General features: G+C 42.5%; 2 protein-coding genes across 3 annotated transcripts in view; both read left to right on the forward strand.

Annotated features, from left to right (window-relative positions):
• Positions 1 to 35,436: 35,436 nt before the first annotated feature.
• Positions 35,437 to 79,419, forward strand: LOC129820838 (NGFI-A-binding protein 1-like). The gene is made up of 8 exons (XM_055877858.1): positions 35,437 to 35,597; positions 45,028 to 45,866; positions 46,099 to 46,232; positions 55,496 to 55,547; positions 60,200 to 60,319; positions 62,020 to 62,257; positions 73,758 to 73,922; positions 74,132 to 79,419. The coding sequence occupies exons 1-8, from the start codon at positions 35,573 to 35,575 to the stop codon at positions 74,197 to 74,199; spliced, it is 1,641 nt and encodes a 546-aa protein (XP_055733833.1). The 5' UTR covers positions 35,437 to 35,572; the 3' UTR covers positions 74,200 to 79,419.
• A 30,582-nt stretch (positions 79,420 to 110,001) lies between these two features.
• LOC129820839 (neuronal membrane glycoprotein M6-b-like) overlaps positions 110,002 to 144,179 on the forward strand; it is a 66,250-nt gene continuing 32,072 nt past the window's right edge. The window contains exon 1 of one of the 2 annotated variants that reach the window (XM_055877862.1): positions 110,002 to 110,120. In XM_055877862.1, coding sequence (XP_055733837.1) covers positions 110,117 to 110,120 — 4 coding nt within the window. In that variant the 5' untranslated portion in view covers positions 110,002 to 110,116. The remainder of the gene's footprint in view (positions 110,121 to 144,179) is intronic. The other variant, XM_055877860.1, reaches the window with a different exon arrangement.

Here is a 144,179-nt window from a genome sequence, read left to right on the forward strand (position 1 = left end):
TGTTTAATTGCTCTCTGGTAAACATAAAAACCACAGATTCCATGCACAGATATGGTGACGCCGGGGGGAAAAAATCAAATGCTTGTTTTGAGCTTTTTTTTTCGTTGTGTGGAAGAATCCAGAAGGACACAGAGTTTGCAGTTTAACATTTTAGATTACAGAGGCATAGACACTTGTTTGCTTGCCAAAGTACCCCTGTTTGATCTTGTTCTGAAAGATCCCCAACTCTGTGGACTACTGACCCTTCAATGGTTTCCTGTCAACTTTATTTTTGGTCATTGTGACAAAGGATAGTTGCACTCCAGTCCAATGCTCTCCAACCGGAACAAACATACAACACAGGGAATTGTAATTTTAATACAGACAAGGTCCATTGATCCATGCTGCTGGTTACGTTAAAGCACAGTATTTCAATTACATGACAATATGTTACATGGGTTGACGCCCCCCCTTGGGTTGTGCCGTGGCGGAGATCTTTGTGGGCTACACTCGGCCTTGTCTCAGGATGGTAAGTTGGTGGTTGAAGATATTTTTTTATTTTTTATTTTATTTCACCTTTATTTAACCAGGTAGGCAAATTGAGAACACGTTCTCATTTACAATTGCGACCTGGCCAAGATAAAGCAAAGCAGTTCGACACATACAACAACACATAGTTACACATGGAGTAAAACAAACATACAGTCAATAATGCAGTGAAAATAAGTCTATATACAATATGAGCAAGTGAGGTGAGATAAGGGAGGTGAAGGCAAACAAAATATATATATAAATAAATAAAAAAATATATAAAAAGGCCATGGTGGCGAAGTAAATACAATATAGCAAGTAAAAAAAATAACACTGGAATGGTTGGTTTGCAGTGGAAGAAGGTGCAAAGTAGAGATAGAAATAATGGGGTGCAAAGGAGCAAAATAAATAAATACAGTAGGTAAAGAGGTAGTTGTTTGGGCTAAATTATAGATGGGCTATGTACAGGTGCAGTAATCTATGAGCTGCTCTGACAGCTGGTGCTTAAAGCTAGTGAGGGAGATAAGTGTTTCCAGTTTCAGAGATTTTTGTAGTTCGTTCCAGTCATTGGCAGCAGAGAACTGGAAGGAGAGGCGGCCAAAGGAAGAATTGGTTTTGGGGGTGACCAGAGAGATATACCTGCTGGAGCGCGTGCTACGGGTGGGCGTTGCTATGGTGACCAGCGAGCTGAGATAAGGGGGGACTTTACCTAGCAGGGTCTTGTAGATGACCTGGAGCCAGTGGGTTTGGCGGCGAGTGTGAAGCGAGGGCCAGCCAACGAGAGCGTACAGGTCGCAGTGGTGGGTAGTATATGGGGCTTTGGTGACAAAACGGATGGCACTGTGATAGACTGCATCCAATTTATTGAGTAGGGTTTTGGAGGCTATTTTGTAAATGACATCACCGAAGTCGAGGATTGGTAGGATGGTCAGTTTTACAAGGGTATGTTTGGCAGCATGAGTGAAGGATGCTTTGTTGCGGAATAGGAAGCCGATTCTAGATTTAACTTTGGATTGGAGATGCTTGATGTGAGTCTGGAAGGAGAGTTTACAGTCTAACCAGACACCTAGGTATTTGTAGTTGTCCACATATTCTAAGTCAGAGCCGTCCAGAGTAGTGATGCTGGACAGGCGGGCAGGTGCAGGCAGCGATCGGTTGAAGAGCATGCATTTAGTTTTACTTGTATTCGAGAGCAATTGGAGGCCACGGAAGGAGAGTTGTATGGCATTGAAGCTCGCCTGGAGGGTTGTTAACACAGTGTCAAGAGAAGGGCCAGAAGTATACAGAATAGTGTCGTCTGCGTAGAGGTGGATCAGAGACTCACCAGCAGCAAGAGCGACATCATTGATGTATACAGAGAAGAGAGTCGGTCCAAGAATTGAACCCTGTGGCACCCCCATAGAGACTGCCAGAGGTCCGGACAACAGACCCTCCGATTTGACACACTGAACTCGATCAGAGAAGTAGTTGGTGAACCAGGCGAGGCAATCATTAGAGAAACCAAGGCTGTCGAGTCTGCCGATGAGGATGTGGTGATTGACAGAGTCAAAAGCCTTGGCCAGGTCAATGAATATGGCTGCACAGTACTGTTTCCTATCGATAGCGGTTAAGATATCGTTTATGACCTTGAGCGTGGCTGAGGTGCACCCATGACCAGCTCTGAAACCAGATTGCATAGCGGAGAAGGTATGGTGGGATTCGAGATGGTCGGTAATCTGTTTGTTGACTTGGCTTTCGAAGACCTTAGAAAGGCAGGGTAGGATAGATATAGGTCTGTAGCAGTTTGGGTCTAGAGTGTCTCCCCCTTTGAAGAGGGGGATAACTTTCCAATCTTTGGGAATCTCAGACGACACGAAAGAGAGGTTGAGAGGTTGAAAAGGCTGGTAATAGGGGTGGCAACAATTTCAGCAGATAGTTTTAGAAAGAAAGGGTCCAGATTATCTAGCCCGGCTGATTTGTAAGGGTCCAGATTTTGCAGCTCTTTCAGAACATCAGCTGACTGTATTTGGGAGAAAGAGGAATGGGGAAGGCTTGGGCGAGTAGCAGAGGGGAGGGCAGTGCTGTTGACCGGGGTAGGGGTAGCCAGGTGGAAAGCATGGCCAGCCGTAGAAAAATGCTTATTGAAATTCTCAATTATAATGGATTTGTCGGTGGTGACAGTATTTCCTATCTTCAGTGCAGTTGGAAGCTGGGAGGAGGTGTTCTTATTCTCCATGGACTTTACAGTGTCCCAGAACTTTTTTGAGTTTGTGTTGCAGGAAGCAAATTTCTGCTTGAAAAAGCTAGCCTTGGCTTTTCTAACTGCCTGTGTATACTGGTTTCTAGCTTCCCTGAAAAGTTGCATATCACGGGGGCTGTTCGATGCTAATGCAGAACGCCATAGGATGTTTTTCTGTTGGTTAAGGGCAGTCAGGTCAGGAGAGAACCAAGGGCTATATCTGTTCCTGGTTCTAAATTTCTTGAATGGGGCATGCTTATTCAAGATGGTGAGGAAGGCATTTTTAAAAAAATATCCAGGCATCCTCTACTGACGGGATGAGATCAAGATATCCATCTAGTGGTGTGGGGGCTGTGCTTTGGCAAAGTGGGTGGGGTTATATCCTTCCTGTTTGGCCCTGTCCGGGGGTATCATCGGATGGGGCCACAGTGTCTCCTGACCCCTCCTGTCTCAGCCTCCAGTATTTATGCTGCAGTAGTTTGTGTCGGGGGGCTAGGGTCAGTCTATTATATCTGGAGTATTTCTCCTGTCTTATCCGGTGTCCTGTGTGAATTTAAGTATGCTCTCTCTAATTCTCTCTTTCTTTCTCTCGGAGGACCTGAGCCCTAGGACCATGCCTCAGGACTACCTGGCATGATTACTCCTTGCTGTCCCCAGTCCACCTGGCTGTGCTGCTGCTCCAGTTTCAACTGTTCTGCCTGTGGCTATGGAACCCTGACCTGTTCACCGGACGTGCTACCTGTACCAGACCTGCTGTTTTCAACTCTCTAGAGACTGCAGGAGTGGTAGAGATACTCTTAATGATCGGCTATGAAAAGCCAACTGACATTTACTCCTGCACCCTCAACAACTACTGTGATTATTATTATTTGACCATGCTGGTAATTTATGAACATTTGAACATCTTGGCCATGTTCTGTTATAATCTCCACCCGGCACAGCCAGAAGAGGACTGGCCACCCCTCATAGCCTAGTTCCTCTCTAGGTTTCTTCCTAGGTTTTGACCTTTCTAAGGAGTTTTTCCTAGCCACCGTGCTTCTACACCTGCATTGCTTGCTATTTGGGGTTTTAGGCTGGGTTTCTGTACAGCACTTTGAGATATCAGCTGATGTAAGAAGGGCTATATAAATACATTTGATTTGATTTGAACACAATATTTCAAATACACAGTACACACACCCCTTCATGGGCACTATTTCTACTACATGCATGTGAAATATTTATTTCAATTTGTTCGACTTTGTTAGCTCTATGCTAATCCACCAAGTTTGATCAGTTTTAACTACTTCATTGCAAGGCTCTTGCATGCAATGATTGGCGGGAGCCTGGTAAAATAGCCTGGCTGAGAGCACATTAGGAGGAGATGGAGGGTGGGTGGAAGTCCCGCCCCTAGTCTGTCATTAGCCTTCGTTAGCGGGAGCGTGTGTATGCTGCAGTCGGGGGCGCAGGGGTCATTATATCCACCGCACACACACACTTCCCTGCTCTGTGGGCGGCAAACTTGAACACACAGGAAGGAGTGGGCAGCACAAACTTGCCTGAGCAAGATACCCAGCAGCCCCTTGTAAAAGACATGGGATTCCAAATTGGATTTTGGGTTTCTGGGCGTTGCGTCATGGCTTGAAGACCCTGGATTGATTTGTGTTTTGATTTCCTGTCTGACTTTTTTGTTGTAAACACCTAAAGAGATTAAATAACATCTTTGACACATCAGGATACTTTTCAGTTTAGTGTTTTAAAGTGTATGATAGACTGAGTGGTTCGCTATGCATCGTGCCTAAGAACAGCCCTTAGCCGTGGTATATTGGCAATATACCACACCCCCCTCGTGCCTTATTGCTTAATTATAGACTTGTGGTATTTGGGTAAAATTAAGTGCAGAGTAAATTATACTAAAACTATTCAAAATGTAGTTTTATTGTAGCTGAGGTCCTGACCTCTGGGAGACAAGAGACAAGGACTCTGAAGAGCCCTTACCTTATCAACACCATACTGCTGCTAACCTCTCCTCTCCCTCTCTCTCTGATTTCTAACAGAGGAGAGAAGCAGAGTGTATGTATATGCGTGTATTCCTGTCTGTGTGTTTGGTCATGTACACACCCACGCACACACACAAACCAGTGTTCATTTCGTCAACAAAAATAGTAACATCTTTTTTCAGTGGTAATTGACGAGACCATAACTGACTAAATAGACCCAGAAAAACTATAACTTAACGAAAATACTTATGTCATGCAATAAAATGCAAATTAATTACTTAAAAACTATACAATGTGATTTTCTGGAATTTTGTTTTAGATTCCGTCTCTCACAGTTAAAGTGTACCTATGATAAAAATTACAGACCTCTACATGCTTTGTAAGTAGGAAAACCTGCAAAATCGGCAGTGTATCAAATACTTGTTCTCCCCACTGTGTATATATACACACACACACACACAGTTGAAGTCGGAAGTTTACATACACTTAGGTATATATATATATATTATACAAAGCTAATTAACAATCCACTAAATTAATGTCTGCATTTTGCTTTATACATGGTAAATATCTACATTGAAGGCTACTACATAAAAAACATTGTTGGTTTTTGAGAGAGAGATATCTCAGATCAAGAGAAAGTGATAGCGAGAGAAATCGAGAGCAAGCTGAGGTACTGACATTAATCGGCAGGCCTGCCCAGCAGTCTGTCTGCCTGGGAGACTGGGAGAAGAGGGTCATGGAGAGGTGAGCCAGAAGTGTGGGGGACGGCCAGGGCTTCAGGCTGCAGTGTGGAGTGCAGGGTCTCCCTGTCCCTGAGGAATAGCCAACCATACAGCCTGGCAGAGATGTCTCCTCCATGCCTGCAGCTGTTGTTGCTCTGTGCATCTCTCTCTCTCTCTCTCTCTCTCTCTCTCTCTCTCTCTCTCTCTCTCTCTCTCTCTCTCTCTGTGTCTCTCTCTCTCTCTGTGTCTCTCTCTCTCTCTCTCTGTGTCTCTCTCTCTCTCTCTCTCTCTCTCTGTGTCTGTGTCTGTGTATGTTTCTCTCTCAATTTCAATTCAATTTAAGGGCTTTATTGGCATGGGGAACATATGTTTACATTGCCAAAGCAAGTGAAATAAACAATAACACTTACAAAAGTTCCAAAATAATAAAATACATGTCATATTATGTCTATATACAGTTGTATAATGATGTGCAAATAGTTAAAGTACAAAAGGGAAAATAAATAAACAGAAATATAGGTTGTATTTACAATGGTGTTTGTTCTTCACTGGTTGCCCTTTGCTTGTGGCAACAGGTCACACATCTTGCTGCTGTGATTGGACACTGGGATTTCATCCAATAGATATGGGAGTTTATCAAAATTGGATTTGTTTTTCGAATTCTTTGTGGAACTGTAATCTGAGGGAAATATGTGTCTCCAATAGGGCCATACATTTGGCAGGAGGTTAGGAAGTGCAGCTCAGTTTCCACCTCATTTTGTGGGCAGTGTGCACATAGCCTGTCTTCTCTTGAGAGCCAGGTCTGCCTTTGACGGCCTTTCTCACTAGTAAGGCTATGTTCACTGAGTTTGTACATAGTCAAAGATGTCCTTAATTTTGGGTCAGTCAAAGTGGTCCGGTATTCTGCCACTGTTTACTCTCTGTTTAGATCCAAATATCATTCTAGTTTCCTCTATTTGTTTTGTAAATTTCCCTCTCTTTCTCTGTGTGTGTGTACACACGTACGCGCACATTCATCTCTCTCTCTCTCTCTCTCTAATGTATATTGTTAACAACCATCATGTGGTCACCTTCTAGCTATAAAATTGTGAATATGATATGAATGTGTTATTTGACATGATTATAACTTTCCGATAGGGTATTGAGGACATTCAGAATGAAACCAATAAGTCCTGAACTGATTCTTATCAACAGCTGAACCAAGAAGTAAATAGAAGATAAACTTTGATCATTTCTCCCAATTATCACATTCACATGATTTGACGTTTACGTTAGTATTCATAGTGACATAGTAATAAATAAATAAAGATCATAGATCTATATATCCCATTACACTGCGTCTGGATGCTTTACAACACTGCATTCTACTATAGACATCAAAGATGCATTTCCCAAACCACTTATCTCCTCCTCAGCTAAAGCCCCACAGCGTTCCATCTTCTCTTTTAACTAATAGATAGATGTTGTATTGTCACATACACCGGAGAGTCAAATGTGTTGTTTTTACGCGGCCAGCCAAAGTAGTACAGTACCCACGGAGCAAATTAGGGTTAAGAGCCTTCGCAGGAGACTCTGGACTGGGAATCCTCGCAGGAGGCTCTGGACTGGGAACCCTTGCCGGAGGCTCTGGACTGGGAACCCTCGCCGGAGGCTCCTGCCTTGGCGTGGGACTGGACGCCGTGTCTGGACTGGACTCCGTGTCTGGACTGGGCACCGGCGCAGAGGAAGGCTCCTGCCCTGGAGCTGGAGGTTCCGGACCGTGGACCGTCTCAGGAGGTTCCGGACCGTGGACCGTCTCAGGAGGTTCCGGACCGTGGACCGTCTCAGGAGGCTCCGGACCGGGGACCGTCTCAGGAGGCTCCGGACCGGGGACCGTCGCCTGAAGCTCCGGACCGGGGAGGCGCACTCGAGGCCTGATGCGTGGGGCTGGCACAGGTGGCACCGGACTGGGGACACGCACTTCCGGGCGAGTGCGGGGACGTACTTGACTGGGAAGGCGCACTTGAGGGAGAGTGCGAGGAGCAGGCACAGGACATACCGGACTGGGGAGGCACACTGGAGGCCTGATGCGTGGGGCCGGCACAGGTGGCACCGGACAGGTGTCACGCTCCTCAGCACGCCCGCTCTGCAGCACTCTCATCGCCACCACCTCTCTCCGGAAGCTTTCGCCGAGTTCCTCCTTCGACTCCCTGACGGTCTCTGGCTCATTCCTCGGCTCCGCCGACCACTCCGTGTGCCCCCCCCCAAAAAATGTGGGTTGTCTTTTGGGCTTACTCTGTGGCCGCGAACCCCGGCGTCGTCGCTGTCCTCCCTTCTCTCCTGTCGTCTGTTACCACGGCAGGCTTTCGTATCTTTCCAAAACTTCCTCCCAAGTCCAGGATATTCTCTCCTCGACCTCCTCCAAAGACCAGGATGCCATCTCCTCCCGGGCACGCTGCTTGGTCCAGTTGTGGTGGGATCTTCTGTCACGATTGTTTGTAGAATTAATGGACCAAGGCGCAGAGTGCGTAGAGTTCCACATGTTTAATTAATGAAACTCACCAAAACAATACAGAACAAAATTAAACGTGAAGTCAAATGCAGTGCTCACTGGCAACTACACACAAACAAACAAGATCCCACAAAAACCCAGTGGGAAAAGTCTGCCTAAATATGATCCCCAATCAGAGACAACGATAGACAGCTGCCTCTGATTGGGAACCATACCAGGCCCACACAGAAATAACAAAACTAGAGTACCCACCCTAGTCACACCCCGACCTAACCCAATTTGAGAATGAAAGGCTCTTTATGGTCAGGGCGTGACACATATATAATTTATTCAAATGTATTCTGTTACCTGTAGCTCCACAGTTACTTTAATTCCTATCTAATAAGAAACAGTATTATTAGAGTTACATGTAGAGAGAGGACTGGTGGAAACAGAAAAGGGTAGAGGATGATTAAAAATGAATCACAAATATGAATAAACCTTTTAATATGAGAGAACCTGGATAGGGAAGGAGGAACCTTTTAATAAGAGATAACCTGGATAGGGAAGTTGAAACCTTTTAATAAGAGATAACCTGGATAGGGAAGAATGAACCTTTTAATAAGAGATAACCTAGATAGGGAAGGATAAACCTTTTAATAAGAGATAATAGGGAAGGTTAAACATTTTAATAAGAGATAACCTGGATAGGGAAGTTGAAACCTTTTAATAAGAGATAACCTGGATAGAGAAGGATGAACCTTTTAATAAGAGATAACCTGGATAGAGAAGGATGAACCTTTTAATAAGAGATAACCTGGATAGAGAAGGATGAACCTTTTAATAAGAGATAACCTGGATAGAGAAGGATGAACCTTTTAATAAGAGATAACCTGGATAGAGAAGGATGAACCTTTTAATAAGAGATAACCTGGATAGGGAAGTTGAAACCTTTTAATAAGAGATAACCTGGATAGGGAAGTTGAAACCTTTTAATAAGAGATAACCTGGATAGGGAAGGATGATGATTTCTAAACCGAGTCCCTACTCTCTGTTCTGGAATACTTGACTGTAATCGCAATCTATCTCTCTCTCTCTCAATTCAATTCAATTCAGTTCAATTCAAGGGGCTTTATTGGCATAGGAAACATGTGTTAACATTGCCAAAGCAAGTGAGGTAGATATTATACAAAAGTGAAATAAACAATACAAATTAACAGTAAACATTACACATACAGAAGTTTCAAAACAATAAAGACATACAAATGTTATATTATATATATACAGTGTTGTAACAATGTACAAATGGTTAAAGCACACAAGTTAAAATAAATAAGCATAAATATGGGTTGTATTTACAATGGTGTTTGTTCTTCACTGGTTGCCCTTTTCTTGTGGAAACAGGTCACAAATCTTGCTGCTGTGATGGCACACTGTGGAATTTCTCCCAGTAGATATGGGAGTTTATCAAAATTGGATTTGTTTTCAAATTCTTTGTGGATCTGTGTAATCTGAGGGAAATATGTCTCTCTAATATGGTCATACATTGGGCAGGAGGTTAGGAAGTGCAGCTCAGTTTCCACCTCATTTTGTGGGCAGTGTGCACATAGCCTGTCTTCTCTTGAGAGCCATGTCTGCCTACGGCGGCCTTTCTCAATAGCAAGGCTATGCTCACTGAGTCTGTACATAGTCAAAGCTTTCCTTAAGTTTGGGTCAGTCATAGTGGTCAGGTATTCTGCCACTGTGTACTCTCTGTTTAGGGCCAAATAGCATTCTAGTTTGCTCTGTTTTTTTGTTAATTCTTTCCAATGTGTCAAGTAATTATCTTTTTGTTTTCTCATGATTTGGTTGGGTCTAATTGTGCTGTTGTCCTGGGGCTCTGTGGGGTGTGTTTGTGTTTGTGAACAGAGCCCTAGGACCAGCTTGCTTAGGGGACTCTTCTCCAGGTTCATCTCTCTGTAGGTGATGGCTTTGTTATGGAAGGTTTGGGAATCGCTTCCTTTTAGGTGGTTGTAGAATTTAATGGCTCTTTTCTGGATTTTGATAATTAGTGGGTATCGGCCTAATTCTGCTCTGCATGCATTATTTGGTGTTCTCTCTCTCTCTCTCTCTCTCTCTCTCTCTCTCTCTCTCTCTCTCTCTCTCTCTCTCTCTCTCTCTCTCTCTCTCTCTCTGAATATGTTTTGATACATTTGTGACTCCTTGCCAATGGCCATTTACAGTGCATTCAGAAAGTATTCAGACCCCATGACTTTTTCCACATTTTCTCATGTTATAGCCTTATTCTAAAAATGGATAAAATATTTTTTTCCCTCATCCATCTACACACAATACTCCATAATGACATCACAATACCCCATAATGACATCACAATACCCCACAACGACAAAGCAAAAACAGGTTTTTAGAAATTACATCTCAAGCTCTGTCAGGTTGGATGGGGAGCGTCGCTGCACAGCTATTTTCAGGTCTTTCCAAAGATGTTCAAATCCATGGTCTGGCTGGGCCACTCAAGGACATTCCGTGACTTGTCCCGAAGTGACTGTCCTGCGATGTCTTGGCTGTATGCTTGTTGTCATGATGGAAGATGAACCTTCACCCCAGTCTGAGGTCCTGAGTGCTCTAGAGCAGCTTTTCATCAAGGATCTCTCTGTACTTTACTCCCAGTCCCTGCTGCTGAAAAACATCCCCACAGCATGATGCGACAGGTCCTACAGGCCCTAGTTTTGTCACACCTTGACTACTGTTCAGTCGTGTGGTCAGGTGCCACAAAAAAGGACTTAGGAAAATTGCAATTGGCTCAGAACCGGGCAGCATTGCAGGCCCTTGGATGTACACCGAGAGCTAATATCAATAATATGCATGTCAATCTCTCCTGGCTGAAAGTGGAGGAGAGATTGACTTCATCACTACTTGTATTTATGAGAGGTATTGACATGTTGAATGCACCGAGCTGTCTGTCGGACACCCATGCATACCCCACAAGACATGCTACAATTGGTCTCTTCACTGTCCCCAAGTCCAGAAAAAACTATGGGAGGCACACATTACTACATAGAGCCATGACTACATGGAACTCTATTCCACAACAGGTAACTGACGCAAGCAGTAAAATTAGATTAAAAAACAGATAAAAAAAACACCGTATGAAACAGCGGGGACTTTGAAGAAACACAAACATTGGCACACACACACACACACACACACACACACACACACACACACACACACACACACACACACACACACACACACACACACACACACACACACACACACACACACACACACACACACACACACACACACACCTGGACCCATCCTGAAAATGGATTATACATGCACATGGATTTAGTACTGCAGATATGTGGTAGTGGTGGAGTAGGGGACTGAAATCTGTGAATGTATTGTAATGTATTGTAATGTTTTTTAAATTGTATAAACTGCCTTAATTTTGTTGGACCCCAGGAAGAGTAGCTGCTGCTTTGGTAGCAGCTAATGGGGATCCATAATAAATGTCACGCCCTGACCTTAGAGAGCCTTTTTATGTCTCTATTTGGTTTGGTCAGGGTGTGATTTGGGGTGGGCATTCTATGTTTTGTTTTCTATGATTTTGTGTTTCTATGTTTTGGCTGGGTATGGTTCTCAATCAGGGACAGCTGTCTATCGTTATCTCTGATTGGGAACCATACTTAGGTATCCCTTTTTCCCTCCTTTCGTTGTGGGTAGTTGTCTTTGTTTGTGGCACTAATGCCCTGTAAACTTCACGGTTGTTTTTCGTTTGTTGTTTTGTTACCGACATTTTGAAATAAAAAAGGAAAATGTACGCTCACCACGCTGCGCTTTAGTCCACTTCATTCGACGGCCGTGACAATAAATACAAATACAAATACCACCATGCTTCACCGTAGGGATGGTGCCAAGTTTCCTCCAGACGTGACGCTTACCATTCAGGCCAAATAGTTCAATCTTGGTTTGATCAGACCAGAGATTTGGTTTCATCACTTGGTTTCATCAGACCAGAGAATCGTGTTTCTCATGGTCTAAGAGTCTTTGTGTGCCTTTAGGCAAGCTCCAAGTGGGCTGTCATGTGCCTTTTACTGAGGAGTGGCTTCCGTCTGGCCACTCTACCATAAAAGCCTGATTGGTGGAGAGCTGCAGAGACGGTTGTCCTTCTGGAAAGTTCCCTCGCACAAATCCCCTAGGGCCCTTCCTTATAAGCTGAACGTCTGTTGTTAATTTGTTTTCTGTAAAATAACTTTGTATTTTATCAAACACCCTTTTTTCCAAAAGTTTGCTAAGCATTTTAACAGGTTGATTGGTTGGCAGTTTGAACCATTAAAGGGTGCTCTGCTATTCTTAGTGGAATGACCTTTGACCCCCTCCATGTCTGAGGGCACACCGTTTTCTAGGCTTAAATTGAAGATGTGGCAAACAGGAGTCACAATGTATTCCGCTACCAACCTCAGCAATTTACCATCCAGGTTGTCAGTACCAGGTGGCTTGTACTTATTTATAGATGGCAACAAATCTTTTCACCTCTTCAACACCTACTTTGTGGAACACAAAACTACATCGTTTATCTTCCATTATTTGGTATTTTATGCAAGAATATGAAGGATCAGCATTTGCTGTTTGCATGTCAGGCCTAAATTTGCTAATCTTGTCAACAAAAAAGTTATTAAAGCGATTGGCAATATCAATAAGGGTTTTGTTATGAACAAGTCATCTGCCTTAATGAAGGATGGAGCTGAGTTAGCTTTTCTAGCCTAGAATTTCATTTAAAGTACTCCAGAGCTTTTTTACTAGCATTCTTTATTTCATTTATCTTTGTTCTATAGTATAGTTCATTCTTCTTTTTGTTTAGTTTAGTTTCGCAATTTCTCAATTTGCTGTATGTTTGCCAGTCTGCTGTGTTGTCAGACTTATTTGCTATTCTCTTCTTAGCCTCATCCCTCTCAGCTATACGTTTTTTCAATTCATCATCTATCCATAGGGATTTGGCAGTTCTAACAGTCAGTTTATTGATGGGCGCACGCCTATCAGCAACCGGAAGAAGCAGTTTCAATAAATTCTTCAAGTGCGGCATCAGGATGTTCCTCATAACACACATCAGTAGGAACAAATATCTTCGACATAGGAATCATTGGAAAACCTCTTGTATGATTGTTAATACACAATTGTAGGTTCAGTCTGCAACTTTGGTTTTTCTAGATATGGCTATTATATTATGATCACTACATCTGATGGGCGTGGATACAGCTTTGGAGCAGATTTCTGCAGCGTTAGTAAACATGTGATCAATAGACGTGTTCTGGTTCCTGATCTATTTATAAATACCCTGATAGGTTGACTGAAAACGTATAAGGTTGCAGCCACAAAATAGGACTTGCAATTGGCTCAGAACAGGGCTGCACGGCTAGCCCTTGGATGTACACATAGAGCTAATATTAATAATATGCATGCCAATCTCTCCTGGCTGAAAGTGGAGTGGACTTCATCACCACTTGTATTTATGAGAGGTATTGACATGTTGAATGCACCGAGCTGTCTGTCTAAACTACTGGCACACAGCTCGGACACCCATGCATACCCCACAAGACATGTCACAAGAGGTCTCTTCAACGTCCCCAGGTCCAGAACAGACTATGGGAGGCTGTTACATTCCCCAGTTTCTGTGTTGTATTTGACTGTGTGTGTTTCAGGAGGTGGCTTCCTGGAAGCCTCCCCAACCAGCTGATTGGTCGACACCAGGCTAATTGATGATTGGCGCTGACCCCGCCCCCTCGTCAAGAAGCAGCTGACTCTAATCACTATTGCCACCTGAAGATATAAAGCCAGTGTTCTGTTCAGGAGAGAAGAGATCATGAGAAAGATTAGAGAGCGAGAGAGAGAGATTTTTTTTTGCTGGAGAATTAGATTGTGATATAGTGTTGGTTGTTTAACAGAAAGTGTGTTAGTTGTTGTTGGTAGCAGCTTTGATATGTTCTGTGTTTGTTGCTTTGTCAAAGCTTCTTTAGTGGCCTGAGTTAGTTTACTCAGTTTTGTTGTAAAGTGTTTGTGAAATTGTTAATAATTATTCTGTTTCATTTGTTCCCAGGGGGCAAGGGGAAGGCACTTAGGGAGTGCTTAGGCAAGAGGCCCGCGGGCATACATATACCCGTAGTATATTCAATGTCTAGGCACACTAGGTAAGACCTGGACGGACCACCCCCTGTATTTTGGTTAGGGCACCAGGTGGTACTAAGTTAGGTAAGTAGTGGGTAGGCAGGTTAGATAGGAGAGGGGGAGCTTTGCTATTTACTTTCTTTCCTTTGGTTCCGTCCAGCCCCTTTTCCCCATATTACCGTGTAGGAAATAAATCCTAGTAATGGTAAATTCTGCCTTTGTCGTCCTTTCTCGCACCTACGGTCCATACCTCTTTCTCTTCACGGAGAGTTGTTGCAGCAGGGAGTTGCGTTCCCTCTTTTTAGAGGCGTGCGCGTAACAGAGGCACACAGTACTACATAGAGCCATGACTACATGGAACTCTATTCCACATCAGGTAACTGACGCAGCAGTAACATTAGATTGAAAAACCAGATAAAAAGCACCTTATGGAACAGCGGAGACTGTGAATCAACACAAACAGGCAAAGACACATGCATACACACACACAGGATAACATACGTGCTATACACACACATACAAATGGATTTAGTACTGTATATACAGTTGAAGTCGGATGTTTACATACACCTTAGCCAAATACATTTAAACTCAGTTTTTCACAATTCCTGACATTTAATCCAAGGATAAATTTAGGATCACCACAAAATAGGATCACCACTTTATTTTAAGAATGTGAAATGTCAGAATAATAGTGGAGATAATGATTTATTTCAGTTTTTATTCCTTTCATCACATTCCCAGTGGGTCAGAAGTTTATATACACTCAATTAGTCAGGTTTGTAGGCCTCCTTGCTCGCACACGCTTTTTCAGTTTGGGCCACAAATTTTCAATAGGATTGAGGTCAGGGCTTTGTGATGGCCACGCCAATATCTTGACTTTGTTGTCCTTAAGCCATTTTGCCACAACTTTGGAAGTATGCTTGGGGTCATTGTCCATTTGGAAGACCCATTTGCGACCAAGCTTTAACTTCCTGACTGATGTCTTGAGATGTTGCTTCAATATATCCACATAATTTCCCTCATGATGCCTCTATTTTGTGAAGTGCACCTGTCCCTCCTCCAGAAAAGCACCACAACATGATGCTGCCACCCCCGTGCTTCACAGTTGGGATGGTGTTCTTGTGCTTGCAAGACTTCCCATTTTTCCTCCAAACATAACGATGGTCATTATGGCCAAACAGTTCTATTTTTGTTTCATCAGACCATAGGACATTTCTCCAAAAAGTAAGATCTTTGTCCCCATGTGCAGTTGCAAAGCGGAGTCTGGCATTTTTATGGCGGTTTTGGAGCAGTGGCTTCTTACTTGCTGAGCGGCCTTTCAGGTTATGTCGATATAGGACTTGTTTATCTGTGGATATAGATACTTTTGTACCTGTTTCCTCCAGCATCTTTACAAGGTCCTTTGCTGTTGTTCTGGGATTGATTTGCACCTTTCGCGCCAAAGTATGTTCATCTCTATGAGACAGAATGTGTCTCCTTCCTGAGCGGTATGACGGCTGTGTGGTCCCATGGTGTTTATACTTGCTTACTATTGTTTGTACTGTACAGATAAATGTGGTACTTTCAGGTGTTTGGAAATTGCTCCCAAGGATGAACCAATTTTTTTCTGAGGTCTTTGTTGATTTCTTTTGATTTTCCCATGATTTCAAGCAAAGAGGCACTGAGTTTGAAGGTAGGCCTTGAAATACATCCACAGGTACACCTCCAATTGACTCAAATATGTCAATTAGCCTATCAGAAGCATTTAAAGCCATGACATAATTTTCTGAAATTTTCCAACCTGTTTAAAGGCACTGTCAACTTAGTGTATTTAAACGTCTGACCCACTGGAATTGTGATACAGTGAATTATAAGTGAAATAATCTGTCTCTAAACAATTGTTGGAAAAATGACTTGTGTCATGCACAAAGTAGATGTCCTAACCGACTTGCCAAAACTATAGTTTGTTAACAAGAAATTTGTGGAGTGGTTGAAAAACAAGTTTTATTGACTCCAACCTAAGTGTATGTAAACTTCCGACTTCAACTGTATGTGGTAGTGGTGGAGTAGGGGCCTGAGGGCACACAGTGTGTTGTGAAATCTGTCAATGTATTGTAATGTTTTTAAAAGTGTATAAACTGTTTTAATTTTGCTGGACCCCAGGAAGAGTAAGCAGCTAATGGGGATCCTTAATAAATACAAATACAAATACAGCTTGTAGCTTATTTTTGAGTGGACAGCTTGATGACAATCAGTCAATATTTAGTTCACCCAGAAAATATACCCCTCTGTTGATATCACGTACATTATCTATCCAACATTTCACCCACATAGTCCAAATTCTGACTTTTAGTACTAGGTGGTGTATATCAACTTCCTACGAGAAGAGGCTTTAGGTGATGCAGATGAACCTGTATCCATATTACTTCCACATCATCTGACATGAGATCCTCTCTGAGCCTAACAGGAATATGACTCTGGACTAGGGCTGTGGCGGTCACGAAATTTCATCAGCCGGTGATTGGCAGACATTCAACGAACTAACTTGTTGGAAAGGTGGCATCCTATGACAGTGCCACGTTGAAAGTCACTGAGCTCTTCAGTAAGGCCATCTACTGACAATGTTTGTCTATGGTCTATGTTTGTCTGTGTACTCGATTGTATACACCCGTTAGCAACGGGTGTTGCTGAAATAGCCAAATCCACTAATATGAAGGGGTGTCCACATACTTTTGTATACATAATGTAGATCAGGTTGCTTTCATTCACTGCACTTGTATTTCTCTGGGATATAATATGATTTCCATGTCCTCTGTTATTTTGACAGGGAGCGTTACCAAACCCAGACGGTCTATTAAGTCAATTACATTTTTTTTCTGATTGCTTTGGCACCATCTTTGTAGATTTTGGCTATTTTTGCTTAACTCTACACACTAACCGCAAAACCTTACACCAAACCCTGCAAAACTGTATACATCTCTTGCAAAAGCAAAAAATTCTTGCAAAACTCTTCAAACTCTTAAAGAAAATTGTGTTTTTAAGTCAATACAGCACACACAAACCATCATCTGAATAAGCACACGAATCACCAACTATGCACTGATAGTATAAGTGAAAAACACTTGTGGCTTTTGATTTTTCTGTGTACAGGGCATAGCAGTTTGCAATAAAGTTTTGACATACATGTAGTACATGTACACGCAGGTATCCAAACGTGTAAAGTATGGACATAACACACTATCAATACAAATAAGGGGAAATGTTTTTTTTTCCTTCTCAAAATGTTCTAACTCTCCTCAAACAACAAAAGCGCAGTAAAAGAAAACCAAAAACATTTGTGCAAAAAAAAAAAAAAAAAAAAAATGGGAGGGGGCTTCATCTCCTCTTCTTTGTGGGTCAGGCCATAAGACTTCATCCACATCACATGCGACGTTGTCTTGAGCTAGGCACCGTGGAAAGTATCGCCTGGAGTGCCGTGTTCAGGCCTGGCATGACCCCTGATCCACAAGCCTCCTCCATTGGCTGGCAATCATACACGCCATGCAGAGAATTATTCTTCAATAGGATTCAAGAACGGAGAGTATGGGGGGGGGGGAGATTGAGTGCGATGAAAAGTGGGTGTCCTGTGAACCAATTGCGGACCACAGCAGCCCGGTGGAAACTAATATTGTCCCAGATGATAACGTACCTGGGCTGCTGTGGCCCCTGGTCATTAGGGATTAGTCTGTTGTGGAGGGTGTCCAGAAATGTGATGATGTGTGCAGTGTTGTATGGGACTAGGATTGCATGATGGTGAAGGACGTCGTTTTGACTAATAGCCGCAATATTGTTATGTTGCCACCACATTGTCCCGGGATGTTGATGATGGCACAGTGTCCGATGATATTTCTGTGCAGCGCCTTGTTTCTGCAAGGTTGAAACCTGCCTCGTCCACATATATTAGTTCATGATGCACTGCATCTGCTTCTAGCTCCATGACTCTCTGAAAGAGACAAGACAAAACAATGTAGCACAGTAGGAAAAGACAGGGATCAGTCAATATGATGTAGCAGCATACACTTCCAGATCCAGTACCAATGATAGGATAGTATAGCTTACCTGCACATACTCATATCTCAATTGTTTTACACGGTCTGAGTTTCTTTCGAAAGGGAGTCTGTACAGCTGCTTCATCCTAATTCTATTGCGTTTCAGTAGACGAGACAGTGCAGAGAGACTCACTCTGTTGACGTTTTGAAAAATGGTGTTATCTACCATTATGTGGTCCTGCAGTTCTCTGAGTCTGATGCAGTTATTTGCAATGACCATATTTACAATGTGGGTCTCCTGCTCTGGGGTGAAGAGTCAACCTCTTCCACCAGATACTGGTTCTTGTAGTTCTCTAAAAACATTTGAATGGTTTTAGTGATAGAGCATTCTCATTATAAAAGTACAGTACATATTACTGTACCAGTCAGACTACAGCACTTACAGTTACTTACCGGTTCTCATTTCAAAATATCCGGATAATACCTGCAACAGTATAGCGGCTTAGATTTGGTTGAACATGTTGCCCAGCCTCCCTCATGCTCATCCCATGGTTGACATCATGGTCCTCCACGTCCTCCTCTTCCTCTTCTAGTTCTCACCCCTCTTACTCTCTGTCCAATATTGGCCTCTATTGTTGTCCAAACCAAATATTTACCTGTGGCCTATTTGTAGTGCTCAAGCTCTGATTTGTTAGTGAACTCATTATCTAAAAGTGTTTTCACGTGTCAATTTGGAAAGGCAATTGGCGAAATAGTGGAGCAATGTAGAGACCAATGTTTACAGTTTTGCTAGAAGTGTGTTATTAAATTGCAAACTGAGTGTAAAGCAGTGAGTTGTGTTTACAGTTTTGCAAAAAGTGTGTTATAAAATTACAAACTGAGTGTAAAGCAGAGAATGTGCATTCAGTCTGGCACACTTGGTAAATGCATTGGCTAGAAGGGTTAATGGTTTCAGAGATAGTGCTTCAAGAATCACTGTTAGTGTAACGATACTCTAAATCCTCCTCCTCCTCAGACGAGGAGAGGAGAGAGGGATCTGAAGACCAATATGCAGCGAGGTATGATGACATGATTTATTGATTTAAACAAGACACGACATAGACAGAAAACGAACTATACTTGAATAACTACAAAACAACAAACGACGTAGACGCACCTGAACATAAGAACTTACGTATAACGAAGAACGCATGAAAACAGGAACAGACTACATAAACCGAACAAACAAAACCGAAACAGTCCCATGTGGCGTAACATCACACAGACACAGGAGACAACCACCCACAAACAAACAGTGTGAAAACACCTACCTTAATATGGCTCTCAATCAGAGGAAATGAAAACCACCTGCCTCTAATTGAGAGCCATATCAGGTCACCCTTAAACCAACATAGAAACAGAAAACATAGACTGCCCACCCAAACTCACGTCCTGACCAGCTAACACATACACAAACTAACAGAAAACAGGTCAGGAACGTGACATAACCCCCCCCTCAAGGTGCGTACTCCGAACGCACCACCAAAAGTCTAGGGGAGGGTCTGGGTGGGCATCTGACCACGGTGGTGGCTCCGGCTCCGGACGCTGTCCCAATCCCACCATAATAAATCCCCGCTTCTGTGTCTTCCTCAAGGTGGCGACCCTCGCCACCGACCTTGGACTGGGAACCCTAGACATGGGTCCCGCTGGATTTAGGGGCCGCCCCGGACTGAGGGACGGCAGCTCCGGACTGAGGGACAACACCGGGACAAGGGGCAACACCGGGACAAGGGGCAGGTCCCGGCTGATAAACTCTGGCAGATCCTGGCTGGCTGGCTCTGGCGGATCCTGGCTGGACGGCTCTGAAGGCTGGTCCTGGCTGGACGGCTCTGAAGGCTGATCCGGTCTGACGGAAGGCTCTGGCTGATCCGGTCTGGCGGAAGGCTCTGGCTGATCCGGTCTGGCGGAAGGCTCTGGCTGATCCGGTCTGGCGGAAGGCTCTGGCTGATCCGGTCTGGCGGAAGGCTCTGGCTGATCCGGTCTGGCGGAAGGCTCTGGCTGATCCAGTCTGGCGGAAGGCTCTGGCTGATCCGGTCTGGCGGAAGGCTCTGGCGGCTCCGGTCTGGCGGAAGGCTCTGGCGGCTCCTGTCTGGCTGACGGCTCTGTAGGCTCTTGGCAGACGGGCGGCTCTGTAGGCTCTTGGCAGACGGGCGGCTTTGCAGGCTCATGGCAGACGGGCAGCTTTGCAGGCTCATGGCAGACGGGCAGTTCAGGCGCCGCTGGGCAGACGGGCAGTTCAGGCGCCGCTGGGCAGACGGGCAGTTCAGGCGCCGCTGGGCAGACGGGCAGTTCAGGCGCCGCTGGGCAGACGGGCAGTTCAGGCGCCGCTGGGCAGACGGGCAGTTCAGGCACCGCTGGGCAGACGGGCACACCTGTAGGGAGGAGACGGAGAGACAGCCTGGTGCGTGGGGCTGCCACAGGACCCACCAGACTGGAGAGACCTACAGGAGGCTTGATGTTAAAAGGCACCTGAAGGACCGGGCTGTGGGGGAGCACTGGAGCTCTGGTGCGCAGCCTTGGCACCACTCCCCCAGGCTGGCATACTACTTCAGCCCGTACCCTCCAGAGTGCAGGCACAGGTTGAACCGGGCTGTGGATGAGCACTGGAGATCTAGTGCCTACTACGCGCACTTCTCCCTTAGGCTCCACTTCCACATTTGCCCGGTACGAGCGGAGCGTAGGCATAGGACGTACTGCACCCTCCCAGCGCCCCGGAGACACAGCACGCAGAGCCGGCGCAGGATACCCTGGACCGAAACTGCGTACCGGAGACCAGACGCGCTGAGCAGGCACAACACGCCCCGGCTGGATGCCCACACTCACTTGACACTTTCGGGGGGCTGCCCTATAGCGCACCAGGCTATGGGCACGCACTGGCGACACCGTGCGCTTAACCGCATAACACGGTGCCTGACCAGTGACGCGTTGCTTATAATAAGCACGAGGAGTGCGCTCAGGTCTGCTACCTGGCTTAGCCACACTCCTCTCTAGCCCCCCCCCAAAAAATTTCTGGGGTTGCCTCTCGTACCTGTCCCGCTGCCGTGCTGCCTCCTCATATCGCCGCCGCTCAGCACTCGCTTCCTCCAGCTCAGCTTTGGGGCGGCGATACTCCCCAGCCTGTGCCCAGGGTCCTTCTCCATTCAAGATCTCCTCCCATGTCCATGAATCCTGGGATTTCTGCGGTTGCTTTCGCTGCCCTTTTCCCCGCTGCTTGGTTCTGGTAATTTGGTGGGTGGTTCTGTAACGATACTCTAAATCCTCCTCCTCCTCAGACGAGGAGAGGAGAGAGGGATCTGAAGACCAATATGCAGCGAGGTATGATGACATGATTTATTGATTTAAACAAGACACGACATAGACAGAAAACGAACTATACTTGAATAACTACAAAACAACAAACGACGTAGACGCACCTGAACATAAGAACTTACGTATAACGAAGAACGCATGAAAACAGGAACAGACTACATAAACCGAACAAACAAAACCGAAACAGTCCCATGTGGCGTAACATCACACAGACACAGGAGACAACCACCCACAAACAAACAGTGTGAAAACACCTACCTTAATATGGCTCTCAATCAGAGGAAATGAAAACCACCTGCCTCTAATTGAGAGCCATATCAGGTCACCCTTAAACCAACATAGAAACAGAAAACATAGACTGCCCACCCAAACTCACGTCCTGACCAGCTAACACATACACAAACTAACAGAAAACAGGTCAGGAACGTGACAGTTAGTGTTTAAGCATTCAGAAAAAAACTGTAAGCAGTTCGCTATGTTGATGGAGATAATCCTGGAACACCTGCGGTTAGGGTGAATACCATGTCTTTTAAAGAGTGTTCGTTGCTCCCACAGCAAGTCATAATTGTCACAAAAGGAGACATTCTTGTCTTTGGTCTTTGCAGAGTTTCTTCAGGAACTCGTTTAAGGCAGCGAGGCGGCTGTAACGTTCCGTTCGCTTTCTCTAGCACGGCAGGGGAACAGAGATGATTGTTCTCTTCCCTTTGTAAACAAGGGTGTTCAAGAGAATATTGTAGCCCTTCTTCAGTGCCTCAGATTGCTGAAAGTGTTGATAAAACGTTTACTGGAGACAGGAGAACAAGTGGAGACATAGGACGAGGTGGATAATTGTATAATAAGGCAGGTTTATTCAAGTGTAAAAATATTAGGCAAAGCGTGCAGCACGGCTCTTTCTGTCTGATTCGTATGGAATCGTCAGGAAAAGAGGCAGTCTAAACAGTTGTACAGCTTTTATATGCATTGAATGAAGTAGGTAGATCTAGTATTCTGGCCTTCCGATTGGTCGATCTGGGTCTTGGGTAGTCCTGATCAGGCCTGGTGTCAACGTTCCATTGGTTCCTGAGATAGTTCTTTGTTTTGTGCTCCAACCTTGAGTTGTGTGTGTCTGTGGTTGTCATGGGGGAGGGGAGTTGTGTGTGTCTGTGGTTGGTGTCTTAATTAGTCCAGCATATGTCCAAGAGAAATTAGGAGTATGTGTATTTTGTATAAAAGATGGCTTATGTTGAAATGTTGTTATTACTAGTTTCCAGTCTCTATTACAATTTCTTACGAAAGTGAATGTTGTTTAAAAACTTCTCAGGGATAGCCCCCTTTTCTTGAATTTTTCGGCAAAAATGACATACCCAAATGTAACTGCCTGTAGCTCAGGCCCTGAAGCAAGGATATGCACATTCTTGGTACCATTTGAAAGGAAACACTTTGAGATTTGTGGAAATATGAATTGAATGTAGGAGAATATAACACAATAGATCTGGTAGAAGAAAATACAAAGAAAAACCAAGCGTTTTTTTCTACCAACATCTTTGAAATGCAAGAGAAATGTCCCAGTTCTAGCTATCACTCTGGTTGTAATTCCAATGGTGTCCACAGGAGAGCAGCAGTGTATGTGCAAAGTTTCAGGTGGATAACTTAAAGTATGAGTGAACTATATGACATTTAGTGTGAAGTCACCGAGGTACATTTGGGCAAATCGTGGAGACATTTGCATTCATATTACATTTTTCTGCAAGAATATCGTCAAATCTGTATACTTGGGACTTTGATTTATCTTTTCCAGTATTAGTAGCTATATTATAAGTTCAACATTTGCAAAACAACCAGTTTTCATAACTTCATAACTCTGAATATTCTTATACTTTCTGTCCTAAAGGAAAAGGCATGCTGTCGCAAAAGGTTGGCAGCTACATTTTGCGACAGACACAGGGTTTCCTGATACTCCCGTAAAGCCCAGCTCATTGGCTATCTAGCTAGCTTTGTTTGACACCGATTGGTGCTTATTTTACAAAGATACAGTCGATCAAATGAAGAACGGCCGCGTCATCGGCGTGCCATGAAGGCGTCGCTCTCCGACCAAATTTGGTGTCCTATAGGATATACTACACCCCTAATGATATTTTGAAGTCTGGTTACGTTCTAGGATCTCTGAGTAATACATACGGACGTGATTTGACTGGTTGTAACAACGTTTAGGGTTAGATTTTCACAGATTCCTTTCTTTGCATAATTGAACGGGTGGAAATACAAAATCGATCGGGCATGCTATATGGACATTTTTAGGATATTGAAAAGGATTTTATTTAACAAAACGACACTTCATTTCATCTCTTGGACCCTTTGGATGATAAATCAGAGCAAGATTTCAGAATGTAAGTATACGTTTCACCTTCAGAGGTGAATTAATCAAACGTATCGCAGTGAAAAAAGAGATTTGTTGTTAGGAGCTCTCCTCAAACAATAGCATGGCATTTTTTTCGCACTAATAGCTACTGTAAATTGGACAGTGCAGTTATATTAACAAGAATTTACGCTTTCAACCAATAAGACACTTCTATGTACCGACATGATTTACAACTGTCCCGTTGACGGAACGCCTATCCCTAAGAAGTTCAGTGTGACAATGGTGCCAATATTACAGTAGTTAGCTAGAACTGTGGGCAGGAGGGAGTTGATGTCTTGGATACGGGCGCCTGTGTGACAATGGACCCTGGTCGACCCACAGGCCGTAGGCAGGCCAAAATCTCTCACCGTCGAGCTGTCCACAACAATGGTGGTCGTGATGGAATCCGATGGGAAAGTTGTTTAATAGCTGGATCTGATCTTCTAGGATATATAGAGGCCGACCAGACTGCTTCCCACTCTACCTCCTACGCCTTGCCAGTGTCCAGTCTGCCACTGGCTGTTGAGTTGAGCCACCATCTGTCCAGTGGATTGGAGCAGGTCAGTACCGCTTCAAAATATCATTAGGGGTGTAGTATATCCTATAGGACACCAAATTTGGTCGGAGAGCGACGCCTTCATGGCACGCCGATGACGCGGCCGTTCTTCATTTGATCGACTGTTGACCTCCCGGGTGGCGCAGTGGTCTAGGGCACTGCATCGCAGTGCTAGCTGCGCCACCAGAGTCTCTGGGTTCACGTCCAGGCTGGGCTGGGTTTGCGCCCAGGCTCTGTCGCAGCCGACCGCAACCGGGAGGTCCGTGGGGCGACGCACAATTGGCTTAGCGTCGTCCGGGTTAGGGAGGGTTTGGCCGGTAGGGATATCCTTGTCTCAGTATGTAAAATGTAATAAAATGTATGCACTCTACTGTAAGTCGCTCTGGATAAGAGCGTCTGCTAAATGACTAAAATGTAAATGTAATACCGCCCACCTCATCGACCCCTTGGCTGTAGGAGGCATTAAGAACTGAAATTCTGTGTGCCTGTGATGCATCAAAGCACTTAGAAAGTACATCTTGTTTTTCCTGCAGCTGAGCTAGCAGCCGGAGAATCTCTTCCTTAAGCTGCTTGATGATGATACATTTGGAACAGACAAAGAATTTATGGTCACATATCCCAATGACTGACATGGGACTCTGATATCAGTGGACTGTGATGCAACAGGTTATGGAAACATATCCCAATGACTGACAGGTGACTCTGATGCAACAGGTTATGTATGGTGTTTCTTCTGACAGGATCTGATCATCAATCAACACTGAGTCTTTCTGTCTATCAGTGGTCGTGGGAAATAATGCCTCCTGTCCAAGGGGAGAAAGAAGGGGAGAGAGAATGGAGGGAGGGAGGTATTGGAGAGAAAAGGGGAGGTAGGAAGAGGAAAAGAACTGAAGGTAGAGAGAGGGAGGGAGGGAAGGAGGGAGGGGAAGAGAATGGAAGGGAGAGAGAGGTAGGGAGAGGAAGATAACTGAAGGGAGAGAGGGGTAGGGAAAGGAAGATAACTGAAGGGAGAGAGGGGTAAGGAGAGGAAGAGAACTGCAGCACCCGGCCTCACCCTACTAGAATTTAAATCAAATGTCTACTGTTTACAGATGATCTGGTGCTTTTGTCACCAACCAATGAGTGCCTACATCAGCACATAGATCTTCTGCACAGATTCTGTCAGACCTGTGCCCTGACATTAAATCTCAGTAAGACAAAAACAATGGTCTTCCAAAAAAGGTCCAGTCGCCAGGACAAAAAATACAAATTCCATCTAGACACTGCTGCCCTAGCCCTTGTGCAGTCTTAACATTCTGTATACTCCCCTTGACCTAAGGGTAAAAAAATACCCGCCTTCACTAACTAAACCCCTAAAATAAAGCTGCTTAACTGAATTTTAAACCCCAAATCTATTTTGCATGAAGAAACAACCTGTCATTCATCACAAACGTTGTGAATATCTGGGTTTTCTCTCTTCACAATGCAGAAAGTGCATTTAATCAGTGGACACCACTCATTTTATTACAACACTCCTGTCATAATTGTTTTTCTTTACTAAAGTAGAGGTTAATTATTATTATTATTATTATTATTATTATTATTATTATTATTAGGTGTAAACATCATTTTCTTAGCAAGACATAGCACTTGTATAGCGTGAGAAAGTAGCAGAAATGTGCAGGAAGTAGTTTTGAATGCATTTTATTGAAGGGAAACAATAACAGGCGTCTTGAACTTTGTTGGCAACATAGTGATATATTCTTATATACTGTACAATGAGGAATTCAACTACAAAATACTAGTCTTCTCCCATTTTTTTAACCTTTGTTCCCACCCACAAGGTGTATAAACAAAAACAATAAAAAAAAAAAAATAATAAGATAATAGATACAAAACATAAACGTGAAGAACATAAATCAATCAACTCTAATTAGCACATGTAGGACAGTATGCAAGTGTGTGTGCATGGACTTTGCAGATGTATTTCTCACATGTGCAGCACATAGTATGTGTTTTCCAGTCCTTCTTTGGGGGGCAGAATTGGCATCTCCCCCTCTTGCCTGCCCCAGCTGCAGCCTCAGGTGGATCAGGACACGATTCAGCCCTCTGAACAGCTTTCACAAGCGCTTCAGAGGTTGCTGTGCGAGGAGGCGCTCTCTTCCCTGAATGTGTGGGATTACAAGTGTCTTTCCCAGCTTTCCCAGCAGCTTTCTTTCCCGGAAATTCGCCCTTCCACTCTCTGTATCCCAGAGACTACATGTAGCCTCGCCTCGGGACCTATACACACCTGCTAAGATTAGCAGCCATATATAGGCACACAGGTCAATCTCATCCATCCTTTTCCAGTTGTCTCCATATTTACGGAAACTTTCCAAATTTGTCATCTCCAGGATGATTTTTTCGATGGCTGGTGTGATGGACATGTAGAATGTTGAGGCGATGTCCTGGGCATGGGCAACTGCATGTCTTGTGGGCCATGGAGTCATCCTTATGACCCTAGGGTTGCTGCCATCCTGCCCTGGTTGTCATATGGTGACAAAAATGTCTCTCTTTCAGATTGGGGGATTTCTTCTTCATCTGAAGATGATGCTTCGTGCTCTGGGTTGTATTCTTCCCCATCTTCTTCTTCAGATACCTCCTCCTCTTCTAAATCATTGTTCTCTTGTTCCTCCTGGACATCGGAATAAATCAGATCTACGACCTGCAGGGCACAAAAACGTGCACACATGGCTTCAGCAAAGAGAGAACTGGGAGGACTGTCATCCGCAGCACCTTTATAGCCTCTGACTGCATTCCCCATTAGTAAACAATGCTTTCAAGAAATGTTTATTTTGTCTGGATTGTTTTTATTTTGTCAGATTTTTATTTTATTGTGTCATGTGTGTGTGTGGGGGGGGGGGGGGTCATGGAGGGGAGATGCTGCACATGCACAAGGAAGTTTTAGTTTTGTCTGAGTTCAATCAGTAGCACAAATAATCTCAATTGCTCATTGTGTGTGTGTGTGTGTGTGTGTGTGTGTGTGTGTGTGTGTGTGTGTGTGTGTGTGTGTGTGTGTGTGTGTGTGTGTGTGTGTGTGTGTGTGTGTGTGTGTGTGTGTGTGTGTGTGTGTGTGTGTGTGTGTGTGTGTGTGTGTGTGTGTGTCTTTGTCTTTGTCTTTGTCTTTGTCTTTGTCTTTGTTTTTGTGGTGTGTAAATTAATTTATAACTGCCGGGTCAAAAATGACCCTAAGACAATCTTTGTATCCTGGTGGTGTACAGCTTTCATGGAAATATGAACAAAGGCGATGTTTCACTTTTTCTAATGTTGGGGTCATTCTAGGAAAAGTCATCAAATTTCAAATTGAAAAAATATAATTTAGCGGGTTTTAATGGATTTAGGGTTGTTTTTAATGCTTTTAATGGATTTAGGGTTGTACCTGGTAGGTTCCTTGATAATTTGTGTGAGATTGAGAGCATCTAGCTTAGATTGTAGGAGGGCTGTGGCATTAAGCATATCCCAGTTTAGGTCACCTAACAGTACGAACTCTGAAGATAAATGGGGGGCAATTAATTCACATATGGTGTCTAGGGCACAGCTGCGGGCTGAGGGGGGTCTATAACAAGCGATAACAGTGAGAGACTTATTTCTGGAAAGGTAGATTTTTAAAAGTAGCAGCTCAAACTGTTTGGGCACAGACCTGGATAGCATGACAGAACTCTACAGACTATCTCTGCAGTAGATTGCAACTCCACCCCTTTGGCAGTTCTATCTTGGTGGAAAATGTTGTAGTTGGGGATGGAAATGTCAGAATTTTTGACGGCCTTCCTAAGCCAGGATTCAGACATGGCAAGGACATCAGGGTTGGCGGAGTGTGCTAAAGCAGTGAATAAAACAAATTTAGGGAGGAGGCTTCTGATGTTAACCTGTCTAGGATGAGGGTGCCGCTAGCGGCACTCCCCCCCACCCCCACTGAAAAACCAGTGCCGCGAAATTCAAAAAAAAATTTTTTTTTAAATATTTAACTTTCACACATTAAAGTCCAATACAGCTAATGAAAGACACAGATCTTGTGAATCCAGCCAAAATGTCCGATTTTTAAAATGTTTTACAGGGAAGACACAATATGTAAAGATGTACATCTATTACCTAAAAACACATTAGCATAATCCACCATCTTTTATTTGTCCACCAACACCAGTAGCTATCACCAATTCGGCTAAACTAAGATATTTATAGCCCCTAACCAAGAAAAAAACTCATCAGATGACAGTCTGATAACATATTTATGGTATGGGATAGGTTTTGTTAGAAAAAAGTGCATATTTCAGGTAGATGGCATAGGTTACAATTGCACCCACCGTCACAAATGGACTAGAAAAACTACATTGAGCAACGTGTTTACCTACTTACTAATCATCAAACATTTCGTAAAAATACACAGCATACACTAATCGAAAGACACAGATCCTGTGAATACAGACAATATTTCAGATTTTCTAAGTGTCTTACAGCGAAAACACAATAAATCGTTATATTAGCATAGCACATAGCACATAGCAGCCCAGCATTGATTCTAGCCAAAGTGAGCGATAAAAGTCAACATCGCCAAAATATATGAATTTTTTCACTAACCTTCTCAGAATTCTTCAGATGACACTCCTGTAACATCATATTACACAATCCATATAGAGTTTGATCGAAAATGTTTATATTTAGCCACCAAAATCATGGTTAGACAATGTGAAATGTAGCCCAGCTGGTGAGAAAATGTCCGTGCGCCATATTAGACAGTGATCTACTCTTATACATAAATACTCATAAACGTGACTAAAAAATATAGGGTGGACAGGGATTGATAGACAATTTAATTCTTAATACAATCGCGGAATTACATTTTTTAAATTATCCTTACTTTTCAATACAGTTTGCGCCAAGCGAAGCTACGTCAAAAAACATGGCGTCCTAAGCCACTAACATTTTTCGACAGAAACACGATTTATCATAATAAAAATGTCCTACTTTGAGCTGTTCTTCCATCAGTATCTTGGGCAAAGGATCCTTTCTTGGGTCCAATCGTCTTTTGGTGGAAAGCTGTCCTCTTGCCATGTGGAAATGCCAACTGCGTTCGGGATGAACTGGAAGCGTGCCCAGCAATTCACAGCGTTTCAGAAATAAATGTCCCAAAATCGCACTAAACGGATATAAATTGCTATAAAACGCTTTAAATTAACTACCTTATGATGTTTTTAACTCCCATAACGAGTAGAAACATGACCAGAGTAATATTACTCCCTCCACTAATGCTTGGAACAAGTGCGGGTCGATGTCCTCCAGGCGCATTACGCAGCAAGAAAAGACTTGCTAGCTACAGGTTTTTTTAATTTATAGTGCCTGTGAACGCGCAATCGACCCCATTCAAATCGTCATCACGTGAAGGCATCCAGGGGAAGACGTAAGCAGTGTCCGTATACTCATAGCAATAACAGTGCCCTTTTAACTGACTCCAGATCAGGGGCCAAAATTTCTGAAATCTGACTCCATGTCAGGGAAATTGCTGTAGAATGGGCTCTGTTCCACTTAGAGACAAAATTTCAACTCCTATAGAAACTATAGACTGTTTTCTATCCAATAATAATAATAATATGCATATTGTACGATCAAGGATTTTGTGGGAAGCCGTTTCAAAAATTACACAATTAGCATAAATAGTCACAACAGCGCCCCCATCCTCAACAGGTTAATATACATGAAACCAAGGCGTTTACAGTTACAGAAGTCAACAAATGATAGCGTCTGGGCAATAGTAGTGGAACTGGGGGCTACAGGGCCTGGGTTAACCTCTACATCACCAGAGGAACAGAGGGGGAGTAAGATAAGAGTACGGCTAAAGGCTATAAGAACTGGTCGTCTAGTGCATTGGGAACAGAGAATAAAAGGAGCAGATTTCTGGACGTGGTAGAATAGATTAAGGGCGTAATGGACAGACAAGGGTATGGTAGGATGTGAGTACAGTGAAGGTAAACCTAGGCATTGTGTGACAATGAGAGAGGTTTCGTCTTTGGAGGCACCAGTTAAGCCAGGTGAGGTCTCTGCATGTCTGTGGGGTGGGACAAAAGAGTTATCTAAGGCATGTTGAGCGGGACTGGCGGCTCTACAGTGAAATAAAACAATAAGAACTAGCCAAGACAGCAGTAGACAAGGCATATTGATATTATAGAGAGGCATAAAGCAATCACAGGTGTTGATCGGGAGAGCTGAGACAACAACGGGTAAATGGCGATGAATGGGCAGAGCAGTATATTAGGTACCGTGTTATTAAAACAGTCCAGGGGACATCAGCTGTGTAGCCGAGTGATCATAGGGTCAAAGGAGCAGCAATAGGTGAGTCAGGGGGGCGTTCGGTAGTCACAACTACGCTAGGTGAGCAGGGGACACAGCGTTCAGAAAGCTAGCGGGCCAGGGGTAGCAGATGGTTCTTCGGCGATATCGTAACAGAATAGCCTGTTGAGACCACATCGGGCGATCACGTTGGCAGTCCAGTCGTGATGGATCGGTGGGGCTCCGTGTCGACAATAAAGGGTCCAGGCCAATTTGCAAAAGAGGTATTGTAGCCCTAGAATTAGCTGGTAAATTGGCCTAGCTCGAGGCTAGCTCAAGGCTAACCGGTGCTTGCTTTGGAACAGAGGCGTTAGCCAACAGTAGCCACTCGTTTGTAGCTAGCTAGCTGCGATGATCCGGTGTAATGATCCAGAGCGGCAGGAATCCGGTGATGTGGTAGAGAGAAGCAGTCCAATATGCTCTGGGTTGATATCGCGCTGTGCAGACTGGCAGATATTGTCCGAGCTAAAGGTGAAGCCGTGGCTAACAAAGACTAGCAACTAGTTAGCTGGCTAGCTTTCGATGGAGGTTCCAGTTATAAGGAATAAAAATAGCAGATCCGTACCACATTGGGTGAGGCGTGTTGCAGCAAAGTATATATAGTTCGTAGATAGAAAGTGAGAGTTAAGATATATACAAAAAAAACTGCTATTTACACGTATAAGACACGGAATAAAATAAAGACAACACTCGTCCGACTGCTACGCTATCTTTGTTAATATTTCCCCAAATCACAATGTTAATCATTGTGCGTATGTGTTAGTTATTCAAGGTACTATTTTGTTTGGGTTTCAACGCTATGTTTTTGATACGTGTTGTTTGGTCTTCATCCCCGTGCCTTTACATGGCCGCCGTAATTTGGGGTATAATTTAAAAAACGACTAGACATTCCTGCGCCTGTTTCCCAAATCTCTTCATACCAGCGTGACAAATACGCTGATGATTGATGGTTTTCATAACATTTGGGGTGTTTTATTTAACTTTTGTACATCTGTGGTGTTCCTGGTGGTGTTCCTGGTCAAAAATGACCCGTCATTACAAATGAATGGGTGAGACTACAATTAGTGTATTAAATTGAGTTCAGGCACATGCCCATTCATCAGATGGACACACTTCCTCTCCCAGACCCCCACATGCATGTGTGTTTGAGCACACACACACACACACACACACACACACACACACACACACACACACACACACACACACACACACACACACACACACACACACACACAGACACACACACACACACACACACACACACACACACACACACACACACACACACACACACACACACACACACACACACACACACACACACACACATGCACCTCACTCCCCTTATTGGCTTCCATGGCAACCCCCATGGGAACCTTTCCCCAATAGAATCCCCACGGGAACCACACCTGTTGGCATTCTCACAAACAATCACAACATTGTTTCAATAATATATAGAACTTTTCTCGCAGCTCTGGTATATAAAGCATTTTTGAGGCCTTGCTCACAATTCATTCTGTGGCAGCACAATGACCAAACGATATACTGTATGTGAGGCTCTTGATCATATCTTTGATCTTGACACTGGTGAGGAGGAGCGAGTCCTTGTTAAACGTTGACACAAAGTAGTATGTGATAAATAGCACAATATGTTTCATCTGAGTATTTGTTAGAGTCAAAATAATCCATACATTATGCTTTTTTTACTCAAAAACGAGTTGTATGAACTCTGGTCAATGAGGCCTACAGGCCATAAATAGCAAATAAAAGTTCAAAACCTGTATTGTTCACAAGAACTTTAAGATGATAAAAATATCGAACACAACATTAGGTGATAATATATGTATTATTATGGATTTATAATCAGCTATAATGGGGCGGTCATTTTGGACCGGGAACACAGAAATAATTAACAGGAAGCAAACACAACAGGAGGGTTAACAACCACAAGGGCTAGAGCACAAAAACTACACATACCTCGGCCTAAACATCAACGCCACAGCTAACTTCCACAAACCTGTGAAAGAGATGAGAGACAAGGCAAGAAGGGCCTTCTATGCCACCAAAAGGAACATCAAATTTGACATACCAATTAGGATCTGGTTAAAAATACTTGAATCAGTTATAGAACCCATTGCCCTTTATCGTTGTGAGGTTTGGGGTCCGCTCATCAACCGAGAATTCACAAAATGGGACAAACCCCAAATTGAGACTCTGCATGCAGAATTCTGCAAAAATATCCTCTGTGTGCAACGTAAAACAGCAAATAATTCACGCAGAGCAGAATTAGGCCGATACCTGCTAATTATCAAAGTCCAGAAAAGAGACGTTAAATTCTACAACCACCTAAAAGGAAGCGATTCCCAAACCTTCCATAACAAAGCCATCACCTAAAGAGAGATGAACCTGGAGAAGAGCCCCCTAAGCAAGCTGGTCCTGGGGCTCTGTTCACAAACCCAACAGACCGCACAGAGCTCCATGACAGCAACACGATTAGACCCAACAAAATCATGAGAAAACAAAAAGATAATTACTTGACACATTGGAAAGAATTAACAAAAAACAGAGCAAACTAGAATGCTTTTTGTTCCTAAACAGAGAGTACACAGTGAATACCTGACCACTGTTACTGACCCAAACGTAAGGAAAGCTTTGACTACAGACTCTTGCTCGTGAGAAAGGCTGCCGTAGGCAGACCTGGCTCTCAAGAGAAGACAAGCTATGTGCACACTGCCCACAAAATGAGATGGAAACTGAGCTGCACTTCCTAACCTCCTGCCTAATGTGTGACCATATTAGAGACACATATTTCCCTCAGATTACACAGACCCACAAAGAATTCGGAAACAAACCCAATAATGATAAAATCCCATATCTACTGGGTGAAATACCACAGTGTGAAATCACAGCAGCAAGATTTGTGATCTGTTGCCACTAGAAAAGGGCAACCAGTGAATAACAAACACCATTGTAAATACAACCCATATTTATGTTTATTTATTTTCCCTTTTGTACTTCAACTATTTGCACATAATTACCACACTGTAATATAGACATAATAAGACAATTGAAATGTCTTTATTCTTTTCGAACTTCCGTGAGTGCAATGTTTACGGTTAATTTGTATTGTTTATTTAACTTTTGTTTATTATCTACTTCACTTGCTTTGGCAATGTTAACATACGTTTCCCATGCCAATAAAGCCCTTATATTGAAATTGAATTGAGAGGTAGGGAGAGGAAGAGAAGGAAAAGAAGAAGATATATGAAAGGTAAAGAGAGAGGATGAGGGAGAGCCCATCTCTGGTGTCTGCTAGTGAAGTAGTGTGTGTGTGTGTGTGTGTGTGTGTGTGTGTGTGTGTGTGTGTGTGTGTGTGTGTGTGTGTGTGTGTGTGTGTGTGTGTGTGTGTGTGTGTGTGTGTGTGTGTGGACGCGTTGAACTATGCTTGTGAGGACCACAAGAATAGTAGGAGAACAAAAATTTGACCAAATGGGGTTATTTTGTTAGTCCCCACAAGGTCAAATGCTATTTCTAGGGGGTTTAGCGTTAGGGTTAGAATTACGTTAAGGGTCAGGAGCTAGGGTTAGGGTTAGGAGCTAGGGTTAGGAGCTAGAGTTAGGGTTAGGGTTAAGGTTATGTTTTTGGGTTAAGGTAAGGGTTAGAGTAGGGGTTAGGGTTAGAGAAAATATCATTTTGAATGGGAGTGAATTGTGTGTCCCCAGAAGGTTAGTTGTACAAGACTGTGTGTGTGTGTGTGGAGATACTGCTTGCCTGCTAGCTGAATCACTCAGTGTGGGAGTGTAAATATCCTGTAGTGCCTGCTGCATGTGGGACCTCATCCTGTCCTCTTCCGCTCTGTCACTCCATCTCCTGTAGTTCATCTCTCTTCCTCCTCTCAGTCTGCCAGCACCAGTCCCTTTCCCCTGCCCTTTCTCTCCCTTTCCCTCCACCTCTCTCCCTTTATCTCTCTCCACCTATCTCTGAATCTCTCCCTCCACCTCTCTCTTGATCTCTCTCGTCCTCTTTCTCTCTCCCTCTCTCCACCTCTCCCTGTATCTCTCTGTCTCTCTTCCTCCACCTCTCTCCCTCGTCTCCCTTCTGTTGACCTATATTACTCCTCTCAGCACCAGTCCCTCTACACTTGATATTTTTCTCTCTCTTTCCCTCAGTCTTGTCTCTCTCTCTTTTTCTCTTTCTCCTTTCTCCTCTCTCCTTCCATCTTTCTCAGATATCTCTCGTTTTATCATTGGACACTGTCTATTATCAGACTGGTTCAGAGTTCAGTGTAAGGTAAATGTCCCCTGTCTTTTTTTTCACAGCATCTTGATAGCACTTCATGTAACCAAGCACAGGAGTTGTTATTACTGTCCTATTACCGTGGGACTGAAACAAATAAGTGAAAAGAAGGTGGCAATGGAACACACTTGAATCGCAACAAAAAAAGAGTGGAGCGGTTGTCCCAAAGACAGTAAAATAGGCTACATAATGCTTGGGGAACCCCTGCTTATTTGGTTGACAGTGTTAATTGACATTTGGGCGTAAGACCTATTTTCAGTATGCTACAATTGGCTTTTCAAAAATGAAGTCAAACCTCTGCCTCCCTTTGGCCGCGGTCGCTGCCTGGTGTGATAGGATGCTTGCTATTCCACACAGCGGCTCCCACGCCCCCCAGACACACACGTGGGGATCTGCGTCACGCTGTCGCGTGGGAGTGAGAGATGTAGCAAGGGAGGAGCAGCCCAACAGTAGAGGAGTTGGGTGGAACGAATAGTTAGCAGGTCCTGTATACTAAACCTCTATTTCACGTACTCATCATTTGTTTTCTCGCTGTGAGAGAACGGAGAAGTGAAGAACGGAACGAGAGGTTGGATGAGCGGCGCGAAGAGTTCTGCAGGTAGGCTATAGAGAGCTCACAGTGGATGTTTTCTTTCCTTTTCTAGCAGGGCGCAAACTTGAGACGCATCCATAGACGATCTTGGTTGGACTTTAATAGGGTAAATAATGTTGTAGACATGAAATGTCATTACCAATATCATAAAGAAGAGACTGGGAGTGATACAACTATTTGTTGATAAGCCTACCTATTGTTGATGAAGTGCACGTCCATCCTACTGTAAGCGTCATTCATTCTGTTGGCACATAAACTAATTGATACGTTTTGTATGACTTTTGTATGCGGAGAGTAGAGTTGTGAACTGCTGTGCATTTGAGCAACAATGACAAGTAGAAGCGGGACGGGGTTTTTAGGCTAGTCTATGAGTGGGAAACTCAAACCCATTATTCCCGGGCGCAGGGACACAGCGGGTGGGCGTCTACACTACCCCAATGTGCTGTCACTACTCAAAACATTTGAAGAATATGAAGAAACCTGTTGCGCTTAATCTGAGTACAGTTAATTAAAGTGATTTTGTTGTCATTACTAAAACCGAAAAAGTTTGGCAGGAATGGACAACTCCAGTCCATGGGGCAGTAGTGATATCACAGCCCCCCCCCCCCCCCCCCCCCCCCACACACACACACACAGCTGAAGAGTCTATTGATGCACCTGTGCGTCAATCTAATTAACATTTTAAAAAATCCCCATCAAAATCCGCCAGTTTAAACTAGAGATCCGGGTTTTTTTGTTGCATGGGCTGCATCTCAATCCACCACATCCGCCTTGTCGGCCTTCAGCATCTGCAGTGGAAAGTGGCAGAGCTACAGCACTGTTTGACAGACTAGGAGACATCCAGAAAACCGGTCTTATCAGGAAAACATCTGGAGTGTCTGAACCATTTGGGTTACAAACTAATATGACCCCACTATGTACTGTAAACATTTTGATTCGGGTGGTTAGTAAACTATACTTGAAAATACAATTATTTTGACTTTTACATTTTTTGTTGTCATCTTTACTTGAATATAATAAAGTCTTTACTGTATGTCACTTTGTAAAACCAACCTGAAATTGAAAAAAAATAATTCAACATAAGATAAATGTATAATTTAAACAAGTATTTGTGTGTAAAAAGAATTACAAGGAAAATTGTGTTTAACTTACTAAATTTTCATAAAATTTCCTTTCAACTGAACTTTACCATACTTTTACACAATGCTGTATGCATGTTTGAAGAACGAAAAGCACATTTCTATATTAATATCAAACTATTTGCTATGCTAGGACATGCAATGGATCATGATGAATGGATATCAAAACTTGTCAGGCAAATTGACGTTCAATGATGAGACCACCATTAGACCACCATTAGCCAGATCATGTCGCGACTCTTGATAGGGTCAAATGCATTAATTAAGCTACAGTGCTTGCAGCTTTACCTCCAGTTAGTGCTGGTGGAATGAGCACTGCGCTCAACAATTCCTGCTAAAGTGGATAAAAAAAGTCAAGAGATGAAATGCATAAATCCTTGTTTAACACTAAAACACGATCATTGAAAGTAACTAATCAGAAAGATTAGCTAGATCTAATGTACAATAACAGTTCTGGATTTGATCAAATTTGGATCTTAGACATCGTTTTTATGCTGGACTTAATACACGAGTGTTTGTGAAAGACTTAAAGTTAAGTATGTAAAAATACATCATGTTGGAAATACTGAAAAAGCTGATGCAAATAGTTGCCTACATTTTTTAAAAGTGGAACTAGCACAATAATTATTTACAGTGTGTAAAGGGAAGAATCTCACAAACATGGGTTTAGTCTGAAGGTAACCTAGTACAGGTTTAACAAATTAATGGAAGTATGGAGGAAGATTTTTGCCCCCCCCAAAAAAGTTTTTAAAAATATGTGTCCAAAAAAAGTACATATTTCCTGAGCTTTAAAATTTTTTTATCTCCTAGATACAGGACAGACACGTCAAACCCGTTATTCCTTACGATGAGGTTTTTAAGGACAGACACACAGGACAGACACGATGAGGTTTCTAAGGACAGACACACAGGACAGACACGATGAGGTTTTTGACTGTCTGTTGTTCATTTCTATGGGCTATAGTAGTAATGCCCACGACCCACATGCAATATTTTATCAAACAATTATTTCATATTTTTTCAGATACCAACAGGGGTCCTGAAATTCCAATATCAAATAACTAAACATTCCGTGGTATGACCCCAAACCCCCCCGCCCAATTTTGAGAAAGTTTACTGTAAAAGTTTACGTTTACTGTAAAACTTAAATCATAGCCCAGGCGTTTATTTGCTTAAATCACTGAACACAACAGGCGTTAATTAGAGACAGGCGTCGATATTCTTAATGCATACAGCTTTTGCTAATTTGCAAAGTTAATTGTTTAATTCCATCATTCACTTCCAGAATTTTTATCAATTTCTTAATTTCCTGCAATAATGTGTTCACACAATGTCATGTTTCTTTTGTCTTCGTATGCCTCTATTAAAAATAATTTTCCTTGACAGAATAATTAATTATTCTCTTTTTTGACTGTGCATTTTCGTCAGTTCTTACTTACGCCACTAGAAGGTGATCAGATAATTTCTAGGGGTATGTACTCCCGAAATGGTTGATTGCTTTTGTGCTTGCCGGTTACCTAGCGGTTCTCAGCTGTTACCAGCCAATGGCTAACAGTTTCTTACTGCCAATAGAGGATGATTGCCATCATTTGTTCAAATCAAACGATAAACCTCATAAACAATTCATGGTAATCTTGGAAACAATTAATTTAGACCGGGTGTTTATTTGCTGAAGTGTATGCCGGTGCCTGGCTATGAAAAGTGTCAGGCGGCTATTTGAGACTCAGTGTTTAATTGAAGTTTTACAGTATTTTTTAAAACCTTTGTTTAACTAGGAAAGTCAGTTAAGAACAAATTCTTATTTACAATGACGGCCTAGGAAGTTGTACGGTACGAGGTTAACTGTTCAGGGGCAGAACGACAGATTTTTACCTTGGCAGCTCAGGGATTCAATCTAGCAACCTTGCGGTTACTGGCCCAACGCTCTAACCACTAGACTACCTGCCGCTCCAGCACAGGGTATGCGCACAGCTGTCTCTGTAGTGTCCTGGGTAAGGGTGTGTGTAGGTAGACTAGGTGTGTGTGTCGCTCTAGTGTGCTGGGTTAGGCTGTGTGTAGGTAAGCGAGGTGTAAAGCTTGCTCCACCGTGTCTGACTTTGGACGGGGGGAAAAGGAAGCCCATGCAGCACCTGTCTGTCTGGATCAGGGTGACTCACAGACAGGGAGAGAAGGGCAAGGAGGGAGAGGAAGGGGAGATGGAGGGGTGAGAAGGAGAGAGAGGCGAGAAGGCGAGAGAGGCAGGGGTGAGAAGGAGAGAGAGGCAGGGGTGAGAAGGAGAGAGAGGCAGGGGTGAGAAGGAGAGAGAGGCAGGGGTGAGAAGGAGAGAGAGGCAGGGGCGAGAAGGAGAGATGGAAAGGAGAGAAGGAGGGGAGAGAGGGAGGTGGGGGAGAGGAGTGTGAGGGGAGAGGGAGAGGATATGTGGGATAGTAAGTGACTGAGAGAAAGAAGATAACAGAGAGACACTGACATTACCACCATGCTAGCTGCACTCATCCTCCTCTAGCCTTCTCGCCCTGTCCAATTGTAATAGATCTTTAATTGAGATGTCAACTGACTCCATTTAGGAGTACTGGGCCTCAGCCACAGTGTAGTGGGACTCAGCCACAGAGCAGTGGGCAGAGCAGTGGGACTCAGCCACAGAGCAGTTCGTCACGACTATAGTAGGGATGTTTGAAGCTCAATGCTACATTCAAATCTCCCTACCATGATATCATTCAGATATCCCTACCATGATATCAGTCAAATCTCCCTACCATGATATCATTCAAATCTCCCTACCATGATATCAGTCAAATCTCCCTACCATGATATCATTCAAATCTCCCTACCATGATATCATTCAAATCTCCCTACCATGATATCATTCAAATATCCCTACCATGATATCATTCAAATATCCCTACCATGATATCATTCAAATCTCCCTACCATGATATCATTCAAATTTCCCTACCATGATATCATTCAAATCGTCCTACCATGATATCATTCAAATCGTCCTACCATGATATCATTCAAATATCCCTACCATGATATCATTCAAATCTCCCTACCATGATATCATTCAAATCTCACTACCATGATATCATTCAAATCTCCCAACCATGATATCATTCAAATCTCCCAACCATGATATCATTCAAATCTCCCTACCATGATATCATTCAGATATCCCTACCATGATATCATTCAGATATCCCTACCATGATATCATTCAAATCTCCCAACCATGATATCATTCAAATCTCCCAACCATGATATCATTCAAATCTCCCAACCATGATATCATTCAAATATCCCTACCATGATATCAGTCAAATCTCACTACCATGATATCAGTCAAATCTCACTACCATGATATCAGTCAAATCTCCCTACCATGATATCATTCAAATCGTCCTACCATGATATCATTCAAATATCCCTACCATGATATCATTCAAATCTCCCTACCATGATATCATTCAAATCTCACTACCATGATATCATTCAAATCTCCCAACAATGATATCATTCAAATCTCCCAACCATGATATCATTCAAATATCCCTACCATGATATCATTCAAATATCCCTACCATGATATCATTCAAATCTCCCTACCATGATATCATTCAAATCTCCCAACCATGATATCATTCAAATCTCCCAACCATGATATCATTCAAATCTCCCAACCATGATATCATTCAAATCTCCCAACCATGATATCATTCAAATATCCCTACCATGATATCAGTCAAATCTCACTACCATGATATCAGTCAAATCTCACTACCATGATATCAGTCAAATCTCCCTACCATGATATCATTCAAATCTCCCTACCATGATATCATTCAAATCTCCCTACCATGATATCATTCAAATCTCCAAATTAATTACTTAAAAATCATACAATGTGATTTTCTGGACTTTTTTTAGATTCCGTCTCTCACAGTTGAAGTGTACCTACGATAAAAATTACAGACCTCTACATGCTTTGTAAGTAGGAAAACCTTCACAAGGCTCTTTGCTGTTGTTCTGGGATTGATTTGCACTTTTCGCACCAAAGTACGTTCATCTCTAGGAGACAGAACGAGTCTCCTTCCTGAGCGGTATGACTACTGCGTGGTCCCGTGGTGTTTATACTTGTGTACTATTGTTTGTACAGATGAACGTGGTACCTTCAGGCATTTAGAAATTGTTCCCAAGGATGAACCAGACTTGTGGAGCTCTACAATTGTTTTTCTTCTGAGGTCTTGGCTGGTTTCTTTTGATTCTCCCATGATGTCAAGCAAAGGGGCACTGAGTTTGAAGGTAGGCCTTGAAACACATCCACAGGTACACCTCCAATTGACTGAAATTATATCAATTAGCCTATCAGAAGCTTCTAAAGCCATCACATCATTTTCTGGACTTTTCCAAGCTGTTTAAAGGCACAGTCAATTAGTGTATGTAAACTTCTGACCCACTGGAATTGTGATATAGTGAATTATAAGTGAAATAATCTGTCTGTAAACAATTGTTGGAAAAATGACTTGTGTCATGCACAAAGTAGATGTCCTAACCGACCTGCCAAAACTATAGTTTGTTAGCAAGAAATTTGTGGAGTGGTTGAAAATGTAGTTTTAATGACTCCAACCTAAGTGTATGTAAACTTCCGACTTCAACTGTAGGTAGCCAGCTAGCTAGCTAAAGTTAGCTAATGTTAGGTTGCTTGTCCAAAGTCCAGCAGCTTGCCTCTCTAGCTAACAACAGTCAGCTGAAAGCTAGCTAGATGTATTTGTTTTGATTAGGAAAGATGCCTGTATCTTAGTGACTATCTCAGTTGCCAGAGAGGACGGAAACCACTCAGGGATTTCACAATGAAGCCAATGGTGTGTAATGGCTGTAATGGGAGAAAACTGAGGATGGATCAACAACATTGTAGTTACTCCACAATACTAACCTAATTGGTGGCCAATCCAACACAACACATCACTGAGTACCACTCACCATATTTTCAAGCATGGTGGTGGCTGAATTATGTTATGGGTATGCTTGTCATTGGCAAAAACTAGGGAGTTTTTTGGGGATACATCTAAACAGAATAGCGCTAAGCACAGGCAAAATCCTAGAGGAAAACCTGGTTCTGTCTGCTTTCCAACAGACACTGGGAGACAAATTCACCTTTCAGCAGGACAATAACCTTAAACACAAGGCCAAAAATACACTGGAGTTGCTTTCCAAGACAACATTGAATGTTCCTGAGTGGCCTAGTTACAATTTTGACTTAAATCAGCTTGAAAATCTATGGCTAGACTTGAAATTGGCTGTCTAGCAATGATCAACAACCAACTTGACAGAGCTTGAAGAATTGAAAAAAAGTTCAACTTCTTATGGCTGCAGGGGCAGTATTGAGTAGCTTGGACGAAAAGGTGCCCAGAGGTGCCCAGAGTAAACTGCCTGCTCCTCAGTCCCAGTTGCTAGTATATGCATATTAATATTAGTATTGGACAGAAAACACTCTGACATTTCTAAAAGTGTTTGAATGATGTCTGTGAGTATAACAGAACTCATATGGCAGGCAAAAACCTGAGAAAAAAATTCAAGCAGGAAGTGGGAAATCTGAGGTTTGTAGGTTTTCAACTCATCGCCTATCGAATACACAGTGGGATATGGGTCAGTTTGCACTTCCTACGTCTTCCACTAGATGTCAACAGTCTGTAGAACCTTGTCTGATGCTTCTACTGGGAAGTGGGGCCGAAGGAGACATAACTGAGTAAGGTCTGCCATGAGCTGACCATGCTCTGACCATGCGCGTTCACATGAGAGGGAGCTCTGTTCTATCGCACTTCTGAAGGCAATGGAATTATCTGTTTGGAACATTATTGAAGATTTATGTTAAAAACATCCTAAAGATTGATTCAATACATCGTTTGACATGTTTCTACTGACTGTTACGGAACTTTTTGACTTTCTGCTTTTAGTGAATGCGCTTCGTGACTTTGGATTTGTTTACCAAACACGCTAACAAAAGTAGCTATTTGGACATAAATGATGGACATTACCGAACAAAACAAAAATTTCTTGTGGAAGTGGGAGTCCTGGGAGTGCATTCCGACGAAGATCAGCAAAGGTAAATGAAGATTTATAATGCTATTTAGGACTTTTGTTGACTCTACATTTTGGCGGGTAACTGTATGGCTTCCTTTTGTGGCTGAACGCTGTTCTCAGATTATTGAATATTGTGCTTTTGCCGTAAAGCTTTTTTGAAATCTGACACAGCGGTTGCATTAAGAACAAGTTTATCTTTAATTCTATGTAAAACATGTATCTTTCATCAAAGTTTATGATGACTATTTCTGTTATTTGATGTGGCTCTCTGCAATTTCTCCGGATGTTTTGGAGGCATTTCTGAACATGGCGCCAATGTAAACTGATGTTTTTGGATATAAATATGAACTTTATCGAACAAAACATATATGTATTGTGTAAGATGAAGTCCTATGAGTGTCATCTGATGAAGATCATCAGAGGTTAGTGAGTAATTTTATCTCTATTTCTGCTTTGGCTGGAAAAATGGCTGTGTTTTTCTGTGATTTTGCGGTGACCTAACATAATCGTTTGTGGTGCTTTCGCTGTAAAGCCTTTTTGAAATCGGACACTGTGGTGGGATTAACAAGAAGTGTATCTTTAAAATGGTGTAAAATACTTGTATGCTTGAGGAATTTTAATTATGAGATTTCTGTTGTTTGAATTTGGCGCCCTGCACTTTCACTGGCTGTTGTCATATCGATCCCGTTAACGGGATTGCAGCCATAAGAAGTAGTGCAAATATTGTACAATCCAGGTATGCAAAGCTCTTAGAGACTTACCCATAAAGACTCACAGCTGTAATCACTGCTAACGGTGATTTTAACATGTATTGACTCAGGGGTGTGAATACTTATGAAAATTTTATATTTCTCCATTTCATTTCCAATACATTTGCAAAACCTTCTAAAAGCACGTTTTCACTTTGTGATGATCCATTTTGAATTCAGGCTGTGTTATGTGGAATAAAATGTGGAATAAGTCAAGGGGTATGAATACTGGGATTGAGTTGATTTATAATTGCACATTGGGATTGGCTGAAGTTTGTGTGTGTGTGTGTGTGTGTGTGTGTGTGTGTGTGTGTGTGTGTGTGTGTGTGTGTGTGTGTGTGTGTGTGTGTGTGTGTGTGTGTGTGTGTGTGTGTGTGTGTGTGTGTGTGTGTGTGTGTGAAATTCTCAGTGCAAAACCCACTCTTTGTGCGCAGATGCAGTGCAATGTAATGTAAATGGGCCATTGTGATAGACAGCAACCTGCCTTGTTGCTCCATTTCACTCCCTACTCCCTGTCACTCTTCTCACTGGCCATGTTGGGTAGCTCGCTAGAAACTGTACTGGGGACAGGGAGTGGGGGAAGAATTCACACATACACACACACACACAATGGTTGACTCCATGCTGAGAGAGACTACTAGAATCTGAAGTAAAATGTTTACTCTTTGCTGATGATCTGGTGCTTCTGTCCCCAACCAAGGAGGGCCCACAGTAGCAATTAGATCATCTGCACAGATTCTGTCAGACCTGGGCCCTGACAGTAAATTTCAGTAAGACAAAAATAATGGTGTTCCAAAAAAGGTCCAGTTGCCAGGACCACAAATACAAATTCCAACTAGACACCGTTGCCCTAGAGCACGCAAAAAAAAAACGATACATACCTCGGCCTTAACATCAGTGCCACAGGTAACTTCCACAAAGCTGTGAGAGGTAGAGAGAGAGAGAGGAAAATGTTTTAAAGAGCATAAACCTTCCAATAGTGAACAGGATAACATTATCTTGATCTACAATGCCTAAAGGATGTAAAGAGAGAGCGAGCGAGCAGCTACGCGTGCTGAAGAGTATGTATGGTGTGTAGCTCTCCCTGATCTCCAGCAGTGTGGCAGGCTGCGATGGGTTCAGAGCTGCCTCTCTGTGACTGCATGCTCCACTGCTTCACCTTCTCTATTCCTCTCATCTACAGTACATATTAGAAGTGTATACATCTGGTATATTTTTGCTGTGTTTTTTATATTCATAGATTATTTATGATTTATTTATTGTTCAGGTCTTTCACGGCTGAACTCTACTTTGTATTTCTGGAGTTTGAATATGAACAATTTATTTTTATATATGCATTTGGCTGGTTTTAGTATTTCATAGTGGTTTTCACAGTGTTAAGACTGTTAAAGTATATGGCATTACTGTGTGTGTGTGTTCTGTCAGGGATGTTGGCAGTATTGAAACTAAGTTGTCAGTGTGTTCTGTCAGGGATGTTGGCGGTGTTACCCAGGACCCTTGGGGAGCTCCAGCTCTACAGGATCCTCCAGAGGGCCAACCTGCTGTCTTACTACGGGGCCTTCATCCAGCAGGGTGGCGACGACGTGCAGCAGCTGTGTGAGGCGGCCGAGGAGGAGTTCCTAGAGATCATGGCCCTGGTGGGCATGGCTAGCAAGCCCCTCCATGTTAGGAGGCTCCAGAAGGTTCTTCGAGATTGGGTCACCAACCCGGCCCTGTTCAACCAGCCCCTGGCCTCTCTCCCTGTCTGCAGCATCCCCGTCTACAAGCTGGAAGCTAACGGTAATTCTAACGCTAGCGCCCACGTCACGGTTCCCACACTGCTGGTGGAGGAATGTGTGGGGGAGCCCATGAGGGGTGCGGCGGCGTCAGGGGTGGGGGGCGAGGGACGAGGATGTTCGGCCTCTGGGTCTCCAGTGCAGAGTGGCAGCGAACCTCGTTTCTGGGGCTCCTTGTCCTCTAATGGTGGCGGGGGAGCGGAGAGCGAGCAAAGCCTGTCCCCTGCAGAGTTGACCCTGGGTCTGGGTTCTCCCTCGCCATCGCCCCCCCGCGGCGAGGAGGTACTAGATGCCGCAGCGTTGAGGTCGCTGGCAGAGTGCGTGGAGCGGCTGGCCCAGGCGCTGCCCCGGAGCGACCCGTCCGAGGTGAAGGAGGGGCTCCGGGGCAACAAGAAGCTGTCCAAGGTGATCTGCCACATCCTGGACATGGAGGAGGAGGACCCGAGGAGGGCAGAAGAGATACGCAAGTACAGCGCCATCTATGGACGCTTTGACTCCAAGAGGAAGGACGGCAAGCACTTCACGCTTCACGAGGTAGATGGGGAAAGAGGGTGTGTGTGCATGTGTATGTGTGTGTCTGTTTGTCTGTGTGTGGCATCAGTGTGCAAAAAAAGTATAACATTTTCAAATATTTGGGAACTTGATTGTTGTTATTCAACTTTCAAGAAATTGAGAAATCGTTATAACAATGACCCTCCAACTCCTCTCCTCCCCCTCTCTTCCCCTCCCCTCCTCTCCTCTCCTCCTCCCCCTTCTCTGTGTCTAGCTGACAGTGAATGAGGCAGCAGCTCAGTTGTGTATGAAGGAGGTGTCCCTGCTGACCAGGAGAGAGGAGTTGTTTGGTCTGGCTAGACAGGTCTCTCGGGAGGTCACCTACAAGTACACCTACAGGACTAGCAAGTGAGAACACACACACACACACACACACACACACACACTGAAAGCAGTGTGATTTCGTAAGCAGTCCAAGCATCAGGAGGATGAACGGAAATACTTTCATGTGTATAAAGGGTGTAATCCTCCTAATGGGTCATAAAAAGAAAACATATATATATATACAGTTGAAGTCAGAAGTTTACATACACTTAGGTTAGAGTCATTCTTGTTAACAAACTATAGTTTTGGCAAGTCGGTTAGGACATCTACTTTGTGCATGACACAAGTAATTTTTCATTTATTTTTTTTAAAGACAGATTATTTATGTATCACAATTCCAGTGGGTCAGAAGTTTACATACATTATGTTGACTGTGCCTTTTAAACAGCTTAGAAAATTCCAGAAAAGTATGTGATGGCTTTAGAAGCTTCTGATAGGCTAATTGACATCATTTGAGTCAATTGGAGGTGGACCTGTGGATGTATTTCAAGGCCTACCTTCAAACTCAGTGCCTCTTTGCTTGACATCATCTTAAAATCAAAAGAAATCAGCCAAGACCTCAGAAAAAAATAGTAGACCTCCACAATTCTGGTTCATCCTTGGGAGCAATTTCCAAATGCATGAAGGTATCACGTTCATCTGTATAAACAATAGTACACAAGTATAAACACCACGGGACCATGCAGTAGTCATACCGCTCAGGAAGGAGACGCGTTCTGTCTCCTAGAGATGAACGTACTTTGGTGCGAAAAGTGCAAATCAATCCCAGAACAACAGCAAAGGACCTTGTGAAGATGCTGGAGGAAACAGGTACACAAGTATCTATATCCACAGTAAAACAAGTCCTATATCGACATAACCTGAAAGGCCGCTCAGCAAGGAAGAAGCCACTGCTCCAAAACCGCCATAAAGCCAGACTACGGTTTGCATCTGCACATGGGGACTAAGTTTGTACTTTTTGGAGAAATGTCCTCTGGTCTGATGAAACAAAAATAGTGCTGTATGGCCATAATGACCATCGTTATATTTGGAGGAAAAAGGGGGAGGTTTTCAAGCCGAAGAACACCATCCCAACCGTGAAGCACGGTGGTGGCAGCATCATGTTGTGGGGGTGCTTTTCTGCAGGAGGTATTGGTGCACTTCACAAAATAGAGGCCTCATGAGGGAGGAAATGATGTGGATATATTGCAACATAAGCAACATCTCAAAACATCAGTCAGGAAGTTAAAGCTTGGTCGCAAATGGGTCTTCCAAATGGACAATAACCCCAAGCATACTTCCAAAGTTGCGGAGGACAACAAAGTCTAGGTATTGTATTGGAGTGTCCAGCACAAAGCCCTGACCTCAATCCTATAGAAAATGTGTGGGCAGAACTGAAAAAGCGTGTACGAGCAAGGAGGCCTACAAACCTGACTCAGTTACACCAGCTCTGTCAGGAGGAATGGTCCAAAACTCACCCAACTTATTGTGGGAAGCTTGTGGAAGGCTACCCCAAACGTTTGACCCAAGTTAAACAATTTAAAGGCAATGCTACCAAATACTAATTGAGTGTATGTAAACTTGTGACCCACTGGTAATGTGATGAAAGAAATAAAAGCTGAAATAAATCATTCTCTCTACTATTATTCTGACATTTCATATTCTTAAAAGAAAGTGGTGATCCTAACTGACCTAAAATAGGGAATTTGTACTAGGATTAAATGTCAGGAATTGTGAAAAACTGAGTTTAAATATATTTGGCTAAGGTGTATGTAAACTTCCGACTTCAACTGTAATATATATATATATATATATATAAGAGAGGATTAGAAATTATGCGAGTAATGTTATTTGATACTCTAGTTCTATATTCTAATTTCATAGCTGATCAATCCCTGATCAAATAGTTTTATTTGACAGCATTGCCTTCTCATGACTGGCCCATGAGAATAAAGTTGAAGTAGAAAATATCACATGAGTTATTGAGTATAAAGTCTCATGCTCCATCTTGGAAGTTGCCAGCTTGCTTGTGCCAGCCACTCCCCCTTTACTCCTTCTTGATGACAGAGGTTTTAATCAGACATGCAGGTGCTTCCTGGCTGGCAACCACAACGACGGAAAATTCCACCCAGCGCCTTGTCTTTCTCACTTCTTCTCGTCATGACGTTGTTGCATGTTGATTCATAAATAATTATTTTTATGGGACGGACGTTGTCCCCACGTCCACCCTCCTTTTGGCTTAGTTGATGTAACCTGAATGTTTCAAGTATTAAAAATGAATCACTGTTTTCGATTTCGGTTTAGATTTTATATTAAATAACATGAAATGCACTATATAATTAAATGCACTATGCATTATGTGGGTTAAATGCTGTGACAAAACAGAATAAAACAATTAATAGAAGTCCCATGATTGTAGTGACTGTCCATTAGTGCTTATCACTTATTAACCATCATTTATTCAAATCAAATTTTATTTGTCACATGCGCCGAATACAACAGGTGTACACCTTACTGTGAAGCCCTTAACCAACAATGCAGTTTTTAGAAAAATAAGAATTAATACATATATAATAATAAAATGAAGTAACACAATAAAATAACGAGGCCAAATACAGGGCTATTCACATTACTTTAATAAAGTATTTCAGTTGTTGTTTATATTACATTAGTTTTATTTAATGACTTTATTATTTCATTCTACGTCATCTCATGTCTATAGAGCTGCTGTCTACGCTGTCTGACAAAATCCCTATTATGTAGTTCTTCAAAGTAAATGCGTCATACTATTATGACTGCTGAATACCAACTGTCAATCACTTAGATTGTGTATTTTCAGTTAGAGATACCTCGCAGAGCAACTGCTCTCTATCCCTCTCGATTGCACATTATTCTCCTCTCTCTCTCCGTCTTCCCCACACTAACTTAATGTAGCAGGTGTAAAAGAAACACAGACTGGACAAGTAGGCGCGCAATGGATTATGGTCATTATTAGGGATGCACAATATATCGGTGAACATATCGGAATCGGCCGATATTAGCTAAAAATGCCAACATCGGTATTGGCCCGATGTCTAGTTTAACGCCGATGTTAAAAACCGATGTCAAAGCTGTCGTGCATACCTATATAACGTAGGTACATGACGTAATGACGACACGTAAAATGTTGCGCTACACGTGTAACACAGCATTCCTAACCTAGCCCACAATGTCTGCTGTGTGGATCAAGCAGTCAACAAGTCGAGCAGTCATTTGAAAGAGTAAGAACATTTCAACGAGACAACTCAAAGGTGAAATCCATTAAAGCCAAGATAATGGAATTCATTGCCCTTGACAATCAACTGTTCTCTGTCGTGGGTGATGTTGGCTTTCGCCGACTGGTCGAGCACCGGTTAACACTACCAAGTGCGCTATTTTTCAGATGTTGCCCTACCAGAGTTACACAGTAATATCGTCACTGCTATTAGCTTCACGACATACATACTATGGAACACCGTTTGGGTCTTTGCCTGTCAAAAAAAGAGTAGCACTGTCAAAGCTGTACAAAAAGTCTGCAAACAAGCAAACACTGGCCACGAACGATGTGTTTACAATACCGCGTTGGTAATAAAGCATCATTTGCTTGACCGCAACTTCTGAGGTAGCTAGCTTTAGCTTGGTACCTAGCTAGCACCAATACAACCAGCCTGAAAACAATGACCAGTAGAAACTGCAGTCATTTTCATTATTCTTAGCAATGATTTAGGAATCCTTGTGAGTAAGTATTAGCTAGGTTGCGACTTGTTGTTCGCCAATTGAAATTGAACTTCATGTCATGAAAGTAAATAGCCAGTCAACTACTTAACCCTGTTGCCCAAAGCTAAGGTCATCTGGCTAGTGAGGCTCAACTGGACTGGGTTATGCCATACTTTTATTTTGAAGGCTAACCGCAAAGTCCACTATTGTGACTAATCCTTATTGTGGCTAACTTCACATAGATGGGTCCGACCACCATTAATCAAATGAGAACTGTCTCATAAATTAGGGTTATTTTAGATGATGACACCTAGCTAGATAGTTAGCTAGCTAACTATAGCTACTGAAACAGATTATGTTGTTATGCTATATTTTAGGGAAAGAACATTGTTTGCATCCATGAGTTAGCTAGCTTTTTTTTTATGACCAGCACTGTAGGTGCGCAAGACAACTTTACCTGCATCATAGCATATGTATTGATGAATCGTTGTGACATATGAAATACGAGTGATAGTGTAACAACTACGTAAAAACTGTACAAACGCGTTAACCTGTCTAGGATCAGCGTGGCGCTAGCGGCACACCCCCCCCCCCCCCACTGAAAAACCAGTGCCGCGAAATTCAAAAAAAATATTTTTTTAAAATATTTAACTTTCACACATTAAAGTCCAATACAGCTAATGAAAGACACAGATCTTGTGAATCCAGTCAACATTTCCGATTTTTAAAATGTTTTACAGGGAAGACACAATATGTAAAGATGTACATCTATTACCTAAAAACACATTAGCATAATCCACCATCTTTTATTTGTCCACCAACACCAGTAGCCATCACCAATTCGGCTAAACTAAGATATTTATAGCCCCTAACCAACAAAAAAACTCATTAGATGACAGTCTGATAACATATTTATGGTATGGGATAGGTTTTGTTAGAAAAAAGTGCATATTTCAGGTAGATGGCATAGTTTACAATTGCACCCACCGTCACAAATGGACTAGAATAATTACAATGAGCAACGTGTTTACCTAACTACTAATCATCAAACATTTCGTAAAAATACACAGCATACACGAATCGAAAGACACAGATCCTGTGAATACAGACAATATTTCAGATTTTCTAAGTGTCTTACAGCGAAAACACAATAAATCGTTATATTAGCTTAGCACATAGCAATTAGCAGCCCAGCATTGATTCTAGCCAAAGTGAACGATAAAAGTCAACATCGCCAAAAGATATTAATTTTTTCACTAACCTTCTCAGAATTCTTCCGATGACACTCCTGTAACATCACATTACAACATGCATATACAGTTTGATCGAAAATGTTTATATTTAGCCACCAAAATCATGGTTAGACAATGTGAAATGTAGACAAGCTGGTAAAGAAAACGTCCTTGCGCCACTTAGACAGTGATCTACTCTTATACATAAATACTCATAAACGTGACTAAAAAATATAGGGTGGACAGGGATTGATAGACAATTTAATTCTTAATACAATTGCGTTATTACATTTTTTAATTTATCCTTACTTTTCAATACAGTTTGCGCCAAGCGAAGCTACGTCAAAAAACATGGCGTCCTAAGCCACTAAAATGTTTCGACAGAAACACGATTTATCATAATAAAAATGTCCTACCTTGAGCTGTTCTTCCATCAGTATCTTGGGCAAAGGATCCTTTCTTGGGAGAAATCGTCTTTTGGTGGAAAGCTGTCCTCTTGCCATGTGGAAATGTCAACTGCGTTCGGGATGAACTGAAAAGCGTGCCCAACTTTTCACATCGTTGCAAAAATAAATGTCCCAAAATCGCACTAAACGGATATAAATTGCTATAAAACGCTTTAAATTAACTACCTTATGATGTTTTTAACTCCTATAACGAGTGAAAAGATGACCGGAGAAATATAACAGGCTAAACTAACGCTTGGAACAGGTGCGCGCCGGTGTCCTCTAGGCTCATGACGCAGCTCCAAAAGAATGACTAGCTTCAGGGTTTTTTCATTTGTAGGGCCTGTGAACGCGCAATCGACCCCATTGGAATCGTCATCACGTAAAGGCATCCAGGGGAAGACGTAAGAAGTGTCCGTATAGTCATAGCAATGACAGTGCCCTTTTAACTGACTTCAGAAGAGTGGCCAACATTTCTCAAATCTGACTCCATGTCAGGGAAATTGCTGTAGAATGGGCTCTGTTCCACTTAGAGACAAAATGTCAACTCCTATAGAAACTATAGACTGTTTTCTATCCAATAATAATAATAATATGCATATTGTACGATCAAGGATTTTGTGGGAAGCCGTTTAAAAAATTAGCCAAATTAGCATAAATAGTCTAAACAGCGCCCCCATCCCCAACAGGTTAAATTGTTATGTGACATGGAGTCATATTCAGGTCCTGATTGAGTGGTAACCACGATGCCGGAAAATTCCACCCGGCGCCGTGTGTCTTTCTCACTTCTTAGTGTTATTTGACATGTATCTTTTTTGACACACAAAACCCAAACGACGGGCCATAGCAAAGACCCAAACGACGTGCCATAGCAAAGACCCAAACGACGTTCCATAGCAAAGACCCAAACGACGTTCCATAGCAAAGACCCAAACGACCTTCCATAGCAAAGACCCAAACGACCTTCCATAGCAAAGACCCAAGCCGCGTTCCATAGCAAAGACCCAAACGGCGTTCCATAGCAACGACCCAAGCGGCGTTCCATAGCAAAGACCCAAACGGCGTTCCATAGCAACGACCCAAGCGGCGTTCCATAGCAACGACCCAAGCGGCGTTCCATAGCAACGACCCAAGCGGCGTTCCATAGCAACGACCCAAGCGGCGTTCCATAGCAAAGACCCAAGCGGCGTTCCATAGCAAAGACCCAAACGACGTTCCATAGCAAAGACCCAAACAGCAAAGACCCAAACGACGTTCCATAGCAAAGACCCAAACGACGTTCCATAGCAAAGACCCAAACGACGTTCCATAGCAAAGACCCAACGACGTTCCATAGCAACGACCCAAGCGGCGTTCCATAGCAAAGACCGAAACGACCTTCCATAGCAAAGACCCAAACAGCTTTCCATAGCAAAGACCCAAACGGCGTTCCATAGAAATCCTGGTTGAGAATGAAACGACTGAAGAAATTAACAACGAAACAGCACAGCAAGTAAGTGAAATAAATAGGTTTTGATTATGTTTTACTGATAATGGGGACATACGTAAATACCAACAAAATAACTTTTTGCTGTGTGTGTAACTTTTTATTTAACTAGGCACGTCAGTTAAGAACAAATTCTTATTTACAATGACGGCCAAACCCGGACAAAGCTGGGCCAGTTGTGCGCTGCCCTAAGGAAAATATCGGATATCGGTATTGGTCAAAAATTTCACATCGGTGCATCACTAGTCATTGTAGTCAATTGCCACGTTTTCTGCACTAAACTACACTATGTATGTAGAATATTGACCTGTTGCGAACTACAACTCCCTACTACATTGCACAGTTCGGGCTTGGTCTGATTTATCTCTAGAAAAGCTGAGCATTATGTGCATTGAGCTTCCAAATTGTTTAAATAAAATGAGGTTCTAATAATTTAACCAACATTGGTCAATTAGTTGTTTAAAAAAAACTAAAAATAACTGACATTTCGGTTAATCGGATTAAATGGGCATGTTTGTATAGTGAAATCTGTACATTTGTTTTTGAAGTGGGCTTCATGGCAAGAAAGGGAAAGGGGGGATACCTAGTCAGTTGTACAACTGAATGCATTCAACTGAAATGTGTCTTCTTGCATTTAACCCCACCCCTCTGAATCAGAGAGGTGCGTGGTGCTGCTTTAATTGATGTCCACGTCATGGGCGTCTGGGGAGCAGTGGTTGTTGGGGGTTAACTGCCTTGCTCAAGGGCGGAACTACACATTTTTCCACCTTGCCGGTATTGCGTCATTGGTGTTGCACCATAAATTAAAGGGAAATAAATCAGCATTTGACAATATTTTACAGGAGTTTTCATATGTACCTTTTTTCCTTTAGGCATTATAGATCTTTTAGGGATTATAGATCCTTTAGGGATTACAGAACCTTTATACATTACAGATCCTTTAGGGATTATAGATCCTTTAGGCATTATAGATCCTTTAGGCATTATAGATCCTTTAGGCATTATAGTTCCTTTAGGGATTATAGATCCTTTAGGCTGTATAGATCCTTTAGGGATTACAGATCCTTTAGGGATTATAGATCATTTAGGGATTACAGATCCTTTAGGCATTATAGTTCCTTTAGGGGTTATAGATCCTTTAGGGATTACAGATCCTTTAGGCATTATAGTTCCTTTAGGGATTATAGATCCTTTAGGGATTACAGATCCTTTATACATTATAGTTCCTTTAGGGATTATAGATCCTTTAGGCATTATAGATCCTTTAGGGATTACAGATCCTTTAGGGATTATAGATCCTTTAGGGATTACAGATCCTTTAGGCATTATAGTTCCTTTAGGGATTATAGATCCTTTAGGGATTACAGATCCTTTAGGGATTACAGATCCTTTAGGGATTACAGATCCTTTAGGCATTATAGTTCCTTTAGGGATTATAGATCCTTTAGGGATTACAGATCCTTTAGGGATTACAGATCCTTTAGGGATTATAGATCCTTTAGGGATTATAGATCCTTTAGGCATTATATATCCTTTAGGGATTATAGATCCTGTAGGGATTATAGATCCTTTATACATTATAGATCCTTTAGGGATTACAGATCCTTTAGGCATTATAGATCCTTTAGGGATTACAGATCCTTTAGGCATTACAAATCCTTTAGGCATTATAGATCCTTTAGGCATTATAGATCCTTTAGGTATTATAGATCCTTTAGGCATTATAGTTCCTTAAGGGATTACAGATCCTTTAGGCATTACAGATCCTTTAGGCATTATAGATCCTTTAGGGATTACAGATCCTTTAGGCATTACAGATCCTTTTGGGATTACAGATCCTTTAGGCATTACAAATCCTTTAGGCATTATAGATCCTGTAGGGATTACAGATCCTTTAGGCATTACAGATCCTTTAGGGATTACAGATCCTTTAGCCATTACAGATCCTTTAGAGATTATAGATCAAGATAATGTTAACCTGTTCACTATTAGAACGTTTATGCTCTTTAAAATGTTCCTCTCTCTCTCTGGTCTCTCTCTGGTCTCTCTCTGGTCTCTCTCTGGTCTCTCTCTCTCTCTCTCTGGTCTCGCTCTCTCTCTTTCTGGTCTCTCCCTCTCTCTCTCTGGTCTCTCCCTCTCTCTCTCTGGTCTCTCTCTCTCTTTCTTTCTGGTCTCTGTCTCTGCCTCTCTCTCTCTGGTCTCTCTCTCTCTTTCTTTCTGGTCTCTGTCTCTCTCTCTCTGGTCTCTCTTTCTTTCTTTCTGGTCTATGTCTCTCCCTCTCTCTCTCTGGTCTCTCTCCCGCCTATCTCTCTATGGTCTCTCTCTCTCTGGTCTCTCTCTCTCCCTGGTCTCTCTCTCTCACTCTCTCTGGTCTCTCTCTCTCTCTCTCTCACTCTCAATCTCCTGTAGGTCTCGATGTTGTGACAGAGATGATCCTTCTCCCAAGATGATCAAAACAGAGGTGAGCTCATCTCTTTCCTCTCACACCGCATGTTCTGATGAGCACAGCGTTTGGCTATATATCATTTAAAGCTCATTCCTATATCCTCAGTTTCCTAACACCTTGTGTGTTCGTATATTAAAAAGGGTTAATCCATCAACAATCTGATTCCCACAGACAGACAGACAGACAGACAGACAGACAGACAGACAGACAGACAGACAGACAGACAGACAGTGCATGGTTCTGGCTGGGTGTGTTCAGCACCTTAATGTTTACTCAGCTGCCTGTCAGCCCTCTTGGCTGTGTGGGCGGGGCTCGAATGAGAGGGGGCGTGTCCCTCAAGACTACTGGGTGTCATAATGTAAGTGAACGCTCAAAGTTCACCTCAATAAAAACTTTCTCTGTCGAATCAGGTCACCTCCTCCGCACCTTAAGTCACGCCCTAAGAATCCACATTGAGCGACTGACACACCTCCTTGCATTCCCTCCTTGTCTTTAGAAGTGCGTCAGACGCTGCGTAGTAGGGCCTTGTGTGTCAATGCCTCTATATTTCCATTCCTCACAGTGTAGTGCAGCTGTTGAGTAAAGAGTTTCCCCAGAAACTCCCCTGAATTGTTCTGAGCTGTTGAGTAAAGAGTGTCTTTGTGTAGTGAGCTGTGTGAGATTGTGGCAGCTGTTCATTCATCTCTCTCCAGTGGTTTGTTTGATGGCGGTCCAAACCTCTGATCATACTCCATGCCTCCACAGTACAGGGGTGGGACCAGCTAGGTAGCAGACACACTCCCCCATCTCCTTCCCCCTGTTTCTCAATCCTTTGGGCCAGTCACATTGCAGAACTTTGTAGAACACATATACAGAGTTATTTGTTTGAAGGGAAAAGGGGGGATACCTAGTCAGTTGTACAACTGAACGCCTTCAACTGAAATGTGTCTTCCTGCATGTAACCCAACCCCTCTGAATCAGAGAGGTGCAGGGGGGGTTGCCTTAATCGACATCCACGTTTTCGGCACCCTGGGAACAGAATTAATGTTTTGGAGTCGATTCTTTTCATATAAAATATGTTTTCTGGAAGGTATTGGACTCTAATGAAGATACTTATGATCTTCATTAAACCCAGTTTGTTACATACATGACACAGAGTTTCCTTATAACAACCTTTGGAGTTGTTTTCATTTTGAGGCACTTTTCTCTTTGCTAAAGGGCCAATTGTTCACACAACCTGCTGGTTTTCTTTTGACTGTAGAAGTTTGACATATTTACCACAACAAAGGACTTAATGACAGAGTTCTAAAATGAATCCCCACCCACCTGCCTTTCCGCTGCTGTTTCAGTCGTCACCATACCACACATACACACTGCTGCCACCCTCCCATTAAGGGCCAGGCACCCTTTCCCCTGCTGTTTCAGTCGTCACCATACCACACATACACACTGCTGCCACCCTCCCATTAAGGGCCAGGCACCCTTTCCCCTGCTGTTTCAGTCGTCACCATACCACACATACACACTGCTGCCACCCTCCCATTAAGGGCCAGGCACCCTTTCCCCTGCTGTTTCAGTCGTCGCCATACCACACATACACACTGCTGCCACCCTCCCATTAAGGGCCAGGCACCCTTTCCCCTGCTGTTTCAGTCGTCACCATACCACACATACACACTGCTGCCACCCTCCCATTAAGGGCCAGGCACCCTTTCCCCTGCTGTTTCAGTCGTCACCATACCACACATACACACTGCTGCCACCCTCCCATTAAGGGCCAGGCACCCTTTCCCCTGCTGTTTCAGTCGTCACCATACCACACATACACACTGCTGCCACCCTCCTATTAAGGGCCAGGCACACGCCCATGTGGACTCTAACAACAGAAAAGCCCAAATGAGTGCAGTCGCGCCTTCCTATAGGCCTGATGACATCACCACGTGGGCGCTGTCTGAATCACCCACACCCATACACTTGCACAGTTGAGTTGTCTGCACACACACACACACACGCACACACACACACACACACACACACACACACACACACACACACACACACACACACACACACACACACACACACACACACACACACACACACACACACACACACACACATAGTCATATGGTCTTTAACTCTCCTTCTGTCTCTCCTCTCACACACACACACACACACACACACACACACACACACACACACACACACACACACACACACACACACACACACACACACACACACACACACACACATAAACACACACACAGTCATATGGTCTTTAACTCTCCTTCTGTCTCTCCTTCTGTCTCTCTCACTCACACACACACACACACACACACACACACACACACACACACACACACACACACACACACACACACACACACACACACACACACACACACACACACACACACACACACACAGTCATATGATCTTTAACCCTCCTTCTGTCTCTTCTTCTCTCACACACACACACACACACACACACACACACACACACACACACACACACACACACACACACACACACACACACACACACACACACACACACACACACACACACACACACACACACACACACACACACACACACACACAGTCTGACTGGACACCTTCTGTGGGTTCTGTAAAGGAGTGACACATCATAAGGTATGATTGTAGGGTTCGCTCAGGGTTGATCGACCAGCAGACATGTGTTAACCTTCCTCATCCAACCCCAGTACAGCAGGAAGGATCCACCAGGTGGTAGGTTTACTTACTGACTTTATTGTCCCCATGGGGATACTTTGTTGCAGTGTCATGTACACGTTTAAAGCGGCGTTTAAATACAAAAAAAACTGACAATACAACTTTCATAAGTTACATACCAATAAATTAAAACATTTAAAAAGACTAGCCTGCTGGCCTTACTGAGTCGATAGAAACATTAGCCTGCTGGCCTTACTGAGTCTATAGGAACATTAGCCTGCTGGCCTTACTGAGTTGATAGGAATATTAGCCTGCTGGCCTTACTGAGTCTATAGGAACATTAGCCTGCTGGCCTTACTGAGTTGATAGGAATATTAGCCTGCTGGTCTTACTGGGTGGATAGGAACATTAGCCTGCTGGTCTTACTGAGTCGATAGGAACATTAGCCTGCTGGTCTTACTGAGTCTATAGGAACATTAGCCTGCTGGTCTTACTGAGTCTATAGGAACATTAGCCTGCTGGCCTTACTGAGTGGATAGGACCATTAGCCTGCTGGTCTTACTGAGTTGATAGGAACATTAGCCTGCTGGTCTTACTGAGTCGATAGGAACATTAGCCTGCTGGTCTTACTGAGTCGATAGGAACATTAGCCTGCTGGTCTTACTGAGTCGATAGGAACATTAGCCTGCTGGTCTTACTGAGTCGATAGGAACATTAGCCTGCTGGTCTTACTGAGTCTATAGGAACATTAGCCTGCTGGCCTTACTGAGTGGATAGGAACATTAGCCTGCTGGTCTTACTGAGTCGATAGGAACATTAGCCTGCTGGTCTTACTGAGTTGATAGGAATATTAGCCTGCTGGTCTTACTGAGTCGATAGGAACATTAGCCTGCTGGTCTTACTGAGTCTATAGGAACATTAGCCTGCTGGTCTTACTGAGTCGATAGGAACATTAGCCTGCTGGTCTTACTGAGTCGATAGGAACATTAGCCTGCTGGTCTTACTGAGTCGATAGGAACATTAGCCTGCTGGTCTTACTGAGTCGATAGGAACATTAGCCTGCTGGTCTTACTGAGTCTATAGGAACATTAGCCTGCTGGCCTTACTGAGTCGATAGGAACATTAGCCTGCTGGCCTTAATGAGTTGATAGGAACATTAGCCTGCTGGTCTTACTGAGTTGATAGGAACATTAGCCTGCTGGCCTTACTGAGTCGATAGGAACATTAGCCTGCTGGTCTTACTGAGTCTATAGGAACATTAGCCTGCTGGTCTTACTGAGTCGATAGGAACATTAGCCTGCTGGTCTTACTGAGTCTATAGGAACATTAGCCTGCTGGTCTTACTGAGTCGATAGGAACATTAGCCTGCTGGTCTTACTGAGTCTATAGGAACATTAGCCTGCTGGCCTTACTGAGTCGATAGGAACATTAGCCTGCTGGTCTTACTGAGTCTATAGGAACATTAGCCTGCTGGTCTTACTGAGTCGATAGGAACATTAGCCTGCTGGTCTTACTGAGTGGATAGGAACATTAGCCTCCTGGCCTTACTGAGTCGATAGGAACATTAGCCTCCTGGCCTTACTGAGTCTGTAGGAACATTAGCACCGAGCTATTTAGGAGGGATATCACACCTGGCACAAATGATTGTCTAGTTCTGTTAGGACATCATATTGAAGCTAATAGAGACCCTAACTGATGTATAGAACAATCTTAAAGTGATCTACTTTGGTTTAAATACAAGCGTCATGAAATCTTAGACAATACATTCATTCAACTTGGACCTAACTTTCTTACCACTTTGTGCATGTTGTTTTCTTCCTTCACAGACTCCGTGAATTGGTCAAATTTGGTCAAATGATAAATGTTGTGTATGGTTTCCTAGAAACAAGGCTGTCTCAACTTACCCCACTCTCCCCTAGCGTAGAAAAGAGGGGCTCATCAGGACCGTGGTCTCAATGTTCCTCACTGTCTCTGTCTCTTTATTGTGTCAGGAGGGCTACTTCGACCTCCAGGAAGCCCTGCAGGCCATCCACACGAGAAGGGAGGCCCTGAGAGAGCAGCTGGCCACAGCCACCTCTAAAGGAGAGGAGACTATGGGGCGCAGCATCCAGGTGACTACACTACCACTCACTGACAGACTGACTGACTGGCTGTCTGACGGACTGATGGATGGACTGACTGACTGGCTGGCTCGCTACCCGACTGACTGGCTGTTTGACGGACGGTCAGCTGGCTGGCTGACTGTGTGACTGACTGACTGGATAACTGTATGGATGGCTGGCTGATGGGCTGGGTAAATGAGTAGAAATTAAGTGAGGAAGCGACTGCATATAATCAGCAAAGTTATTGACAAGCTGTTTTGTTTCCTCTCAGCTTATCTTGTTTCTAGTTGAGGGGGAAAAACGTAATGATGAAAGCAGTCACTCGTCCATGCCTTCCTCCACATCTGTTAAGACATCATCCGCTGTGCCTAAACAGATACTTAGGGATTTTGGCAGCGAAGCCCTTTATCTACTTCCACAGTCAGATGAACTCGTGGATACCATTTTTATGTGTGCAGTTTGAATGAAGTCGCTAACTAGTGCTAGCGCAATTGCTAACTAGTTTTAGATCAAAGACTGGAGTCTATGTGTATCTGCTTCCAGTCATTACACTAAAGCTAGTTAGCATTGGCTCACGAAACTACGTCTAACCTCCTTCCTACTGAACACCGAGACAAAAAAAATGGTATCCACAAGTTCATCTAACTGAGGAGGTAGATTAACAATTAATCAAATGGCCACTCACACTATTTACACCTTTGTTTTTACACTGCTGCAACTCGCTGTTTATTATCAATGCATAGTCACTTTACCCGTACTTACATGTATAGATTACCTGGACTAACCTGTACCCCCGCACATTGACTCGGTAACGGTACCACCTGTATATAACCTCATTGTTGTTATTTTATTGTGTTACTTTTTATTTTATTTTTTACTTTAGTTTATTTCGTAGATATTTTCTTAACTCTATTTATTGAACTGCATGGTTGGTTAAGGGTTTGTAAGTACGCATTTCACTGTAAGGTCTACACTTGTTTTATTCAGAGCATGTGACAAATAACATTTGATTTGATTAGATAAAGGGCCTCATTGCCAATATCCCAAAGTATCCATTTAAAATAACTCTTCTAATATCCCTCGTCAAATTACAGGTTTCTTTTCTGTCGTTTCGGAGAGACAGACGAGGCAGGAAATGGCTGACAGATACGTGTACTAACAACCAGTATCTAGACAGGAGAACAGACTTGTGTATTAACAACCAGTATCTAGACAGGAGAACAGACTTGTGTATTAACAACCAGTATCTAGACAGGAGAACAGACTTGTGCTGCCCATTTAGATGGTCTTTGAGAGAACTGCAGGCTCAGTTGTTTTGTGTGTGATGTGTTTTCTAGTGTGAAAAACAAACTTAATTTGTATTGTGTTTATCTCTAAATCTGCATGCCTCCATCTGTGTGTGTTTCTGCGTCTGCGTCTGTCCGTGTGTGTGTGTGTGTGTCTGCGTCTGTCCATGTGTGTGTGTGTCTGCATCTGTCCGTGTGTTTGTGTGTCTGCATCTGTCCGTGTGTGTGTGTGTCTGCGTCTGTCCGTGTGTGTGTGTCTGCGTCTGTCCGTGTGTGTGTGTCTGCGTCTGTCCGTGTGTGTGTGTGCTTCTGTCCATGTGTGTGTGTGTGTCTGCGTCTGTCCGTGTGTGCGTCTGTCCATGTATGCGTGTGTCTGTCCGTGTGTGTGTGTGTCTATGTGGTCTGTTCATGCTGGTGTGTTAGCTGCAGCTGGAGCGTCTGCTGGCCAGACAGATAGAGATCCATCACGAAGCCCAGGCCCAGGACAGACTGCAGGCCCAGGACAGACTGCAGGCCCAGGACAGACTGCAGGCCCAGCACAGACTGCAGGCCCTGGAATGGAAGGTCCCTCTGGGGGCCTTCAGGTTGAGACACAACACTAACCCAGAGCACCGTCACCATGTCAACGGAGTCTCCACTGACAGCACCAGTCTATCACCAGGTCAGTCATTCCACATTCATGTTAGAAAGTGTATATTGGACCGGCAGAACGAAAACGTAAGGTTGAATTAATTAGGTGTTGAGGTTAAAAGTTTAGGAACCGGGGTTCGGTTAGGGTTGGAGTAAGGAGAAAGCATAAAAAGTTAACATTGGGTCAGTGGTACCACTGTCCGCCACCATTGTATTTCTGCTGGTTAAATATACACTGCCTTTATGTTTCATTTCCTAGTCACACTTTCATTTCTTTCAGTCATTTGTTTTTGGGGGGTTTTGGGGAGTTTCAGGATGGGTCCAGGTGTGTGTGTGTGTGTATTTTTTAGTATTTGGTATTTTATTAGGATCCCCATTAGCTGTTGTGAAGCAGCAGCTACTCTTCCTGGGGTCCACACAAAGCCTGAAACTTGACATAACACAGAACATGAATGAATGAGAACAGCTCAAGGGCAGAACTACATACAGTTCAAAAAGGCACATGTAGCCTACATATCAATATATACACACAAACTATCTAGGTCCTCAGAAAACAGACTTATATATAGAGGTTATACATGCTCTGAGTTGTTTTTAAGTTTGCTGTGAGGACCATTAGGCAGCTATTAATTTGCCCTGAAGCCCTCTTAAATGGATAATTCACCCAAATTACAAAATTACACATTGATTTCTTGACCCTGTAAGCAGTCTGTGGACAAGGTATGACTGCAATCCATGCTTTGGTTTAGTTTCCCTGGCATTGTTTCCACATACTAACGTTTTAACATTTGTAGCACAAATCCCATTCAAGTCATGGGACTGATATTAGCATTTTTCGCGCATAAGACATCAGAATGCTTCAGTTTGGCTGGCGCCTAGTCGAACTCAGCTAGTACGAAGTGAACAAGTGTGCTCGCATACTCCCTTAAAAGACCTTCGCTTGAAAAGACCTTCGCTTGAAAAGACCTTCGCTTGAAAAACGGAGTGGCAATAGTACGGTTTGTCCATTTTGAGTTTGTCCAAATTAAATCTAAGATATCTCAAGAAATCTGTCCTGAAATTTGACGTTTTTGCCAAGGAGATCTTATTCGTACAATTTTACATCTAACTAAGATGTTTAGTGCAGTATTTGTCAATTAAAACGTGCATGAAAACGAATCGTCTCTCATTGAATGACAACAAAGACTTTATTGTATAATCCCTACTGTTGATCAACCACCCACAAAGGGGCGTAGGCTTCGACTCTGAACATCGGCTTGGATCCAGAAAACATTTTGTGTTCCCGAACAGCCGAAAAAACCCTCACCGATATCCAAAACAAACAAACTGTCATAAAATATCATCATAATATATGCACAAACTCTTCGGGAACTGTTTCGACCGGGAAACATCCGTAATTTGAGACAACGAAGAGTGTGTGGTGAGCACTGAGGATGAAGGGTGACACGTCCTCTCTACTTTCACAAACTCAACCTCACACAGTCAACAGCATGACACCGCAATGTTAACACTTTCACCTACTTCCTCTGTTTCTTCTCATGCTCACACGCGCGCAACCACACACACTTAAACACAATAAAACACACACACTTAAACACAATAAAACACACACACTTAAACACAATAAAACACACACACTTAAACACAATAAAACACACACACTTAAACACAATAAAACACACACACTTAAACACAATAAAACACACACACTTATACACAATAAAACACACACACTTAAACACAATAAAACACACACACTTAAACACAATAAAACACACATGCACTCACATGTACACAGACTGAATTCTCTTCCTTTGTGCTCTACCCCTGGGTCTTCATTCACAGCAATGTGGCGTGACTAACACTTTTCATACACAGCACAACACACCGCTCTTTCATTTAACAGCCTCTATTGATGACAGAGAGAAAGTCACAAAGCATTGTTTTAAATAAGGGGTGTTGAGTTTTTGTGAGGTGATTTGAGTGCTAGAATACTACAGTACTTTATTATCATTCTGTTATATCAGAAATGTGTCTTCTGTTGAGAACAGGGACTCCCTGCCTAATTAAATAAAATCTAAGTTTATTTGTCACGTACGCCGAACACAACAAGTGTAGACCTTACAGTGAAATGCTTACTTACTTTTTAAGTAAAAAAAAAATAGGTGTTAGGTGAACAATAGATAAGTAATGAAATAAAAACAACAGCGAAAAATAACAGTGGCGAGACTATATACAGTAGCGAGGCTATATACAGGCCCCAGTTAGTCGGGCTATTTGAGGTAGTATGTACATGTAGGTATGGTTAAAGTGACTATGCATATATGATAAACAGAGAGTAGCAGTAGCGTAATCAAATCAAATTATATTTGTTACATGTGCTGAATACAACCTTACAGTGAAATGCTTACTTACAAGCCCTTAACCAACAATGCAGTTAAAAAAAATATATGAATAAGAATAAGAAATAAAAGTACCAAGTAATTAAAGAGCAGTCTGTCCATTACAGGTGAAATAACAGCTCTCTGTCTAAATACAGGTTAAATAACAGCTCCCTGTCTAAATACAGGTTGAATAACAGCTCCCTGTCTAATTACAGGTTAAATAACAGCTCCCTGTCTAAATACAGGTTAAATAACAGCTCCCTGTCTAATTACAGGTTAAATAACAGCTCCCTGTCTAAATACAGGTTAAATAACAGCTCCCTGTCTAAATACAGGTTATGTAACAGCTCCCTGTCTAAATACAGGTTGAATAACAGCTCCCTGTCTAAATACAGGTTATGTAACAGCTCCCTGTCTAATTACAGGTTGAATAACAGCTCCCTGTCTAAATACAGGTTGAATAACAGCTCCCTGTCTAAATACAGGTTGAATAACAGCTCCCTGTCTAAATACAGGTTATGTAACAGCTCCCTGTCTAAATACAGGTTGAATAACAGCTCCCTGTCTAAATACAGGTTGAATAACAGCTCCCTGTCTAATTACAGGTTGAATAACAGCTCCCTGTCTAAATACAGGTTGAATAACAGCTCCCTGTCTAATTACAGGTTAAATAACAGCTCCCTGTCTAAATACAGGTTAAATAACAGCTCCCTGTCTAAATACAGGTTATGTAACAGCTCCATGTCTAAATACAGGTTGAATAACAGCTCCCTGTCTAAATACAGGTTATGTAACAGCTCCCTGTCTAAATACAGGTTGAATAACAGCTCCCTGTCTAAATACAGGTTATGTAACAGCTCCCTGTCTAATTACAGGTTGAATAACAGCTCCCTGTCTAAATACAGGTTGAATAACAGCTCCCTGTCTAAATACAGGTTGAATAACAGCTCCCTGTCTAAATACAGGTTAAATAACAGCTCCCTGTCTAAATACAGGTTAAATAACAGCTCCCTGTCTAAATACAGGTTGAATAACAGCTCCCTGTCTAAATACAGGTTATGTAACAGCTCCCTGTCTAATTACAGGTTGAATAACAGCTCCCTGTCTAAATACAGGTTGAATAACAGCTCCCTGTCTAAATACAGGTTGAATAACAGCTCCCTGTCTAAATACAGGTTAAATAACAGCTCCCTGTCTAAATACAGGTTAAATAACAGCTCCCTGTCTAAATACAGGTTGAATAACAGCTCCCTGTCTAAATACAGGTTAAATAACAGCTCCCTGTCTAAATACAGGTTAAATACAGGTTAAATCTAAATACAGGTTAAATAAATTGGGCGAGCTAAATGCACGTATATCCTACCAACGGGACATTAAAAACTGTCAAATCTCATGATAAGCTGTAGACCACACTATCTACCTAGAGATTTTTCATCTGTATTTTTTGTAGCTGTCTACATACCACCACAGACCAAGGCTGCCACTAAGACCTCACTCAATGAGCTGTATACCGCCATAAGCAAACAGGAAAACGCTCATCCAGAAGTGGCCGTGGACTTTAATGCAGGGAAACTTAAATCTGTTTTACCTAATTTCTATCAGCATGTTAAATGTGCAACCAGAGGAAAAAAACAACAACTCTAGACCACCTTTACTCCACACACAGAGAGAGACATGTACAAAGCTCTCCCTCGCCCCCCATTTGGCAAATCTGACCATAATTCTATCCTCCTGATTCCTGCTTACAAGCATAAAATTAAAGCAGGAAGCACCAGTTACTCGATCAATAAAAAAGTGGTCAGATGAAGCAGATGCTAAGCTACAGGACTGTTTTGCTAGCACAGACTGAAATATGTTCCGGGATTCTTCCGATGGCATTGAGGAGTACACCACATCAGTCACTGACTTCATCAATAAGTGCATCGATGATGTCATCCCCACAGTGACTGTACGTACATAACCCAACCAGAAGCCATGGATTATAGGCAACATCCGCACTGAGCTAAAGGGTAGAGCTGCCGCTTTCAAGGAGCGGGACTCTAACCCAGAAGCTTATAAGAAATCCCACTATGCCCTCCGACGAACCATCAAACAGGCAAAGCATCAATACAGAACAAAGATCGAATCATACTACACCGGCTCGGACGCTCGTCGGATGTGGCAGGGCTTGCAAACTATGACAGACTACAAAGGGAAGCACAGCCAAGAGCTTCCCAGTGACACGAGCCTACCAGAAGAGCTAAATTACTTCTATGCTCTCTTCGAGGCAACTAACACTGAAGCATGCATGAGAGCACCAGCTGTTCCGGACGACTGTATGATCACGCTCTCCGCAACTGATGTGAGTAAGACCTTTTAAACACGTCAGCATTCACAAGGCCAGACAGATTACCAGGACGTGTACTCCGAGAATGCGCTGACCAACTGGCAAGTGTCTTTACTGACATTTTCAACCTGTCCCGGACTGAGTCTGTAATACCAACATGTTTCAAGCAGACCACCATAGTCCCTGTGCCGAAGAACACTAAGGTAACTAAATGACTACCGAACCGTAGCACTCAATTCTGTAGCCATGAAGTGCTTTGAAAGCCTGGTCATTGCTCACATCAACACATTATCCAAGAAACCCTAGACCCATTCCAATTTGCATACCGCCCCAACAGATCCACAAATTATGCAATCTCTTTTGCACTCCACACTGCCCTTTCCCAACTGGACAAAAGGAACACCTATGTGAGAATGCTATTTATTGACTACAGCTCAGCATTCAACACCATAGTACCCTCAAAGCTCATCACTAAGCTAAGGACCCTGGGACTAAATACCTCCCTCTGGATATGGATCCTGGACTTCCTGATGGGCCTCCCCCAGGTTGCAAGGGTAGGTAACAACATGTCCACCACGCTGATTCTTAACACGGGGGCCCCTCAGGGGTGTGTACTCATTCCCCTCCTGTACTCCATGTTCACTCATGACTACAAGACCAGGCACGTCTCCCAACACCATCATTAAGTTTGCCGATGACACAACAGTGGTAGACCTAATCACCAACAACGACGAGACAGCATATAGGGAGGAGGTCAGAGACCTAAGAATAGGAAATAAAAGTACCAAGTAATTAAAGAGCAGTCTGTCCATTACAGGTGAAATAACAGCTCTCTGTCTAAATACAGGTTAAATAACAGCTCCCTGTCTAAATACAGGTTGAATAACAGCTCCCTGTCTAATTACAGGTTAAATAACAGCTCCCTGTCTAAATACAGGTTAAATAACAGCTCCCTGTCTAATTACAGGTTAAATAACAGCTCCCTGTCTAAATACAGGTTAAATAACAGCTCCCTGTCTAAATACAGGTTATGTAACAGCTCCCTGTCTAAATACAGGTTGAATAACAGCTCCCTGTCTAAATACAGGTTGAATAACAGCTCCCTGTCTAATTACAGGTTGAATAACAGCTCCCTGTCTAAATACAGGTTGAATAACAGCTCCCTGTCTAATTACAGGTTAAATAACAGCTCCCTGTCTAAATACAGGTTAAATAACAGCTCCCTGTCTAAATACAGGTTATGTAACAGCTCCATGTCTAAATACAGGTTGAATAACAGCTCCCTGTCTAAATACAGGTTATGTAACAGCTCCCTGTCTAAATACAGGTTGAATAACAGCTCCCTGTCTAAATACAGGTTATGTAACAGCTCCCTGTCTAATTACAGGTTGAATAACAGCTCCCTGTCTAAATACAGGTTGAATAACAGCTCCCTGTCTAAATACAGGTTGAATAACAGCTCCCTGTCTAAATACAGGTTAAATAACAGCTCCCTGTCTAAATACAGGTTAAATAACAGCTCCCTGTCTAAATACAGGTTGAATAACAGCTCCCTGTCTAAATACAGGTTATGTAACAGCTCCCTGTCTAATTACAGGTTGAATAACAGCTCCCTGTCTAAATACAGGTTGAATAACAGCTCCCTGTCTAAATACAGGTTGAATAACAGCTCCCTGTCTAAATACAGGTTAAATAACAGCTCCCTGTCTAAATACAGGTTAAATAACAGCTCCCTGTCTAAATACAGGTTGAATAACAGCTCCCTGTCTAAATACAGGTTAAATAACAGCTCCCTGTCTAAATACAGGTTAAATAACAGCTCCCTGTCTAAATACAGGTTAAATAACAGCTCCCTGTCTAAATACAGGTTAAATAACAGCTCCCTGTCTAAATACAGGTTAAATAACAGCTCCCTGTCTAAATACAGGTTAAATAACAGCTCCCTGTCTAAATACAGGTTAAATAACAGCTCCCTGTCTAAATACAGGTTAAATAACAGCTCCCTGTCTAAATACAGGTTATGTAACAGCTCCCTGTCTAAATACAGGTTGAATAACAGCTCCCTGTCTAAATACAGGTTATGTAACAGCTCCCTGTCTAAATACAGGTTAAATAACAGCTCCCTGTCTAAATACAGGTTAAATAACAGCTCCCTGTCTAAATACAGGTTATGTAACAGCTCCCTGTCTAATTACAGGTTAAATAACAGCTCCCTGTCTAAATACAGGTTAAATAACAGCTCCCTGTCTAAATACAGGTTATGTAACAGCTCCCTGTCTAAATACAGGTTGAATAACAGCTCCCTGTCTAAATACAGGTTATGTAACAGCTCCCTGTCTAAATACAGGTTATGTAACAGCTCCCTGTCTAATTACAGGTTGAATAACAGCTCCCTGTCTAAATACAGGTTATGTAACAGCTCCCTGTCTAAATACAGGTTGAATAACAGCTCCCTGTCTAAATACAGGTTATGTAACAGCTCCCTGTCTAAATACAGGTTGAATAACAGCTCCCTGTCTAAATACAGGTTAAATAACAGCTCCCTGTCTAAATACAGGTTGAATAACAGCTCCCTGTCTAAATACAGGTTGAATAACAGCTCCCTGTCTAAATACAGGTTGAATAACAGCTCCCTGTCTAAATACAGGTTGAATAACAGCTCCCTGTCTAAATACAGGTTAAATAACAGCTCCCTGTCTAAATACAGGTTGAATAACAGCTCCCTGTCTAAATACAGGTTGAATAACAGCTCCCTGTCTAAATACAGGTTAAATAACAGCTCCCTGTCTAAATACAGGTTAAATAACAGCTCCCTGTCTAAATACAGGTTGAATAACAGCTCCCTGTCTAAATACAGGTTAAATAACAGCTCCCTGTCTAAATACAGGTTAAATAACAGCTCCCTGTCTAAATACAGGTTGAATAACAGCTCCCTGTCTAAATACAGGTTGAATAACAGCTCCCTGTCTAAATACAGGTTGAATAACAGCTCCCTGTCCATTACAGGTTAAATAACAGCTCCCTGTCTAAATACAGGTTATGTAACAGCTCCCTGTCTAAATACAGGTTATGTAACAGCTCCCTGTCTAAATACAGGTTATGTAACAGCTCCCTGTCTAAATACAGGTTATGTAACAGCTCCCTGTCTAAATACATGTTAAATAACAGCTCCCTGTCTAATTACAGGTTGAATAACAGCTCCCTGTCTAAATACAGGTTAAATAACAGCTCCCTGTCTAATTGCAGGTTAAATAACAGCTCCCTGTCTAAATACAGGTTATGTAACAGCTCCCTGTCTAAATACAGGTTAAATAACAGCTCCCTGTCTAATTACAGGTTGAATAACAGCTCCCTGTCTAAATACAAGTGAAATAACAGCTCTATGCCCAATTACAGGTGAAATAACAGCTCCCTGCCTAGTTACAGGTTAAAGGGACACTTCAGGATTTTGGCAATGAGGCCCTTTATCTACAGTACTTCCCTAGAGTCAGATGATCTCGTGGATACCATTTTCATGCCTAGCGAATACTCATAGACTAGCGAATACCCATTGACTTCCAGTCATTGAGATAATGCTAGTTAGCATTGGCTCGCGAAAGTGCCATTAACTTCCTTCATACTGGACACAGAGACATAAAATGGTATCCACAACTTCATCTGACTCTGGGGAAGTAGATACAGGGCCTCATTGCCAAAATCCCAAAGTATCCCTTTAAATAACAGCAGTGGTCTATCTTGTCTGTATCCTAGCTTTGTCCTTATGCGAGCCAATGTACATAATGTTTCTGCTACCAGCTCTTATGATTGAAAAGAGTTTCTGGAAATCAGAACAGCGATTACTCACCTTGAACTGGACAAAGAATTTATCTTTAATGAGTCGGACAAAAGGGATTTACTCCAGAGACCCGAACAAGCCCTCATCCCGTCATTCGCAGGAGAACGAGACGGTGAAGATATAGCGGAAAGAGATCGAGGTGCCTTGTGAGGATCCGCTGATGAGTGTCGAATCTGCCCTTGCCATCCGTACTACTGGCCAACGCACAATCGGCGGAAAATAAATTGGGCGAGCTAAATGCACGTATATCCTACCAACGGGACATTAAAAACTGTCAAATCTCATGATAAGCTGTAGACCACACTATCTACCTAGAGATTTTTCATCTGTATTTTTTGTAGCTGTCTACATACCACCACAGACCAAGGCTGCCACTAAGACCTCACTCAATGAGCTGTATACCGCCATAAGCAAACAGGAAAACGCTCATCCAGAAGTGGCCGTGGACTTTAATGCAGGGAAACTTAAATCTGTTTTACCTAATTTCTATCAGCATGTTAAATGTGCAACCAGAGGAAAAAAACAACAACTCTAGACCACCTTTACTCCACACACAGAGAGAGACATGTACAAAGCTCTCCCTCGCCCCCCATTTGGCAAATCTGACCATAATTCTATCCTCCTGATTCCTGCTTACAAGCATAAAATTAAAGCAGGAAGCACCAGTTACTCGATCAATAAAAAAGTGGTCAGATGAAGCAGATGCTAAGCTACAGGACTGTTTTGCTAGCACAGACTGAAATATGTTCCGGGATTCTTCCGATGGCATTGAGGAGTACACCACATCAGTCACTGACTTCATCAATAAGTGCATCGATGATGTCATCCCCACAGTGACTGTACGTACATAACCCAACCAGAAGCCATGGATTATAGGCAACATCCGCACTGAGCTAAAGGGTAGAGCTGCCGCTTTCAAGGAGCGGGACTCTAACCCAGAAGCTTATAAGAAATCCCACTATGCCCTCCGACGAACCATCAAACAGGCAAAGCATCAATACAGAACAAAGATCGAATCATACTACACCGGCTCGGACGCTCGTCGGATGTGGCAGGGCTTGCAAACTATGACAGACTACAAAGGGAAGCACAGCCAAGAGCTTCCCAGTGACACGAGCCTACCAGAAGAGCTAAATTACTTCTATGCTCTCTTCGAGGCAACTAACACTGAAGCATGCATGAGAGCACCAGCTGTTCCGGACGACTGTATGATCACGCTCTCCGCAACTGATGTGAGTAAGACCTTTTAAACACGTCAGCATTCACAAGGCCAGACAGATTACCAGGACGTGTACTCCGAGAATGCGCTGACCAACTGGCAAGTGTCTTTACTGACATTTTCAACCTGTCCCGGACTGAGTCTGTAATACCAACATGTTTCAAGCAGACCACCATAGTCCCTGTGCCGAAGAACACTAAGGTAACTAAATGACTACCGAACCGTAGCACTCAATTCTGTAGCCATGAAGTGCTTTGAAAGCCTGGTCATTGCTCACATCAACACATTATCCAAGAAACCCTAGACCCATTCCAATTTGCATACCGCCCCAACAGATCCACAAATTATGCAATCTCTTTTGCACTCCACACTGCCCTTTCCCAACTGGACAAAAGGAACACCTATGTGAGAATGCTATTTATTGACTACAGCTCAGCATTCAACACCATAGTACCCTCAAAGCTCATCACTAAGCTAAGGACCCTGGGACTAAATACCTCCCTCTGGATATGGATCCTGGACTTCCTGATGGGCCTCCCCCAGGTTGCAAGGGTAGGTAACAACATGTCCACCACGCTGATTCTTAACACGGGGGCCCCTCAGGGGTGTGTACTCATTCCCCTCCTGTACTCCATGTTCACTCATGACTACAAGACCAGGCACGTCTCCCAACACCATCATTAAGTTTGCCGATGACACAACAGTGGTAGACCTAATCACCAACAACGACGAGACAGCATATAGGGAGGAGGTCAGAGACCTGGCCGTGTGGTGCCAGGACAACAATTTCTCCCTCAACGTGATCAAGACTAAGGAGATGATTGTGGACTACAGGAAAAGGAGGAACGAGCACGTCCCCATTCTCATCAATGGGGCTGTAGTGGAGCAGGTTGAGAGCTTCAAGCTCCTTGGTGTCCACATCACCAACAAACGAACATGGTCCAAGCACACCAAGACTGTCGTGAAGAGGGCACGACAAAACCTATTCCCTCTCCGGAGACTGAAAAGATTTGGGATTGGTCCTCAGATCCTCAAAAGGTTCTACAGCTGCACCATCGAGAGTATCCTGACTGGTTGCATCAGTGCCTGGTATGGCAACTGCTCGGCCTCTGACCGTAAGGCACTATAGAAGGTAGTGCGTACAGCCCAGTACATCACTGGGGCCAAACTTCCTGCCATTTAGGACCTCTATACCAGGCGGTGTCAGAGAAAGGCAAACATTTTTGTCAAAGACTCCAGCCACCCTAGTCATAGATTGTTCTCTCTGCTACCACGCGGCACGTGGTACCGGAGCGCCAAGTCTAGGTCCAAGAGGCTTCTGAACAGTTTCTACCCCCAAGCCATAAGAGTCCTGAACAGCTAATCAAATGGCTACCCAGACTACTTGCATTTCCCCCCCCTACCCCTATTTTACGGTGCTGCTACTCTGTTATTTTTTTTGCATTAGTCACTTTAATAACTCTACCGACATGAGTATATATAACCTTAATTACCTTGACTAACCGGTGCCTCCGCACATTGACTCTGTCCCGGTACCCCCTGTATATAGCCTCGCTATTGTTATTTTACTGCTGCTCTTTAATTATTTGTTACTTTATTTCTTATATTTTTTAGGTATTTTTCTTAACTGCATTGTTGGTTAAGGGCTTGTGAGAAACATTTCACTGTAAGGTCTACACTTGTTGTATTCTTGTGACAGATAACATTTGTTTTGACCTAGCTGTCTGTATCCTAGCTTTGTCCTTACCTAGCTGTGTGTTCCTGCAGGGGAGAGGCCACTGAACCTGCAGGTGGCGGGTCAAAGGTCGAATGGAGACACACCCCTGGGGAAACAACTAGCCAATGAGCTGAAGAGGCATCACGGCAACAGGGAGGGAAAGACCCCGCCGACAAGTCACCATGGCAATGTCAACTGCAAAACTCTGACCATAGGTCTGCCCCCTCTCTCTTATTGTTCATTCACAATGAATCATTTGATACTGAGTCAGCTCAAAGATGTTATCATTTTTCATTCTGAATCCTTTGATTCTGAATCTTTTGATACTGAATCAGATTGTTGATTCTTTGTCATAGTTTTCTCATGCTGAATCATTTGAAAATATTCCAAATCCTATTTATTTATTTTCTCTTTCTCATTCCAGAAAATGGGAACGGGACTGACTTCGAAGGGGCTCTCAGCCTTTCTGACAAGAAGACCATCAAATCATAGCCAGAGGATTCCAGATAGCTCCTCTTCCTCCTCCTCTTCCTCCTTGCGCATCCCTCTTTCACAACACAGTCATCGTTGGTCAATACTAAACAAGCACAGCTGCATTAGAGCCTTAACAACCAATGTTGCCTCAAGATAAGGGATTTTACATTTAGTTTCTTTTTTGCCAAAGCACCTAGAGAGCCTTTATTTCTCTATTCGTAGAAGCCCATTTTTTTGTGTTTTCACTGACTGTGTTGATTCCCCCTCCCTTCCCTACTCTATCGTTCTCCTTTCTTACTTTCAAGACTGACGGTGAGGGGTCTGTAGATGTCATATTTGTACATACAGAATCCTGACTCTGAAAAGTATTTATTTGTCGTTGTTGTCATTTAAATATGTGCTGTGTAAAATAAGGACATCAGTTACCAGGACAACACTAGAAGTTCCATTGACTTTGAGTCAACCAGGATTTGGCTCAGAAAAGTCTTATTTATCTTGACAAAGTGCCAGGTTACCATGGTGTTGCCATGGGTTGACTCATCAAAGGTTTTAATGGTGATAAAAAAAACTTAGAGGCTTTCATTTATGACACCAATTTAAATATGTATTACAATTCAGTGAGAGCCTTCATTTGGAATTTACATATGGGATGACAACAACATTTTTACCTTTATTTAACTAGGCAAGTTAGTTAAGAACAAATTCTTAGTTCCAATGACGGCCTAGGAACAGTGGGTTAACTGCCTTGTTCAGGGGCAGAACGACAGATGTTTACCTTGTCAGCTCAGGGATTTGATCTGGCAACCTTTCGGTTACTAGTCCAACACCACTAGGCTACCACTAGGCTACCTGCCGCCCCAACACATGGGATGTCGACAACATATGGGACGACGACATATGGGATGACAACATATGGGATGACAACAAAGTACCATATTTGTATATTATTGCAAGACAAGAGTTTTCTTTGATAACATCGGGTGTGTATGATAGCCATCAAGAATAAGCACAAGTAGTGATTTTCATGACAATGGTCTCAGAGGCAATATAAATGGAGTCGTTGACGTACTCTGTCTTACTAAACGGAAGGGAAATCCTAGAAGGGTATATAGTCTGAACTACAAAACAGTAATAACAGGGTTTACATCCCACCTTCTCACTTTAACTAGTACAAAACCAAGTGTGTATAAGTAGAGCAATACCGACAATGTGTTGTTGAGAAACCCAGTGTCAATGTCTAGTTGTCCCAGTTGTGGGGATCGTGGTCACTGTGCAGTAGTTCTATTTCCTGTTGACTAGCGTTAGCCATAGTCTTAGTTCCCCTCAAGATGACCTCGAACAGATACAGTTGAAGTCAGAAGTTCACATACACTTAGGTTGGAGTCATTAAAACTCGTTTTTCAACCACTCCACAAATTTCTTGTTAACAAACTATAGTTTTGGCAAGTAGGTTAGGACATCTACTTTGTGCATAACACAAGTAATTTTTCCAACAATTGTTTAAAGACAGATTATTTACTTATTATTACTTATATTTACTTATAATTCACTGTATCACAATTCCAGTGGGTCAGAAGTTTACATACACTAAGTTGACTGTGCTTTTAAACAGCTTGGAAATTCGCGAAAATTATGTCATGGCTTTAGAAGCTTCTGATAGGCTAATTGACATCATTTGAGTCAATTGGATGTGTACCTGTGGATATATTTCAAGGCCTACCTTCAAACTCAGTGCCTCTTTGCTTGACATCATGGGATAATCAAAAGAAATCAGCGAAATCAACCAAAAATTGTAGACCTCCACAAGTGGTCTACAATGGTCTGGTCTGATGAAACAAAAATAGAACTCTTTGGCCATAATGACCATCGTTATGTTTGGAGGAAAAAGGGGGAGGCTTGCAAGCCGACGAACACCATCCCAACCGTGAAGCATGGGGTTGGCAGCATCATGTTGTGGGGTGCTTTGCTGCAGGAGGGACTGGTGCCCTTCCCAAAATAGATGGCATTATGAGGAAGGGCAATGATGTGGATATTTTGAAGCAACATCTCAAGACATCAGTCAGGAAGTTAAAAGCTTGATCGCAAACGGGTCTTCCAATTGGACAATGACCCCAGCCATACTTCCAATGTTGTGGCAAAATGGCTTAAGGACAACAAAGTCAAGGTATTGGAGTGGCCATGACAAACCATGACCTCAATCCTATAGACAATTTGTGGGCAGAACTGAAAAAGCACGTGAGAGCAAGGAGGCCTACAAACCTGACTCAGTAACACCAGCTCTGTCAGGAGGAATGGGCCAAAATTCACCCAACTTATTGTGGGAAGCTTGTGGAAGGCTACCCGACACGTTTGACCCAAGTTAAACAATTTAAAGGCAGTGCTACCAAATCTTAATTGAGCGTATGTAAACTTCTGACCCACTGGGAATGTGATGGAAGAAACAAAAGCTGAAATAAATCATTCTCTCTACTATTACATACTAGACATTTCACATAGACATTTCACATTCTTGTGGTGATCCTAACTAACTGACCCAAGACGCAATGTTTACTAGGATTATTTTGATTTATTTTTTCTCATATTCTCCCATGAATGACTAGGATGTGATGTACATGTTACTTTATAAAACACTTCAGTAATGTATTCAATTACATGAATCCCTGGGGTACTATCTTTAATGTCACTTTAGATCAAGCAGTTTAACAAAAAAAGTTTCCGTCTCATATTCATCTTTCAGTCATGTACCAGTTAAGTTGTCTCACTAACTGTATTGGTGTTTAAAATGATTACCTCTTCTTTCAGTTACATTGATACATTCTGTTATCCATTTTCATGCAATAGTTAAAGAGACAGTTCACCAAAAAAATATAAATTGAAATTATTTTCCACTTCGCCTAAATTGGAATACAGTGCCTGTACAGTAACATGCTATAAATGACATCAGAGCTCAGGCTCTGTGCTTCACAGCTCTGTATAGGTTCAGCTGATATGAACTTGAGCACCACATGCAACAAGAAGTTGCCCCCCATCCCTCCTGCTAATGGGAAACTTCAGCAAATGTTATGTTATCTTAAGGGAAATGCTGTAAATTTAGATGACTGGATGTACTATGAAAGATGAGACTGATGATTCGAATAAATATCGCTTTGATGTCAGAAAAGCAAGTCAAACAACATTTGAGTCCAAATGTGCCCTTCACATTTCCATATCACAACGCATGTCATATACAGTGTCAATGTTTATGATTTTTATGTTTGATGTACAGCTACAAGATGACATAGCCGTCATACCCTGGGTTGTTCTGAACAGAATGAGTCTATGTTTGATGTACAGTTGTTATTGTATTACTTAGTCATCTTGGCAATATAAAAAGCTGACACAGATTGCGATTTATAATGGACCGTTTCTAGATTGCATAAAGAATAACGGTAATTGTGTGATTGCAGGGCTGTGTTCCAAACAAAACAACGACAAGTGTGCTTGCTCTAGTTCCTCAACAGCACAGCTACATTAGGAGAGCTCAAAAAAGCACCTTTATAGTTAAAGACTCTTCTTTTAAAGTGCATTGAAATTACTTAGGAACTGGGCACACTTTGGTGTTAGTTCTGTCACTCAAACTCTTGTCATTTTTTGTCTTATGTGTAAAGGTGGTCCTCCTCCTCTTCAACAAAAGAGGAGTAGTGATGGAACCAAGGCGCAGCGGGTTGTGAACACATAATTTATTTAAAGACAAGACGAAAAAACACGAACTTCACTATAACTAACAAAACAACAAACGGAGTAGACAGACCTGTACGACGAACTTACATTAAACACGAAGAACGCACGAACAGGGAAAATAGACTACACAAAATGACGATGTACAAAAACAAACCGAACAGTCCCGTACGGTGCGACAAACACTGACACAGGAGACAACCACCCACAACGAACACTGTGAAACAACCTACCTAAATATGACACTCCAATTAGAGGAACGCCAAACACCTGCCTCAAATTAAGAGCCATACCAGGCAACCCTAAAACCAACATAGAAACAGAAAACATAGAATGCCCACCCAAACTCACGTCCTGACCAACTAACACATACAACAAACTAACAGAAATAGGTCAGGAACGTGACATTATGTTGCACCTACCCCACATTTTCCACAAATATTCTTATAATATTGCTGAATGTATCCAGAATATTTTCAGATTGTTGTGAAAAGTACAGTAAATGTAAAATGCACATAATATCAACAGTGTCATGTTTGCATTCAGTATTGTGTCCTGTGAACTGTTGTGTCCTCACCTTTTGGTCAGATAATTTCCCCATAATCTCCCAACTGTTCCCTTTCAATTGCTACCATGCTTATGCATATGTATTTCATATTTCTTCATTAAGAAACATTTCAATTTAGCCCAACTCCCACAAGTGTAAAGGGTTAAAGCACAGTATTCAATGATGATTTGGTCAGGAGAAGCTAGCCAGAGGATAGTGACACGTACACAGGAGCCAGGATAACAACTGTAGAATTGTGCGTTGCCTTACCCTAGTAGTAGAAAATAGTGTGCATTTGTATATTTAGTGAACTAACCAAAATGTGAGTGTAAAATGTACATTTGTATAATTTATTGGAGGTATTTTTGTTCAGAACACAAATAATTTATTGCATGCAAATCTTTGACCATTTACATAAGTGAGATTCATTAAGTAATGGCCTAATGAGCATCTACATCCACCCTCATCATGAAAACTGTATTGTAAAGTTATTAGAATGTCTAAAATTGTTTCCCCTTAAGTCATGGAACAATGTTGGCAGGATGATTGATTCAATAATCTTCACCTGAATTCTACCTATACATAAAAGCAAAAGTAGCTTGGCTACCTGACTGTTTCAGTATTCAAAAAAGCTACCTCCAAATACAGTAAGAAACAGACTGGTACCCAGGCTACCAACAACCAGCTTCACAAGAAGGATGATGTCTGAACTACCTTAGTTCCTGGTAAGTTTCCTCTGCAGCACCGACCTTTGACCTGACCCTGTGTTGTGACTTGTAACACCTTTGTATACTATACAGTAGAATGATACATTACTAACTTTGGGATGAAACCGTGTTTGTCAGTAGATTTTGTTCTTGTCAGTGTTGTTGTTGGTAAAAACGTTAGATTATGTCGTGTACCCTATTGTTTTGTAAACACTTACATTTAATTTGTTATACAGCACATGAACAATAAACTATATTTTTGTTTTATCTGATGGTGGATTACCTTTCATGGGGCTGTCCTGTTTCCTCCAAAATAATTTGTGCTTTTTTATTTATATATGTTTTAATTGAACTCAAATTTAAAAAATGGTGGATAGCACACAGTTTCTGAGAACTTTAGCGAGACAAGCCAAAACCACTTCTGAGAGTGTATGATTAGGTAAAGGTAAATGTCCTCTGATAGGGCTGCAGATGCTCTCTCGGAATCAAGAAAACAACCTGACTAGATAAGATCTAGTGAACATTTTGTGTTCATAAGAAATACTGTTCTAGTTTCCCTTTCAGAAAACTCCAAAGAGTTAAGTCTTATGCTCAGGAAAATGGGCATGTTCGAGTGATAGCTGATAACCTTCTGTCATTGATAAAGAACAAAGTCTTGTTCTTCCAACACAACGGTAAAAATGTAGTAGTGAAAAGACAATTCAGACTGCACAGTTATTTTTCATCTCCTTGCAAAAAATCATCTCCTTGCAAAAAAATAGTCTCCTTGCAAAAAAATCATCTCCTTGCTAAAAATCATCTCCTTGCTAAAAATCAGCTCCTTGCTAAAAAATCATCTCCTTGCTAAAAAATAACTACCTAAAAATTACATTTGCAACAAGAGTTGTAAATTCTGCCGCTGCAGTGCTTCTGAAGCGTGTTATTCAGGTTCTACAGCATATTCCAGCTCATACTCTCAAACCTTCGACTCTCAAAACCATCTCAGTGTCCTTATTCATGTGTATCCATTTAAACTCAGTTACTCTTTGAACGTTTTTGAAAAACTTGAGAGGAGAGGAAAGTTTCACGACACTCTGCTATATTCTGGGAACAAAAGGTATTGCGCAACACATACAGTGCCGTGAAAATGTATGCCCCCTTTCTGATTTTCTTTGTTTTTGCATATTTTTGATACTGAATGTTATCAGAATGCAGTGTTGGGTTTTCGCCAGGCGTAATGGGACCCATGTCATCCATAAAGTTATACTTTTGACTCATCTGTCCATAGAACATTCTTCCAGGAGTCTTGAAGATCATCCAGGTGCTTCCAGGTAGAAGGAACCATGAATGCTGCTCTGTATCAGAATTCTACAGGAGAATGTCAGGCCATCTGTCTGTGAGCTAAAGTGGAGCTGGGTCATGCAGCAAGACAATAAAACAAAGCACACTATCAATACAATAGCGCCGGAGAAGGTGGCTGCCGTTTTACGGGCTCTTAACAATTGTGCTATTTTGTGTTTTTTCACATTGTTAGTAACTTATTTTGTACATAATGTTTCTGCCTCCGTCTCTTATGACCTAAAATAACTTCTGCATATCAGAACAGAGATTACTCACCTCGAACTGGACAAAGATTTTTTCTTTAATGACGTAACGGATTTACTGCTGCTACATGACCAGGCCCAAATCCCTGTCATTCGCATGAAGAGACGCCGCCGATACAGGGAACGCAGATCCGGGTGCCATGTGAGAATTCCTCGGTGAGTGGGTAACCCGCCTCTACTATCCATCCTATTGGCCAACGTGCAATCATTGGAGAATATACTGGATGAGATCCGTGCGAGACTATCCTACCAACGGGACAATAAAAACTGTAATATCAATCAATCAATCAAGTTTATTTTATATAGCCCTTCGTACATCAGCTATTATCTCGAAGTGCTGTACAGAAACCCAGCCTAAAACCCCAAACAGCAAGCAATGCAGGTGTAGAAGCACGGTGGCTAGGAAAAACTCCCTAGAAAGGCCAAAACCTAGAAGAAACCTAGAGAGGAACCAGGCTATGAGGGGTGGCCAGTCCTCTTCTGCCTGTGCCGGGTGGAGATTATAACAGAACTATGCCAAGATGTTCAAAAATGTTCATAAGTGACAAGCATGGTCAAATAATAATCATGAACAATTTTCAGTTGGCTTTTCATAGCCGATCATTAAGAGTTGAAAAACAACAGGTCTGGGACAGGTAGGGGTTCCTTAACCGCAGGCAGAACAGTTGAAACTGGAATAGCAGCAAGGCCAGGCGGACTGGGGACAGCAAGGAGTCATCATGCCCGGTAGTCCTGACGTATGGTCCTAGGGCTCAGGTTCTCAGAGAGAGAGAAAGAAAGAGAGAACGAGAGAATTAGAGAGAGCATACTTAAATTCACACAGGACACTGGATAAGACAGGAGAAGTACTCCAGGTATAACCAACTGACCCTAGCCCCCCGACACATAAACTACTGCAGCATAAATACTGGAGGCTGAGACAGGAGCGGTCAGGAGACACTGTGGCCCCATCCGAAGATACCCCCGGACAGGGCAAAACAGGAAGGATATAACCCCACCCACTTTGCCAAAGCACAGCCCCCGCACCACTAGAGGGATATCTTCAACCACCAACTTACAATCCTGAGACAAGGCCGAGTATAGCCCACAAAGATCTCCACCACAGCACAAACCAAGGGGGGGGGGGGGCCAACCCAGACAGGAAGATCACGTCAGTAACTCAACCCACTCAAGTGACGCACCCCACCTAGGGACGGCATGAAAGAGCACCAGTAAGCCAGTGACTCAGCCCCTGTAATAGGGTTAGAGACAGAGAATCCCAGTGGAGAGAGGGGAACCGGTCAGGCAGAGACAGCAAGGGCGGTTCGTTGCTCCAGAGCCTTTCCGTTCACCTTCACACTCCTGGGCCAGACTACACTCAATCATATGACCTACTGAAGAGATAAAATCTTATGTTTCACTAAGTCGTGGCTGAATGATGACATGAATACTATACAGTTGGCTGGGTTTTCCGTTCATCGGCACGACAGAAAAGCTGCCTCCGGTAAGACAAGGGGTGGAGGTCTGTGTCTATTTGTCATTAACAGCTGGTGCACAAAATCTAATATTAAAGAAGTCTCAAGGTTAAGCTTGCCTGAGGTAGAGTACCTCATCAAGTGTCATGAAGGGATCCCGAGTGGCGCAGCGGTCTAAGGCACTGCATCTCTAGTGCAAGAGGCGTCACTACAGTCCCTGGTTTGAATCCAGGTTGTTTCTGTCACGATCGTCCATGGGAGAGAGATAGGACCAAGGCGCAGCGTGTAAATAATACATCTTCTCTTTATTTAGGAGAGGAACTAACGAAGCAAAACAACAAATCCAAGAACGTGAAACCAAAACCGACTAAATGCAAAACATGCAAACCTGAAACAGACCTAGACACAGACTAAGACACAGACCTAGACACAGACTAAGACAATGACTAAATCAATGACCCAACCAACACATGATGCCTATGGCCGCCTAAAATATGGCTCCCAATCAGAGACAAATGAAAGACACCTGTCTCTGATTGAGAAACCACTCAGGCAACCATAGACATACCTAGAAACCCTCACTAAACCATAGACATACCTAGACATACTCACTCAACACAAAACCACAAACACAAAACCCAACAACCCCTTAACCATATAACCACCCAAACACAAACCTTCCCCATGTCACACCCTGACCTAACAAACATAATAAAGGAAACAAAGATAACTAAGGCCAGGGTGTGACATAACCCCCCCCTTAAGGTGCGAACACCGGGTGCACCAACACAAAGTCTAGGGGAGGATCCGGGGTAGGCCTTAATATGGCGGCGGCTCGGGTGCAGGACGTGGCCCCCACTCCACCATAGTCGATCTCCGCTTCGGTGTCTCTGGTAGATCCTGGCTGAATGGCGGATTCAGCTGATCCTGGCTGGCGGACCACTCTGGCTGATCATGGCAGGCGGGCGACTCTGGCTGATCATGGCTGGCGGGCGACTCTGGCTGATCATGGCTGGCGGGCGACTCTGGCTGATCATGGCTGGCGGGCGACTCTGGCTGATCATGGCTGGCGGGCGACTCTGGCTGATCATGGCTGGCGGGCGACTCTGGCTGATCATGGCTGGCGGGCGACTCTGGCTGATCATGGCTGGCGGGCGACTCTGGCTGATCATGGCTGGCGGGCGACTCTGGCTGATCATGGCTGGCGGGCGACTCTGGCTGATCATGGCTGGCGGGCGACTCTGGCTGATCATGGCTGGCGGGCGACTCTGGCTGATCATGGCTGGCGGGCGACTCTGGCTCGTGGCAGACGGATGGCTCAGAAGGCGCTGGGCAGACGGATGGCTCAGATGGCGCTGGGCAGACTGGCAGCTCTGACGGCTCGGGGCAGACTGGCAGCTCTGACGGCGCTGGGCAGACTGGCAGCTCTGACGGCTCGGGGCAGACTGGCAGCTCTGACGGCTCGGGGCAGACTGGCAGCTCTGACGGCTCGGGGCAGACTGGCAGCTCTGACGGCTCGGGGCAGACTGGCAGCTCTGACGGCTCGGGGCAGACTGGCAGCTCTGACGGCTCGGGGCAGACTGGCAGCTCTGATGGCTCGGGGCAGACTGGCAGCTCTGGCCGGCTGAGACGCACTATAGGCCTGGTGCGTGGTGCCGGAACTGGTGGTACCGGGCTAGGGACACGCACCTGAAGGCTAGTGCGGGGAGAAGGAACAGGGCATACTGGACCCTGGATACGCACATTAGGCCTAGTGTGTGGTGCCGGAACTGGTGGTACCGGGCTGGGGCCACACATCTCAGGGCTAGTGCGGGGAGCAGCAACAGGACACACTGGGCTCTCAAAGCGCACTATAGGCCTAGTGCGTGGTACCGGCACAGGTGGTACCGGGATGAGGACACGCACCTCAGGGCGAGTGCGGGGAGAAGCAACAATGCGAACAGGGCTCTGGAGACACCCTGGAATCCTGGGGCGTGGTGCCGGAACTGGTGGTACCGGGCTGGGGCGGAAAGGTGTTACAGGAGGTGTAGGACTAGGAATGCACACAGGAGGCCTGGTTCGTGGGACTGTCATTCCCAGACGGTTAGCACGCAACTCAGGACGAGCATGGAGAACTGACTCAGGTAACATCACCTCCCGCACACGCTCTGTCGGGTGGATGTCGTGCCTCACGCACCAACACAGCAGGTCCCTCTTTTCACTCTCCTCCAAACTCCTCATTAACTCCTTAACAGTCTCTGTATCCTTCCCATTGCTCACCTCCAGTATCTGCACAACGGGCTCTGGCTCCCTCCTTTCACGCTGCTTGGTCCTGAGTGGTTGGGTCATTCTGTCACGATTGACCATGGGAGAGAGATAGGACCAAGGCGCAGCGTGTAAATAATACATCTTCTCTTTATTTAGGAGAGGAACTAACGAAGCAAAACAACAAATCCAAGAACGTGAAACCAAAACCGACTAAATGACTAAGACAGACTAAGACACAGACTAAGACAATGACTAAATCAATGACCCAACAAACACATGATGCCTATGGCCGCCTAAAATATGGCTCCCAATCAGAGACAAATGAAAGACACCTGTCTCTGATTGAGAAACCACTCAGGCAACCATAGACATACCTAGAAACCCTCACTAAACCATAGACATACCTAGACATACTCACTCAACACAAAACCACAAACACAAAACCCAACAACCCCTTAACCATATAACCACCCAAACACAAACCTTCCCCATGTCACACCCTGACCTAACAAACATAATAAAGGAAACAAAGATAACTAAGGCCAGGGTGTGACAGTTTCACATCCGGCCGTGATTGGGAGTACCATAGGGCAGCACACAATTGGCCCAACGTCGTCTGGATTTGGCTGGGGGAGGCCGTCATTGTAAATAAGAATTTGTTCTTAACTGACTTGCCTAGTGATATAAAGGTTAAATAACACATTTTAAAATGATAAGCTGTAGACCACACTATTTACCAAGAGAGTTTTCATCTATATTTTTTGTAGCTGTATTCATTCAAAGCAAATGTTATTTGTCAGATGTGCCGAATACAACCTTACAGTGAAATGCTTACTACAAGCCTTTAACTTCTTGAGAATACAGGGGGTGCTGTTTCGCATTAGCATAATTGCCTCTACAGATTAAACTGCCTCTTATTCAATTATTGCTGTTACTATATGCATATAACCATATACCATTGGATAGAAAACAAGCTATGGTTTCTAAAACCGTTCCAATTGAGTCTCTGAGTCAAACACAGGTCATTTCACAGCACTTTCCCTGAGCCAGAAGAAGATTGCAAGATGTGTATGCTCGCTTCAACGCTCTGCCTATATATGGTCACGCCACCTATGACCCGAATCACACTTCCTTCTTCTTCCTCTGGGTGTCTGGAAGACGTCAGAGGAGAAATTTTTTGTTTATCTTGTACTGACGTGAAATAAGACCTATTTCTTTAGCGTGACCGACAACTTCCGGTTTCTGAAATGCGCGTTTTCAGAGGTGGCATTGTCTTTTGTTATGCTGACGTTACGGATGAAAACTATCTCCGTGTCGAAGTTTGTTTGATACATGTGACCATATCACCGTAATGTATGTTTTTTCAATATAGTTTAATCAGATTATTAGAATTTTTTCGGGAGTTTTGCCGTGTTCCGTTCTTTGAGTTTTTTAACTTTGGACATGGACCGTGCCAGTCGACCAGTACCCAGGCTAAATGAAGAGGGGAGGTTGCCATTGTGAATGGATTGAACGACTCATCAGGACTAAGGACACCTTGATCAACATTCTGATGAAAGACCAGCAATAGTAAGACCCAATTTACGATGTTATTTCATATATCTGTCGTGCATGTGAACTGGTCGGGCGCGTCCAGCCGGTTCTGGCTGGCCTGGTTATGCTAATTTAGCGATACATTTTGTTTTCGCTATAAAACATTTAAAAAATCTGAAATATTGTTTGGATTCACCAGATGTTGGGCTTTCAATGTCTGTACGCTGTGTATTTTTTCTGAAATGTTTTAAGACAAGTAATTAGTTATATAATGTTGGTCTCTGTAATTGTTCTAGCTGCATCAGCACTATATCAGATTGCAGCTGCAATGTAGAACTGTGATTTATACCTGAAAAATGCACATTTAAAAAAAAAACCCTATGCTATACCATAAATATGTTATCAGACTGTCATCTTATGAATTTGTTTGTTAGTTAGTGGCTATCAATATCTTAGTTTAGCCGAATTGGTGATAGCACCTGATGGAGTAAGAAACTGTTGGAGTAAGAAAATGGTGTCATTTTGCTAACGTGTTTAGCTAATAGATTTACATATTGTGTCTTCCCTGTAAAACATTTAAAAAATCTGAAATGGTGGTTTTATTCACAAGATCTGTGTCTTTCATTGGGTGTCTTGGACTTGTGATTTAATGATATTTAGATGCTACTATTTAATTGTGACGCTATGCTAGCGATGCTAATCAGTGTGGGGGGTGTGGGGGGTGCTCCTGGATCCGGGTTAGGTACTCTGTAGAGGTTTTAACCGACAATGCAGTTTTAAGAAAATATATTATTATGAAAGTATTTACTAAATAAACAACAACAAAAAAAGTTTAAAAATCTAAAGAAATTAAAGTTCAACAATAAAATAACAGTACCAAGGCTATATGCAGAGGTCATTGAGGTAATATGTACATGTAGGTAGACGTAAAGTGACTAATGCATAGATAATAAACAGAGAGTAGCAGCAGTGTAAAAACATTTTTTGGGGGGACAAAGCAAATAGTCTGGGTAGCCATTTGATTAACTGTTCAGGAGTCTTATGGTTTGGGGGTAGAAGCTGTTCAGAAACCTCTTGGACCTAGAATTGGCGCTCAGGTACCGCTTGCTGTGTGGTAGCAGAGAGAGCAATCTATGACTAAGGTGGCTGGAGTCTTAGGCAATTTTTAGGGCCTTCCTCTTACACCGCCTGGTATAGATGTCCTGGATGGCAGGAAGGTTGGCCCCAGTGATGTACTGGGCTGTACGCCTTGCGGTCAGAGGCTGAGCAGTTGCCATACCAGTCAGGATGATCTCGATGGTGCAGCTGTAAAAAAATATTGAGGATCTGAAGACCCATGCCAAATCTTTTCAGTCTGCTGAGGGGGAATAGGTGCTGTCGTGCCCTCTTCATGACTGTCTACCGCAAACCACAAACCAATGCTGGCACTAAGACTGCACTTAATGAGCTGTATAAGGCCATAAGCATACAAGAAGATGCTCATCCAGAGGCAGCACTCCTAGTGGCCGGGGACTTTAATGCAGGAAAACTTAAATCCGTTTTACCTCATTTCTACCAGCATGTAACATGTGCAACCAAAGGAAATAAAACTCTAGACAACTTTTACTCCACACCTAGAGACGTGTACAAAGCTCAACCTTGCCCTCCATTTGGCAAATCTGACTCTCCACTGGTCCATTGACATGTCACATGTACATCATTTCAAGACATTCTCTGAAACTCATCTCGGACGCACTGCCTGTCTCCCTGTACTTCACATATGCTTGGACTGATAATAGAATAGTCCCTTACGCCTACTGCAACCCACAGCCCTGTGTCCACACACACACACACACGCAAGCCACCATGGCATGCATTAAAGACGTGTAGGTGGGACACACTGTGGAGCCTAGCAGGAATGTAAAAAGCAGCCACATGCTCATTTAATAGTGAAACTGACCTACCAGTAAATGTGGATGATATGTTATTCTTGGTGGTGTGTTATCCGTGATGATATGTTATCCTTGGTGGTATGCTATCCTTGGGTGATACGTTATCCTTGGGGATATGTTATTCTTGGTAGTATGTTATCCGTGATGATATGTTATCCTTAGTGATATGCTATCCTTGGGTGATACGTTATCCTTGGGGATATGTTATTCTTGGTAGTATGTTATCCGTGATGATATGTTATCCTTAGTGATATGCTATCCTTGGTGATACGTTATCCTTGGGGATATGTTATTCTTGGTAGTATGTTATCCGTGATGATATGTTATCCTTAGTGCTATGCTATCCTTGGTGATACGTTATCCTTGGGGATATGTTATTCTTGGTGGTATGTTATCCATGGTGATATGTTATTGGTGATATGTTACCCTTGGTGATATGTTATCCTTGGTGGTATGTTGTCCTTGGTGATATGTTATCCTTGGTGGTATGTTATCATTGGTGATATGTTATCCTTGGTGATATGTTACCCTTGGTGATATGTTATCATTGGTGGTATGTTATCCTTGGTGATATGTTACCCTTGGTGATATGTTATCATTGGTGATATGTTATCCTTGGTGATATGTTATCCTTGGTGGTATGTTATCCTTGGTGATATGTTATCCTTGGTGATATGTTATCATTTGTAGTATGTTATCCTTGGTGATATGTTATCATTGGTGATATGTTACAAGGCAGGCAATACGCTTGACCTCATCTTTACTAGATGCTGTTCTTCCACTAATCTCATTGCAACTCCCCTCCAAGTCTCCGACCACTACCTTGTATCCTTTTCCCTCTCGCTCTCATCCAACACTTCCCACACTGCCCCTACTCGGATGGTATCGCGCCGTCCCAACCTTCGCTCTCTCTCCCCCGCTACTCTCTCCTCTTCCATCCTATCATCTCTTCCCTCTGCTCAAACCTTCTCCAACCTATCTCCTGATTCTGCCTCCTCAACCCTCCTCTCCTCCCTTTCTGCATCCTTTGACTCTCTATGTCCCCTATCCTCCAGGCCGGCTCGGTCCTCCCCTCCTGCTCCGTGGCTCGACGACTCATTGCGAGCTCACAGAACAGGGCTCCGGTTAGCCGAGCGGAAATGGAGGAAAACTCGCCTCCCTGCGGACCTGGCATCCTTTCACTCCCTCCTCTCTACATTCTCCTCTTCTGTCTCTGCTGCTAAAGCCAATTTCTACCACTCTAAATTCCAAGCATCTGCCTCTAACCCTAGGAAGCTCTTTGCCACCTTCTCCTCCCTCCTGAATCCTCCTCCCCCTCCTCCCCCCTCCTCCCTCTCTGCTGATGACTTCGTCAACCATTTTGAAAAGAAGGTCGACGACATCCGATCCTCGTTTGCTAAGTCAAACGACACCGCTGGTTCTGCTCACACTGCCCTACCCTGTGCTCTGACCTCTTTCTCCCCTCTCTCTCCAGATGAAATCTCGCGTCTTGTGACGGCCGGCCGCCCAACAACCTGCCCGCTTGACCCTATCCCCTCCTCTCTTCTCCAGACCATTTCCGGAGACCTTCTCCCTTACCTCACCTCGCTCATCAACTCATCCCTGACCGCTGGCTACGTCCCTTCCGTCTTCAAGAGAGCGAGAGTTGCACCCCTTCTGAAAAAACCTACACTCGATCCCTCCGATGTCAACAACTACAGACCAGTATCCCTTCTTTCTTTTCTCTCCAAAACTCTTGAACGTGCCGTCCTTGGCCAGCTCTCCTGCTATCTCTCTCAGAATGACCTTCTTGATCCAAATCAGTCAGGTTTCAAGACTAGTCATTCAACTGAGACTGCTCTTCTCTGTGTCACGGAGGCGCTCCGCACTGCTAAAGCTAACTCTCTCTCCTCTGCTCTCATCCTTCTAGACCTATCGGCTGCCTTTGATACTGTGAACCATCAGATCCTCCTCTCCACCCTCTCCGAGCTGGGCATCTCCGGCGCGGCCCACGCTTGGATTGCGTCCTACCTGACAGGTCGCTCCTACCAGGTGGCGTGGCGAGAATCTGTCTCCGCACCACGTGCTCTCACCACTGGTGTCCCCCAGGGCTCTGTTCTAGGCCCTCTCCTATTCTCGCTATACACCAAGTCACTTGGCTCTGTCATATCCTCACATGGTCTCTCCTATCATTGCTATGCAGACGACACACAATTAATCTTCTCCTTTCCCCCCTCTGATAACCAGGTGGTGAATCGCATCTCTGCATGTCTGGCAGACATATCAGTGTGGATGACGGATCACCACCTCAAGCTGAACCTCGGCAAGACGGAGCTGCTCTTCCTCCCGGGGAAGGACTGCCCGTTTCATGATCTCGCCATCACGGTTGACAACTCCATTGTGTCCTCCTCCCAGAGCGCTAAGAACCTTGGCGTGATCCTGGACAACACCCTGTCGTTCTCAACTAACATCAAGGCGGTGACCCGTTCCTGTAGGTTCATGCTCTACAACATTCGCAGAGTACGACCCTGCCTCACGCAGGAAGCGGCGCAGGTCCTAATCCAGGCACTTGTCATCTCCCGTCTGGATTACTGCAACTCGCTGTTGGCTGGGCTCCCTGCCTGTGCCATTAAACCCCTACAACTTATCCAGAACGCCGCAGCCCGTCTGGTGTTCAACTTTCCCAAGTTCTCTCACGTCACCCCGCTCCTCCGCTCTCTCCACTGGCTTCCAGTTGAAGCTCGCATCCGCTACAAGACCATGGTGCTTGCCTACGGAGCTGTGAGGGGAACGGCACCTCCGTACCTTCAGGCTCTGATCAGGCCCTACACCCAAACAAGGGCACTGCGTTCATCCACCTCTGGCCTTCTCGCCTCCCTACCTCTGAGGAAGTACAGTTCCCGCTCAGCCCAGTCAAAACTGTTCGCTGCTCTGGCACCCCAATGGTGGAACAAACTCCCTTACGACGCCAGGTCAGCGGAGTCAATCACCACCTTCCGGAGACACCTGAAACCCCACCTCTTTAAGGAATACCTAGGATAGGATAAAGTAATCCTTCTAACCCCCCCCCTTAAAAGAGTTAGATGCACTATTGTAAAGTGGTTGTTCCACTGGATATCATAAGGTGAATGCACCAATTTGTAAGTCGCTCTGGATAAGAGCGTCTGCTAAATGACTTAAATGTAAATGTAAATGTAATGTTATCCTTGGTGATATGTTATCCTTGGTGGTATGTTATCCTTGGTGATATGTTATCCTTGGTGATATGTTATCATTTGTAGTATGTTATCCTTGGTGATATGTTATCATTGGTGATATGTTATCCTTGGTGATATGTTATCCTTGGTGATATGTTATCCTTGGTGATATGTTATCATTGGTGATATGTTATCATTTGTAGTATGTTACCCTTGGTGATATGTTATCCTTGGTGATATGTTATCCTGCCCTCTTTTCTTCTGCAGGTCTTTTTTTCTAATCTGCTACAGATAAACCTGAGCTGTGCAGTTGATGATTGCTCATTAATACCTGCCACAACTTGTAATCTTTCAAATGTGCAGGCAGACGTCTGCAATGTCGTCAGTCTGGAACACGGCCATTGTGCTTCCCACTGGGCACAAATTGGTTGAATCAATGTTGTTTCAACATAATGTGTCAACGTATTGTGACGTGGAATCTATGTGGGAAATGCATTGGATAAAAAAAAAAGGTAAACTGTTGTTTCAACCACAGGATTACGTCGTCACGGTAACCACATTTCCACATAGACAAACCTTTTATAAAATATGTTGAATTTGTGCCTTTGAAACAATGTCAGATCCTCAATGTTATAACTATTATCTGGAGAATCTATCTACGGCTATCCATTTGGTCTCCCATCCAGGGTTTTAATGAAGCCCAGCTTTGATATTGTCCAGTGATTACTACCATTGTGCTGTCGTGAGAATGATTTTTAACTGAACATATAACTGAACATATTTACTTTTGCTTTTGAAGGCATTCCAAAGGGTAGGTTTAGCAGAGCAAATTAAACGTAACCATATTTTATAAGTCATACATCCTCAATGATACTATTTAGGCATGTACAGTGAGCTCCAAACATGTCGGGACAGTGACACATTTCCTGTTCTTACTCAAGAACTTTGGATTTGAAGTGCAGACTGTCAGCTTTAATTTGTCAGGTTTGTTAATCCATATCGGGATTAACTGTTTAGAATTCACAGCTCTTTTTGTACATAGTCCCACCATTTTAGGAGACCAAAAGTATTGGGACAAATTCACTTATGTGTATTAAAGTAGTCAAAAGTTTTTGCATTTAGTCCCATAATCCTATGGTTTTTGGATGTGTTTCAGATGACTTTGTACTCTGGAGTAAACGTAAGTTTCACTATAGTTGTTGAAATTGATATGAATGCATTTCAACTCAATAGAGAGGGTTTTATCAAGTGTCAGAGATTCTAGTTTCACAAAGCCAATGTTTGTACTTGGTGTAAGGGTCATCTAATGGAAAGACTGCTGTCCTTACACTCATTACACTTACAAAGGTTTGTCTTTCCCCCAAAATGCTTCCTAAATGTTCTTTTCTCAGAACGAGTCTGAGCTCCAGTCTTATGGTGTTGTTCACAATTGTTACTATTGACAACCAATTTGATAAAACCCCAGAAAACAATGTTCTTTCTTCTGTCATATAGTTTCAGATTATGTGATATTATCCTGAAATGTACAAAGGATTGAGATCATCATTGAAATTGGTGTACACATTTTCTATACCTGGATTGTAATTGCTTTGTTTTGTAGTGTCAGGATTTTTCAATATCGCTCCTGTAATTTGCTGTTATAGTAAATTATTAATAGTAAAGGTTAAAGTAATGGGTTTGTAATTCAGATAAGAGATAATTATGCGAGATGTATTCAGTACATTTGATACTTGAAATGTCCTAAAACTGACATTTGTTTTCAAACCCTCTTCTGTACATTGCTTGTAGATGTTCATGGGTCACAGCAGAGGTTCAGCATCATTACAATGGAATGACAAAGCTGACAAAAACATTTCAAATGTATAATTTGCTGTATGGAATGAACCCCTAGATGGCAGTATAGACTTGTGGACCAGAAATGCATTTTTCCCTCTAAAGGGCTAATCACTTTTCCCCCCAGTTAGAATATTATAATGATGAACACTTCTCTGAACTGTTTACAGAAAAACATTGCCAAAAATAGCAAAACATTTGCGGAAATTGGTTGCACTGTAATAACTAACATATTCCCACGTGAATTTGTCCACTTTGGCTATGTTATTCCACGCTATTAATGAGAAAACGACCATATGTATACAGCAGAAAAATACCCTCATTGCTTATAGACCACTCATAAAGGATATTAGGCCAAATCCTCAGTTGAAATGCATCTCCATTTTAAGATTTCTCACATATTGAATGAGAGAAATAATCTGGATGCTACAGTCCTGGACATTTGTTTGGGGTGAAACTTAATCTCGGGGGGTTAGTCTAATAGAAATGCAGCAAGGTGAATACCTGCTGGCATTTGTAGTATTTAACATTTGTTTTCGTGTCATACTTTCCATTTCATCCTTTTAGAACGCTTGAGGTGGGCCATGATGACTCTAGTCTTTGGACTCTAGTCAGCGTGTGGTATGTTGGTGTGGAACGTCTTTTCTCTGGACAAAGGAAGAGATTGATTAGTTCTGATTATGTGTGTAGGAAAGGACATTGTCTGTCTGTCTGTCTGTCTGTCTGTCTGTCTGTCTGTCTGTCTGTCTGTCTGTCTGTCTGTCTGTCTGTCTGTCTGTCTGTCTGTCTGTCTGTGGTCATCTCTCTTGTTGTCTGTCTGTCTCTGATGCTCAATAAAGTACTCTAGATAGACTCCAGGTCAGTCGCAGTGGGGATCACCAGGCTATAATGCAGTGAAATGCTAGTTAGATTAGCAGTGATTTAGATTTACACTGGTTTTCTACTACAATTTTCCGAACACCAGTATGTTAACATGGCACCATTTATTTCTGCAGTTCGTAACAGATTAATAGTGTAGCTGCCTGCCCCTGTGAAACTCAATCACATAACATTCAGTTAGAATACACTACCCAGCTATCACATACTGTACGTAGAACCATATGTTTCTTATATCTTGGTGAGAGCGTGGTTGTCCTATGGTTACTTAGCATACAACCTTCCCACAACTTTATGGGACTGGTGCAAGATAATTGCTTGGATGAGAACCAAATGTGCTAGTTGGGTACATTGTCAGGTTACATCTGCCCATGGCCATCTCTGCCAAATTAAACGTTACATTACAGTAATGTATTCAGCATGTGTTTGATTTAAGACTAGGTCGATCTTTGGGTTGCCTGAGCAAGTTACCCTGATGGTCTTTCTGCTTCTGATCCATACTCATTTGGCCGGCATATTTTGCTCGAGCAAATGTTTAGGTTGTGTATCAGTACCTCTTACGTCAGAGTTGTCCTTCTACTTTTCATTTTGACTGAGGACAGTCGCCCTCTCTAAGGACTCTACTATACCAGATAAATGCCTCCTTTATGCTGCGTCTCCTCCAGTGTCAGCTAGTGAGATTGGGAGAATTTTAGTGACCCAATTATCTTTAAAGGCACAAGGGTCCGCTTAGATGCTTTTTGTTTTACTCTTCTCCGAACAGGGCCGTCTGATTCCCTAAGATCTGGCCGCTCCGAGGCTCTTTACCCCCAAAACCCTCCCACAAACCAGAGGCAGCAGATGTGACAGGACTTGTGCCTCTGTCACATTTGCTTACCACACATATCTTCTCCTTTAGACTTATTCAAAGTCTTTCTCTTTAAATGTGTCTAAATGTACAGATACCAATCCAACAACTGCAAAGAAAAGAGACATCTAAAAGTCACCCCAGCAGTCACAGCAACACTGATTTCCAGCATATTCTCACAGCTCGTAGTTTTACACTCCTTACTCATTTTCATCCCTTTGGTTTATTACAAAGCTTTCTTCGTTTATTCTCTGTTCCATGGGGCCTCAGAGAGATAGTTGTAGATATAACTTTGTCCTCCCCTAGCCCCCAAAGTGTATCTGTTTTCTGAGTGCCCTCTCCCTGGGGCCATATGGGGGATAAATTACATGAGCTCAGTTCAACACACACGCACACGCACACGCACACGCACACGCACACGCACACACACACACACACACACACACACACACACACACACACACACACACACACACACGGCCACTTCCCCTGACCTTCCTGAGTAGGTCAACATGGCCGCCCCATCACAACTGTCTGCTTTGATGTTCATGTAATGGCCATCCGCTTCATAGCGTTCCTCAGAATGTGGTGTCCCTCTGTGCCCTGACAGACATTATTCTGATATTCATGTCAAATTATTTTTATCCTCACATCCCTGACCAATTTTTAACTAAAGGACATCTCTGTATAGTGATGTTTTCCCCACAGTGCATGTCTTGTAATGTCTTGTGATTGAGATGAAACCCTCTAGTCATTTTAAATAATATAAGGAGATCTCAGGGGCTCTGATCTCAGGGGCTCTGGGCCTTGCCTGCCTCTCCTGAGTTCCAAACTGGAAGTGTGATTGCATTACCCCAGTGAATGAATATGGTGTGGTGTTCTATATGCTATACCTCTACTGTTGCTCTGATTCTGGTGTTCTATATGTTATACCTCTACTGTTGGTCTGATTCTCCTGTATTTGGTCTTCCTCTCCAACATCACAGTATAGGACTACTGATTGGTCCTCATGAATATCCAATGAGATCCAATGCTGACCACAATCATATGCATCTCACTCTAGAATTTCTTGTGAAGCAGGCTTATTACTTTGACGCTTCATTTTCAACAAAGTATAAATCCATTTAAATGGTATTTGTTGGAACTTTTTTCTCATGTAAGAAGGATTAAACAGCTAGTCACATTCCATATAGCCCAAGGTAGACACTTTAATTCAGGCAACAGATGTTTTCATTTGTTTTTATGCTTCACCGTAGTGTAATGTTTAGTTTTAGGCATTCTTTAAAGGGATAAACACATGGCATGTTATTTTGATAGCATCTTGTGGTACGTGGTAAACAATAAGGTTCCTCTGTATCTGGTTTCAGATGGCAGTGAAACCTCCTTTTCCACAAGTTATATAATGTTAAAACAGGTGGCAGTGAAACCTCCTTTTCCACAAGTTCTATAATGTTAAAACAGATGGCAGTTAAACCTCCTTTTCCACAAGTTCTATAATGTTAAAACAGATGGCAGTGTTCCATGACTTTAAGAATTAGGTCAAAAGCATTCTCAAAGTGACATTTCTGTAGGAATCTATGATCTGTCATGTGGTTCATGTTGTAACCTCAGCAGCTGTTGGCACAGCCAAATAATTCACACAAAGATTGGACAAAATTAAACAAATACAACAGGTGTAGAATTTACCGTGAAATGCTTACTTACAATGCCCTTAAACCAACAAGGCAGTTTTAAGAAATGTTTTACTAAACAAGCCAAAGTTTTTTTTTTAAAGTAGCACAATAAAATAACAATAAAACAATAAAATAACAACTGATCTTTCTGAGATCCATTGTATTTGAGTCATTGAATAGAACACATATTCAGTCAATGATAATGGAAAGGGAGGCCATCTGTTGTCTCTTTGGGACTGTAAGGATCATACTCTTTTTTACATTTTCACCTAAAATGACATACCCAAATCTAACTGTCTGTAGCTCAGGACCTGAAGCAAGGATATGCATATTATTGATACCATTTGAAAGGAAACAATTTGAAGTTTGTGGAAATGTGAAATTAATGTTGGAGAATAAAAAATATAATAAATATATAGATATAACACAAAATCGATCTGGTAAAAGATAATACAAACCAAAAAAATTGCGTATTTATTTATTTTTTGTTCCATCATCTTTGAAATGCAAGAGAAAGGCCATACGTTAAGTTAGGATCCTATGTGTAATTTAGATTTTGTCCACAAGATGGCAGCAGTGGGTGTGTAAAGTTTCAGCCTGATCTAGGGAAGAATTACCTCAATACACAATATTTTGCATCAAGTCTGCCAGGAGTTTGCCCAAATGTGCCGAATTGGTAAATGTATACATGTTCAAGTACATAACTATAGAGAACATACAAAAATGCTATTTTAACATCATACATGATGGATCATTAGCTTAAACACTAACCTCAACACATCTAGATAGCCGGGCGGGGTGGGTGTGGAGCCAGAGACAGCAGTGGGGTCAAACTGTAAACCCCAGTTCCTAAAATTTGTAAATAAAAATGGATTTTGTCAAACCAAACTACTCTACATTTTATCTCATGGACCCTCAGGATGACAAATCAGAGCAAGATTACTGAATGTAAGTACATAATTTACCTTCAGAGGTGAATGTATCAAACCGGTTGCAGTGATAACAGTGTTTTATTGTTGTTCACTATCCTCAAACAATAATTTAAATGTTCTGCCCATATAAGACATGTCTATGTCCCGGAAGGTTGGCTGTTGTATACAACGTGTTCTAGTCACATTATCGCATATTGAGCAACAACTGGCCCGGTATAGGGACACCGATCCCATAGAGGTTTTTAAATTAAATACTTATTCTTGACAAAGAGTTTTGAACGTATTCATATCTATAAGCAAATTCACATTTGTTTTGTTCTTCAATCACTTCTTCACATTTGCCCAAACTATCAGAGTTATGTGCTGTCTGAATCTAAGACCAAGTCTTGTTTAATAAGGACAGAAGTTTGACTCTTGTCCTACAACATGGTATGTACTAGTTCCTGTGCCTCTTAGGCTTGTGCAAGGCCAGTGTGACCGTACTCTTTTCCTGCCATTTTCCCTGTGGCTCAGTAACCATGACGGTGATTGTGTTTGGTGCTGTGTTCCAAGAGGATTTTATTTCCAATTAAAATGTGCATGATTACCTCACCCCTCTCACACCCCCTCTCCTCCTTTATACTTTGATTTGTTTGTTTTAGAGGAATACTGTTATACGGGACGATACAGTGCTGAGGAAATGAAAAAGGTTGCAAATGGTTCATTGACATTGGTAACAGTGATACGACGTTATAGTTCCTTGTTGGACGGGAGTACGGGTAGATATTATATGGCTTTTCAGAAACAACAACACTAGACGTTTCAACAAATTACATTTTTATTTTGGTCTACTTTTGAATAGAAATGGATATCATGTTTGTTATGATACCTACCCACAAACAGACTTTTGGATAGATGATTTGAATGGACTACAAACTTGGTGAACGACAAACGTGTTTTAATTAATGGCAACTTCCTTGGCCTCCTCTTTTCAGACTGAGTGCTACCCGGGATACTAAGTAACCTGGATTGAGTTATTGTTCATGGTGACCCCTTTTGACAAATGTTTTATCGACGTTGTCCATGAGCCGTCTTTCTACTTGAGAATGGGGAATCAATTAGAGGGGGCACAGTCCACTTCCTGTAAACCTCCTCCTTCCTGTAAATATCATGGATGTTAATAGCTGCTATTTCTCCTTTATGTCATCCAAAACCAAAGATTTAGACCTTCATTTATATTCATATCAAGGCAAACGCAGAAGCCCCGTTTATACCCAGTGGGACTCACATTTCAGTTGTAGAGATTTTTTTTTTTTTTAAACACATTGTGATCAGATCTTCCTGGTCAACTCTGGAGGTAGTCAGGCTTGGAATGTGTCTGTATATCAATCAAGTGTAGACAGATCTGGATTGTCAAACATTTTAAATCATCATTATACCAACCTCTAAAATCATTGCCAGATAGCACCTTTGACTTATGGCACCAGAAATGTTCTTAAAATAAATAAATCCATATTATTTCAAAAGCAAATCTGTCAAATAATTTGCATACAGAGTTGTACCAGCTAATCTGGTCACAATGCGGACACAGTAGATGGATTAATACACTGTGCACACCTAGCACATAATATTCTGAGAACCATATGTTTCTTATAGCTTGGTGAGAGCGGGGTTGTCCTGTGGTTATTTTGCATACAACCTTCCCACAACGTTCTGAGAACCACATGTTTCTTAGGTGGGAATTTCAGCTTAACATTTCCTACATTTCCCCCATGGTTCTATTTAATGTAATGTTCTCAAATTTTTCCCGAGAACGTGAAGAAACAACGTTCTTCTGCAAGAATTTCAGGACTTCAGCATAACATTTTCTTCATGTTTCCTCATGGTTTTCTTAAAATTCCCTTTTACCTGTCAGAAAACATATGGCTTTGGAAAACCAAAACGTTCCCACAACTTCTGAGGAACCAAATGTGCTAGCTGGATATTGATCAGATCACAGAACTCACATGTTAGTGCAAGGTGTAAAAAAAAGCACTAGATTTTCTTCTTTGAATGTTTTACTTACTACATTCTTTGCTCCTCCAGGTTAAGGGGAAACACGGGCCAACAATAATAGTTCCATTGGAGGAAATTCATTATTATATTCTGAGAAATTTGGAGCACATGATTTTACACTATTATTCTTAATTAACTGTCTTATGATCTAAATACAGATTTTTGATATTAATAGATTTGACCAATATGAAAATATGAGCCTATGCACATTTTTAACATGTGATAACAGTGTTACATGACTTACATCACATCTATTGCTGTGTAACTCCAGAGAAAAAGTCTCTGAGAGGCTGATTGAAATAGACTCGTCCCATCTCCATAGTGACATTGGAGAGCTACTCAACTATCCTGCCATGTAAAACTGGCTCCCTTAGCTCCCCTCTCTCTCGCTCCTCCCGCTCAACAAGCTGCTGATTGTAGTCTTACAAGTCACATAGATTCCCCAATAAAACCCCAGTCAACAAATGGGGTTTTACAAACAATTCCACCGGAAGTGAAGATCTAAACTACTGCTGTTGAGTAAACGGAGGAATTCAGCACAATTAAATGTGTCTGCCCCTGTGAAATAGGGCACTCTGCTACTTCTTTTCAGTGCTAAACCTCTTATATAAGCCTAAATGGACATCTGTAACAAAGGACATATTACCTCGAAGGTATGCGGTGGATTTAAATTACTGAGGATAGTAGTGGACGATATTGCCACTCCTATTTGCCACATCTTCAATCTAAGCGTACTAGAAAGTGTGTGCCCTCAAGCATGAAGGGTAGCAAAATTCATTCCGCTACCCAAGAATAGTAAAGCCCCCTTTACTGGCTCAACAGCCAACCAATCAGCCTGTTACCAAAATTGTGTTTGACCAGAAACAATGCTATTTTACAGTAAACAAATTGCCAACAGACTTTCAGGATGCTTATAGGGAAGGACATTCTACAAGCACAGCACTTACACAAATGACTGATGATTGGCTGAGAGAAATGAATGATACAAATATTGTGGGGCTGTTTTTCGACTTTTGAAATTATCGATTATAGTCTGCCGCTGTAAAAACGTATATGTTATTGCTTTACACCCCCTGCTATATTGTGGATAAAGAGTTCCCTGTCTAACAGAACACAGAGGGTGTTCCTTAATGGAAGCCTCGCCATCATAATCCAGGTAGAATCAGGAATTCCCCAGGGCAGCTGTCAAGGCCCCATACTTTTTTTAAATCTTTACTAATTACTAATGACTGCAACACTTAACAAAGAGCTACAGTTAGTTTTAGAATGGATGGCAAGGAATAACTTAGTCATACATATTTGAAAAACTAAAAGCATTGCATTTGGAACAAATCATTCACTAAACGCTAAACCTCAACTAAATATTGTAATGTATTATGTGGAAATTGAGCAACTTGAGGTGACTAAACTGCTTGGAGTAGACCTGGATTGTAAACTGTCATGGTCAAAACATGTTGATACACCAGAGTCTCTGGGTTCGCGCCCAGGCTCTGTCGCAGCCGGCCGCGACCGGGAGGTCCGTGGGGCGACGCACAATTGGGCTAGCGTCGTCCGGGTTAGGGTGGGTTTGGCCGGTAGGGATATCCTTGTCTCATCGCGCTCCAGCGACTCCTGTGGCGGGCCGGGCGCAGTGCGCGCTAACCAAGGGGGACAGGTACACGGTGTTTCCTCCGACACATTGGTGCGGCTGGCTTCCGGGTTGGAGGCGCGCTGTGTTAAAGAAGCAGTGCGGCTAGGTTGGGTTGTGCTTCAGAGGACGCATGGCTTTCGACCTTCGTCTCTCCCGAGCCTGTACGGGAGTTGTAGCGATGAGACAAGATAGTAATTACTAGAGATTGGATACCACGAAAATTGGGGAGAAAAGGGGATAAAATTTATAAAAATTAAAAAAAAACATGTTGATACAACAGTACCTAAGATGGGGAGAAGTCTGTCCATAATAAATCACTGCTCTGCCTTCTTAACAACACTATCAACAAGGCAGGTCCTACAGGCCCTAGTTTTGTCTCACCTGGACTACTGTTCAGCCGCATGGTCATGCGCCACAAAGACGGACTTAGGAACATTGCAATTGGCTCAGAACAGGGCAGCACGGCTGGCACTTGAATGTACACAGAGAGCTAACATTAATAATGTGCATGTCAATCTCTCATGGCTCAAAGTGGAGGAGAGACTGACTTCATCACTACTGGTTTTGTGAGAAGTGTCGACAAGGTGAATGCACCGAGCTGTCTGTTTAAACTACTAGCACACAGCTCAGAAACCCATAGATACCCCACAAGACATGCCACAAGAGGTCTCTTCACAGTCCCCAAGTCCAGAACAGACTATGGGAGGCACACAATACTACACAGAGCCATGACTACATGGAACTCTATTCCACATCAGGTAACTGATGCAAGCAGTAGAATCAGATTTAAATAACAGATCAAATACACCTTATGGAACAGTGGGGACTGTGAAGAGACACACACACAGGTACAGACACACGCATGTGCACACACGCTAGCACACACACTCTACACACATGTACATTGTAATATTGTTGTTTGGTGGTAATATACATTACCGGTCAAAGGTTTTTCATTATATTTACTATTTTCTACATTGTAGAATAATAGTGAAGACATCAAAACTATTAAATAACACATATGGAATCATGTAGTAACCAAAAAAGTGTTAAACAAGTCAAAATATATTTTATATTTGAGATTCTTCAAATAGCCACTCTTTGTCTTGATGACAGCTTTGCACACTCTTGGCATTCTCTCAACCAGCTTCACCTGGAATGCTTTTCCAACAGTCTTGAAGGAGTTCCCACATATGCTGAGCACTTGTTGGCTGCTTTTCCTTCACCCCCCGACTCATCCCAAACCATCTCAATTTGGTTAAGGTCAGGGGATTGTGGAGGCCAGGTCATCTGATGCAGCACTCCATCACTCTCCTTCTTTGTAAAATAGCCCTTACACAGCCTGGAGGTGTGTTGGGTCATTGTCAAGTTGAAAAACAAATGATAATCCCACTAAGCCCAAACCAGATGGGATGGTGTTTCACTGCAGAATACTGTGGTAGCTATGCTGGTTAAGTGTGCCTTGAATTCTGAATAAATCACAGACAGTGTCACCAGCAAAGCACAACCACACCATAACACCTCCTCCTCCATGCTTTATGGTGGGAAATACACATGCGGAAAACATTCACCCACACCGCATCTCACAAAGACATGGAGGTTGGAACCAAAAATCTCCAATTTGGACTCCAGACCAAAGGACACATTTCCACCGGTCTTATGTCCATTGCTCGTGTTTCTTGGCCAAAGCAAGTCTCTTCTTCTTATTGGTGTCCTTTAGTAGTGATTTATTTGCAGGAATTCGACCATGAAGACCTGATTCACACAGTCTCCTCTGAACAGTTGATGTGTCTGTTACTTGACCTCTGTAGAGCATTTATTTGGGCTGCAATTTCTGAGGCTGGTAACTCCAACGAACGTATCCTCTGCAGAAGAGGTAACTCTGGGTATTCCATTCCTGTAGCAGTCCTCATGAGAGCCAGTTCCATCATAGCGCTTGATGGTTTTTGCAACTGCACTTGAAGAAACTTTCAAAGTTCTTGACATTTTCCGGATTGACTGACCTTCATGTCTTAAAGTAATGATGGACTGTCATTTCTCTTTGCTTATTTGAGCTGTTCTTACCATAATATGGACTTGGTATTTTACCAATTAGTGCTGTCTTCTGTATACCACCTCTATCTTGTCACAACACAACTGATTGGCTCAAATGCATTAAGAAGGAAAGAAGATTTGATTTGAAATTCCACAAAATAGCTTTTAAGAAGGCACACCGGTTAATTGAAATGCATTTGAGGTGACTATCTCATGAAGCGGGTTGAGAACTCACAAATGCTGATGCTCCAGATACTCAACTAGTCTAAAGAAGGCCAGTGTTATTGCTTCTTTAATCAGAAGAGACGGTAGCGGCAACATTATGTACAAAATGAGTTACAAACAATGTGAAAAAACAAACAAAATAGCACAGTTGGTTAGTAGCCCGTAAAATGGCTGCCCCGTCTATGGCACCATTATCCATGCAAGGGTGACTCACATACTACGGAACACAATAGGCTATCACTCACATACTACTGAACAACAACAGGCTGTCACTCACATACTACTGAACCACAACAGGCTGTCACTCACATACTACTGAAACACAACAGGCTGTCACTCACATGCTACTGAACCACAACAGGCTGTCACTCACATACTACTGAACCACAACAGGCTGTCACTCACAAACTACTGGACAACAACAGGCTGTCACTCACATACTACTGAACCACAACAGGCTATCACTCACATACTACTGGACAACAACAGGCTGTCACTCACATACTACTGAACCACAACAGAGGGTCACTCACATACTACTGGACAACAACAGACTGTCACTCACATACTACTGAACCACAACAGGCTGTCACTCACATACTACTGAACCACAACAGGCTGTCACTCACAAACTACTGGACAACAACAGGCTGTCACTCACATACTACTGGACCACAACAGGCTGTCACTCACATACTACTGGACCAAAACAGGCTGTCACTCACATACTACTGGACAACAACAGGCTGTCACTCACATACTACTGGACCACAACAGGCTGTCACTCACATACTACTGGACAACAACAGGCTGTCACTCACATACTACTGGACAACAACAGGCTGTCACTCACATACTACTGAACCACAACAGACTGTCACTCACATACTACTGAACCACAACAGGCTATCACTCACATACTACTGGACAACAACAGGCTGTCACTCACATACTACTGAACAACAACAGGCTGTCACTCACATACTACTGAACCACAACAGGCTGTCACTCACATACTACTGGACCACAACAGGCTGTCACTCACATACTACTGAACCACAACAGAGGGTCACTCACATACTACTGAACCACAACAGGCTATCACTCACATACTACTGGACAACAACAGGCTGTCACTCACATACTACTGAACAACAACAGGCTGTCACTCACATACTACTGAACCACAACAGGCTGTCACTCACATACTACTGGACCACAACAGGCTGTCACTCACATACTACTGGACAACAACAGAGGGTCACTAACATACTACTGGACAACAACAGTCTGTCACTCACATACTACTGAACCACAACAGGCTGTCACTCACATACTACTGAACCACAACAGGCTGTCACTCACAAACTACTGGACAACAACAGGCTGTCACTCACATACTACTGAACCACAACAGGCCGTCACTCACATACTACTGGACAACAACAGGCTGTCACTCACATACTACTGAACCACAACAGGCTGTCACTCACATACTACTGAACCACAACAGGCTGTCACTCACATACTACTGAACCACAACAGGCTGTCACTCACAAACTACTGGACAACAACAGGCTGTCACTCACATACTACTGAACCACAACAGGCCGTCACTCACATACTACTGGACAACAACAGGCTGTCACTCACATACTACTGAACCACAACAGGCTGTCACTCACATACTACTGGACCACAACAGGCTGTCACTCACATACTACTGAACCACAACAGGCTGTCACTCACATACTACTGGACCACAACATGCTGTCACTCACATAGTACTGGACAATAACAGGCTGTCACTCACATACTACTGAACCACAACAGACTGTCACTCACATACTACTGAACCACAACAGGCTATCACTCACATACTACTGGACAACAACAGGCTGTCACTCACATACTACTGAACCACAACAGGCGGTCACTCACATACTACTGAACCACAACAGGCTCTCACTCACAAACTACTGGACAACAACAGGCTGTCACTCACATACTACTGAACCACAACAGGCTGTCACTCACATACTACTGAACAACAACAGGCTGTCACTCACATACTACTGAACCACAACAGAGGGTCACTCACATACTACTGAACCACAACAGGCTGTCACTCACATACTACTGAACCACAACAGGCTGTCACTCACAAACTGCTGGACAACAACAGGCTGCCACTCACATACTACTGAACCACAACAGGCTGTCACTCACAAACTACTGGACAACAACAGAGGGTCACTAACATACTACTGGACAACAACAGTCTGTCACTCACATACTACTGGACAACAACAGGCTGTCACTCACATACTACTGGACAACAACAGAGGGTCACTAACATACTACTGGACAACAACAGGCTGTCACTCACATACTACTGGACAACAACAGGCTGTCACTCACATACTACTGAACCACAACAGAGGGTCACTAACATACTACTGGACAACAACAGGCTGTCACTCACATACTACTGGACAACAACAGGCTGTCACTCACATACTACTGAACCACAACAGACTGTCACTCACATACAACTGAACCACAACAGGCTATCACTCACATACTACTGAACCACAACAGGCTGTCACTCACATACTACTGAAACACAACAGGCTGTCACTCACATACTACTGAACCACAACAGGCTGTCACTCACATACTACTGAACCACAACAGGCTGTCACTCACATACTACTGGACAACAACAGGCTGTCACTCACATACTACTGAACCACAACAGGCTGTCACTCACATACTACTGGACAACAACAGGCTGTCACTCACATACTACTGGACAACAACAGAGGGTCACTCACATACTACTGGACAACAACAGGCTGTCACTCACATACTACTGGACCACAACAGGCTGTCACTCACATACTACTGAACCACAACAGAGGGTCACTCACATACTACTGAACCACAACAGGCTGTCACTCACATACTACTGAACCACAACAGGCCGTCACTCACATACTACTGGACCACAACAGGCTGTCACTCACATACTACTGAACCACAACAGAGGGTCACTCACATACTACTGAACCACAACAGGCTGTCACTCACATACTACTGGACAACAACAGGCTGTCACTCACATACTACTGAACCACAACAGGCTGTCACTCACATACTACTTGACAACAACAGGCTGTCACTCACATACTACTGGACAACAACAGAGGGTCACTCACATACTACTGGACAACAACAGGCTGTCACTCACATACTACTGAACCACAACAGGCTATCACTCACATACTACTGAACCACAACAGAGGGTCACTCCCTCACTACTGAACCACAACAGGCTGTCACTCACATACTACTGGACCACAACAGGCTATCACTCACATACTACTGGACAACAACAGGCTGTCACTCACATACTACTGGACAACAACAGGCTGTCACTCACATACTACTGGACAACAACAGGCTGTCACTCACATACTACTGGACAACAACAGAGGGTCACTCACATACTACTGGACAACAACAGGCTGTCACTCACATACTACTGGACCACAACAGGCTGTCACTCACATACTACTGAACCACAACAGAGGGTCACTCACATACTACTGAACCACAACAGGCTGTCACTCACATACTACTGAACCACAACAGAGGGTCACTCACATATTACTGAACCACAACAGGCTGTCACTCACATACTACTGGACAACAACAGAGGGTCACTCACATACTACTGGACAACAACAGAGGGTCACCCACATACTACTGGACAACAACAGAGGGTCACTCACATACTACTGGACAACAACAGAGGGTCACTCACATACTACTGGACCACAACAGGCTGTCACTCACATACTGCTGAACCACAACAGGCTGTCACTCCCTCACTACTGGACAACAACAGAGGGTCACTCACATACTACTGGACCACAACAGGCTGTCACTCACATACTACTGGACAACAACAGGCTGTCACTCACATACTACTGGACAACAACAGAGGGTCACTCCCTCACTTCTGGACAACAACATGCTGTCACTCACATACTACTGGACAACAACAGAGGGTCACTCCCTTACTACTAAACAACAACATGCTGTCACTCACATACTACTGGACAACAACAGAGGGTCACTCACATACTATTGTGTTCTAGAAGCTTTGCTCATGATTCATGAGCGAACTCTTAATGCATTGCAGTCCTGTTGATATCAATGGCAAAATGTGCCTGATGTCAAGCCTTTTTATGTTTGTGCTATTCTTATAACTCATTTCTGTGTTCTATTCATGTGCGGTTCTAATAACCAATTTCCTTGTCCACGTAATTGGCTGACTGTACAAATCACACCTATCAGTAGCTGCAATTTAGCATTACGCCCAGACCATTTTATATTTTAGAACGAATGACCGTGTTTTGAGAACAAAAGATATCTATGTTTCAAAGTCTCAGTTTAGAGAGGAGAAGCCTTGTGGGGTGTTGGTCTGTCACATGTTATGAAACAGGTTTGGTCGGTCACATGAATAGAACAAACCGGTAATTATTCATTCATTATGGTAAATCATGCAAATATAACTTGCCTGTGTATCGCGGTATATAAGGCAACTGTTGGGACAGCCCCGGGAGAGTTTTCTGACATACATGTGTACTACGGTGCATTGGGTTGGTTGGAACCTCTCCAGCACGCTGACAAATAAATTATGATTCATTTAAGATTGACTTTGAGTGTCCCTGTGTAAGAATTTCTCTCAGTGAGACATAGCTGGTAGTGGTACCAAAAGCTTCCCTTCTCTGTGTGTTATCCTTGCCATGTTGGGTGGAAGCCCTGCTTGACCATGAAGTGGCCCATTGAGAATTGGCCATTTGGCCGACAGTGAAAAGACTGGGCCTGCAGAACACTGTGGCCTCCTTGGATACCGGATACCAATGCACTGGATCAATGCTGATTGGCATTGTGTGTTTCTCCACTCTTTAATGAGAAGCAGAGGGACTGGAATGATGGTGTGACTGAGGGGGACGATATGGTTTCCCAACTGGCGGCCCACAGGCCGAATTGGCCCCTCTGGTGATTTCAATATGTTTTCTGACCAACACCAGAAAATTAGCACCAAGGGATTTTATTTTAGGATATCTGTACCCAAGTATTTCCATGCATTGACTAAATAGAGAGACTATGTGATTGTTTCTCAATGTAATCAAGGGTTGATATTATTATGTTTTTGTCAAATTCTATATCTGTTTGGGTTTATTGCGGTCAATTTGCAGTGTACAAAGTATTTGCATTTATGTTCTGGACCACTGACCATTCGCTCAAAAAAAGATTCATTAGATTAAACAAGGTAGGTAATAGAATGTAGTTGGGAATTCAATCCGTATTGCAGAAGTATCGCGCAAGATACACGTTATAGCTTGATTGAAATTTAAAGGCAATGTTCCCGCGTCCGCGGAAACGTCATTCACTGTGCAAATGTCAGCTCAATCGAAATTACCTTGACTATTTTAACTCGGATCTTCCGCGATACTTCTGTGGTACAAATTGAATCCAATCTTTAGAGACTACAGCCTCTAATGTTTGGTCTTTTCTCTTTATGGGGCATTGTATTTTCTCCAGTTATTTTGATTTCTACATTGAGTTATTGGACAGCAGGTTGGATTCACTGACGCTGCAGGTCTGGGGTTAACCTATGATCTGTGGTGAGTGCTCATTGGTTCTTTGACCTTGTTGACTTTCTTGCACAGGATAGCCCAGCTGACATGATAACACCTTATCCAAAACATTGGATTACTGGGAGCTTCAGGGGTAGACAGGATACTACAGCATTGAGAATAAGCCTTGGCTTACCCTGCAGTGCTAGGCCAGTCTCACCAGACAAATATAGTTAAAAAAATATATATAACTTGATATTATGATCTAATTGGGATTACAAATGTATTACCTTCCCTCAAAACAGTTTAGCTAAGGCATAGAGCATAGTATGAGTCATTACACCCATAAAACCTAACGGTCAAACAAGGAAATGGTTTCAATCATTTTTCCCATAGGGGATTTTAGAAACCCTTCTAATATATATATTGATAAAAGTCACCTTGTCCAAGAGAGATTTACATGGTTATCAAAACGTCACACCAGAGTAAATCTACACAAAACACAGCCCTTATTTTAAGTGTTTATAAAATCCCCTATGGGAAAAATGAATGGTGGAAAAACGATTGGAACCATTTCCTTGTTTGACCACTAGGTTTTATGGGTATTATGACAGCTCCACTGTGGGGCTCTATTATGTGGATAAATTAACCCAGATCATGTCTTCACTCAGGCAAAGGCAAACCTGCACTGGTCTAAGTTTAGACAGTGGTCTTTTATCTGGACCAGCAGAAGAATGTTTAATAACATCAACCAAGATAAAGTATCCAGGGTTGAATGACCAACAAACTTCTCTGTCCTCTGAAGAGGGGAGAGGTGAGGGGCCCGAACATAGTGCTGTCCTGTCCTGGCTCTAAAAACATATTGTAACACAGATCCTCTACTCTTTCTAAAGAACTATTTTAACTATACTGTATACAAGGATATGAATATGTATATACGAATAGTGTGCAAATAGTATTTTTGTTGTCTCGGTGTCTTTCCTATATATAACTCATATTTTATTTATTTGTTTTGTAATATCTTATATTGTTCTTGTCTAGTACTATTTTATATGAACCCCAGGAAGAGTAGCTTATGCATGTGCAGTAGCTAATGGAGATCCTAATAAACTAAACTAAACTAATCAATCGTACACACCAATCCTCCGGTGGTGACGTCAGTCAGCCTGTCTCCAAACGGGACGACGCGCAGCAGCAACTCAGTGGACTAGTCTGGCGTTCGCTGTGCATCTCCGGACGCAACATCGCCCGTTAGCTGAACTTTCAACAGACACCTATTCTTCAGAAACTGGGAAACAAAAAATGGGTACGTTTCTATTTAAATATTAATTCCTTTTTCTGTTTGAGTTAAAACTTTCATTATGAAATGACAACTTGTTCCATGCCTGTTCTGTTTAGTCCCCCCACTGAGCTTTCTCCGTGCAAAGCGCATCTTTAATTGTCATGTTTACAATACGTTTCACCCAAATCATTTTGATCTGACCGGGTTTGCTAGGCTATCAGCGTTAAAGAGTAGTTGAACAACTTGTGCAAGTTGATAAGAGGGAGATAAATCTGAAAGGATTTCCATACAGTCAGCGCAGCTCGGTTTGGGCTGAGCACTTCAAACAGGAGGTGATAACCCAAGTCACTATCATTAGAAGGATATATGATATATATATATATATATATATATATATATATATATATAAATATATAAGTCACTATCAGTAAAAGTATATATGATATATATATATTGATCCATATACTGCTCTTTTGTTTCTCAACTTCTAAATAAATGGCTTACTGATCACAAATCCATGTGAATAATGACAACTTGAATGTTCCTGTGTAGATTGGTTTTGATGGAAACATGATATTGTTTATTGATTGGTCAGACAAATGCATTCTCCAATAGCCTAAAGAAGTGCGTCAGATTGATGACTGATGTAGCCAATGATTTGAGGGTGTTTATTTTTTTCAGCTAAAGACATCTGTGTATGCAACTCAGTACAGCTGTTACTAATGAGTTTCAGAGTTGTGTGGGCAGACAGTGGACGAGTTTTAGTTTATAGACAAAAACATCCATTATGCTGTGTCATTTGGTTATCAAAACAAACTTGGAGTCCATAGACTCCATCATTTTCACCTTGTCTCAGTCTCTGGGCAAGTCACGCTGTGTCGTGCCATGCGATGTGAAGGGCTGAACTGGGACTGGGAGTAGTTAAACTAGGGTGTAATTCCTGTGTCCCACTGGGCTCTCTGACTCAGTCCCAAGTGTTGTCCATCTGTGTTCCCAGCCACCCTGGGGATGCATGCCTGGGAGGAGAGAGCTAGCTTGGCGCCAATGCCACAGGTTCAGCAAAATACTTCTTAAAGGCTCCCAGCAGACTTATGAGCTTTGTGGCTGTAAGAGACTGTGTGCCAGATGGGACAGACAGTATAGAGGACTCTCAGTCGCCCCCATGTTGTCTAAGCTGTTAAGCTGCAGTCATAGTCTTTTATGTTCATAATATCATAGTGCACGGTCCTTCATTAACAGGAGTAGCATCATTCTCATTAATGCAGAAATAGACTGTTAACCCTATCCAAGGTAGGCCTAATTTTTTTGCTTTGTTTTCAGTCTACTATAGTGGTAACGAATAGTATTTTACTGGGAGAGCTGAGCCTTCCTTCTTACAGTGATAGATGGGTTCTGAGAAAACCAATGGAATGGAGCTCTCCTGTTGATTTGCAATGGTGCAGCTGAGGCTATGGAGGGACTGGGAGGTGAGAACACTGACAGTGTGAGAACGTGTATCAACAGCATTCATTCATTTCCTCTGAAGCTCCCACAGTGGACTCATTGTGCTCCTAATTTGGCCCCGCTCCTTTGTGTGTGACTTCAGTGGCTGTTGATGCAGAGGGAAGTTCACTGAATTGAAAGTTGCGGAGTAGACGGACTCCCTGTAAGATAACACATTGCAGGCCCTCTTCTTGTATCTCTCTCTCTCTCTCCCTCTAAGAGGATATTGGCCTGCATTGCAACTGACCATGTGCATTGTCCACTGCCTCAGGCTCTGTTCATATTCAAATCCTCTCAGTAGGACTTTAAGACAACAAGTCCCCTAGGAGGCATGGGAACGAGTAATTCCATTTCTATTCACTTCAACCACTTCAACCTACCATTGAGTGTAGTAGTGATTGCTGATGGTCTTCTTGTAATGAGGTATTGGTTGAGCACGGGCACACTGGTAGCGTTTGCCGGCCAAAGGTACTTAGCACCTCTGAACAGAGTGCCAGCCGTAATTTGCAACCTGAGTGCAAACCGATTCTACATGTAGATTTGTGCGAAAATGTCGCCGGTCATACGTCCACCGGCAGGGAGGACCCTAAAACACACCGTGCCGAACGAACGGCAGACAAACATTCGGTGTGGTGTGTGCCATCCATCTAACTCTGTCACCACGAGAACCACTAATAAGAAGTGAGCCAGCAGCCTGTAATGTGTTGATGACTATCGATGATCACTGAAAAGTAGCAAACAAGCGTAAGGATCTCTCAAGTGGTTTTGATGATTGAACTGTTATCTTTCAGTGTAATGAATGTCTTACGGTTGTTCAGGGATACTTGTTGTTTTCCATGCTTCGTAGGAAAACACACTGAAGACTCTGCTGTAGATTAAATCAGGAATGCATGCATGTACTGGTGACTACACCCCAACATAAACAGGATGACTTGAAGCCATGGAGAACAGATGATGCCTCTCAGAGATCAGACTGTAGATAACTGACAACTGTCTACAGTATATTTGATTCCCTCATCTCGTTCTTCTTGAGGTGGTGTCACATTTAAAACATTCCCCACTGTTTCTCCGATGCGTCTATGGTGTTAAATATGTACTATACCAGCGGATATACTGAGGATGTGGGAGGATCTGGATCTTGGCTCTGACTGGGGCCTGTGAAGCCCAAAGTGAGACTTGATTCAGATGTTCCCAATGTTCTGCAAACTTCTATTCAGCTCTAAAGTCAGGTGACATTCACCTGCCCACTTAGCATTGACCTCCGTTGCTATGTACCTCCTCCATGCCAACAGCCTTGAGTAGTAGATTGTGAAATCATGCAGCACTAAACTATGGCCCCTTGGGAAATTAGCATGATCTAAACTATGGCCCCTTGGGAAATTAGCATGATCTAAACTATGGCCCCTTGGGAAATTAGCATGAACTAAACTATAGCCCATAGTAAGATTAGCATGATCTACTCTATGTCCCCTTGTGAAATTAGCCTGATCTAAACTATGACCCATTGGGAAATTAGCCTGATCTAAACTATGGCCCATTGGGAAATTAGCATGAACTAAACTATGGCCCCTTGGGAAATTAGCATGGTATTAACTATGGCCCCTTGGGAGATTATCGTAATCTAAGAAAGATAGGATAACTGATCATTCATGATATACAGCAGCTGAGAAAGTCATTTTTGTCTGCAATACAGGGGCCTAGGAGTGACTACTTGCTGTTTCATTATTTAAAGTACAGATGGCATCAATATTTGTCTGTCATTGCTCCACCTACCGCCAGTTTATAGGGGTTCTGTAAGGAAAGAGGTGGCAGAAGCCAAAAGGGGAAAGTCACAAGCTTGTCAAATTCTCTTTTATAGAGACAACTGTCAATATGAAAGAGAAATTAATAGGCTTGAGAGTTTTGAATTATTATTTACTGGTTAACATGTAGGGCTGTCTTGTGACTGCAGGAGTAAAGGCTAATCAAATACGGCAAATTATGGACATACTTGACTCTGAACAGGTCGTCTCTGTTAGTTTTAGAGCGAGACATTGATAGCCAAAAAGAGAAGAAAAAAAATCCTGCATGGAAACTCTTGAACTCCTTAGTTAAAAAAACGTTTTTCTCTGTTGTTTACAGCCAGCACTCGACACAATAGTTCTCTGGAAAGAGTGATTCACCACTGGCGGTAAACTTAGAGATCTAAACGGAGCTCCAATTGTTTATGACTGTAATCTGAGAAAGAGATAAATATTCACTTGATTGCTAACCCAAATGAGTAATGTAATTTTGAAACTCGTTTCATGACTCATCTAATGAGTGCAGTTGTCTGTCATCTGATTGGTGTGCCTCTATTACTCAAGGTCTACAACTTGGTGATGTTTGACAACTTGTGTGAAACCTTGCTCGTCTCCCTCAATCCCAATGCTGATGTCTCCATTGACTGTAATTTTAGAACGTCATTCTTCACTGCACTGATACACTAAACATACATTGTGTTCATCTCTGCCTAATGAAACGGTCTATCCCAAACATATCTGAGGAACATAAATTGAGGGGATTAAGCTGCCTATCAATGACTGTTTTAGAAAGCAGTGGACAGCCAGTGAAAAATGTGCTCTTATAACAGCTGCATAGTGTGGATCCCAGCTTATGGAATAAAAGTGGGGCTTTTAATGCTCAATCTAATACATGCTTATATAAAAGTATATGTCCATAGGCCTAATGGACACATTCTCAAACTTGTACACTTTTGATACACTTAAAGGGACAATCTGTAATTGCTACATCTATTTTTTGGACTTATAAATTAGATATATTAATATAAAGATATAGTTGAATCGTATTATTATATGTAGTAGAAAGCGATGGGTTAGAAGAAGCCTACAAAACCAACCCATAAATGAAAATATAATATCCATATATGGCCAGCTATGTAAACTTTAACATTGATTTATCCTGCAATAGATGTCATTCAATTGGTTAAATTCTTTTTTTCTTCTTCTAATGCCTCTTAAGGGGAAAGTAATCTAAAAGTAGCTGAATGTAATCAGATTACATTACTGAGTTTGGGTAATCCAAAAGTTACGTTACTGATTACAATTTTGGACAGGTAACTAGTAACTGTAACGGATTACATTTAGAAATGTATATACACAGTGACCCTGTATTCTAAGCTGGACAAGGGGAAAGGAGAGGGAAAGGAGAGGGAAAGGAGAGGGAAAGGAGAGGGAAATGAGAGGAAAGGAAAGGAGAGGGAAAGGAGAGGAAATGAGAGGAGAGGAAAGGAGAGGGAAAGGAGAGGAAAGGAGAGGGAAAGGAGAGGAAAGGAGAGGGAAAGGAGAGGAAAGGAGAGGGAAAGGAGAGGAAAGGAAAGGAGAGGGAAATGAGAGGGAAAGGAGAGGAAAGGAGAGGAAAGGAGAGGGAAAGGAGAGGAAAGGAGAGGGAAAGGAGAGGAAAGGAGAGGAAAGGAGAGGGAAAGGAGAGGAAAGGAGAGGGAAAGGAGAGGAAAGGAAAGGAGAGGGAAATGAGAGGGAAAGGAGAGGAAAGGAGAGGGAAAGGAGAGGAAAGGAGAGGGAAAGGAGAGGAAACGAAAGGAAATGAGAGGAGAGGAAAGGAGAGGGAAAGGAGAGGAAAGGAGAGGAAAGGAGAGGAAACGAGAGGAAACGAGAGGAAATGAGAGGAGAGGAAAGGAGAGGGAAAGGAGAGGGAAAGGAGAGGAAATGAGAGGAGAGGAAAGGAGATAAAATTAAAGGAAATGAGAGGAAAGGAGATGAAAGGGGAGGAAATGAGAGGAAATGAGAGGAAATGTTCCATAGCTGTAAACGTCATGCCGCTGGGCGAGTGTTTTCACTCTCTGAATCAACGGCTTGTCAACCGATGCCTGAGCAATAACAGAGGGTGAGATAATGTTTCCCATGCTCTTAGTTGATTCAAGATGATCTCAGTTAGAGGTCGTGTGTGTAGGCAGGGTTGGGGAGTTACATGTAAGGGATGTGTATTTGAACCCAATAATGGTTGAATTCAAGAAGTTTAAGGTGCCTATCAATGACTGTTTTTGAAACCAGTGGACAGCCAGTGAAAAATGTGCTCTTATAACAGCTGCATAGTGCAGATCCCAGCCTATGGAATAAAAGTGGGGGTTTTATTGCTCAATCTAATACATGCTGATAAAAAATGTAGGCCCAATGGACACATTCTCAAACTCGCACACTTTTGATACACTTAAAGTAAATCTGTAATTGTTACATCGATTTTTGGACTTATAAATTAGATATATTAATGTAAAGATATAATTTAATCGTGTTGTTATATATAGTAGACAGCGATGGGTTAGAAAAAGCCTACATAACCAACCCATAAATGAAAATATATCATCCATATATGGCCAACATTGATTTATCCTGCAATAGATGTTGTTAAATTGGTAACATACATTTTTTGTCTTCTTCTAATGCCTCTTAAGGGGAAATTAATCTAAAAGTAACTGAATGTAATCAGATTACGTTACTGAGTTTGGGTAATCCAAAAGTTACGTTACTGATTACAATTTTGGACAGGTAACTAGTAACTGTATCGGATTACATTTAAAAAGTAACCTATCCAATCCTGTTAGGAGAGCACAGCTGGTCCCAGGCCCACTCCAAATGAAAACAGGAACTGGGGACAGCTCATAAATAACTTCAAATGCATATTTGTGTGAAGTCTGCAGAGATGCAGTTGGGCCTGTTTGCTGTTGAAATATCTGGAATTCTCACATGTGACCTATGTCGTTCCACCACCGGTGTAAGACTAATGTTACAAGGGATAATTACACATTACACATTTACTCAGTCACTAAACCAATTGTTTATGAAGTTTAATTAATCACAATATTGCACCCTCTGGCCTGCCCAACATGTTTTTAAAAAAATGATTATTTAGACATTTTCAGTGGCATTCACAGCATTTTTTTGGAATGAGTTTAAATATGTGACCAACCGTCTCTTTTCACACTTGATCTACATTAATACTTGGGATAAATATATTTAGAAAATTAATACTTTCACTAAATTGCCAAAATAGATTCTCTGAACATTATCTCACTAAGATACCCCATTAGGCAAACCATTTGCAGTATTAAATTGCCTTTTGTTGTATAAGAAAGATAATATTTCACATTGAACAGCTACAACTTTGTTGGTCCAGCGCCGTCGGGATAGGCCGTCATTGTAAATAAGAATTTGTTCTTAACTGACTTGCCTGGTTAAATAAGAAGAATGAAAACAACTTTTAATACAGTTGACAAAATAATGTATCTTGCCACTTTAACGGTAGACTCTTACAGGTGTATGGATTATGGTGAATCACTTTCAAAATAATCCCTCCCACTCGGCTTCCACCAGTCCAGACTGCTTTAGCCACAGAAGACAGAGCTGTGTCAATACCAGCAGCTCTATTCAGGACAACACTGGTATTGAAAGCTGTAGCTGTAGCTACACTTTGCATGTAGTCCATGATGAAAATATTAGTACAGTGATATATTTCAAATATCCGTGGTAGCAGAGAGCAGGATGTGCCATTTGACAGAGAAGCCTTGAGTTACAGAATGGACTCTCTTTCTCGTGAATGTTCCAGCCCCCTCGTTATCTGAACTAATCATGGCTGGGCATAATTCTGTATTTTCTCAGTGTCTAAACACCTTCGTGATTTCACATTTTATTTATATTTACAGAGGACATACAGCTTTGTTAGTAAGGCACATGAAAGTTTACATGTTCAATAAGGTATTTCTGGAAGAAAAAATATATAACTTTGATGAAAAAACCCAAAATTATGTTCAAATGCCTCTTCTGTGAAGTAGTTACGTGCGACATACCCCAGCTTTCTACCATGGGTCACATACGCTTAATATCCATATTAATTAGTTATTTGTCATCCTAACTGAATGATTTCTGGTGCTCTCTCTATTTGGCCGAGGATTTGACCAATCTTCTTTGTCAATTAAACAGCAGATGAGTCCCACAAATCCTCTCAGACTATCTGAGCTGCTCTATGTGGTGAAACCACTTAGTCCAACCAAAATACCACTGGTATTTTATCCCTTTCTCTTTCTCTCCCCACCTCTCTCTTTTCCTGTTCCACCTTCCCACCTCTCCTGCTGTCTCTCTCCTCCTCTTCTTTTACCTCTCTCCTCTTCACTGCTCATTCTCTCCACACATCCACACCTCTCTTGTCCTCCCTGTCTTCAGTGTGGCTGGTTGATTGCCCACCACCAACATTGCGGCTCTGTCTAAGCGCTCATGTTAATTTGTTGAGTTTAATAAGTCCTCCTCCGGTCACAAAGAGGACCGTTGTGTATTGTGAAATTAAATGATAGAAATAGAAGTTCCTGAGTGGGAATGCTTGTTCAAGCATGGCCCCTCCCCCTCACTTGTATTAAGGGCCTATTCACCATCCCACAGTGGAGGGGGGGGGGGGGGGGGGGGGGGGGGATTCAATGCTCTGACCTCCAGAGTTCACCCTTGTTAGAGAGTTGTCACATTGCCACATGGTGCTGGAAACAGGATGGAATCTCAATGCCTTAGAATGTTCCGGATATGTAAATGATTACAGCCTGCCTCCTCCAGATTTACTAGGAGCTGAACACTTGTTCCGTTTAACAAGGTCGGTCATACTGAAGACCTTGTCGGTGTGATTTTTTTGTTGAGTTTTTGTTATTGAACATTACCTGCAAAGTTACGAAAGCTTTTTTACTATAGCCTTTTTATTAATTCAAATGATGTGCATTATGATAATAATAATAAAGTAGCTTATAAAATCATCAAACCCATGGTGGGCAAAGTGTCTTCTGATTCTCTGTATGCTGACAGTAGCCTAGCTGAAGGGCTAGCTCTTTCTTGCCATCACTGTGTCAAGTGTCAATGTGCAGCAGGTAGGAAGGAGTCAGGCGCAGGACACATAACTGAGTAAAAAAACGTACTTTACTCGAATAAACACCAAAAATAATTCCACGAAGGGAAAATACTCCAGCTCACAGACAATGAGAACACTTAACAACAAATAAACACGCACAAAACCATGTGGGAACCAGAGGGTTAAATAGGGAATAGCTAATAATGTAATGGAAAATAGGTGTGTACAATAAAGACAAAACAAATGGACAATGAAACGTAGATCGGTGGCGGCTAGAAAACCGGTGACGACGACCACCGAACGCCGCCCGAACAAGGAGAGGCACCAACTTCGGCGGAAGTCGTGACACAATGACCAAAATCGCTGCTCTTTGGCCTCATGTGTGGAATGTTATTCATATTTTTCATAATTTCTTAATTCATAAAAAACGAAGAAAATACAGTGTTTCTATCTCAAACAGTTTGTTAAATTTCAGCAAACAGACGGAGAGACGCACACTGATGATGTACATCCACAGCCTCTTTGAATAGCTGGGTCACTGTGGTGCATTAGGATCTGCTGAGTCACTGTAGTGCATTAGGATCTGCTGAGTCACTGTGGTGCATTAGGATCTGCTGGGTCACTGTGGTGCATTAGGATCTGCTGAGTCACTGTAGTGCATTAGGATCTGCTGAGTCACTGTAGTGCATTAGGATCTGCTGGGTCACTGTAGTGCATTAGGATCTGCTGAGTCACTGTAGTGCATTAGGATCTGCTGGGTCACTGTAGTGCATTAGGATCTGCTGGGCCACTGTAGTGCATTAGGATCTGCTGGGTCACTGTAGTGCATTAGGATCTGCTGGGTCACTGTAGTGCATTAGGATCTGCTGAGTCACTGTAGTGCATTAGGATCTGCTGAGTCACTGTGGTGCATTAGGATCTGCTGGGTCACTGTGGTGCATTAGGATCTGCTGGGTCACTGTGGTGCATTAGGATCTGCTGGGTCACTGTGGTGCATTAGGATCTGCTGGGTCACTGTGGTGCATTAGGATCTGCTGGGCCACTGTGGTGCATTAGGATCTGCTGGGTCACTGTAGTGCATTAGGATCTGCTGGGTCACTGTAGTGCATTAGGATCTGCTGGGCCACTGTAGTGCATTAGGATCTGCTGGGTCACTGTAGTGCATTAGGATCTGCTGGGTCACTGTAGTGCATTAGGATCTGCTGAGTCACTGTAGTGCATTAGGATCTGCTGGGTCACTGTAGTGCATTAGGATCTGCTGGGCCACTGTAGTGCATTAGGATCTGCTGGGCCACTGTAGTGCATTAGGATCTGCTGGGTCACTGTAGTGCATTAGGATCTGCTGGGTCACTGTAGGGCATTAGGATCTGCTGAGTCACTGTAGTGCATTAGGATCTGCTGGGCCACTGTAGTGCATTAGGCCAGCAGCATACCACCCTGCATACCACTGCTGGCTTGCTTCTGAAGCTAAGCAGGGTTGGTCCTGGTCAGTCCCTGGATGGGAGACCAGATGCTGCTGGAAGTGGTGTTGGAGGGCCAGTAGGAGGCAATCTTTCCTCTGGTCTAAAAAATATCCCAATGCCCTAGGGCAGTGATTGGGGACACTGCCCTGTGTAGGGTGCCGTCTTTCGGATGGGACGTTAAACGGGTGTCCTGACTCTCTGAGGTCATTAAAGATCCCATGGCACTTATCGTAAGAGTAGGGGTGTTAACCCCGGTGTCCTGGCTAAATTCCCAATCTGGCCCTCAAACCATCATGGTCACCTAATAATCCCCAGTTTACAATTGGCTCATTCATCCCCCTCCTCTCCCCTGTAACTATTCCCCAGGTCGTTGCTGCAAATGAGAACGTGTTCTCAGTCAACTTACCTGGTAAAATAACGGTAAAATAAATAAATTAAAAAAAAATTGGATCTGCTGAGTCACTGTAGTGCATTAGGATCTGCTGAGTCACTGGAGTGCATTAGGATCTGCTGGGTCACTGTAGTGCAATAGGATCTGCTGGGCCACTGTAGCGTGTTAGGATCTGCTGGGTCACTGTAGTGCATTAGGATCTGCTGCGTGCAAATCAAATTACACAACACTGAAGAGAGAGAGAAACACATTTTCCATGACACCATTTAGCTTCTCATACACTCTTTCCTCTGTCCATATTACACATGGGACTGTACTGCCTACGTATGGGACTGTACTGGCTACATATGGGGACTGTACTGCCTACATATGGGGACTGTACCGCTTACACATAGGGACTTTACTGCCTACTAATGGGGACTGTACTACCTACGTATGGAACTGTACTGCCTACGTATGGAACTGTACTGCCTACGTATGGAACTGTACTGCCTACGTATGGAACTGTACTGCCTATGTATGGAACTGTACTGCCTATGTATGGAAATGTACTGCCTACGTATGGGACTGTACTGCCTACGTATGGGGACTGTACTGCCTACATATGGAACTGTACTACCTACGTATGGAACTGTACTGCCTACGTATGGAACTGTACTGCCTACGTATGGAACTGTACTGCCTACGTATGGAACTGTACTGCCTATGTATGGAAATGTACTGCCTACGTATGGGACTGTACTGCCTACGTATGGGACTATACTGCCTACGTATGGGACTGTACTGCCTACGTATGGGGACTGTACTGCCTACGTATGGGACTGTACTGCCTATGTATGGGACTGTAGTGCCTATATATGGGACTGTACTGCCTACGTATGGGACTGTACTGCCTACACATGGGGACTGTACTACCTACGTATGGAACGGTACTGCCTGCGTATGGGACTGTACTGCCTACGTATGGGACTGTACTGCCTACACAAGGGGACTGTACTGCCTACGTATGGAACTGTACTGCCTACGTATGGAACTGTACTGCCTACGTATGGAACTGTACTACCTATGTATGGAACTGTACTGCCTACGTATGGGACTGTACTGCCTACGTATGGGACTGTACTGCCTATGTATGGGACTGTACTGCCTACGTATGGGACTGTACTGCCTACGTATGGGGACTGTACTGCCTACGTATGGGGACTGTACTGCCTACGTATGGGACTGTACTGCCTACACATGGGGACTGTACTGCCTACGTATGGGACTGTACTGTCTACGTATGGGACTGTACTGCCTACGTATGGAACTGTACTGCCTACGTATGGGACTGTACTGTCTACGTATGGGACTGTACCGTTAAATGAAGGTTAAATAAAAATAAAGAATATAGACTAGGGTATAACAGATTATATAGTATATAGACTAGGGCATAACTGTCACAGATTTTAAAGTATATAGACTAAAGTATAACAGATTATAAAGTATATAGACTAGGGCATAACAGATTATATAGTATATAGACTAGGGCATAACAGATTATATGGTATATAGACTAGGGCATAACAGATTATATGGTATATAGACTAGGGCATAACAGATTATATGATATATAGACTAGGGCATAACATATTATATGGTATATAGACTAGGGCATAACAGATTATATAGTATATAGACTAGGGTATACCTATTTATATAGTATATAGACTAGGGTATAACAGATTGTATAGTTTATAGACTAGGGCATAACTGTCACATATTATAAAGTATATAGACTAGGGCATAATAGTTTATATAATATAGACTAGGGCATAATAGTTTATATAACATAGACTAGGGCATAACAGATTATATAGTTTATAGACTAGGATATAACAAATTGCATAGTATATAGACTAGGGCATAATAGTTTATATAGTATATAGACTAGGGTATAATAGTTTATATGATATAGACTAGGGTATAACATATTATATAGTATGTAGACTAGGGCATAACTGTCACATATTATATAGTATATAGACTAGGGCATAAGAGTTTATATAATATAGACTAGGGGATAACTGATTATATAGTATATAGACTAGGGTATAACAGATTATATAGTTAATAGGCTAGGGCATAACAGATTATATAGTTTATAGACTAGGATATAACAAATTGCATAGTATATAGACTAGGGCATAATAGTTTATATAGTATATAGACTAGGGTATAATAGTTTATATAATATAGACTAGGGTATAACATATTATATAGTATGTAGACTAGGGCATAACTGTCACATATTATATAGTATATAGACTAGGGCATAACAGATTATATAGTATATAGACTAGGGTATAACAGATCATATAGTATATAGACTAGGGCATAATAGTTTATATAGTATATAGACTAGGGCATAACAGATTATATAGTATATAGACTAGGGTATAACAGATCATATAGTATATAGACTAGGGCATAATAGTTTATATAGTATATAGACTAGGGCATAACAGATCATATAGTATATAGACTAGGGTATAACAGATCATATAGTATATAGACTAGGGCATAATAGTTTATATAGTATATAGACTAGGGCATAACAGATTATATAGTATATAGACTAGGGTATAACAGATCATATAGTATATAGACTAGGGCATAATAGTTTATATAGTATATAGACTAGGGCATAATAGTTTATATAGTATATAGACTAGGGCATAATAGTTTATATAGTATATAGACTAGGGTATAACAGATCATATAGTATATAGACTAGGGCATAACAGATCATATAGTATATAGACTAGGGCATAACAGATCATATAGTATATAGACTAGGGTATAACAGATTATATAGTATATAGACTAGGGCATAACAGATCATATAGTATATAGACTAGGGTATAACAGATCATATAGTATATAGACTAGGGCATAACAGATCATATAGTATATAGACTAGGGCATAACAGATCATATAGTATATAGACTAGGGCATAACAGATTATATGGTATATAGACTAGGGCATAACAGATCATATAGTATATAGACTAGGGCATACTAGTTTATATAGTATATAGACTAGGGCATAACAGATCATATAGTATATAGACTAGGGTATAACTGATTATAAAGTACATAGACTAGGGTATAACTGATTATAAAATATATAGACTAGGGTATAACAGATTATATGGTATATAGACTAGGGTATAACAGATTATATGGTATTTAGACTAGGGCATAACAGATTATATAGTATATAGACTAGGGCATAACAGATTATATAGTTTATAGACTAGGGTATAACATATTGCATAGTATATAGACTAGGGTATAACATATTGCATAGTATATAGACTAGGGCATAACAGATTATATAGTATATAGACTAGGGCATAACAGATTATATAGTATATAGACTAGGGTATAACATATTGCATAGTATATAGACTAGGGCATAACAGATTATATAGTATATAGACTAGGGTATAACAGATTATATAGTATATAGACTAGGGCATAACAGATTATATAGTTTATAGACTAGGGTATAACAAATTGCATAGTATATCGACTAGGGTATAACATATTGCATAGTATATAGACTAGGGCATAACAGATTATATAGTATATAGACTAGGGTATAACAGATTATATAGTATATAGACTAGGGCATAACAGATTGTATAGTTTATAGACTAGGGCATAACATATTGCATAGTATATAGACTAGGGTGTAACATGTTACATAGTATATAGACTCGGGCATAACAGATCATATAGTATATAGACTAGGGTAAAATAGTTTATATAGTATATAGACTAGGGTAAAATAGTTTATATGGTATATAGACTAGGGCATAACAGATCATATAGTATATAGACTACGGTAAAATAGTTTATATAGTACATAGACTAGGGTATAACAGATCATATAGTATATAGACTAGGGCATAACAGATTATATAGTATATAGACTAGGGCATAACAGATCATATAGTATATAGACTAGGGCATAACAGATTATATAGTATATAGACTAGGGCATAACAGATTATATAGTATATAGACTAGGGCATTAGGCCTGGCTCATAGTCCGCTTTCCAATTCATCCTTAAGGTGTTCGATGGAGTTGAGGTCAGGGCTCGGCCAGTCAAGTTCCTCCACACCAATCTCGACAAACCATTTCTGTATTGACTTCGCTTTTTGCAGGGGGCATTGTCATGCTAAAACAGGAAAGGGCCTTCCCCAAACTGTTGCCACAAAGTTGGAAGCACAGCATCGTCTAGAATGTCATTGTATACAGTACCATTAAGATTCCCCTTCACTGGAATTAAGGGGCCTAGCCCAAACCATGAAAAACAGCCCCAGACCATAATTCCTCCTCCACCAAAATTTACAGTTGGCTCTATGCATTGTGGCAGGTAGCGTTCTCTTGGCATCCGCCAAACCCAAATTCCTCCATCAGACTGCCAGATGGTGAAACGTGATTTTGCACTCCAGAGAACACGTTTCCACTGCTCCAGAGGCCAATAGCAGCGAGCTTTACACCACTCCAGCCGATGCTTGGCAATGCGCATGCTGATTTTTGGCTTGTGTATAGATGTTCTGCCATCGAAACCCATTTCATGAAGCTCCCAACGAACAGTTTTTGTGCTGACATTGCTATTAGAGGCTGTTTAGAACTCGGTAGTGAGTGTTGCAACCGAGGACAGATGATTTTTACACATACGCGCATCAGCAATCTGCGGTCCTGTTCTGTGAGCCTGTGTGGCCTACCACTTTGCGGCTGAGTCGTTCATAGACGTTTCCACTTAACAATAACAGAAATTACAGTTGACCGGGGAAGCTCTAGCAGGGCAGAAATTTGACGAACTGACTTGTTGGAAAGATGGCTCCCGATTGGCGCAGCGGTCTAAGGCACTCCATTTCAGTGCAAGAGGTGTCACTATAGTACCAGGTTTGAATCCAGGCTGTATCACATTGGGCCGTGATTGGGAGTCCCAAACGGCAGGACACAATTGGCCCTGCGTTTTCGGGGTTTGGCCGACAACTGACTTGCCTAGTTAAAACCTGTTTGGGCTGCAGGGGCAGTATTGAGTAGCCAGATAAAAGTTGCCCATTTCAAACGGCCTCGTACTCAATTCTTGCTCGTACAATATGCATATTATTATTACTATTGGATAGAAAACACTCTCTAGTTTCTAAAACCGTTTGAATTATATCTGTGAGTAAAACAGAACTAATTTGGCACAAACTTCCTGACCAGGAAGTGGAAAGTCTGAAAACTATGCTCTCTTCTAGGTCCTGCCTATAAATGGGCATGATACGTATTAGTATACATGCACATCATACACCTTCCCCTAGTCAAGAGGCAGTGAGAGAAGAAATGGAGTGTTTATCTTGGTCTGAGTTGGAATAAATCCTCTTGGAATGACGTGTCACCCATTTCCTGTTTTCAGGAAGGCGCGAGAAGGAAACGGGGATTGCCTTCTGAAAAGCTGTCGTTATAGGCGACTACTATCTCCGGCTTTGATTTTATTTTAAACATGTGACAATATCATCGTCAAGTATGTTTTTTCAATATAGATTATTGAATTTTTTTTGGGAGTTTTGCCGTGTTCTGTTCTCTTCCGTTTGTTGACATGGAGAGATTCGCGCCACTTGGCAAGTGTGCTTGCTAAATCGAGAGGGAAAAAGGCCGTTCTAAATCCAAACAACGATTGTTCTGGACTAAGGACCCCTTGTACAACATTCTGATGAAAGATCAGCAAAAGTAGGACCCATTTTATGATGCTATTTCATATATCTGTCTAACATGTTGTGCTAGTCGTTTGCGCCTAGCTTTTGGGTACTCTCTCGCTATACCTAAGCTGTATGTCGTAATGAAGTTATTTTTAGAATTCTATCACGGCGATTGCATTAAGAACTAGTGTATCTATCATTTCCTATACAACATGTATTTTTTTGTTATGTTTTTGAATAGCTATTTGGTCAGAATATGTGTGTCAGAAAAAGTGTCAGAAAAATATCCGGACGTTGTGGGAAAAATATGCTACATTAGCACAATGTATAACCACTGATTTCAGCTCTAAATATGCACATTTGCGAACAAAACATAAGTGTATGTATAACCTGATGTAATAGGACTGTCATCTGATGAAGCTTATCAACGTTAGTCAAAAATTAGATATCTTTTGCTGGTTTGTCACGATCGCAAACTTTTGCTACTGGGAAAGGGCTTGTGTTTCTGGCTATTGTGGTAAGCTAATATAACGCTATATTGTGTTTTCGCTGTAAAACACTTAATAAATCGGAAATATTGGCTGGAATCACAAGATGCCTGTCTTTCATTTGCTGTACACTATGTATTTTTCAGAAATGTTTTATGATGAGTATTTAGGTATTTGACGTTGGTGTCTGTAATTATTATGGCTGCTTTCGGTGCAATTTCTGATTGTAGCTGCAATGTAAACTATGATTTATACCTGAAATATGCAAATTTTTCGAACAAAACATAGATTTATTGAATAACATGTTATAAGACTGTCATCTGATGAAGTTGTTTGTTGGTTAGTTTGGTTGGTTCTTGGTTAGTTAGGTTGGCTTTGTGCATGCTACCTGTGCTGTGAAAAATGTCTGTCCTTTTTTGTATTTGGTGGTGAGCTAACATAAATATACGTGCTGTTTTCGCTGTAAAACATTTTAAAAATCGGACATGTTGGCTGGATTCACAAGATGTTTACCTTTCATTTGCTGTATTGGACTTGTTAATGTGTGAAAGTTAAATATTTCTAAAACATATATTTTGAATTTCGCGCCCTGCACTTGAAGTGGCTGTTGTCATATTGTGGCCGGCCTCGGGCTTGCAGCCAGAAGAAGTTTTAAATAAAGGTTAAATAAGTACAAAAATGACATCCTATGATGGTGCGACGTTGAAAGTCACTGAGCTGTACAGTAAGGCCATTCTACCTCCAATGTTTGTGTATGGAGATCGCATGGCTGTGTGCTCGATTTGATACACTTGTCAGCAACGGGTGTGGCTTTAAAAGGGGTAAAAAGGTTCTTTGGCTGTCCCCATAAGATAACCCTTTTTGGTTCCAAGTAGAACCCCTCTGTGGAAAGGGTTCTACATGTAACTCAAAAGGGTTCTACCTGGAACCAAAAATCAGTCTTCAAAGGGTTCTCCTATTGGGACAGCCAAATAACCCTTTTAGGTAAAAAATAGCACCTTTGTTTCTAAGAGTGTAGGTTGTGACATCATATCCGTTTTAGTAACCCAGAGACCCCAACCATACAGTCTTTGATCAGGACCATCCCTCCCTACAGTACTAGACTAGGACCATCCCTCCCTACAGTACTAGACTAGGACCATCCCTCCCTACAGTACTAGACCAGGACCAGCCCTTCCTACACTACTAGACCAGAACCAGCCCTCCATACAGTACTAGACCAGAACCAGCCCTCCATACAGTACTAGACCAGAACCAGCCTTCCATACAGTACTAGACCAGAACCAGCCCTCCCTACAGTACTAGACCAGAACTAGCCCTCCCTACAGTACTAGACCAGAACCAGCCCTCCCTACAGTACTAGACTACGACCAGAACCAGCCCTCCCTACAGTACTAGACCAGGACCAGGACCAGCCCTCCCTACAGTACTAGACCAGGACCAGGACCAGCCCTCCCTACAGTACTAGACCAGGACCAGCCCTCCCTACAGTACTAGACCAGGACCAGGACCAGCCCTCCCTACAGTACTAGACCAGGACCAGCCCTCCCTACAGTACTAGACCAGAACCATCCCTCCCTACAGTACTAGACCAGGACCAGGACCAGCCCTCCCTACAGTACTAGACCAGAACCAGCCCTCCCTACAGTACTAGACCAGAACCAGCCCTCCCTACAGTACTAGACCAGATCCAGCCATCCCTACAGTACTAGACCAGGACCATCCCTCCCTACAGTACTAGACCAGAACCAGCCCTCCCTACAGTGCTAGACCAGAACCAGCCCTCCCTACAGTACTAGACCAGTACCAGCCCTCCCTACAGTACTAGACCAGGACCAGGGAATTAGCCAGTAGGTCAGAGGGTGAGATGGGTGATAGTGTCAGCAAAGATGGGGCTGACGCAATTAACAAGATTACGTTCTTTGGATTTGTGTCTCGTGGGAGCAATAGTCTTTCAATGATACGAGTAGGACATGGAGATGACTGTATCTGTGCAGAGAAAGAAAGCCAGTGGATGTGAAGGAGCCCTAATCTACCACCTTCCATTTGAAAGCATGTGCCTGACACAGATAACTGCCAGGCGCCTTTGTTGTGATTTGTCTGCCAGCAGGGAGCTACACTACCATCAAGGATAGGTCAAGTTAACATTCAGCACACTTCAACATGCTATGGTTGATGTCTGTATTGCTCAGGCCATATCGTTAATTGTCTTCTGATCTTATTCAAAACCACCGCTTGAACTTCTCCCATGTTGATCCTTCATCTGTTTTGCTTCCAATTTAGTTTAGTACAGTCTTTATGGAGACATTTTTAACAAGAGGAGAACTGTAGATGGCAGTTAGGGTAGCAGCAGAGTTATAGTGAGTCCAAATGGTTTAGAGCTTCCACCTAATCCCCTCCAATGTCATCTGCAGGGAGGGAGGGAGGGAGAGAGGGAGAGAGGGAGGGAAAGAGGGGGGGAAAGAGGGAGAGGGAGGGAGGGAGGGAGAGTGAGTATATATTAGGCTTATTTTGAACCCTGGGAGAGTAGGGGTGTAGTGTGGTGTAGGACTATTAAAGAAGGAGTCTGGATGACCAGCCTGTTGGCTAGGTGCCCACACAGCATATTCAACAACTCCACAGATAGCTCTTTGTGCTAGCCTCCTTTAGTGCTGCTGCTAAACAACCGTAAGACAAAAGTATCTGAGGTTCCCCCAGTGCAGCGCTGAGAGGTGTTCACCATATGAACAGGCATACTGGCCAGACCCTGGCCATTCATACACAGCCAAAAGGGTACGCTTGAGATGTATCGAGCAGACTTTTAAATGCAAACTAAAGTAACCCCTCAGACTTCCTATGTGCCTCTTCAGGTCTACATTAAAATGAATACTTTTGTGGGATCGGCTCTTCAACACCCACATATCTGGTGGTGCTACTCTGTGATATAGCTGTAGACGGATACAGCTTCTGCCATTCTGATGGAATTTGTCAATGGTCCTCTTGAGTCATGTCTGATTAATTTGGCTAGTTTTAATAAATGTTAATAAAGATAACTTTGATTTTATTGTCACAAGCCGGCTCATAGCCTGTGACAAAAATGAGGGGACACGAACAACAGGTATAGGCCAATTTAAAAGTGTTCTTTATTATAAACAAACTATTAACTTAAAACTAAGAAACAGGAATGAGGTGTGGATGTATCATGATGTAAGGTGTATGTAAAGTGCATGGGTGCATGAATATGTGTGTGTGAACATGACTGAGGGAAAACTATGCAAAACTAAAAAGGAACAAACAAATCATGAGCATACCTGGAGGAGCAGAGAGAGAGAGAGCAAGAGAGCAAGACCTGACAGAGGTGATTAGTAAGCAGTTTTATACCCTGAGCCCAGGTGGCTCCAATCACTTAACGACCCTCCTCTGCCTGCAGGAGGAACCGCCCCCTGCACTGCAGAGGAGGAGTCGTGACATTATTGAACACTGGAATACACCACAGAATAGTGATAATTTTCTCAGTTTCATATTTATCAAAATTCAATTAAGCAAATTCCAACCACAAAAAAATGTACAATTTGCATTGGTTACGAAAAGCAACAGCTGAACAGAGAATAATTAGACCAATGTTCTTATACATTAAATAATAACATATCAAATATACATTCAAGAGATAAACCAGTTAAACTATTCCAAAGGTCATCGTGGACACACATTGCCTAGCTCCTTTTTAAATCTAGAATATTCTTAGCACATCTTAGATGTTATGTAATATGTGTACACATGACGACTCAGCCTCCGTCAGATCACTGTGATTCCAACGCATGTGACTCGACGGAGCCAGCGTCTTCACCGTGTTGATCACACCGTTCAGCTCTAGAAGGATTTTCCTGTGTAATGAGGGTTCTGAGTCAAGCTCACATTCTACCTCTCATCCTCCAGGGATTGGCTCGATTGGTGTAGACGGCGCCTCTCTCTGCCCTGCAGAGACAGAATTCTAGCTGAGCATTCTGTCCGGATAAAGCGACAGCTGCAGGAAACCCAATAGCTTGTGTGTCCAGGGATCCTGTTTGCTTTGCCGCTCAGACTGTTTGGGGAATGAGAAAGTGGATTAAAAGTTGAAAAAACAAAATAGTTTCTCCCCCTACACTGCACAGGGACTCATCGTGTAGAATGTAGTTTACATAATCTAAATCCATGACTGAGGGTCGAACCTCTCAACACCAACATCTCTGGAAAGATAAGCTGGTATAAAACAATCAATATTATAAGTAACATTTCTATTTCGGACAAATTATACCAGAAGTCTAGCATCTCTGAACTCTAGCATCTCTGTGGCTCTATGGTTTTTAAGACACAACAGACTGAGGATTTTGTATCATTCCAGTTAATTTATGAGGAAATGAGAAGTGAAAATAATGAGGACAGTAGGAGGGAGCACTGCAAAGCCCCTGGACTAAGAGAATATCAATGAGAAAGAGGCTTCAGGGTCGGGGAGAGGAAATCCCTGAGACCAGGGGAAACTAGGAGAGACTAGGGGAGACCAGGGAACCCAGGAGAGATCACGGGAGACTAGGGGAGAACAGGACAGACCTGGGGAGAGTAGGGGAGACCAGGAGAGACCAGGAGAGATCTGGGGAGACCAGGGGAGACTAGGGGAGGCCATGAGAGACCAGGGGAGACTCATTTTATTGTCTGACCTCTGCTCTATGAGAAACGAGTGCTGTAACACCAGAGAGGCCACAGTTAAGATGGAGAGCCGCTATCTGGAACATAGGGAACAATAAGCACCTGAGAAGTAGGATTCAATGTTTCTTCTCGTGCCGTACGCACTGCTTTATTAACATAGACTTCAGTGTGTGTGTGTGTGTGTGTGTGTGTGTGTGTGTGTGTGTGTGTGTGTGTGTGTGTGTGTGTGTGTGTGTGTGTGTGTGTGTGTGTGTGTGTGTGTGTGTGTCATCTACTTGGCTTGTCCAAGTTCAAAGCTGGTTTCAGTCAGGCTAAGGGAAAGCTGTTTATGCCAGCTGGCCAGCTTTTCAGTTGTGGTCAGTTTCTTTTCTCAAAACATAAAAACAAATGTGATGATCTTTATCCATGTTTTTATATCTAAAGTTTGGATGTTGGCACTGGTATTGAGGGATGACTGTATGTTTTCAGTCTGTGGATCACAATGGGCCTGGGGTGAATCTAGTGAAAAATAACATGGCTTCAGGACACAAAGTATGCACTGTCAGATGCATGAGCTGGGCTAATTTTAGGCTGCTCTTCAGGGTGGGAGGAATGCCATTTTGTGCAGAGGACGGGTAGTTGGAATTCAGCTTACAGTATATAGTGTCTCTAAAATGATGTCTGTCATTTTTTCATACCAAACAGTTTAGAATACCTGAGAGTACACTGGTTAAAATAACACTTCTAAAACACTGGTTAGACACTTTTTGCTGAGAGAGAGAGAGAGAGAGAGAGAGAGAGAGAGAGAGAGAGAGAGAGAGAGAGAGAGAGAGAGAGAGAGAGAGAGAGAGAGAGAGAGAGAGAGAGAGAGAGAGAGAGAGAGAGAGAGAGAGAGAGAGAGAGAGAGAGAGAGAGATTCTTGTCTGTGTGTTTCATTATGTCTCCATTGTGTGTGTGCATGTGTGATACGAAGCTAAATAGAATAGCTGTTCAGACATAGTGTTATTCACCAACATAGCAGCTGTAGCGTGGGAACTTCTGGGAAGTGATTGTAGTCTCATTAGAAACTGTTGGGACACAAGCAAAGCAATATTGTTAGAGGATGCTATCTTGACAATGAGCAATAAGAGGACATAATTTTGACCTTAATACAATACAGGCATATATGAAACGTAAAACATGAGCATAGCATGCATTTTATTTCCTTTGACAACTGCATGTATTGGCCATACTGTATGATCCATGCTAACTTATTAATAATAATGATATAATGAATAATGAATTGCTTGGAGCAGCTGTAGTTTGTAATGAATATTCATGTAATGACACAGTTGATTTCTCGGGTCTGAGGTTATTCACATGACTGTGTGCCTCTCATAGCCAGAAGGACGTTTAAATGAACTGAGACGGGAGAAAGCAACATAAAGAGGGCATGAAAACAAACAGTATTCAAGAGTCAAGTAACACAGTATTATTCACACAAAGGAGACACAGTAGATGTCTTCTGTCTTCTCTCGTCTTTGTCCTCTCTTCTATTTTCTCTCTTCTGTCTTCTCTCTTCTCTGTCTGCTCTCTTCTCTGTCTGCTCTCCTCTGTCTTCTCTGTCTTCTCTCTTCTCTTTTCTCTGTCTTCTCTTCTGTATTAAGGTGAATGCACCAATTTGTAAGTCGCTCTGGATAAGAGCGTCTGCTAAATGACTTAAATGTAAATGTAAATGTATTCTCTCTTCTCTCCTCTCTCTCAACTGTCTTCTCTCTCTCCTCTCTTCACTCTCTTCACTCTTCTCTCTTTTCTATCTCTTCTCTCTTTTCTCTTCTCTCTCTACTCTGTCTTCTCTCTCTTCTCTTCTCTCTCCTCTCTCTCCTCTCTCTTTTCTCTTCTCTCTCTACTCTGTCTTCTCTCTCTTCTCTCCTCTCTCTTTTCTCTTCTCTCTCTTCTCTCTCCTCTCTCTTTTCTCATCTCTCTCTTCTCTCTTCTCTGTCTTCTCTCTCTCCCCTCTTCTCTCTCTTCTCTCTCCTCTCTCTTTTCTCTTCTCTCTCTTCTGTATTTTCTCTTCTCTGTCTTCTTTGTCTTCTCTCTCTCCTCTCTCTGCCCTCTCTTCTCTCTTCTCTCTATTCTCTCCTCTCTCTACTCTCTCTTCCCTCTTCTCTCTCTACTCTGTCTTCTTTATCCTCTCTCTTCTCTCTCTTCTCTCCTCTCTCTTCTCTCTCTTCTATCTATTCTCTCTCTGGAATGTTAGATCAGCAGGTGCAATTTCAGTTTATGACCATTATCGTTTGTCATCACTACGACTGAGAGCTTCATTGGCAGCGCTGTGATGTGTGAATGTGCTCCTCTCTTCCTCTGAGAGATAGAGAGATAGACAGTGGGGAATGGAGAGGACAGATTGAATCAGATTAGAGGGATATCTTCTCCACAGGGGGCTCGCTGACGCTCTAATGTCTTTACCAAAGAACAGTCTTGACACACACAGAACATACACCTGGAAGCAGCTTCTGGGAAAGAGTAGATCGAGCCTGGTGGTGCATTCTGTTTGTGCTTCAGTCACTGACAACGATAGAAGACTTGCTACTGTACAGTATAGGACCAGGCTAGGATAGAGCTGTTACTCTGTTAGAAGAGCTGCTACAGGAGCCTCCCTCCCCAGTTTAAATAACTCCCAGACCTTTCTGGAGGAGATGGAATATGAGCTTATTGAGCAGAGAAAATAACCCATGGCTCGCCTGTGGAGTGGAACATTTAATTCCAAATACTGCTATTAGTGGCTTCTTTTATTCCAGAATAATTGTTGAATCAGCTGCATTTACCCATAGAGATGTGTTTTGTATTGTTGAATGAGCTGCATTTACCCATAGAGATGTGTCTTGTATTGAAATTTGTTTGGGATTTTTTTTAACTATCCCCACACGTCCAACTGGAGCTATGAGTAAGTAGTGTGGTCTATGTGTAAATAGTGTGGTCTATGTGTAAATAGTGTGGTCTATGTGTAAATAGTGTGGTCTGTGTGTAAATAGTGTGGTCTATGTGTAGATAGTATGGTCTATGTGTAAATAGTGTGGTCTATGTATAAATAGTGTGATCTATGTATAAATAGTGTGATCTATGTATAAATAGTGTGGTCTATGTATAAATAGTGTGGTCTATGTGTAAATAGTATGGTCTATGTGTAAATAGTATGGTCTATGTGTAAATAGTGTGGTCTATGTGTAAATAGTATGGTCTATGTGTAAATACTATGGTCTGTGTGTAGATAGTATGGTCTATGTGTAAATAGTATGGTCTATGTGTAAAGAGTGTGGTCTATGTGTAAATAGTATGGTCTATGTATAAATAGTGTGGTCTATGTATAAATAGTGTGGTCTATGTATAAATAGTATGGTCTATGTGTAAATAGTATGGTCTATGTGTAAATAGTGTGGTCTATGTGTAAATAGTATGGTCTATGTGTAAATACTATGGTCTGTGTGTAGATAGTATGGTCTATGTGTAAATAGTATGGTCTATGTGTAAAGAGTGTGGTCTATGTGTAAATAGTATGGTCTATGTGTAAATACTATGGTCTGTGTGTAGATAGTATGGTCTATGTGTAAATAGTATGGTCTATGTGTAAAGAGTGTGGTCTATGTGTAAATAGTATGGTCTATGTATAAATAGTGTGGTCTATGTATAAATAGTGTGGTCTATGTGTAAATAGTATGGTCTATGTGTAAATACTATGGTCTGTGTGTAGATAGTATGGTCTATGTGTAAATAGTATGGTCTATGTGTAAAGAGTGTGGTCTATGTGTAAATAGTATGGTCTATGTATAAATAGTGTGGTCTATGTATAAATAGTGTGGTCTATGTATAAATAGTATGGTCTATGTGTAAATAGTATGGTCTATGTGTAAATAGTGTGGTCTATGTGTAAATAGTATGGTCTATGTGTAAATACTATGGTCTGTGTGTAGATAGTATGGTCTATGTGTAAATAGTATGGTCTATGTGTAAAGAGTGTGGTCTATGTGTAAATAGTATGGTCTATGTATAAATAGTGTGGTCTATGTATAAATAGTGTGGACTATGTGTAAATAGTATGGTCTATGTGTAAATAGTGTGGTCTATGTGCTTTGAACTGGATCTTGGAGAGCTACATGCATTCCTCACTACTTCCTTATTGACTTGATCAGTTTGTCATTTACCAGAAAGACTCGGGAGCCTTGTCCAGACCAGAGGTGCACGATAAAGATCCTCTTTTCACTTTGAGTACAGAATAGAAAATGGTCTTATGGTCCACTGAATAAGGGCAACAGGCCTATAGACTTCGAAAAGGAGGCAAAACACATGGTACAATTATACCTGGAAACAACTGCATTAGACCAACGTTCCCTATTCTGCCTCTCATAAAGTTTTTGTTGATATACACACAGTTGTAACCCAGCCTTGTCCTGGTGCCAGCGTTAAAGTGAAGACACCAAAGGTCTTGAGGCTTTCATCCTCTTGGATATCTGCTTCCTGCCTTCCTGTCAAGCCTGGTGGCAGTTTCCACGGTGGAACAGGCAGGAAGCCAGGGTAATATGAAGCATCTGGTGCTGCTCACTGAAGCCAATCCCACAGGCATACAGGAAGTGCCAGCAATGAGAGTGTGAAGTCAAATGAGATGGGAAACATGGCTGCCAGGTATCCGCCAGAGTGGTTTCTCTCCTTCTCCGCCTCCTTCTTCTTCCAGACCCAAATGACAACAACACAAACGTGTAATTAGGGATGTGCTGAGTCAGAGGTCTGGGGGATTATTTGGTCAAACACTGTGGAAAGAATGTCTACCAGATCAGAGAATACAACACGAGAGATGGGTTGCACCAACATCAAACCCAGAGAACTAGTCACATCAGTTGATTTGGGTTCTTACTTTTCAACGAGAAGGTATGGTACTAGCTAAAATGTAGAGAGCTAAGGTTAGCTAAGGTACATAACTTTCCAACACAACCAACAAGTGGACGCCTGTTAGGCTAATGGAGTTAGCACAAAGGCCAATGTGTTGGTATGTGTGAATAGACTCATGATGCACCGCACATTAACCCTATGGTTTATTACCAAAGAGGTTATAGTCCAGACTGAGTGACAATATATCAAACGGTGGCCCCTGAAGTGCCTCTTCAACCAGTCCAAGGAGTTTGGGCATACTACACGTGTTTTTGATCAGCGTTCAAAGGCTGCTAGCTTGAGGTGTAAACAATGTGAATGTTGGCTAGGTCATTTATTGTTCAAGTGAACTTTAGACCCCCTCGTTTAATCCTTTACTGCCCATCCAGCATCATTTCATTCCAAATTCACAGTTTGTTAGGTTTCTTTGCAAATCCATGGATGCAATAATTGTAGTTTATGAAGTTGTTTACCAAAATACTTCCTCAAATCAGTCGTAATTACATGTCAGTTTTGCTGTAAACTCCCATTTCTTCATAAGGGAAGAGGTAATCAATGTTTTTAAACTATGATTTTATTTATATTATGACCTTGCAGGAGGAGCGAGTTCTACAGATCACCTTGTCGCAGGAGAACATTCCTGCAATGCAGGACATTTGAAATGTCTTGTGTATTTCAGGTTTCTGAAGTTTGGAATTGAAAAATCTATCAACCACAACAACAAAAAAATCTAAATTAATTATAATCCACGTATAAATTCACATTTCCTGTGGCTGCAGGATTATTTTCCTGCTGTAGAAACTGGCTCAAAGGAAGATCCTACATCTGTACATGTCTCTTAGCCCGTTGCCTTTTGGTCTGACATGGCAAAACAGAAGTATTAGGCTCATTACTGACAGAAAGCCCATTGTGGTTTCATCTCCCTACACGAATCCCTCTGTAATGAATGAGGACCATTATTCTTTAATGGCATATCCAGTTTTGCAGCAACAACAAAAAAAATCATTAATTTCCGCAGAGGAGGTAAGTTCAATAGCCTCAGAAGGACTGGGCAACATTAGCTAGACTCCTGGGGTTATTTCCAAGCATAAGAGTTAAATAACGCTACCTTAAAGACCTTAGAAATGTCTGCTTTACTTGGACATGTGGAATGCATTTCTTTCATGGGGTTTGGCCCAATCGTCTGCACTGCACACTGGGCCAACTATGAGCGCTAGGTTGAGACAGATGCTTTCTCCAGATAGATATTCAGTAACGACAGGGCCAAAATGGTATTTGCGTCAAGCTAAATATTTGTTTCCATTCCATCATTGTATTTCAACTGCTTTGGTTCTTGTTTAGCAACATATTGTAAATGGGTCAACAGAACACAGAATGGATTTGAGGACCAGTGCTTTCGTGAACAAATCAATGACATAACGGATGGTGCAGCACGCTAGCCATAAAGTCAGAAATACAGAGCATGTTGACCTGTGAAGTCCATCCCACAAAGTGGGTCAACACACTCTCTCTGGGGTTATTGCCAATCTAAGCTTGCTTCATGATTTACTGGCATGTCTACCAACATGCCTGGCTGTTTGAGTATTTCCCCACATAACTCATAATTCAACTTTATTTCTCTCTGTCATGTCTGTCATAAATGAGGGACAGGTTGTTCACAACTTAATTTCTTAGTCCATATTTCATGACAACATCCTCAGGATTAGTTGCTTCAACTTACAACTCAACCTCAGTCATTATGTGACACAGTGGATAAGGAGGGGCATCAGTGTCATCCTCACTAATGTGTTCGCTTGGCAGTTCTCGCAAACTATTTAATTGGACAATTACAAAGTTCTCCATAATGCCAAGCCTCACATGAACCACTTATATTAATTAGTATCGATCACATCCAAATCGTTATATCATCCCACATCTACAATGCTACCAGCATTTTTGTACTATGAGATTTAGCTCATGTAAAATTAGCTTTAGATGTAGTTGGCCTTACTCAGTTTGTTTCTCCCCTCTCATAAGATGACGTAAACTCTTAAAATGATTAATGAAAAGACGTTGCTTGTTTGTTGTTGTGAGATCCCTGCTACGTTCACTTTCCTTACCCCTGAGGCTCTCCTCTCCTCTTCTCTCCCACTGCTCCCCCTCCTCTCTGTGGAGTGGGGAGGATCCTTGAGAAGACCCCACTTCAGCAGCACCCAGGCAGCAGGACTCCCAACTCAAAGACCACTCTCTAATTAGGATGCTTTAGAACTAGTCTCCCCATGCAGACCCAACCACTTCAGACAAACACAGACAAACGGTCCTGTCCGTCGGTCCTGTCCGTCGGTCCTGTCTGTCTGTCTGTCTGTCTGTCTGTCTATTTCTGTCTGTCTGGTCATCTCTCTTGTTGTCTGTTTGTCTACCTCTCTCCGTGTCTCGCTGTCCATCTATCTGTCCCTCTGTTTCTATCTGTCCCTCTGTTTATATCTGTACCTCTGTTTCTATCTCTATCTGTCTCTCTGTTTCTATCTCTATCTGTCCCTCTGTTTCTATCTCTATCTGTCTCTCTGTTTCTATCTCTATCTGTCCCTCTGTTTCTATCTGTCCCTCTGTTTATATCTGTCCCTCTGTTTCTATCTCTATCTGTCTCTCTGTTTCTATCTCTATCTGTCCCTCTGTTTCCATCTCTATCTGTCTCTCTGTTTCTATCTCTATCTGTCCCTCTGTTTCTATCTCTATCTGTCCCTCTGTTTCTATCTCTATCTGTCCCTCTGTTTCTATCTGTCCCTCTGTTTCTATCTGTCCCTCTGTTTCTATCTGTCCCTCTGTTTCTATCTCTATCTGTCCCTCTGTTTCTATCTCTATCTGTCCCTCTGTTTCTATCTGTCCCTCTGTTTATATCTGTCCCTCTGTTTCTATCTCTATCTGTCCCTCTGTTTCTATCTGTCCCTCTGTTTCTATCTCTATCTGTCCCTCTGTTTCTATCTGTCCCTCTGTTTCTATCTCTATCTGTCCCTCTGTTTCTATCTGTCCCTCTGTTTCTATCTGTCCCTCTGTTTCTATCTGTCCCTCTGTTTCTATCTGTCCCTCTGATTCTATCTGTCCCTCTGTTTCTATCTGTCCCTCTGTTTCTATCTGTCCCTCTGTTTCTATCTCTATCTATCTGTCCCTCTGTTTCTATCTGTCCATCTGTTTCTATCTGTCCCTCTGTTTCTATCTCTATCTGTCTCTCTGTTTCTATCTGTCCCTCTGTTTCTATCTCTATCTGTCCCTCTGTTTCTATCTGTCCCTCGGTTTCTATCTCTATCTGTCTCTCTGTTTCTATCTGTCCCTCTGTTTCTATCTCTATCTCTCCCTCTGTTTCTATCTGTCCTTCTGTTTCTATCTGTCCCTCTGTTTCTATCTCTATCTGTCCCTCTGTTTCTATCTCTATCTATCTCTCTGTTTCTATCTATCCCTCTGTTTCTATCTCTATCTGTCTCTCTGTTTCTATCTGTCCCTCTGTTTCTATCTCTATCTGTCTCTCTGTTTCTATCTGTCCCTCTGTTTCTATCTCTATCTGTCCCTCTGTTTCTATCTCTATCTGTCCCTCTGTTTCTATCTCTATCTGTCTCTCTGTTTCTATTTGTCCCTCTGTTTCTATCTCTATCTGTCCCTCTGTTTCTATCTGTCCCTCTGTTTCTATCTCTATCTGTCTCTCTGTCTCTATCTATCTGTCTGTTCCTCTGTTTCTATCTGTCCCTCTGTTTCTATCTCTATCTATCTCTCTGTTTATATCTGTCTCTCTGTTTCTATCTCTATCTGTCTCTCTGTTTCTATCTCTATCTATCTGTTCCTCTGTTTATATCTGTCTCTCTGTTTCTATCTCTATCTGTCCATCTGTTTATATCTCTATCTATCTCTCTGTTTCTATCTGTCTCTCTGTTCCTATCTGTCCCTCTGTTTCTATCTCTATCTGTCCCTCTGTTTCTATCTGTCCCTCTGTTTATATCTGTACCTCTGTTTCTATCTCTATCTGTCTCTCTGTTTCTATCTCTATCTGTCCCTCTGTTTCTATCTCTATCTGTCTCTCTGTTTCTATCTCTATCTGTCCCTCTGTTTCTATCTGTCCCTCTGTTTCTATCTGTCCCTCTGTTTCTATCTCTATCTGTCTCTCTGTTTCTATCTGTCCCTCTGTTTCTATCTGTCTCTCTGTTCCTATCTGTCCCTCTGTTTCTATCTCTATCTGTCTCTCTGTTTCTATTTGTCCCTCTGTTTCTATCTCTATCTGTCCCTCTGTTTCTATCTGTCCCTCTGTTTATATCTGTACCTCTGTTTCTATCTCTATCTGTCTCTCTGTTTCTATCTCTATCTGTCCCTCTGTTTCTATCTCTATCTGTCTCTCTGTTTCTATCTCTATCTGTCCCTCTGTTTCTATCTCTATCTGTCTCTCTGTTTCTATCTCTATCTGTCCCTCTGTTTCTATCTCTATCTGTCCCTCTGTTTCTATCTCTATCTGTCCCTCTGTTTATATCTCTATCTGTCCCTCTGTTTCTATCTGTCCCTCTGTTTCTATCTTTCCCTCTGTTTCTATCTGTCCCTCTGTTTCTATCTCTATCTGTCCCTCTGTTTATATCTGTCCCTCTGTTTCTATCTCTATCTGTCCCTCTGTTTCTATCTGTCCCTCTGTTAATATCTCTATCTGTACCTCTGTTTCTATCTGTCCCTCTGTTTCTATCTCTATCTGTCCCTCTGTTTCTATCTGTCCCTCTGTTTCTATCTGTCCCTCTGTTTCTATCTGTCCCTCTGTTTCTATCTGTCCCTCTGTTTCTATCTGTCCCTCTGTTTCTATCTGTCCCTCTGTTTCTATCTCTATCTGTCTCTCTGTTTCTATCTCTATCTGTCCCTCTGTTTCTATCTGTCCCTCTGTTTCTATCTCTATCTGTCTCTCTGTTTCTATCTCTATCTGTCCCTCTGTTTCTATCTCTATCTGTCTCTCTGTTTCTATCTCTATCTGTCCCTCTGTTTCTATCTGTCCCTCTGTTTCTATCTCTATCTGTCCCTCTGTTTCTATCTGTCCCTCTGTTTCTATCTCTATCTGTCCCTCTGTTTCTATCTGTCCCTCTGTTTCTATCTGTCCCTCTGTTTCTATCTGTCCCTCTGTTTCTATCTGTCCCTCTGTTTCTATCTGTCCCTCTGTTTCTATCTGTCCCTCTGTTTCTATCTGTCCCTCTGTTTCTATCTCTATCTGTCTCTCTGTTTCTATCTCTATTTGTCCCTCTGTTTCTATCTGTCCCTCTGTTTATATCTGTCCCTCTGTTTCTATCTCTATCTGTCTCTCTGTTTCTATCTCTATCTGTCCCTCTGTTTCTATCTCTATCTGTCTCTCTGTTTCTATCTCTATCTGTCCCTCTGTTTCTATCTCTATCTGTCCCTCTGTTTCTATCTCTATCTGTCCCTCTGTTTATATCTGTCCCTCTGTTTCTATCTGTCCCTCTGTTTCTATCTGTCCCTCTGTTTCTATCTCTATCTGTCCCTCTGTTTCTATCTCTATCTGTCCCTCTGTTTATATCTGTCCCTCTGTTTATATCTGTCCCTCTGTTTCTATCTCTATCTGTCCCTCTGTTTCTATCTGTCCCTCTGTTTCTATCTCTATCTGTCCCTTTGTTTCTATCTGTCCCTCTGTTTCTATCTCTATCTGTCCCTCTGTTTCTATCTCTATCTGTCCCTCTGTTTCTATCTGTCCCTCTGTTTCTATCTGTCCCTCTGTTTCTATCTGTCCCTCTGTTTCTATCTGTCCCTCTGTTTCTATCTGTCCCTCTGTTTCTATCTGTCCCTCTGTTTCTATCTCTATCTATCTGTCCCTCTGTTTCTATCTGTCCCTCTGTTTCTATCTGTCCCTCTGTTTCTATCTCTATCTGTCTCTCTGTTTCTATCTGTCCCTCTGTTTCTATCTCTATCTGTCCCTCTGTTTCTATCTGTCCCTCGGTTTCTATCTCTATCTGTCTCTCTGTTTCTATCTGTCCCTCTGTTTCTATCTCTATCTGTCCCTCTGTTTCTATCTGTCCTTCTGTTTCTATCTGTCCCTCTGTTTCTATCTCTATCTGTCTCTCTGTTTCTATCTCTATCTATCTCTCTGTTTCTATCTATCCCTCTGTTTCTATCTCTATCTGTCTCTCTGTTTCTATCTGTCCCTCTGTTTCTATCTCTATCTGTCTCTCTGTTTCTATCTGTCCCTCTGTTTCTATCTCTATCTGTCCCTCTGTTTCTATCTCTATCTGTCCCTCTGTTTCTATCTCTATCTGTCTCTCTGTTTCTATTTGTCCCTCTGTTTCTATCTCTATCTGTCCCTCTGTTTCTATCTGTCCCTCTGTTTCTATCTCTATCTGTCTCTCTGTCTCTATCTATCTGTCTGTTCCTCTGTTTCTATCTGTCCCTCTGTTTCTATCTCTATCTATCTCTCTGTTTATATCTGTCTCTCTGTTTCTATCTCTACCTGTCTCTCTGTTTCTATCTCTATCTATCTGTTCCTCTGTTTATATCTGTCTCTCTGTTTCTATCTCTATCTGTCCATCTGTTTATATCTCTATCTATCTCTCTGTTTCTATCTGTCCCTCTGTTTCTATCTCTATCTGTCTCTCTGTTTCTATCTCTATCTGTCCCTCTGTTTCTATCTCTATCTATCTGTCCCTCTGTTTCTATCTCTGTCTATCTGTTCCTCTGTTTCTATCTGTCTCTCTGTTTCTATCTCTCTGTCCATCTGTTTCTATCTCTATCTGTCCCTCTGTTTCTATCTCTATCTATCCCTCTGTTTCTATCTCTATCTATCTGTCCCTCTGTTTCTATCTCTATCTGTCCCTCTGTTTCTATCTGTCCCTCTGTTTCTATCTCTATCTGTCCCTCTGTTTCTATCTGTCCCTCTGTTTCTATCTCTATCTGTCCATCTGTTTCTATCTCTATCTGTCTCTCTGTTCCTATCTGTCCCTCTGTTTCTATCTCTATCTGTCTCTCTGTTTCTATTTGTCCCTCTGTTTCTATCTCTATCTGTCTCTCTGTTTCTATTTGTCCCTCTGTTTCTATCTGTCCCTCTGTTTCTATCTCTATCTGTCCCTCTGTTTCTATCTGTTCCTCTGTTTCTATCTGTCCCTCTGTTTCTATCTCTATCTATCTGTTCCTTTGTTTCTATCTGTCTCTCTGTTTCTATCTCTATCTGTCCCTCTGTTTCTATCTCTATCTATCTCTCTGTTTCTATCTCTATCTGTCCCTCTGTTTCTATCTCTATCTGTCCCTCTGTTTCTATCTCTATCTATCTCTCTGTTTCTATCTCTATCTGTCTCTCTGTTTCTATCTCTACCTATCTCTCTGTTTCTATCTCTATCTATCTGTTCCTCTGTTTCTACCTGTCTCTCTGTTTCTATCTCTATCTGTTCCTCTGTTTCTATCTCTATCTATCTGTCCCTCTGTTTCTATCTCTATCTGTCCATCTGTTTCTATCTCTACCTATCCCTCTGTTTCTATCTCTATCTATCTGTCCCTCTCTTTCTATCTCTATCTGTCCCTCTGTTTCTATCTGTCCCTCTGTTTCTATCTGTCCCTCTGTTTCTATCTCTATCTGTCCATCTGTTTCTATCTCTATCTGTCTCTCTGTTTCTATCTCTATCTGTCCCTCTGTTTCTATCAATTCAATTCAATTCAATTCAAGGGGCTTTATTGGCATGGGAAACATGTGTTAACATTGCCAAAGCAAATGAGGTAGACAATACACAAAAGTGAAACAAACAAAACGAATTAACAGTAAACATTACACATACAGAAGTTTCAAAACAATAAAGACATTACGAGTGTCATATTAAATATATACAGTGTTGTAACAATGTACAAATGGTTAAAGCACACAAGTTAAAATAAGTAAGCATAAATATGGGTTGTATTTACAATGGTGTTTGTTTTTCACTGGTTGCCCTTTTCTTGTGGCAACAGGTCACAAATCTTGCTGCTGTGATGGCAAACTGTGGAATTTCACCCAGTAGATATGGGAGTTTATCAAAATTGGATTTGTTTTCGAATTCTTTGTGGATCTGTGTGATCTCTATCTCTATCTCTATCTATCTGTCCCTCTGTTTCTATCTCTATCTG

Source organism: Salvelinus fontinalis, chromosome 23, assembly GCF_029448725.1.
Source record: "Salvelinus fontinalis isolate EN_2023a chromosome 23, ASM2944872v1, whole genome shotgun sequence".
Lineage (NCBI taxonomy): Eukaryota > Metazoa > Chordata > Actinopteri > Salmoniformes > Salmonidae > Salvelinus > Salvelinus fontinalis.

Bases quoted from the DNA above. Each gene is read 5' to 3' on its own strand.
- LOC129820838 (XM_055877858.1), top strand. From the start codon at position 35,573: ATGAGCGGCGCGAAGAGTTCTGCAG. The intron at 60,320-62,019 runs GTGACTACACTA...CTGGTGTGTTAG, and splicing joins CTATGGGGCGCAGCATCCAG to CTGCAGCTGGAGCGTCTGCT. The intron at 73,923-74,131 runs GTCTGCCCCCTC...TTCTCATTCCAG, and splicing joins CTGCAAAACTCTGACCATAG to AAAATGGGAACGGGACTGAC.